The sequence below is a fragment of the Haemaphysalis longicornis genome, unplaced genomic scaffold (genome assembly GCF_048455015.1).
Source record: "Haemaphysalis longicornis isolate Haplotype H1 unplaced genomic scaffold, Haemaphysalis longicornis Haplotype H1 scaffold_6, whole genome shotgun sequence".
Classification (NCBI taxonomy): domain Eukaryota; kingdom Metazoa; phylum Arthropoda; class Arachnida; order Ixodida; family Ixodidae; genus Haemaphysalis; species Haemaphysalis longicornis.
The window spans coordinates 150,678,444-150,822,622 of NW_027526407.1; the positions used below are offsets into that span (position 1 = coordinate 150,678,444).

Consider the following 144,179-nt stretch of genomic DNA (forward strand, 5'->3'; position numbering starts at 1 on the left):
CTCCCGGGAGGCGCACTGTAGAGCCGTACACCATTTCCGCTGCGCTGAAGCCGAGGTCTTCCTTCACCGTTGAGCGTAGGCCAAGAAGAACGAGCGGAAGCTTTTCCACTCAGCGCTGGAGATCGAGGTTCGCTGCAAGTGCAGTTTCGATAGTTGCCTGTGGAAGCGCTGCACCATTACGTTGCTGGCGGGGTGGTAGGCTTGTATGGTGCAGCCTCGTACCGAGGAGGGTCGGAAGCGCGGAAAAGAGGTTGTTCTAGAACTGCCATCCCCGGTCAGTTGTGCGGGCGGGGCAGCCGAAGCGGGACACCCATGTCTGAATAAGAGCCTGCGGGACAGTCTCAGCTGATATGTCCACAATTGGGATAGCTTCGGGCCGTCGGCTGTATCTATCGATGCATGTGAGCAGGTATCTGAAACCTTAACAGGCGGTAGCGGTCCCACCAGGTGGAGGTGAAAATGGTCAAACCGCGACTCAGGAGTTCGAAATTCCTGTAGTGCAGCCCGAGTGTGGTGAGTCACGTTCGCTTGCTGACACGTTTCACATGTCGGACCCCAACGTCGCACGTCCCCGTTCACGTCGGGCCAAATGAAGCGTTGTGTTACCAGCCGCTGGGTGGCGCGGACACCTTGGTTTGCGGATGGAGTCGAAAGTGTTGAATACCACTCGGCAAAACTCGGGTTGCCTGGGAGGTATCGAAGGTTATCGTGCCCCGGACGTAGGGAAGTGCAACATCCGAAAGCACGAGTGAAGATCCCCCACCTTTCAGTCTCGTCAATTCAGTGTCCTCCCGCTCAGCCATGGCCGTCACCTCGAACTCCAGGACTTCTGTGCCGAAAGCGTTGATGCGAGACGAGGCGTCCGCTGCTTCGTTTTCGACCCGGGAACGAGGCGGATGTCAGTAGAAAACTCAGAGATGAATGAGAGCTGACGAACTTCCCGTTCTGAGTAGGAGGAACTGTTGTTGTTGAATACGTAGGTGAGGGGCTTGTGGTCTGTCAAGATGTAGAACTCACGACCTTCGAGGAAGTAGAGGAAATGCTTAATGGAACAATAGATTGCGAGCATCTCCCTTCCAGAAGTGCTGTACCCTACTTCTGCAGGCTTCAGGCGTTCGAAATGAAGCCCAGTGGCTTCCACTGTGTACCCTGCTGTTTCTGCAGCGCTGCTCCGACCGATGTAGAGGATGCGTCCACCACGAGGCGTGTAGAAGCGCCAGGCCGTGGATGGATGAGAACGGTAGCCGTGGCCAGTTAGTCGTTAGCTTTCTGAAAAGCGTTCTAGTGTTCATCGGACTAGCAAAATTTTGGTGCCTTTTGGTCGTCTCGGCGCAGCAGGTCGGTCAACGGCTGCAGTACTTGAGCACAAAACGGAATGAACCGCCGGTGGAAGTTTAAGAGCCCGAGGAACTTTCTCGTCTTGCGGAAAGATGTTGGAGCAGAAAACTTTTTGACGGATTTCACCATCGATTCCAATGGCATACTGCCTTCAGCAGTCATAGGGTAACCAAGGAAGTCTAGAGCCACAACACCAAACACGCACTTTTTAGGTTTCAACAACAGGCCATGCTCATCCAGACGCTGAAAGAGCTGGCGGATGTGTTGTTCGGGCTCGCTACGAGTTCTGCTGGCCATCAAAATGTCATCCAGGTAGACAAAGACGAAAGGAAGACCCCGGGTGACTTCATCCATGAACCTTTGAAAGGTCTGTGCTGCATTTTTCAAGCCTTATGGCATACGGACAAACTCAAACAGTCCGAATGGAGTTGTTATGGGTGTTTTTGATATGTCCTCCGGTTCGACAGACATTTGGTGGTATGCCGCTACGAGGTCGATCTTGCTGTAAATTTTTGTACCGGCCAGCTGCGCACTAAAATCGTAAATGTGTGGCAGAGGATACTTGTTCGGTGTTGTTGACACGTTCAAGGCTCTGTAGTCACCGTATGGGCTCCAGTCGTCCCCATCATCTTTAGGCCCCATGTGCAGCGGCCATGAATGGTTGCTAGACGAAGGGCGAATAATTCCCAGCTGTACCATATGCTTGAACTCACTGCGTGCAGCTTGAAGACTATTGCTGGACCACCGTCGTGGCCGGGCGGTGACTGGCGGCCTGGTGGTGGCGATGTACTGAGTCACGTTATGTTTCACCGGCTGTTCCGTATTGCGGGGCTTGGTGAGAGAAGGGAATTCGGCCAGGACGTGGTGGTACGCAGATACTGGCTGGAAGACGCAGATACAAGATGAGCAGAACTTTGACTCCAGACCACGTACTTTGAGGGATGTGTTGTTATCCTTGAGGCAACGGTCATGTACGCTCACATCCAGGTTAAAGTGGCTGAGAAAGTCTGCTCCGAGAATACCGTGTAGCGGGCGACGCAGAGAGAGAGGACCACGTTATTGTGCCAGCGGCAAGAATCGACCGAAAAAGCCTAGTGATGATGGCACGCGCCACCTCATTCTCCACATACCCTCAGTTCTGAGCACATGCCAGGTTCGTCCTCCTCTTCTTGTCCCAGTGGCTTTAAATACGTTACAGGCTCCGGGCCGGCCATATATGAAGCAGCAGGTTGCAGCTGGGTGATGGATCTTCAAATTAGGCCTAGAAGTCTTCAGTCTTGAAAGTGAATTAGAGAAATGCACTCCCACAGAAAGCACCCAGTGTGCCACTAGTGGATTGGCCAGTGGACACCTGCTGGTCATGCAATGTGTCAAACACACTGCTGTGTCGTGGGCGACGGCGAGCGGCCTCGGCGGCGACGGGAGCGTAGGCGCACCGCGCCGCCCCACGCACAAGCCCACAAGAAAGAGTCCGACCTCGCTGTTACAACCCCAGACAAAGAATGAGTTATTTCACATCACAACGGCACCACCGGACACGCATACGCACGTGATTGGATCAATAGCATCACGTGCGTCCCACCGCAACGACATCTGTGCGCGGGCGCTCCACAGAGGGTGCAACTACACCACACACACGCACTGCTCAGCAGCGCGAGAAGACGAGCTTCGCGGTGTCCCAGCAGGAGTCCAAATTCCGGAGGGGAAAAGCAAGGGAAGGCTGTGGCAAATTCGAAGAAGGGTACGATGTAAACGAACCACTCCGGTGGCGGGCCTAGGGCGACCATTCCCTTCAGAAGGCTCCCCGCTAGGCCAGTCGGTGGCCTCATCCAGGGTTCACGCGGGGCCACAGGGCGCTCTGAAAACTAAAACGTTCGGGCAAGATGTCTGAGCGGGGTTCCTCCCCGGGCACCTGCAGGTTGTGCATCACGTACTGGAACAATTTCCGGATGCCCGAGGACCTTCCGAGGGAAACATGACAACGAAGTGAATGATGATGAGAGGGGCGAAGCTGAAATGCTTATCGGTAAAACTGTGAAACATTCATCCACACATCATAGAAATACTCGACATGTCAAGCTTTCCACCGCTCCGTTGACAAGCTCGTCGGCGACGTCGATGTTTGTGGTGATTATGTAGGGCTTGTTTGGGACGATGACAATCTCAATGGGTAAGTTGAATAATTCGGTGGGTGACATTTTAGCCTATTTGGTCGTTGCCTCCTGCAGAGCGTCTTGTGTCGCGTACCCCCGGTACGTGTCTTCAGCTCGCAGGCGACGAACGACAACCCCTTCTTCTTCCTCCCCTCCTTGTTGGGTAGCAACGAACGCGTTGAACGCTTTGACCTCTTCGGCCAATCTTTGGTTGGCCAATCCCTAGGGGGATCCTGCCACGATCATCATCATTCCGCCGTGTATGGCAGCAACGAGGGACGGGACAAGGGCCCGAGCAAGAGTCTTGAGCTCGCAGGTGACGAACGACAACCTCTTATTCTTCCTCTCCTCCTTGTTGGGTAGCAACGAACGCGTTGAACGTTATGACCTCTTTGGCCAATCTTTGCTGGGCCAATCCCTAGGGGGGTCCTGCAGCAATCATCAATTTTCCGAGTACAATGTGCCGTGTACGGCCGGGACAGGGCCCGAGCAAGAGGAACTTCGTCCATGAAAAACTTCTCCTCAGGCTCCTGGTTGATGGGTCCCTGGACGGGCAGGTCTTCGTCCTTCACTGGCGTCGGAGGTTTGGCCGGCCTGGTTAGGGCAATGTTGCCTCATAAGCCCACTTTGGTCTGCACAGGGGAGGCTATTCGAGATAACTAACGCGAGCCTTGAGCTCGTTCCTCTTGAAGAGGATGTGCTTCAACTCGTCCAGCGTAAAGCTCGGCCGGTTGGGGTCGTCCAGATCGATCACCAACTTCACCTTCACCTCCGCACAGGAGGCGCTCTGAGCGTGCAGCAGCAGGTCGCTGTGGTTCCGGACGGTTGTGCCCAGCCGCAACTGAAGTGCCTGTAGCTGAGCCTGCTGGTCCTGCAGGAGAGCCTGCAGGTCTCCCCGCTCGTCGCACAGCTGCCGCATCTGCTGCTGCAGCCGCCAGTTCCGCCGGCCCTGCTCCTGGCTTGCCTTCTGGCTCGCTTCCAGCTGCTGCTGCAGCGACTCAATTTCAGCAGCCCTGGTGGCCATCTCCATCTCGCACTGGCTCAGTTGGGCAGACTGCTTGTCAAAGGCATCCCGCAGTCACTCAAACACAACGATATCATAGTCCAGCATCACGCTGTGTTGTTGGCCATGCTGGGAACGGTGGCTCTCTTTCTCCTTGAGCGAGCTGCTCAGCTTGGAGTTTTCCTCCTGCAGTCGAGCGACAACGCTGCCCATGTCCTTCATCTCCTGCCGCCAGACGTCCTCGTACTGCTCCATCTCGTTTTCAAGCCTGCTCCTCGACTCGAGCTTCTTGAAGGCGTCGTGTTCTTCGTCTGTAAATTATGGCCCATATTTATATCAGAGGTGTTAAATTTTCCAAAATGTCTGAAGCTGATGTAAGATTTCTTTAGTAGACACGTGGCAGGTATTAACCTCTTGCACTTTGACGCTGTTGTTAACGCTCGCGCTGTTCCCGTGTAAAGTCCAACCGACAGCAGTGTTTACAGCAGTCAGCGATTCGTTCAGACGCTTGATATCTCTAGTTACCAACGTCGAGTGAAAATTTGCGCCAATAAGTATGTTAATGCCTGGGTCAGGCTGGATGTCGAAGACGGCAACGTCAGCAAAGGAAAGTTGATCCTCTTTCATGTGTTGGAAAGCATGCTGCTCCGTTAGAGGGGACAGGTCGTTACGTATTTCTGGTACTTCCAGTGCCTCGATCTCCAATGGTCGATTGCCGTACTGGCTGTACAGTGTGACTCTCACCTTTCGATATTGTTTTCTTTGAAACGAAGAATTTCCGAACTACGAAATGGTCAACAGTTCGTGTCCGATCGATTCAGCCTGCAGACTTCGTACTAGAGATTGTGTAATAAAGCTGCGCTGGCTGCCTCGATCAGAAAGGATTCTTACAAAAACGTTTAGTTCTTGTGCCCTTGGCCCAAACAAGGGCTGTGTGCAGAATAACTGTACCTTATGTCAGGTCAGTCGCCGAGCTGGAAACGATGGGTACCTTATGTGGTAGTACACATTTCCAGTTTGGGTTGCACATCGATGATATGTGGCGTACCCCGCAGTTTACACACTGCAATTTTCGCGCCCCCCTGCTGTTTTTAGCGCGACGAAAGGGTTTCGCGCAGCGGAAGCAGCAACCCAGTTTTTTTAATTTGGCACTTTTCTCACCAATCATCATACGAGCGGTGCAGGCCTCCGTCGCCTGATCTTGGGTGTCGCAAAGAAGGCAGGTACCAGCATTCTGATGGACCACCAGCATAGACGCCAAACCTTGAAAGGTGTCGCTGTTTGGTCTTCGCTGTGTTGACTTATACGGAGGGCGCTTGTCACTTGAAGTAAACATCTCTGCAGATTCACGGCTTCGTACTTCGATATTCAAGATATTGAGAAGCGAAGACAAATAATCTTGCCGGTCTCCTTGTACTTGTGTGGATGCTTCCTTGAGCAAGTTCTGGTTGTACTTTAAAACAAGCTGTTTTGGCAGGGCGTGGAGTAATGGTGACTTCAGTAGGACACCGTGGACATCAATGTCAATTATGAGGTTCTTTAAAGAGCGCGAATCAGCTTGCAAATCCTGATTCAATCTTTGGAAGCCTTCTAAATCATCGCAGGAATAAACTTTTTTATATATAGGAGCTTGCTCATGCGGTCGTTTATAATTAGCGCCGTCTGGCCTAAATGTTGCTTTAAGAGGTCAACTGCGGTTCCGTAGCTTTCGATTGTAGTTGGTAATCCGTTGATGACATTTTCGGCTTTTCCTTGAAGGTAGCGGCGCAGGTACTTCAATTTATCTACGTCTGCAAGCAAATCGTTGTCGTGAATGGTAGACTCAAATAGGTCCCAAAAGGCAGGCCACTCCGCAATGTCTCCTTGAAATTTGGTTAGCTCTAGTTTGGGAAGTCTGACTTAAGTTCTTCCGTGTGCCATCGCACCAATCGCGTGAGAAGCACTTGACGGTTGCGCTTGCGCTGCTTGTGCTGTGGACGTATGTTGCGTTGTGGACGAAAAAAGGTGTTCAGCGCGAAGGTTGGTGAGGGAAATATACTCTTGATAGTGGGTTACATAGGCCAACTCTTCTTCTAAATCGCCATCCTCAAGAAGCCGTTCAATTTCGTCATCTAACGCGGCGAGTGGCCCTTCTTTATACTTTAAAAGTCCATGTTTATCCTTCAGCTCACCGGCCGAGATGGATGTCGCGTCCATCAAGCTGTTTAGTTCGTTGATCACCCGCGTTGTGGCTGCTGGAAGATGCGCCCGTTTCTGTTTAAGCCGATCCATGGCGTTGCTGTGAACGGGTTCGCTGTCTTGATCTTGAAATTACCGTCCGCCACCACAAAGACCCAACGAAACAGGCTCCTGAGTCCGACGTCTATTGTCAGCGAGCGGAAGCCGTACGTAGCGATGGCAGTGTACCTGCAGCAACGATATGTTCTTGCTACGTCGGCGATCTTCGGTGGTTGCCGGGACAGGAGAGATTTCGGCTCCTGTGTCGACTAGCAGGCGCAAGTTGCTTACGCGGTCGACTACGAAGAACAGGCTGCTGGGTGGAGGGCCGATGTCGTAAGCCGCCGTTAACGACTGGCGGGAGCGCTTCCCAGAAACGAGCAAGGTTGAGTGCAGCGACTAGCAGCCATGCCGAAACGACGGTGGCACCAGCAAACTCCGTTCTGTCTATCTCGTGACTGGCTTCTCTGGGAAGAGCTTGGCTGTCTTGAAAAGGATCGGTTGCGCCGTTGCTCGTCCTGGTGGGGAGCGCCCGACAGCAAAAGTTGCTGCATGATCTCGGTAAGTTGTTGAACTTTCTCTTCAAGGCGCGACAGTCGATCTGGATGTTCGTGTGTTCTTGCAGCAGCTATGGGCGCGAAGGTTGGAGTAGAGTATTCCGTTATGCGATCGCAAGTTGCGCCAGTCGATCAACGAACGTCGCATCTAAACCCGCGAGAACCACGTGCACCGACTGGGGCAGCCGTTGCAGAAAAAGTTCACGAGGTGGGCGCTGTCCGTCCTGACGCGAGTGCACACCTAATAGTTGCCGCATCTGGTGCAGCAGTTGGGAAGGTCGTTCGTCGCCCAGCTCTTCCCGATATAATAGCTGCGGAAGTCTGTTTTCTTCAGGCGCTCGAGGCGGTCCAGCACCGTCTTTTTGAGGGCGTCGTATTCCCCTTCTGTGGAGGGTGAAACCAAAATGCCGTCGAGAGCGTCGGTGATTTCTGAGGGCAGGGCTGTGCCGACGTGAAGGTAGTTCGTCGACTGCGGGGTGATGTGCCGGAGCTCAAGACGGGCCTCCACTTGGCTGAACCAAACTCTTGGATCTTTAGGCCAAACATTTGGTAGCTTCAGTTCTGTGGCGAAGACTGCAGGCGTGGAGGCAGCAGTGTTGTCTTCGGAGCTCATCGCTGCGTGTTCGTTAGAGCGTTGTTCGGGTCACCAATTTTGTCGCAGCCCAGGAATGTCGGCTGCTGAAGGAGGAAAGAAAGCAGACGTAGAGCTGGTTTGGAGTTTAAAGACAAGACTGTTTATTTTCAAAAGATGCGTGCGCCGAGAGCTTTCCCCGACGAGGAAAAGAAGGGGAACCACCACGTCCTTCAAAAGAGAGAGGAAAAAGGCCCCCCGAGCGAGCAGACGACAACGGCGCCAGGACTAATGCCAGGAGTCGGCAGGACAACAAGTGAAGTGCTCCCCCCGAAAGGCGACTTTGAACAGCGCCGGAGAATGACCCTAAGCCGGCGGTGGCGTCGCCAATACGCGACTGCCACAAAGGTGCACTGTCGTCAAGCCGGTGGCAGACCGGAGAGAAAGGAATGCACGCGGGTTCCGAGCGGCTACCACTACAACGTATTTTGAGCACTCGGAGAACGCCATAACCGGGATTGATACAAAATCTTTTGAGCAATGTTCGAACTTATCAGATCGTCATAGAGCGGGCACTTTTTGAGCTCCTATTTTAAGCACTGGTTGTGTTTGTTGACTGTATACGTTCCGAAACAGTAAAAAAGTTAGAAATGTTTAAGCGAGTGTTTCAGGGTCCACTAAGACGACACTTACATTTCATAAATAGGCACCCGGTATCAAAACCGGACTTGGTGAAACGTTTTAAACCTTGTATTTTCTTTGCGAAATCGGTTGCTGATGTAGGCAGATATGTAGGGCCTGACAGACGAACTGAGAACGGCCCAGCACACGCGGAGGGAGCAGACGTAGAGCATAGCCGATAGCAGTGGCATTGCTTCGAAAAGCCGCTCGCCTCTTGCTGACCAAGAACAGCGCTTCTTGCCTCCTACGGTCTACGACGTGCCCTTCAGGCCCAGTTCTAGCATAGACGGTAACGAGACGGTAACGAGAAGGTAACGTGATTTCCCTTCACGAAATCCCGATACTCGGGAAACGCGACAGGAGTGACAGACAGGCCATTCCGCTGCTTAACCGAGGAAACATGTCCTTCAGGCGGGTAGAACGCAAAGCATGGTTGTCATGGTATGCGAGATACGTGAGAAAAAACTTCAGGCATGCATCTACACGGCTCAAAGCCCTGGTCTCCCACTGCCAAAATGGCGCTTCCTTCCCGGAACAAAGGAATGCCGTCCCAAACCGCAGTGGGCCCCTTCCCGGCAGCCGCAGAGAGCAAATGTCCACGGGTGGGCTTGACATCAGCCCCACGTTCGGGCGCCAGATGTGGGCCTGCTCTCTACGGCATGCCAAGGAATGAGGCACACTGCGGTTGCGTGAAAGAACTCTTTACTTACATCCTCGTCTGGGCATACACACGCACACACTAAAAACTGTACATTTATTTACAGCCCGGCGGGCGACTAAAATTATTCCTGCGTGGCGTGCGAACTAAACTTTTAAAGAAGGGCGATGACCCCGCGCCGGCGCCGGTGCCCGCGGAGGCCGCAGACGCGGTCGCGGAGACGCCAGCGCCATCTCTCGCCCCCGTCGCGGATCCTCCCGCGGCGAATTGCGAGGAGGTGGCGCCGCTCGTCGGCACCCCAGCAAAGAAAGAACTGAAACTAAAGCGTGGCAAACTGTTCGTATGGCGACGCAGTCAAACATCCCCCTCGCGAGCGGCACGATCAAATGCAGAGCATTTCCGGGGGCGCACGACTTTAAGTAGTTTGCGTTACGTCAATGTTGTTACACTTGTGGCAACTGCTGACGAGAGAGCGCTCGTCAGCAGTAATTTGAATGAGTCAACGATATAAGGCGCGTTCGTAGCGTCCCATTTTGTGTCGGGTTTGTGGCGCAGTGGGTAGAGCACCATGTACGTTGCGTTCCGCCCGCAGGGTCGAGGGATCGGAACCAGGCGCCGGATAGTATTTTCTTTTATATAGTGTAGGGGGAGGGGTGCGGACAACGACGGTGCGGACTACGACGGGACAACGCGGGTGACATCGTGAGTTACTGAAATGCTCTGCATTTAAAACTCCGTGTGGCGGACCCCTAAAGCTAGAGCCAGACTTATTTATCGAACCCGTCCTCATGTTCGTGAAGGAGAGGTCACGTATTCCGAAAGATCCACCAATAAATAATCCATTCTTTTTATGTTCCGGGCTTTTACCCATGGATCACAATCATCTTCTGTGCCTTAATCCACAGTCCGGAATCTTGCTTTGCCAACTCGTCCAAAATGTCATGGGGAAATCACCGATGCTCTTGGTTTTCGTCCCTGTGAAAAGGAAGAACCTGGCTTACACTGGTGTACAAATCTGCACAAAGGGTAAGTAGACTAATAAATACGGTGCATCTGTATAGATTTTTATAATTTTGCCACATTTTGAAATAAAAGTGTGCGAGTAATTAAGATTGCATCATTGTTCCAGTTTGCAGCATTCTTCGCTATTCCGGAACAAAAGTGTACTCGAGAGACTCACCCCGTACGTTAGAAACTAAGTTCTTGCCTCGATGTTAGACAACCATGGATGGTTTTGCATAAATATTAGTTTTCCTGCACAACCAGCAGTTCTTATTGGTGTTATTTGTTCCTGGTTCTTTTTTTTATGTGAGATTATCTGCATTGCGGCCTTTGACACCCAGGGACGAGTTTACTGGGGCCATAACATCCTTAACCCCGTGATATAGGCACATCCTTAACGTGCCTAACAAGAAGTAAAGGACTACGACAGGCTGTCGAATTTGTTTCAAGCCTGCCGGGATTTTACTAGTGTGAAAGTTCTTGGCGAAAATAAAACAGATCAAAAAACTGTTCAACGTGATATTGCTTCTGACCGGTGAATATCCTTCCAGTTTACAACAAGCCTTTTCCAGCGCCTTCGACTACTGGCAGAAAAGAGAATCCCGGAAAATATTATTTCCATGTTCGATGTTTACGATTTCGTGGCTCATACTAGACCACCTGGGACTGGGACTTCGCGCGAAAATGGGACAAACTTACGTAAATACATCCCCCTCCCCTCACCGGCAATGGAAACACGCCTGCGGGCACTAACACGAGATACGCCACGCCTGGTTTTTAATGGTTTAGATTTAATGGAGTAGGCGGTGCAAATAGCGGAAACATCCACCCTCTTGCACGAAACCTAGCTATTTCCAAAGGTATGGCCAGGGGAGAACTCAAACATAACATATTCCACTTCTTCGAAACATGGAAGGCAGATTAGACCGGCTTCTTACCTCATTAAAAAACAAAATAAAGAGGGGCCATTATGCCACCTTAAAAGGAAACAGGCACCCCCAAGCAGGCACCCACAAACACAAAAGAAAAGACAGGCACCCCCACCCCCTTTGAAAAGAAATTACTGCACGCCATGATGCGACATGGCACTGACCCTGCGACCCCAAATAAAACCTCTCCTCCACCGAATATATGGATCTAATCCTATGCAAAAATGGCGATAAGGCAGCATCAAGTTCATCCGGGGAAAGTTCGAATATCATGAGACCACAGAATACACCGATGGCGGGATGTACGAAAGCACAAGGCATCAATTGTCGCAGTTGACTACTCTGGCAATCTTTGTTACTGCATGACCCTCCAACATACAGGAATACAGAAATGGAAGTTGGAGTCATCCTCTTCACATTCCGAATAGCTGAAGTATCAAATAGAAGCGTAACATTATTGGACCCAAATGACAGTTATTTGGAGGCAGAATACCCAATCACTTCGGTAATACATTCCAATCCATAATGCAGAAAGCTAACAACGTCACGTGGACACCCGGATCCAATGGTGTGGAAGAGACCGGCGCACTATAAACGAGGCACATGAACTCACATACCGTGCTCTTTGTGAGTACGACTACCCAACTGCCCTCCTCGAAAAACGACATGAACGAATCCTCATCCTATACCTAAGAACAAAATCTTTCCCCTTGCTACAACGAGGTCTCAACGCTAAAGAATCACCACCAATGTGGACAAAAAACCAACAGAAGTAGCTTTGTGCGTTAAGGTGTTCGGTGGGAACATGAAAATAGGAGAGCAGGCGGTGGGAATAGGGGAAACCTCCAGCATCTTGCACGAAACCTACCCATATCCAAAGGTATGGCCAGGGGAGAACTCAAACATACCATATCCCACTTCGAAGCATGGAAGGCAGATTAGACCCGCTCCTTACCTCAATATTAGCCGAGCGTACTGAGAGGGAAAGGGAAGAAGCTGCTGGATATGGTGCCGTAGACTGAACAAACGTCTTCTCTCTCTCTCTCCCTCTCTCTCGCTTAGAAAAAGCAAAATTGTTAAGCTCGGCTTAGACATAACAGAACAAAAATTGATACCCTGACGCTGACTCCCCCTCGCTTAAACTGACCAGCACTACGCACCCGCAACCTTACACGCTCACATCTTAAGCCCTAGAAGCGCAAAGAACATTTGTCCCTCCTGGGACACGGCGATTAAAACTCCCGTACTTAGTCTTTCACTTTTCGATGACCTTTACTTCTCGGGAAGCATAGAAAGAAAAGACCGCAACTCCACACGAACGAGATGTGCGTGAGTCGAAGTATCGCTATCCCGCGTTACATCGTAGGATACAAACGTACATGTCCCTGCAACATCTTTTTTTGTTGTACGTTTGATGAGGGCATAAAAGGCAACTATTCTGCGGAAGGAAATTGCATGGCTCTAGAATTACATGCGCAGATAAATTGTAAATGTGCTCAATACACTGCCTTCAGCAGGACATTTGCGCGCTTTTGTTTATCAACTTCGTCGCCATCAAGCTAACGGTAGTGCTCCAGGGAGAATGCTGGACGGTCAGCTGTGGTTTCAACCGGGCGCGTGGGCGGTATGTACTCGTCTGCCAAAGTTTGAGGCACGGATGCAAATTCATGTGGCAAGCTGTGGCTAGGATAGTCAACTGTTATCAAAAGCATGACGGATATCTTCGTGATCTTCGGTTGTACCGCAGATTCTGTTGGCTCCATCCATAACAGTGGGTACGTTAAGTGTGTAAGGATAAGTAACGACTTGATCCACGTGCAGCGATACGGTTATGCAAATGTTTTTGTAGCTCATGGAGAGTTAACAAGGTTCACTCCGCATTTACTCCTGTAGTACTGTATTGAGCTAGGGCGCTTTAAAATCTGCAGTTCGGAAGAGGGTATACAGGCAAAAAATTTCACCTTTTATCTACCCTTGAAGATGGGCGAGACCCCGTATTGGTTAATATTTTTAATTAAAGATAGATGGGGGACTATGCAGTTAACGAGCTCTTTTTTAAGATCCAGAGTTGAGACTCCGCTGAGGAGATGCTAATTTATGCTCACTGAATTATTTATTTTCCATGGTTTCACGGCTTTCTTTCCGAACTCCCATTATATCTCCTGAGGCGTCTTGTATGCGACGTACAATACATAGTTTGTACAACGTATTCTGGGGCTGCTATAAAAAGAGACGCCCCGATATCAGGAATTAATCATCATCAGCCTGCTCCGTTCCGCGGCAGGAGGAAGGCCTCTCCCGCTGACCTTTATCCGCTCCTGTCCTACGCTGGTCCCTCGACCCAACTGAATCAAAATACAGGGAAAACCCATTCCACAAGGCATGGGAAATGGGGCTACACTAAAAAAACTCGGGCCAGCAACTGAACAAGTCCTCTGGATGATCAGAAGAATTTGGAATAAACGCCACGGACTTGGTGAACGGGAGGCTACGCGCTAGTACAAGCTTTTATTGTATCGCGTATGATCTACGAGACGGCGTACCTCCGACTCACCAAGAGGGAGGTAGAAAAACTAAACCTTCAAATTAGAAAAGCATACAAGACAGCCCTGGGGATTCCACACTCGACATCTACCATCAGACGTCTAGAGCGCGGGGTTCATAACACAGTGGAGGAACTGGTGGAAGCTCAGAAGATAGCCCAAAATACGCGGCTAAGCCAAACATCCAATTTAAAGTGGGTATTGGAGTAGCTAAGGATCACCATGCCCGTCGGGCAGCCAGGACCGCTAGAACAACTTCCTCTAGACACGAGAGCAAAAATTACCATCAGTCGCAAAGCTAGGAATACGCATCCTATACATGACGCCGAGAGAAGGAGAGCCAGGGCCGAGTTCTTGGGGCGATTGTGGGACAGCAACCGGAACACCCTATATGTGGACGCTGCCCGACCTTAAGAGGGGCTTGTGGCAGCGGCAGTTACGACACCGGATGGAAGACTTGTAAATTCGGCTACCCTAGAGACAAAAATCGCCACCCAGGGGGAAGAAGCAGCCATCGCCCTAGCTATCGCTTACAACCCCAGGGCGATAATTTTAACTGATTCGCAAGAGACCTGCGAAACTTTATACAGGGCAACGTATTCAAAATCACTCACCGAATTCTTCGTAAACGCCCACCGGAAATCATGCTCTGCATATGCACGCCAGGGCACAAGGGTCACAAGGGGAATGAGGCCGCCGATGCCATAGCCCGAGATCTTCTAATCCCGGCCCCCTTGTACCAATCGCCGTCCTTGGACATGGTGAGCGTAACCTTCACCGAATATTTACGCATATTGAGACTCAACAGAAGAACTATTCCACCACCGGACAAGAGCCTCACACTAAAGAAGGAGAGCTCATTCTCAGGAGATTCTAGACAGACACATTAGCCACCCTGGCTAGACTACACTGCTGGTACCCCACGTTATATTAGCCTTTTTGCCCACACTGCAGGGAGAGGGCAGACGCGAGCCATACAGTGTCGGAATGCCAGTACATTCCAACAGTACACCCGCTCACAAACACGTCAAGGGAGCAGTGGGAAGTCACCCTGCACAGCGATGACCTTGCCTGCCAGCTATGGCTGGTAGAGAGAGTCATAGCGGCGGTGGAGGCCAGTGGAATCCCGGAATTGGGATAGCCACCTTCTTTCCTCCCTGTTATTTCTCTTCTTATGAATAAAGAAATTTTCAAAATTCATGTTTCATCCCTCCATCATGTTATTGGCCGTCCCTTTTTTATACACCCATCTCTTGGTATCCATTTTATTAGGGTGGTTGCCCACCGGTTGTCGGTTCATCTCCTTACATGGCCAGCCCCTGTCAATTTTGTTCCTAATTTGGACTATGATGTCGTCTACTCTAGTTTTTTCGCTGATCCAGGCAGTTCGTTTCTTGTCCGTGAGTGTTACTCCGAACATTATTCGTTCTATGGCCCGTTGGGCCGACCTAACTTTGTTTAATAGATGTTTAGTGGGACGCCAAGTTCCAGCTCCATATGTCAACACCGGCAGTAAGCACTGGTTGTAGAAGTTTCTTCTGACTGACAGACGTAGCTTACTTTTCATTCTTTGGGAGCCTCTTGCCAAATGCTCCCCAACCCATACCTATTCTGCGCTGGATTTCTCTCTCGTGGCCGAAGTCAGCACTAATCATCTGCCCGAGGTAATTATAGTCTTGAACTTCTTCTAGCGTTTAGTATCTGGGCTTAATACGAAGGTCTTTAGCACTTATTCCTTGTTACTTTAAAATTATACATTTTTATTTTTAGCTCCACGGCCGTGCGCTCTGATTGCATTGCCTCAAGCATTGTTTGCATGTCTTCTTCACTATTACTCAAGAATATGTTATCCGCAAACCTCAAATGGCTCAAGTATTCCCCGTTTATCATTATTCTTATGTTTTTCCACTCAAGAATTTTATATACCCCCTCCAGAAATTTTGTGCATAGTTTCGGAGAGATCGTATCGCCCTGTATTACTCCTCTACGGACCGCCATTTTATCGCTTTGTTTGTGGAGGGTTATCCTGCCTGTTCATCCGTTATATATGGCTTTTAGAAGTGTTATGTAGGTTTCCTCTATCCCCTGGTCGTGGTGATTATGGAATAAAACGCGTTCTGGTAATCCATAAAAGCCATGTAGAGGGTTTAGTGGACTCTGCGGATTTTTCTATCACTTGGTTGACCACATGGATGTTATGCATGGCTGAGTACCCTTTCCTAAGCCCAGACTGCTTTCTTGGTTGAGGAGTATCAATGTCGTCACCTATGCGGCTAACTTTAATTTTGCTAAACAACTTGTGAACAACTGAGAGTAGGCTGATGGGTCTGTAATTCTTGAGGTTCTTCAGATCTCGCTTTTTATAAATCAAAATAATATTTGCATTTTTCCACTCTATGGACACTTTTGGAGCCTTCAAACAATCAAAGATAGTACAGCAAGCTCCTCCAGCACAAGCTTTTCCAGCACAATAACAGTATCAAATTGTTGGATACATTTTGTGGGGTACTGCAGGCGTCAGTACAGGGCCCTCTATTGTTTTTGCTCTATAATAATGATGTCGCTACAGTTGTCCAGCCACCAGTAGGGTTGAAAGTATTTGCAGATGACTGTTTATTTTATTCCCCAGTTACCGGTGAAAATGCCAAATCAAGATTAACAAGCGTGTCGAGGGTTTTTATGCATGGTGTCAAAAATGGGACATGGAAATTATTTATGCCAAAACCACATTTGCGCACATTACCCGACGGAAAAGTGTTTTTTTTCTTCCTGTATCACATTGGAAATGTTGTTTTAAAAAAGTGTCTAGTTTCAGATATCTCGGTGTCGTGATTGCTGATGACCTCGACTGGTGCAACCACATTAAAAATGTGTGCTCGGCATTGTACAAAAAACCGTGTTTCCTTCAAGTTAAGCTAGGAAACGCAAAAAAAGACGTCAAGCTAACGGCATACAAAACATTTATTCGCCCTGCACTGGAATACTGTAGTTTGGAGGTCTAAACGCATCAGGAAGGTCTAAACGCTGAAGTTGAGAGAATTCAAAGACTCGCCAGCTGATGCTTATGTTCAAAATACAAAAAAAAACTGACTCGCTTACCGACATGCTCAACTCATGCAATCTGGAATTGTTAGCAACTAGGCGGCAAAAGAACAGGATAAAATTATCATTTCAGGTTGGGCAAAAACTTGTGCATACGAGCACCTGGCCGACATAGCAAGAGGTTAAAACATAATGCAGCAATCCCACCTTATGCCGCCCGCACGAACGTCTATCGTTATTCGTTTTTTCCCGATGGCATAGAAAACTGGAATAGCCTGCCTGCACAAATTGCTGCATGTGCCGATGTTAAAGCATTCAAAACGTTTCTTGACACTTGTGTTCCTTGAAGTCACATCTCTTGAAACTCATTCGATGCTCTAGGTTCCTTGGCAGCGATTGCATGCTCTTCTTATTAGATAAAATCGGTAGTGTTCGATAATATCTGTGTGCTTTTGATTTTGTTCCTTTTCGTGACTTGAAAGCGAATTGATGTAAGTCTTATGTGTTATGTATTCCCTCCCTGTAATGACCCTCAAATAAGGGTTGAAAGTATGTTTACATAAATAAAACAAAATAAATAAACTCCTCCCTCTTTCAAAAGACCACGATTCTGCCATCGTTATCTGCAGCTTTTCCTCTTTTTACACCTTTGTGAGCCTATCGAACTTTCTCTTTAGACACTAGTGGGACATCGGAAGTTGTGCTTGCAGTCTCAGTAGTTTTCTCTGGTATAGAAGAGCCAGGTATAGAAAAGTTCTGTTACCTTAACTATCTCAACCAAGTTGTGCGTAATGTTTCCCTTCTCATCTCTGAGTGTATACATCCTGTGTTTGCCGATGGCTAGCCTTCCCTTTGTTGCTTTCGAGCGGTTGTACAACACCTGGACAAATTGAAAGAACTAAAAGGTCCATTCAATTCAATTTCACCGTATTTACTGCTCGTGACACACCATCTGCTTATATTTCCGTTACTGCCACCACGAAATTCGCGCTCGGGTACGAGCTGTTTTTGTGTTTTTCCATTTCAATATAATTTTCCACGCATATCTTTTCATTTGCTACTGCAAAACACCACGCGCACAACTATTTTCATTTAAAACACTATTGCCAGCTGTGCATTGATATTTTGAATAAATATTTGTGTTTCCTTTGGGGTCGACCTGTTCGCAAGTATAACAAGAGGGCGTGGATTTAGGGGTTTCAAAACGTTTTCCCTATATGTATGTCTTGCTCGCCAATTCGGCAATCGTTTGGCAGCATGGCTGGATCAAGGACCAGACCAAGAAAGGACCCGTAATTTCTATTTTTATGTAGCACAAGAAAAGCTGTCGTCTTTATTAAAACGAATAAAACACACCAACCATAGAAATATAGATATGACGCGTACTTCCAAAAATAAAGTGTTTAGATTGATAGCGTCATTCGGGTAATGTTTCTTTTTTTCTTTACATCGCCCATCTTGTTATCGCCAAGCTAGCGCCTAAGAATGCTGTTTTGAAAAACAGTTCCTTGCGTGCCCTCCTTTTATTCTTTCTCCTCTTATACCCTTCAATTTTTCTGGCCTTCAATAACTAGCATTACTTTTTTCCTATGTGTAACGTTTTAGTGCATTATGCATCTCACTGTGGGTAATACCCCGATTGGTGTAATCATTTTTGTTGAAGGGCTTGTTTCTGTTGTGTTGTATGCAGTAGCTCATATGTATACTTTTTATTATCGCTTTTTGAACCGTTGCGTCTTTGTAAACTGACATTATTTTTATTTTGTGTTTCGGTATATGCCTCGTCGTTTGTTTGTCTTTTTTTCCTCAGCAAAACCATAATTTTCATGTAGCGTTCTCACGTTTTTCGAATGCAATATCGTTTTTTTTGTTTAGTTTGTAGCGCACATATATGTTTTGCCTTTGCATATTTTTGTTATCGCAGTGGAATTGCGATACTTTGGTGTATTTTGTGTTGATTACTGTAGAAGCTGTACAGCATGCATATTTCCGTCTGCTCCTTGACGTTTGAATTGGGCTGACAGGCTTGTAAAGCTGCTTCTATGCAGCTTTATCGTCAGCCTTGCGGTTTACTAACGATAAAATGAAATAAAAGATACCTCACCTCAAATTCTGTGCAACTTGTGGAATGGCCCAACTGGGGTAACCGATGTGGTCTCCTTGTCAACGGAGCAACAGCGTTCGCTTCGACGCCATGAATTCGGTGGAGCCTGTACGGTTGACCGTTTAATGTGTAAAAAGGTAGAGAAAACGAAAGGTTAGGACCAACTGTCAGTGCCGGGTTGGGCACAGTTACAGTTCTAGGTCATAAGATCTGCGGGAAAAAGGTTGCTTATAAGTGCACCGACGGTCCCGACATTCTGCGATTTTTTGCTCAAACCTAGGGATGGGTCTGCCGAGTTCCCGAACATCCAGAGCGCCCTTCCCGTGCGTACTCATTCGCTTCAACTAAGGGTGCCTGTGCATAATATTAGTCCCACTCGAAGATAGCGGGTACGTGACATGATACAGCCTCATTTAAGCACGCGTTTCAAGCAACGACTTGAGGCGAATATCTTGTCGGGATCCAGTACACATAATTGGACTTGTGTTAGCAGCCCGCGCAGCGTTCTGAAAGTTTTTTTCTAAAGCGCAGGCTCCAAATACACGCTATATTTAAAAGGATATTATATATATCTTTCAACGTATTACAGAGTATTACCTCATTCCCCCATGTCATTGTACTCTGGCCTAAATGCGATCCCAACTAAGAAGTCACATTTGGAACCACTACTTGAGGCTGTTAACCAAGGAGCTCCTGTACACGACATTCCGCGTTATTAAAAGCTATTAAGTCGTCAGTGTGATGAAGTCGACTGAATTCTTTGGAGTCTCAGACCACATTCCGCTTCTACAGTTGCTACAGTATGGATATGCATTACTGTTCTTATTCCAGAGGGAGAAAACGTTGTTATTTCTTTATGCGCAAGGGTGATATGCCATCCGATATAACCTGCAGGTAGTTTTTTTTAAATTTATTAGCATCATAACTGCTAAAATTGGAAGCGTTTTCAAAGTTCGTTTCATCTTGTCTTTCTATGTATTTTTATTTTTAATGTTTGGAAGCCTACATTTAAGCCAGTCCTCCCGGCTTTTGTTTAAGGCGAGAAGTATCTCTCAATGCCAAAGCCGATTTCGCCAGAGACGCAGCGATTCCTCCTGGTTTATGTCTTTCAAGGTCATGTACCTAATGCTGGTCAAGCTGTCGGCCTACAATGCCATGTTTGTCCCTCCCTTGAAAAGGGCTGGGCAAAACTCCGTGTTGAAGCAGTAGTGTTGCACTCCACCCTAACGTTTGGTACATCTTTCAGTGCTGTTCTTGCTGCTTCAGTGAGGTTTTTATGTGTCATTTCTTATAGGGAGTCCCCCTACAACATTGTGATAGGGTCTGTATATTTAGTTTGCTGAAATATGTTGTGGGCAAAAATAAGCCTTTTCTTCCTTTTTGCAGTAACCACGCTGAAAATGTACATGTGTGATACATGACGCGTACTCGGCTTGCTGTGTGCTGCGAACAACCCATTAAGGGCAACAGAGTCACATGCTCCAGTACTGGAGTAGGGGAGGGACTTCCGCCTTTATTTGACGTCACCCACCCCTTCCCCAGACGCTATCCGGACTAGTGCGTCCACAGTTGGCGGGGACTACGTGCGTATATATAACAGTGCTGTTATTCCGTGTCTTCATCACGCAGCAAGAGGCGACGTTGGGAATTTCAAAACATTTTACCTGCAGCATAACACCCTGAGGTGCCCAAGGTGATAACGTGGTGTTCCCAGCGGGAAGCTCGAAAAAATTGTAGCTGGACGCCAAAAGTCAGAGCAAGTGAGTATAAGGAAAGCGTTGTATATTTTTTCAGCTGCGATACGCGCGTGGGGCAATATGCAATTAGAAAATCATGGTGAGAAAAGAATACGCGAAGAACTACCTGTTGCTTCAGATCAGTGGCGTTGTGTGGTTGAGGAAACATGTCATGGCGTTAATGTGGCATGTCTCCTAAGGCGCTGTGAATGTCAGAGGGCCCTTTTACTTACCTTGAAGCTGTTATTATTAGGCCTACTCTAGGGCGATAGTTTAAAAGAGACCCGCGTTCGTCCATCAGACGTCCGTAACTAAACGATGTGCAGTCTGCAGGTTCGTTTACCTTGTGCAAAAACGTGTATTTTTTTCAGGCTATGGCGGTACATCCCATTCGGCTCAGCAGGTGGCACAGGCAGTATCCGTGTACGCAACAAGAAACGCTGTACTAAGGATATCCTCGACGCTTTCACGTAGCGGACAGGGCCGGGAAACGCTTGGCTGGCGAACACCCAACATAAAATGTCTAGTATTAAAAGTAAATGTTAAGAGATAAAAAAACTATTTCCCTTCCTGTACCCTTCAGAGGTTATAACAGAGAGCAAATTGTAGAACCCACATTCCGGCACCTCACTAAAACCTCCAAATAGCGCCCCATTTATTAAAGTATGTTTCTATGTTGTTTTAACCAGTTATTTCCTGAATATTTTCGTGTTCCCTCTCGGTAGCACGTTCCTGCCCGAACTGGAAGGAATGACGAGCCCAAGCACGATGAATAATCCCAGATTCGAGTCGCCCCTCTACGCTAAAAGCAACAGCTGGCAGCGAAGACTGAACCTGAAAGTCCTGGATCTTCTACAAATGGCTTTCAGGCCCAGGGATACAAGCCGGCTGCAGTTTTTAGACTTGGGTTGCGGCACCTGCGATTTCACGCAGGATTGTCTCCTGCCACGTTGCCCCCCTTGTCGAAGAATAGTCGCCGTTGACGCCTCTGAGGACATGTTGCGCTATGCACGGCAGAACTGCGTAAGTGCTGAAATTGAGATCGACTTTCTCAACATCAGCGAAGACGTTGGTAATTTTGTCGAAAAGTACGGAAAGTTCGATCGTGTATATTCGTTCTTCTGTCTCAACTGGGTCAAAGACCAAAGACAGGCGATGAAGAACGTGTCCAGGCTGCTTGCTCATTCAGGGGAGTGTCTTCTAGTTTTCCCAGCATGGTCTCCCGTGAAGATGCTTTGGAGAAAGATGGCGCAGCTGGACCGCTGGAAGGCCTTCAGCACTGTAAGTATTTTCAGCCAGTATAAAAACGTACAAAGTGTTGCATGAGCCATGGCTTTAACTAGTTAGACATCAGGGAATACTTTAGAAGGATGAGGAAAATCCTGACGGGAAAGGCGAGTGTTGAAGCTTCAATTTACATTCACTGAATGGAAGTGTTGTACACGTTCTTCTAAAATAGGAACGAAAGCTCGTTCCTCGTTCCTTCCCAATTTTGAAACGAGTTCTCGTTACAAGTTCCTTTATTGCGAAAGGAACGCGTTCCCTTTACACTTCGAACATTAGAACGTGTCGTTACATTAACGTTACAATTAAGTTTTCAAATTAAAATATAGTGTCGGATAATCCTGGGGCAAAATTAAGTCAGAAATTTAAAACTCACATAGAACTACGTATATTATACGAATATTAGCACCGCCGGCAGCAGATTATCTGGAGATAAAAATATTCAAGCACCGTACAAAATCCAGACGGCTGTACAACATTTCGGTGCAAGATGTTTCGGTGCGGAAATTTCGGTGTACGGACATATCGGTGTACTGGCGTTTGGGTGCATCGACAGTTCGGTGTACGGACATTTCGGTGCGCAAACTTTTCCGCGACCAAATTATCCGGTGCTTGCCTGTTTGTGACAGCCGTTATATTTTCATTTCCGCTTAACCTGGTTATGGACAACAATCTGGAGCAGTGAACTTATTTTTTGATTTTTTTAGAAATTCTACATTTATATATTTTTGTTTAATACCTATTCCTGGGGGCACCTGTTATGCAGCCGATTGAAATCTTTAGCACACGTTTTTTTTTCATTTACGACAGGTTGTTCTCTCTTTTTAGCTAAGACAATGAACCGGTGTTTACGATGGTCTGACACCTTTTTTGTTTTGTTTTTTTAATTACACAACCTCAAATTACATAAATTACATGCACAGCCTCAATATCCAAAACGCAACAAACATTAGCTAACCCCCAGAATGCAGAAAACCTTATGAAGGGTATTACGTAGGCTGGGCTGCCTTGGTAAAATGAGTTTGCGAAACTGGTCTAGGATATTGTGGTGGAGGAAGAACGGGCCTTTTTAAAACAGCCGCAGCTTCTAATGTCCTAAATGTTGATTAAGCGCGTACGTCTTGTGCATACAAATTGCACCCATCCTGTTCGGGAAAACCAACCTTTGTTTTATGTTTACATGCCTACATTTACAACATTTTAATACTTCGTCCTAGTGCCCCCCTCCCTTCCGCCCCCCCCTCTCCCCGCCTGCACGCTCGAATCTCGACCAGATTTCTTTTTCAGTCATATTATTTTCGTTTTCCCCTGAAAATCCTACAGGCGTGGCGGAGTTCACGGTCTCCGAAGCCTTACCGCAGTGATACAGGAAAAAGCTTTACATTCACCATGAGCTCACGAAAGCTCTATAGTGCAACAAAAAGCCGCTGAAAACACAATGGCCACTATCGTTTGTTGGCTACGCCCTTCCGCGCGTCGCGGTCATACCGATGGCACCCACACTCCAGGAATCGCTCCTTATTCGCCTTCAGTCTCCCCATTGGGAATTAACTCTTCAAGTCGCGCATATAATGGACACCCCAGGCATACATTGCTTTCTCCCATTATAAGGAGCAAAAAATTGAATAGTCTAGTGTGACGAGAGCGGCAACAGTCGTCTTCAAGTTTTTGAAGTCGAGTTCACGCAATGGTGAACCACAAGTGACACCCCTCTCTTTCTACCAAGAGGGTTGGTAGCCGGCGGGGCTCAGCCTTCCCCTCCCCTAAGTAACGCCACTGTAAGAGCGATCATTGGTTGGTTAGTTTTAAGTAAAACCGACATCGAATGCAACAAATACGAGACTGATTGAGAAAATATTTAAAACGGAATGCACACGTGCTTAACCTACCTCGTTTTAAGTGCGAATGCACTTCTTAAGCGAGCCTGAATCGTCCGCCGCCGTCGTCCGCATAGCAACAGCTGCGGGTGCGCGCGCTCCTCGTCTTCCTCCTCGTCTTCCCTAGCAACGGGGGGAGATGGGCGCGTGCTACTCTCCTCCTCCTCTCTCCGCTCAGTGACTGCGGGTGTTGGGCGCCTCCTCTCCACTTCGGGCGGGAGAGCTCTCGCTCGCGTAGCGGGCGCTCCGCATTCCGACGCGTGAGGGTGCTCGTGTAGCCCTCGCCGTAACGGCGGGCGCTACTCTCCTCCTCCTCTCTCCGCTCAGTGACTGCGGGTGTTGGGCGCCTCCTCTCCACTCTAAGATCACGATATCCACCGTAATGGCGCAATCAACAACCGTGCATTCGCACTTACACACTCACCCCCTCGGGGAAGTGCGAGGGAATTTTTTTCTGTTTTTTTTGTCCACAGATGTTTCGCTAGGGGTAGGGTCGAAGGAGGATGGACTAAAAGCAGCAGCGTCTTGCACCATTGGGTGAAGTGAAAGCAAAGCGCTTTGGTAACAGTTAGTGTAGTAGGGTTGTTCACATGAATGTTAAAATAACAAGAAGCTTGAACGGATGCAAATTAACAACGTTAATTTTTACCGTCTACTACAGAAATTGGGTTTTACGTGGCAATGATCCTCCAGCGTTTAGCGTTCGTTTCCACACATGGCGGCGCAAGCACAAGTCTCGAACATAAAATCATATCAAGTCACGAAATTACAATCATCATCATCATCATCATCACCAGCCTATCTACGCCCACTGCAGGGCAAAGGCCTCTCCCATTATTCTCCAATTACCTCGGTCCTGTGCCAACTGTGACTAATTTATTCCCGCAAACTTCTTGATCTTATATGCCCATCTAACTTTCTGCCGCCCCCTGCAACGCTTGCCTTCTCTATGGATCCACTGTGTTACCCTTAATGACCAGCGGTTATCTTGCCTTCGCATTACATGCCCTGCCCACGTCCATTTCTTCTTCTTAATCTCTACTAATATGTCCTTAACACGTGTTTGTTCCCTGGCCCACTCCGCTCTCTTCTTGTCCCTTGATGTTACACCTATCTTTTGCCGCTCCATTGCCCGCTGAGTCGTTCTCAATTTAAGTTGAACCCTCGTAGTGAGCCTCCAAGTTTCTGCACCGTAGGTGAGTACGGTAAGATGCAGCTGTCCTACACTTTCTTCTTCAGCGACAATGGTAGTCTGCTATTCATTATCTGAGTATGTCTGCCATATGCACCCCACCCCATTCTGATCCTTCTAATTATCTCTGCCTCATGGTTGGGATCTGGGGTCACAACTTGGCCTAAGTAGATATATTCGCTTACCACTTCCACTGCCTCGCCACCTATCTCAAACCGCTGTACTGTCCCGAGGTTATTGATCATTACTTTAGTTTTCTGCATATTAATTTTCAGGCCCACGGTTCTACTCTGTTCGCCCAGTGCGGAAAGCATGCTTTGCAATTCGTCCCCCGAGTTGCTTAGCAAGGCAACGTCATCAGCAAATCTGAGGTTACTGAGGTATTCTCCATTAACCCTTACTCCAACCTGTTCCCAATCCAATGTTCTGAATACTTCTTCTAAACATGCTGTGAATGACATTGGAGAGATTGTGTCTCCTTGTCTGACATCCTTCCTTATAGGTATTTTACTGCTCTCCCTATGGAGGATGATGGTAGCTGTAGACCCATTGTAGATATGTTCTAGTATTCTTACATAATGCTCATCTACCCCCTGGTTCCGTAATGCCTGAATGACTGCTAGGGTTTCGACCGAGTCAAATGCTTTCTCATAATGTATGAAGGCTATATATAGGGGTTCAGTATACTCAGCGCACTTCTCTATCACCTGATTGATCGTGTGAATTACAATATTAAAGCTAAAACGTTCAAAGAATGCCTGGGACATTCCGTGACTCAAAATGTCTGGGCCAAGACGTTGTGCACCAAAATGTCCGTGGACAGAAATGTCCGCACCGAAACGTCCTGCACCTAAATGTCTTACACCGTAATCTCCGGATCCCGTATTAGACAATCTTTTTTCCCCCACAGACCAATTCTATCGGCCAGACGCGCATCCTGGCCTCCCCAGGCAAACGATGAAATGTGAAAAGCATTCTGGCGGCTACGCTATTCACCCGTCGAACGCAGCGTAAGTTCAACCAGCATGAAAGCAAGCACAAGCTGCGGCCTGCTGCGTGCTTATTCTTCTGCCTTTGACCTTCGAGGAAGCACTTACGGCTGAAGGACGGGGAAATTGACCAGCTTATAGGAAGAGAAATGCAGTAGCGACTCGTGGATTTTTGTACTCGAGCCTTGGAATCAAAAACAGCCAAATCCTAGCGATGTAAAGGCAGGAACGCCGTTCCTGCCGTTCCTTCAAAAACGTAACTAGTTACCGTTACAGTTCCACCGACCCGTAATGGAACGGTGGCGTTCCTCCGTTGCTCCGAAAAGAAACTAGTTCCAGGAACGCCGTTCCATACAACACTGCTGAATGGTTATGTTACTTTATCAGCAAAAGACCTGCTTTACTATTCGACACAGAAATAGGAGGTCACAAGGCGGAAATAATGCACCAAATTACTAAACTTTTTAAGCCATAACGTATTGTACACCCCTTAGGGATTTTATGCCACTAGAACGGCAGTAGCTGGTTTCTGCAAAGGTTACCCTACACTCTGTTTCCAACAGACTTAATATAGCTATATATTAAAATATAAGAACTGGAAACATAAAACATCACACAGAGCGCGAGAAAAATAAGGTACGTAGAGACAGAGACACATGAAAAAAACATCAGAAAAGAAAAAAAATCGCGCCAATCCACCCCGTGAATGTGGTTGGAAAGCAAAGCTGTAAACGGCACCCATAACGATTACTCATGCGACGTCACTTAAAATCACTCACATCGCTCTACAAATAGTAAAACCAGAGAGAAGTGAAATGCACTTAACTACACCATTTATTACTTCAAAGAGATATTCTTGGTAAGGTTAAATCAATGCATGATGCATGAACGGTGTTTGGTTGAGTTGTATTGGTGTAGCACAAGAGTGGAAACTTTTTTTTTATAAAATCAAAGTAAGCTCCAACCCGGTGTTAGACGATCTGACTTCTCCGTCTCTGCGCCGCGGACGGAGGCGACGAGACTTGCGGCTGAGAAGGAGGAGGAAGAAATACTTCTGTTCAGATTTCTGAACGGCCCAGAGTGCAGCACTGGGGAGTGATTCCTTCTTCTGTGGGGCCCATATGCAGTCCGCGCGGCCTGTGTACTGTCCACCCGCTGAAGCTGGGTAGGTAGAGAGGGCCTGGACAGCAGCATCTCCCATTGCTCTTGTTGGGTAGTTGACGGAAAGAGAGGAGGGTGCTGAGGGCTAAAGTCGCACACCCCGATTACTGGGCGGAGTATTCCTACTTCTGAGAAAAATTTACATTCAGCGTCGTAGCGATTCGGATGCATTACGTGAAGACGCGTAGGTTCTGGAGCCGCAGGGTAGTTTGTTGTTCTCTGGAAAGGTCAGGGTAAGGCGAAGGTGCGGTCTGTCTGAGAAGGCGATAATGCTGGGTTATTTCCCTGGACGTGACAAGCGGGTGACTGTCCTCGTGCAGCTGCATAGCACGGGAGGTAAAAGCGCAGGCTTGTTGGGTGGGCGTATTTGTTGCCCTCCATTAAAGCGTGAGGCGGTGTCCAGATGAGCTGAATGGAACCGTTTGGGGAGTGTTTTTTTAGTACGCACAGTGCAGGTCAGGACACCCAACCCGACTGGTAATTCCAGTAGGCTTGCTGGGAATCGGTGACTACCCTCCGAACCCCTGGTTGAGCGAGAGCCAAGGTGATGGCTGCCTCTTCTGCTGCCGTCATTTGTTGGGTCCTAAGCAAGGTACACGCAAGGAGGTTGGTTCTGAAGGTAGCCACGATGATAGCGTGTTGCTGCCCTCGATGTTTGGAGAAGTCTGTGTAGATAACTGCATGAGCCCCACTGAGGGTGGTGTTTAGCGCTTGAGCCCGTGCTTTTCGTTGACCCTCGTCATGTGAGGGGTTCATATTTCTAAGCAAAGGGAGCATCTTTAGTTTTAGTCGCCAAGAGTCTGGGAGTACGTCAAGCGGAGTGACATTCTGGGCTGCCCAGCCAATCTGGTGAAGCATGCGGTTACCCACCGCAGTTCTGAGTCGGACCTTCTGGTTAGAAAGATGGCCTTCTATCAGCTCTTCCACCGTGTTGTGGAGCCCGTGCTAAGCAGCCTCAGTGTGGACACACTCATGAGAAGACCAATGGCCTGCTCAACCGCCTTTCTAATCATTATATAAAGCATCTCTATGTCTTCCTCGTCGAGAAGAAGATAGGGGTTTGTCGTAAGTAACTCTCGAGAGGACAAAAGCTTCAATTAATCGAAAGGTACCGGATTCTTTTAGGCCTCGCTTCTTGGTGGCAACTCGCCTGATCATGTGTATGATTAGATTAATGCTGTTTTTGAGGCGCTGCAAGGAGACGTCACTCTTGGTGTTGGCCTGGAAATGTAGGCCCAGGATCTTGATGCTGGGGTTTGGAGTGATGGCCTGGTCATCAAGGAGTATTTGAATGTATTCCTTGATTTGGCGTGAGGGTGGACGACAAGGAGCTGTGATTTTTTACGTGAACACTGGAGGCCACAGGCTTTAGCACATTGGCGTACTAAAAGTGAGATTCCATGGATTGGTGTGAGATTCCTTTAATTTTTGTAACTCTTAGCCCATGAGCAAGGTGCGCACAGGGCCGCTAGACGGGCGTGAGTGGTCGTGTGACGCTTTCACGTGGCATTCAGCGAGAAGGCAGGGGGTAAACCCGTAGATGTGCTTGGCCAGTACACCATTTGTCTTACCGTGTTCGCGTGGGCTTGTAGCTAAATCGGTAAGACAACGGGCTCTCGCTTTGTTAGTCCATCAGTTCCTGGTTCGATTCCCGGTAGTGCCAGTGAATTCTTTTATTTGTTCGCTGGAGTTTTCTGGTGACACCAACGGTCGCGAAAGAACCCTTGGGGGGTAGAGGTAGAAAGCTTTGCTTTAAAATAAAAGTTTACTGACGTTTTAGGAAGAGGACTTCCCTTCTTCCTTTTGGTGGGAAGAAAGGAAGTCCTCTTCCTAAAACGTCAGAAAACTTTTAATTTTATTTTTAATGTTTTTCTAGTGTGTCTCTGTCGCTAATTACGTTATATATTCATATATATATATATAAATATATATTGTCACGGAAAGACGAAGAGAGCTATCGGTCTAATCTCCAGAGAAGAAGACCCACCTGTGCGAGCGCCCTCATGGCCGCAATCATGTACATAATGTAAATACATCATTTGCGTCTTGCATGGTTGATTTCCTGCGTCCTCCCGTCACGTAACATGTTTTGGTGGAGGTTGCGGAGTTGATCCTCATCTTAGCCCCAGCTTCGTTTCTTCTCCACTACTTGAACATCGCTGAAACGCTCTTGGATTGCGTCGGCCCGCCCCACCCCTGTGAGCCATAGACGAAGCATTCCGCAACCCCGTGTCCCCAGCCTATGACCTGCAGAGATCAACCGACGTGACCAGCTGCGAGCTACACAGAAGATGACGCCTTTCGCCTGCCCAACACTGCGGCGCATCTCCGAGGTCTTTGGACGTTGTTTCACAGTGTCGGCGGCCAATGATGCACCGGGGGTAAGTTCGCACCACAGCCATGATCCTCATCCATGGCGGAGAGGACTTTTCCACTTTTCCTCTCATCGTGAATTGTCCGACAGCCTCGTACAATTCCGACAGCCTCGACTGGGTGGGACGGTCGCTTTCGACGAGGGGGATGTGTCTCAGAAAGAAGAAAGCTATCGGTCCAATCTCCAGAGAAGACAAAGACTCAGCTGTGTTGGCTCCCTCATGCCTACAATATGTACATGAAGTAAATACATCCTTCTCATCTTCCATGGTTTATTTAATGAGTCCTTCCTTCACGTAAAACTATATATATATATATATATATATATATATATATATATATATTGCCGCGAACCATGCATTGGGTTTGTTTATTTGTGTTTTGCTTTTACCGCCCGGCTGCGCCGGTCTGTGTTATCTCCGTGCCAAGGGAAGCGCGTGTTCCATTCTTTCTTTCTGTGCCGCATGTGTTATCTGTTCAGATAGGGAGAGCATTCCGATCTAACGTGAACATCCCGGAATAATCTTCTTGCATCTACAATGTTCTCGATGCGAATCGACGGTTCCAGAACCACGCGCGCCGAAAGATAAAAAGCCTGCAGAGCAGACGCCGGGGCATTCGATTCTGCGACGCTCGCCGACGCACGTACGTCACTTTGTTGACCACTGCTTCGCCGCCTCTGTATTCTTTTCAGTTGTTAGGGGAGCACAAGTTCGCTCCAATAAACTTGTTTCTTTTCCAAACAACTGCTTCGTCCTTGGCTACGTGACATCTCGTGGAGGTGCTGGGTACGCACCCTTCATGCCCACTACAACCTCTGGAAGCCGCCAAGCCAGTCCGACAAGAGCCAGCCTCCGCGTGCAAGATTTACCACCCGAGTTCGGTCTACTACCGGAGAAGACGAAGAAGAAAAACGTCGCAACCAGCACCATGCTCAACCAAGCCAATCCTCCTGTCGTTCTGCAGCAGCCACGGGAACCGCCATCATTCCGAGGAGCCCCCGCAGAAGACCCAGAAGAATGGTTGGAGAAACTGGAGCGCGTCCGGAAATTCAACAGGTGGGACGACGCAGAAACGTTCCGGCACGTTTTCTTTTACTTGGAAGATTCGGCTCGCACTTGGTTCGAGAACCACGAGAGCTCCTTGACAAACTGGGCTCAGTTCAAAAGCGAGTTCACTAAGACCTTCACTACCGTCGTGCGGAAAGAAAGAGCCGCCCTTTTGTTGGAAACACGCACGCAACACCCCAACGAAGGTGTCGTGATCTTTGTTGAGGAGATGAAGCAGCTATTTCGCCGCGCGGACCCCGAAATGACGGAAGAAAAGAAGTTGCGCTTCTTAATGCGCGGAGTGAAGGAGGAACTGTTTGCTGGACTTGTCCGAAATCCGCCCAAAACCGTCGCCGAATTCGTGACCGAAGCCAGCACCATTGAAAAAGCCCTCGAAATGCGTGCTAAGCAGTATGACCGCAACTTTGTTGGCGCGGCCAATGAGAACGACTTTGGCAGCACGCGGATCCCGGCCGACAGCCTACGCGAGACTATCCGCGCAATAGTGAGAGAGGAGCTGCGGAAACTTCTCCCAACGCCGCCGCAGCCCCAAGTCGCTTCCCTCACCGACGTGATTAGAGAAGAAGTGCAACAAGCGTTGGGAACTTCTACGCCATCCGAGGTACCCCGAGAGCCACAAGCTATGACATACTCCGCGGCTGTTCGTCGACCCCGCCCTGCTCCAACACGCCGTCAAGAGGCCCCGCCGTACCGCCGCCCACTGTCACCCGCCCGACCCCCGGTAGCCCGAAACCAGACGCCGAGGAAGACGGACGTATGGCGAACTCCCGATAACCGTCCTCTGTGCTACCACTGCGGAGAGGCCGACCACATTTACCGTCGCTGCCCATACAAGAGACTCGGACTGCGTGGTTTCTCCGTCGACGCACCTCGCCCTCTCCCTGGCCAACGACCACGTGAGATCGACGAGTATCTATCTGAAACCAGCCGTGGCCCAGCGCATTTCAACCGTTCGCCGTCGCCCTACCCATACCAATCGCCGAACCGCCGTAGCAACGCTAACTTCGCCCGTGGAAGGTCCCCCAGCCCACGCGGGGGAAACTAAAAGCAGCAACTTCTGGAGGTGAAGTTGCTCTACGGCGAAAAACTGGAAACCCTCCAACGACGCAAGGACGCGATGAAGACAGTGATTCACGACATGCCCTCATCCCGACGACCCGACCTAACCCTGACGAGACTCCCGAACACGACGACAGCTACACGGCACGACGCGTACCCGACCTGACCGAGACGTCCGTTGAGAAGACGACGACAACGACGATGCACAGTGCCCGACCATCAACACGTAGAAGCAGAGATACGACGCCCCGACGAACCCGGAACTCGAGGAAGACTGCATCTGACGTCAAGGTGTCCATCGACGGCTTTGACGTAGTCGCCCTCGTAGACACGGGAGCTGACTATTCGGTAATGAGCGGACCATTTGCGTCTAAACTGAAGAAAGTTATGACCAGATGGGACGGTCCGCACATACGTACAGCAGGAGGCCACCTCGTGACGCCAAGTGGAACGTGCACATCGCGCGTCACCATAGACGGCACAACGTACCCTGCGGCGTTCGTCGTTCTGCCTAACTGCTCCCGCGACGTGATTCTCGGAATGGACTTTTTGACGGACAACGGCGCAATAATTGATCTGCAGACCAAGTCGATAACATTTTCCTCCGATCACTCCACGACGCCGCAGCCGAACCTCGATCACCGTGCTGCTATCAGGATCGCCGACGATCACATCACCCTGCCACCCCGCGCAAGCTTGATGATCGCCGTCTACTGTGAGCATGCTGCTTCTGACATCGACGCTATCGTAGAGAGTGATCGAAGGTTGCTTCTCGACCGTGGTGTCTCCGTCGCAAGAGGCATTGCGCACTTTAAGCAACGCCAATCTCACGTTTTGGTCACTAATTTCACCGAAGAGTACCAGCATTTAAACAAGGGAGCTGCAATTGCGTTCCTCGAAGAAACGCAAGAAGCAAGTGATGTGATCGCAGTCGCCGACTTTGAACGCACACCCGTAGAAACATTCAAGCTCCCGCAGCCATTCGACGTGAATCCGGCGCTACCGCAAGAACAACGGAAAAAATTATTGGCTTTGCTGCGTCGCTATAGCGAATGTTTTTCGTCGAGCGCAAAACTACGTCAGACCCCTCTAGCGAAGCACCGAATAATAACCGAAGATGGAGCCCGACCTACCCGACAGCCACCGTACCGCGTCTCTTCACACGAACGCGAAGCCATCCGGACTCAAGTCGACGACATGCTGAGCGATGACATTATACAGCCATCGAAAAGCCCCTGGGCTGCGCCCGTCGTACTCGTAAAGAAAAAAGACGGCACATTAAGGTTTTGCGTTGACTACCGGCGACTGAACAAAATCACGAAAAAGGACGTGTACCCCCTCCCCCGAATCGACGACGCCCTCGACCACCTCTGCCACGCGAAGTACTTCTCATCGATGGACCTGAAGACCGGCTACTGGCAAATTGAAGTGGACGAGAGAGACCGAGAGAAGACTGCATTTATAACCCCAGACGGCCTATACGAGTTCAAGGTGATGCCGTTTGGGCTGTGCACAGCACCAGCGACGTTTCAAAGAGTCATGGACACTGTGCTAGCTGGCCTTAAGTGGCACACCTGCCTCGTATACCTCGACGACGTAGTGGTATTCGCCCGTACTTTCGACGAACACCTTGCAAGGTTGGAGTCTGTACTCGAGGCCATTCGTACGTCGGGGTTGACGCTGAAGCCTGAAAAGTGCCGTTTCGCATACGGGGAACTCAAGTTCTTGGGCCACGTCGTCAACGCCGCGGGAGTCCTACCTGACCCGGCAAAAACTTCAGCCATTGCGAACTTCCCAAGGCCGAAAGACAAGAAGGGCGTGCGAAGATTTCTCGGGCTGTGCGCATACTACCGGCGCTTCGTCGCAAACTTCGCACGCATTGCAGAGCCACTCACGCGCTTGACGAAAGATAGCACCCCTTTCAGCTGGGAAAACGACCAAGAAAAAGCATTCGGCGAGCTGCAAAAACGCCTGCAAAGCCCACCCGTGCTCGCTCATTTCGACGAAAATGCCGAAACGGAAATGCACACGGACGCCAGTGATATAGGCTTGGGTGCCGTCCTTGTCCAAAAGCAAAGCGGCTGCGAAAGGGTAATCGCCTATGCCAGCCGTGGTCTGTCGAAGGAAGAGAAAAACTATTCTGCCTCTGAGAAAGAGTGCCTGGCTATTATATGGGCGATTTCAAAATTTCGCCCATACGTGTATGGAAGGCTATTCAAGGTTGTAACAGACCACCATGCACTGTGTTGGCTCGCCAATTTGAAGGACCCCTCTGGCCGTCTTGGGCGGTGGAGCTTGCGCCTGCAGGAGTTCGACGTTACAGTCGTTTATAAATCCGGCAGGAAACACTCCGACGCCGACTGCCTGTCCCGCGCCCCCGTCGACCCACCACCACAAGACTCTGATGAAGACAGCGCGTTCTTCGGGATCGTGACGGAGAGCGACCTAGCCGCCCAGCAGCGTGCCGACCCCGACATACGCGTCATAATCGAGTACCTCGAGGGATGCAACGTTGCCGCTCCTAGGACCTTCAAACGCAGCTTACCAGCATTCAGCCTGAGAAACTCCGTCCTTGTGAAGAAGAATTTCAGCTCCGGAACAAGAGCGAATTACCTTCTCGTCATCCCCGCGGACCTTCGTGACGAAATTTTGGAAGCTTGCCACGACGACCCGTCTTCCGGACATCTGGGCACAGCCCGCACTATTGGAAAAATCAAGGCGAGATACTACTGGCCCGGCCTTACCTCTGACGTCACCCACTACGTCCGGAGCTGCCGTGACTGCCAGCGACGAAAAATGCCGCCGACAAGACCCGCCGGACTTCTGCAACCGATCGCCGTCCCATCGAGACCATTTCAACAGATTGGAATGGACCTTTTATGCCCGTTCCCTACGTCACGATCACAGAACAAGTGGATTGTCGTAGCGACAGACTACATGACGCGCTACGCAGAGACCGCCGCTCTTCCGAGGGGGACTGCACAAGAAGTGGCGAAGTTCTTTATAAGCCAAGTTGTGCTGCGACATGGAGCCCCGGAAGTCCTAATCACAGACCGCGGAACGGCATTTACTGCGGAGCTGATGCAAGGAGTATTACGCTACAGCAACACGGATCACCGAAGAACGACGGCGTACCACCCCCAAACGAACGGACTAACAGAACGTCTGAACAAGACAATCGCAGATATGCTGTCAATGTACGTTGACGTTGAACATAAGACTTGGGACGAAGTGCTCCCGTATGTCACGTTTGCGTACAACACGGCTATCCAGGAGACGACACAGCTGACGCCGTTCGAGCTTGTCTACGGTAGAAGGCCGACTACGATGCTCGACGCCATGCTTCCGCACGTAGAAGACGACGACCTCAACGCCGACGTCCACGGATATCTTCAACGTGCGGAGGAGGCCCGCCAGCTCGCTCGAGTTCGTATAACGGACCAGCAGCTGGTGGATGCGGGCCGCTACAACCTCCGACGCCGAGACGCCGAGTACCAACCAGGGGATCGTGTGTGGGTTTGGACTCCCATCCGACGACGCGGACTGAGCGAGAAACTTCTGCGACGGTATTTCGGACCCTACCAGATTCTGCGACGTGTTGGCCAACTTACCTACGAAGTGATCCCCGATGGTGACTCCGGCACATCACGACGACGTACGCGGCCCGAAGTCGTCCACGTGGTTCGCTTAAAACCTTTCTACGAACGATGACGAACTTTTATTTTCATTTTCGGACTGTCGCTTATGTTAGCATCGGGTCGATGCACTCTTAGAGGGGGGGTAATGCCGCGAACCATGCATTGGGTTTGTTTATTTGTGTTTTGCTTTTACCGCCCGGCTGCGCCGGTCTGTGTTATCTCCGTGCCAAGGGAAGCGCGTGTTCCATTCTTTCTTTCTGTGCCGCATGTGTTATCTGTTCAGATAGGGAGAGCATTCCGATCTAACGTGAACATCCCGGAATAATCTTCTTGCATCTACAATGTTCTCGATGCGAATCGACGGTTCCAGAACCACGCGCGCCGAAAGATAAAAAGCCTGCAGAGCAGACGCCGGGGCATTCGATTCTGCGACGCTCGCCGACGCACGTACGTCACTTTGTTGACCACTGCTTCGCCGCCTCTGTATTCTTTTCAGTTGTTAGGGGAGCACAAGTTCGCTCCAATAAACTTGTTTCTTTTCCAAACAACTGCTTCGTCCTTGGCTACGTGACAATATATATATATACATATATATATTATAAGGAATACAGGGGCTCGTTGAGGAAATACACAAAGATAGGTTGGGAGTCTACAACGCCAAAGGAGGCATAGGGGTTTGGTTAGGCTGTTTTTTTACTACGGTTAATGAAGTTAACATTTTTTTATTAAATATATGGAAGAAAGAAAGAAAGAAAAACACGCGCCCAGAGTGGGGAAGAAAAACAGGCGCCCCACTCTGGGCGCGTGTTTTTCTTTCTTCCTTTCTTCCGTATATATAAAAAAATCTTAACTTCCTTAACCGTAGTAAAAAAAAAAAGAGCCTATCCAAATCCCTATGCCTCCTTTGGCGTTGTAGACTGCCAACCTATCTTTGTGTATATATATATATATATATATATATATATATATATATATATATATAACTGGCATGCTGGGGATGGCGCCCAAGGCGTGGTGAACACAAAGTAAGAAACCTCGGTAACAGCAACAGCGGAGGGTTTATTTCGACGTTTCGACTTCGAGACAAGTCTTCTACGGGAATGATGGCTGCGGTCGCTTCGGAAGAGGGCATATCTTCCGAAGCGACCGAAGCCATCATTCCCGTAGAAGACTTGTCTGGAAGTCGAAACGTTGAAATAAACCCTCCGCTGTTGCTGTTACCGAGGTTTCTTACTTTGTATATATATATATATATATATATATATATAGCCAGGAACCTTTTCTCTTAACTATATATATATATATATATATATATATATATATAGCAGATTAGGAAATGAGGGGCTCGATGAATTAAGACAGAAATAAGGGTTGGCAGTCAAGAAAACCTCGGAAAGCAAATGGGAGACTGCGGCAGGTCATAGACACAGGGGACTAATTTTATCATGGAAACAAGTGAAGAAGAAACAGGTGAAGAATGCCCGCCGGGTGGGATCCGAACCCACGACCTCCTGAATACCGGTCTGGTGCGATGACCACTATACTTCCGGCGGGGCTGTTTCCCCACCCCTTTCTCGTGTATTTATGTGAAGGTATTTTTCGTTTCCTGCACTTGAAGTGGTAGCCAGCGCCACTCGGACTACTCGGGTGAAGGGGACCTTCTTTTTACACCCGTGCCGGGACTCGAATGCCTACGACATGTCGAGAGGGGTCGACCAGCGTTGAGCCCTCTTTAGCTCCCTATGGCACCAAGACTGCCAGAACAGAGCCCCTCACTATGCATGTAGCGAATCAGAATAAGAAATGAGGAGCTCGTTGAATTAAGACAGAAATAAGGGTTGGCAGTAAAGAAAACGTCAGATAGCAGAGGGGAGAATTTGGTAGGTCATTTGAAGAGATGAAGGACTTGGAAACGCTCAGTGGCTAAGGCGTTGCGCTGCTGAGCACGAGGTCGCGGGTTCCATTCCCGGCTGCGGCGGCCGCTTTTCTGATGGAGGCGAAAAGCAAAAACGCCCGTGTGTTCGAGATTTCGGCGCACGTAAAGATCCCCAGGTGGTCAAAATTAATCCGGAGCCCTCCACTACGGCGCGCCTCATCGCCTGCGTTGCGTCGGCGCGTTAAACCCCACAATCAATCAATCAGGACTTGGAAACAAAGAAAGTGGGGGAAAAAATGCCCGCCGGGTGGGACCCGAACCCACGACCTCCAGAATACCGCTCTTGTGCGATGACCACTACGCTACCGGCGAGGCTATTTTCCCCTCCACCCTCTGGGGTATGTGTGTGAAGGTATCTTTGTTTCCTGCGCTTGGGGGTGGTAGCCAGCAGCACTTGGAATATATATGTATGTATATATATATATATACATATATATATATATATATATATCAGTCTTGTTGCCAAAGGGAGCTTAAGAGGGTTCAAAGCTGGTCGACCACTCTGGACATGTCGTAGACACTCGAGTCACGACCCGGGGGTTAAAAAGAAGGTCCCCTTCACCCCGATTAGTCCGAATGGCGCTGGCTACCACCCCCAAGCACAGGAAACAAACATACCTAACATAAATACCCCAGAAAGTGAATGGGAAAATCACCCCGCCGGTAGCGTAGTGGTTATCGCACCAGACCGGTATTCTGGAGGTCGTGGGTTCGGATCCCACCTGGCGGGCATTTTTTCTTCACTTTCTTTCTTTCTTTCCAAATTCTTAATCTGTTTCAATGATCTACCACATCCTCCCCTTTGCTTTCCGAGGTTTTCTCGACTGCCAACCCTTATTTCTGTGTTATTTTCAACGAGCCCCTCATTTCCTATTCTGATTCGCTACATGCATAGCGAGGGCCTCTGTTCTGGCAGTCTTGTTGCCAAAGGGAGCTTAAGAGGGTTCAAAGCTGGTCGACCACTCTGGACATGTCGTAGACACTCTAGTCACGACCCGGGGGTTAAAAAGAAGGTCCCCTTCACCCCGATTAGTCCGAATGGCGCTGGCTACCACCCCCAAGCACAGGAAACAAACATACCTAACATAAATACCCCAGAAAGTGAATGGGAAAATCGCCCCGCCGGTAGCGTAGTGGTTATCGCACCAGACCGGTATTCTGGAGGTCGTGGGTTCGGATCCCACCTGGCGGGCATTTTTTCTTCACTTTCTTTCTTTCTTTCCAAATTCTTAATCTGTTTCAATGATCTACCACATCCTCCCCTTTGCTTTCCGAGGTTTTCTCGACTGCCAACCCTTATTTCTGTGTTATATATATATATATATATATATATATATATATATATATATATATATATATATATACATTTTTTCTTCGCATTTTTTCTTCTCTTTCTTTCTTTCTTTCCAAATTCTTAATCTGTTTCAATGATCTACCACATCCTCCCCTTTGCTTTCCGAGGTCTTCTCGACTGCCAACCCTTATTTCTGTGTTATTTTCAACGAGCCCCTCATTTCCTATATATATATATATATATATATATGAATTCAGCCATGGCACAAAGCTTGTCCGGATCAGGAAGAACGCCATCTCTGGAAACGACGTGGCCAAGGATCGTCAGCTGGCGAAATCGGCACTTCTTTAGGTTTAGTTGAAGGCCTGCGTCCTTCATACAAGCTAAAACTTGCTCGAGCCGCCGTAGATGCGTGGAAAAGTCGGGTGAGAACACTACGACATCATCCAGGTAACACAGGCATATTATCCATTTGAGGCCGCGAAGAATATTGTCCATCATCCGTTCGAATGTGGCTGGCGTGTTCCACAGGCCGAACGGCATGACGTTAAATTCGTATAAACCATCTCGAGTAACAAAGGCTGTTTTCGGACGATCCGCATCTGCCATCGGGACTTGCCAGTATCCGGAGCGTAGGTCAAGGGACGAGAAATATTCTGCTCCTTGAAGGCAATCTAGGGCGTCGTCGATGCGTGGTAGCGGATAAACATCCTTGCGAGTTATTTTGTTGAGGCGACGGTAGTCGACACAAAAACGGATGGAGCCGTCCTTTTTCCGTACGAATACTACCGGCGACGCCCAGGGGCTGTTCGATTGTCGAATGATACCGCGCTGGAGCATGTCACCCACTTGTTCGTCAATTATGCTCCTTTCGGAAGGGGCAACGCGGTAAGGTCGCTGGCGTAAAGGCGCGTGGGAGCCGGTGTCGATAGGGTGGCTGACCGTCGTGGTGCGACCAAGCGACGTCTGCGCACAGTCAAAGGACGAATGAAATTGACACAGTAGTTTCATCAGTTGGTCTCATTGGGGCGGCGTAAGGTCGGCGTCGATGGCACGATCAAAAACCTCCGGGGATACCCGAGATGCAGTGGCAGGAGGTGGACAGAGTCCGGTCACCTCAACGTGCGGCAGGTCGTCTAAAGCGGCGATGAAAACGGCGGACTCCACTGACTCGGCGCGTCCAAGGCACTCGCCGCGGAGCAAAGAGCGAGGACTAGCTCCAGGATTAGAAACGAACAGGGTGGTTTGGCCATCGCGAATACTGAGCAAGGCGAAAGGAAGCAAAGACATCGGCGTTGGTAGAACAATTGCGACGGCATGAAAATTGCATTGACGTCGGAAGGAAGATTGCAGATCAAGGGCACAGGGACGGTGGAGCATGAAGGGATAGTAGTGTCGTCGGCGACAGAAACTTTCACGGAAAGTAGTGTTGGAGAAATTTCTAATGGTATATCAAGGGGCGAAAACAACTCAACTTCGGCTCGGGCGCAGTCAATGATAGCGTTGTGCCGGGAGAACAAATCCCATCCCAGGATGACGTCATGTGAGCATGAAGAGAGGGCTATGAACTGAACAATGTACAGAACGTCCTGGATGAACACCCGGGCAGTACACGTACCGACTGGTTCGACCGAACGTGCTGAAGCAGTACGTAAGGGTGGTCCAAAATGCGGCGTCATAACCTTTTTCAGGCGGCGGCAAAGCTCTAGGCGGATAACTGGAACGGCGGCTCCAGTGTCGACAAGCGCATGAGTTGCGACTCCGTCTATTATAATGTCGACAAAGTTATTGGGTAAGAAGGTAGGTCTTGAACAGTTCGACGATGACGCAGCTCTTGCCTCCGGATCTGCGGCGCCTAGTTTTCCGCTTCAGGAGGCAAGGAGCGCCGACGCATCGGCGAAAGTGAACGGCGTCGTGGGGATGGGTGACGGTTGGTGGTGTCACGCGAGTTGGCGGGCGGAGACGTCTCGGCAAAAGTGTTTGGAGCACGAGGCATCGACTGCGGCGAGACATACGACACGTTCCAGGAAGGCTGCCGTGCAGGCATTCCCCCGCGGCGGCAGTAACGCACCACGTGTCCGGGAGTTAAGCAAACAAAGCAGATTGGGCGACTGTCCGCTGTGCGCCAAGCGGTGGTCGAAGATGACGGGTCAAGCCGTACGCTTGGCGGCCTCTGTAACCCAGGCGGCATCGGCAGGTAGCTGGGATACGTTGGTCTTCCTGTGAGCTCAGTGGGCTGTTGCGGCATGACCGGGAATATTGGCTGACTTGTGACGGTTTCGGCAAATGGCCTGGAGATGGCGTCGGGGTAGGTTAGAGGTCCGGCAACAGGTAGTGTTTGCACCGGGGTCACGTACGTGGGCGTAACAGCAGGTGGTGTGGGTTGCGCGATGCCGGCACCGATCAGCGAAGCGGTCACAGGTGCGTGTTGGCGGGAGCATGGAATGCTATCGGCCACCTGCTGCTGGATAGCACTTCTAAACGAAGTGGCAAGGGTGGCGTCAGACGTCGGTGTGAAGGGAACTAGGGAAAGCTGACGGGCAACTTCTTCCCGGATGAACTGCTGAATGCGCGGAGACAGAGTGTTGTCGCTACCAGCAGTTAAACTCGACACATCCGGGCCAACAGATCGCCGTGTAAGAGCTCGCTGTCTCCTGAGCTCGTCATAGCTCTGGCACAGGTTGATGACATCGGTGACCGTTTGGGGATTCTGCGCCAGCAGCATTTGAAAGGCGTCATCTGAAATGCCTTTGAGGATGTGCTTAATTGTGTCCTCGTCGCTCATCGTGGCGCTCACCCTCCTGCACAAATCCACAACTTCCTCGATGTAACTGAGGAAGCTCTCACCGGGCTGCTGCGCTCGTTCTCGCAAGCGCTGCTCTGCATGAAGCTTCCGCATTGAAGGGCGACCGAAGTGTTCCGAAAACCTCGATTTGAATTCCGACCACGTGGGGTATTGCTTTCCGTGGTTGCCATACCAAAGCTCGGCCGTACCGGTGAGGTAAAATTCCACGTTGTTCCGCTTCACGTTGTCACCCCAGTTATTGTGGGCGCTTACTCTGTCGTACGTGGCGAGCCAGTCTTCCACATCCTGCTCGTCTTGGCCATTGAAGAATGGGGGATCCCGCTGACGAATGGAACCGGAACAGATGATGGTCGTCGAAGGAAGTGCAGCCAGGGGCTCAGTCTCGCGGGGAGGAGCCATGGCGCTGGGGAGCGTCCGGGAGCGGAGTTCCAGTGTAGAGGGAGGTCAGGACCACAGCAACCTCCACCAATTCTAAGGGGATGTATTGCTCAACGCAAGGTAGCTGACGAAAGGCCTTTAATGACCGTTTTCCAAGATGGAGCGGGTTCACAGACGCGCGCCTGTCGTCTTCGTCGTCGGTGGTTTTTGTTTAGTTGTCACTGTCGATGCTGCTTTCGCGGCTGCGGAGTCTGGCGCACTATCGCGTTTCGTTCACTAGCGCCTGTACCATTCTTCTCCTTTACAATATATATATATATATATATATATATATATATATATATATATATATATATATATATATATATATAGTCAGAAAAAATAAAAACTCACACAGAGCGCGAAAAAATAAGGTTAGTAGAGACAGAGACAAACGAGACAGACGTGGAAAATAGAAATAAGTTTACTGACGTTTCAAGGAGAGGACACCCTTTCTTCGGAGTACAAAGGGGAGGGCAAGGTAAGAGGAGGGAGAGTTTGTACAAATGGATCATGGTTGGTGGGTAGCAAAAGAATGAAGAGAGAGCGGGAAAATAAATGATAAAAAGGATAATAAGAACACACAGTCACGCGGTACGAACTTGGAAAAAAAAGAGAGAGAAGAACCAAACACAGAGAAAAAAATAAATAATTAAAAATAAAAAAATAATAAATAACAAGGTAATTTTCCTCCCCCATGGCAACGGGGGTGAAGGAGGGGTCAAAACAAGATATGCCCATGCCCCTGTTTGACATAGGCAAAAAGATTAGTCACGCGGAATGAAGACGTTCCAGAGAAGATATGCACACAAAGGGCGAACATCTGCCCATTCACACCCGTTCTAGGAATCCAAGTAAGGTCATTGAAACAAGAGACACGTGGCTTCTGTTGGTGGGAGGCAGGGGTCGCGCCCAATAGCAGTAGGACAGGCAGTTTCGACAGGAAAGAGTGTACATTGGTATACAAAGACCGAAAAAAATAAAATAAAAAATAACCAGGTAATTTTTCCCACCCTTGTGGCAACGGGGGTGAAAGAGGGGTCAAAACAACATTTGCCCATGTCAAACACGTGCATGGGCATATCTTGTTTTGACCCCTCTTTCACCCCCGTTTGACCCCTCTTTCACCCCCTTTGGCGTTGTTGACGTCCTTTAATTGTCTCAGCTCCGGGAACGGGCCCATAAACGGGTTGTAAAATGCCTTGTTCGCGCTTTCCGAACATATGGCGGGACACTCGCTTTCAATCAACGGAAACGCGATCCCTCGGAGCGTCTGAGCGTTAGCATAGTGACGGCTAGCGGCGGAAGATATATTGCCTTCTCTCCTTTGTTCTACAACCCCACTTTCGGACGCTGTTGAGCTTTTTGCGTTTCCGCCACCACTCGAATTCCTGTTCAGTGCTCTTTCATCTCCCTTTCTTCCTTTTTTTTTCCAACTATCTTGACGTCTCTCTCTTCGTTGTTCATTTTTTGTTCATTCTTCCAATAAGGAAGATTCCCGCTTCGTGTTTGTGTTTTTCACGTATGTTTGTGTGTGGTATCGTTGGCCATTCGTAAACCCGCTTTACACTTTCGACATATATGCTCTCTTCCGAAACGACCGAAGCCATCATCCCTGTAGAAGACTTGTCTCGAAGTCGAAACGTCGAAATAAACCCTCCGCTGTTGCTGTTACCGAGGTTTCTTACTTTGTGTTCACCACGCCTTCGGCCCCATCGCCAGCATGCCAGTTGTTTCAAGACCGGCCCCCGGCGCACCCTCGGAGCAGCAACTCACGCGGAGGTTCCCCAAACATCCGCCTACCCCTGCAGTGATCGGAAATTCACAGACTCGTTACCTTCACCAGCACTTCAATCCGTATGATACAGCGGCCCCTGCCTTCATCACCATCCGAGGAGCGACCACGTTCGAGATAGAAAGTGAGCTTCCAAGTATTCCAAGAACTGTGAGAACACTGGTGTTCCACGTCGGTACAAGCGAGCTGGAGCATTACGGTTGGGATGAGACCCTTCGCCGTCTTCGCCGACTGGTAAAGAACACCCTTCGAACCAGACCGGAGCTCCAGAAGTTGGTCGTGTCATGTGTGTTGCCACGTCACACCAACCGCTGGCTTGACCGACCAAACGACCACTTCGTGAAGTGGTTTAATTGGGAAGCCCGCAAATTCAACGAAACAATCCGGAGCTACTGTCGTCGCCCAACCAAAGTGACGTACGTGGACTATCAGTTTGACTTACTCCCGCCCCGTCGTTTCCTGGCTGCGGACGGGCTTCACCCCAGCTTCCTAGGAGTCGCTGTGATGGCGCAAACTTTGAGGGGTCTTCTGATACGGGATGCAACAACGACGGCACCCGGGTGGTCATCAAAAGCGGCCACTGCCAGCAGTCCCTCGCATTACCAACCGGCAACCCAGACCAACAGAGTTCCGGTTCGCGACGCCGCGTCAAGTGAGCCACGCATCACCGATCATCATGCCAACCAGGAGAACATCAATGTAGCAAGCCCGGCCGCCACAGCGGAGAACCCCGAAGACCGCCGCCACCCCCCCATTGTGAACACGGTTCAAGTGCCCTTTCCCGGAGTTGTGGCTGAAAACATCGACGGGGAGTTTCCAACAATCGCCCAGAGCATGACGCCCGGAACACCTGTGCGACAACGCCGCTCCATATTGACGACCGATAACCTACGCCAGCCGCCCACACCTGCTCCCCGCATTAGGACCGACTGATATGTAAATGGTGAGTCCGGTTCTGTGCCTACATTCCACAGCGCCACATTCCTAAAAATAATAAAACTTTCTGACGAACGAACTAGACATGATCTTCATAAATCAACACTTCAAGTGTACCTAAAAGCTGCAGTAACCCTTAAAGGTATCACGCTCTCTCACGCGCCTTCCATAACGAACCTTGATCATCACGACCGACTAGCATGGCAGAACGTTCTCTCAAGTGCTTCTCTCGAACTTGTAAAAATTGCCATCAATCATAGCGAAAAACAGGTGAAACAGCTAACTGCCCAAACCATAGCTCTTATCCGCTCCAACGGGCCCCCGTCACCAGACGAAATAAACTCCTTAGCGGAGTTTGAAAAAGCTAAACACCGTGACCTCATAGACACAAAAATTCGCAAACTAAGACGAGATAGAGTTCCCAACCCTACTTTGCCTGAAATTTCGCCTTTCAACTATAGCCCTGACCCTCAACCACTTTCTTGCATAGTGAATAACCAACCTACTACAGAACCACGCGGCACCGCTATCGTAAACTTATCTAGTACTGCCCTGTCACCTGATGAAACAAAACTACTCTCGAAGGGGCTGAACTTCTGCCCCACAACCGGCTGCTTTAATGAATTCCAGTTACTTCAAGACCTAGATAACTTTGCAAGAAATTTAAGACTAAGAGAATACTTTTTAGATAAGCTTTCTAACGTTCAAGATGCGCAGACACGCCCAAACAGGGATTGGACGCCAAGCACTCAACGTGACGAGTGCCTGAATCTGTACATCGCCGCTGTGCAAAAAGTTGTCATGCGGGAATATGAAATTCACAAAGGTAAACGTCAAAATTTAACAAAGTCTGAAAAAGCGTGCTTGAAGGGTTTGGAAAATAGAACTGACATAACAATTAAGCCTGCCGATAAAGGAGGAGCGATTGTAATCATGAATACTGTGGATTACATTCGAGAAGGGCACCGGCAACTTGATGATTCAAACTTTTATGAGCGCCTTGCGAGGACCCCACGATTGAGCACACCAAAATCGTAACTTCGGTATTAAAAGATCTCTTGGACGGGGGAAAAATAACCTCCAGTGAGCACAGTTGAATGCGACCAGTGCAACCCCGGACTCTCGAAATCACATGCACGTGAGCGTTTGTTCAGTGGATTTTTCCCACATTGCTGATGTCTTTCCGTTTTTGTTTTCATTTTTATTCCTTCTCTCCTTTTGCGCTCTTCGTGTTCACTCCTATCCTTTTTTTTTCTTAATTCTCTCTTTTATAATCTTGTGTTGTAACTTTGGAAACCTTTTCTAAATCTCCATCACAATCTTACAATTAAGTAATGTTGCTTAGTGTCGGTGCTGTTTCAGCAATAACTTCTGTTTACCTTCTCCCCAGAACACGTGCTCAAAAATTGGTTGGGGGATTTAAACGTTTGGATATGGCGCATAACCCGGAAGACAAGCAATACAATTCTGGGGTCTGCGTTATTACTCGAGCGCACATATCTTTGCCGCTGTTATCACTATTCGCCCCCGCGGACTGGTTACATTTTTGACTGCTTGCAAATCTAACGTCTCTTCGATTTGTCCTGCACTTTCTGCATGAGTTCAGAATGAGTTCAGCCAGTTCAGCGCAGGCGCCGCCACTGCAGAACCGGTCCTGCACTTTTGTCGTCTGCTTCCCTGCACCTCCTCCCTGGGAGGTGCAGGGAAAGCCGTGAACTCATCCTGCACTTTCTGCACCGTCGGTAAATCGAACAGAAAAGTGCAGGCGTCGCGCACTGCACTCTAAAATCGAAGAGGTGAGTGCTGCACTACCTGAGTGAGTGCAGCGAGTGCAGCAAAATCGAAGACACCTCTATTTTTCTCTCCCTTGCACCTACAGTCGTCTTCTACGCCCGGCTACCGAACCATCGGGGTTTATTTTCTCCGTTCCCCCCCCCCCATCCCGTTGAGCAGCTTGCGTTCTGGTTTGGCTGTTTTCCCCCCATCCCCCATTCAGCGGAGGGGAGACACCGACGACGCACGGGTTGTCGCTGAACTGCAAAGTGGCAGCTCTTAACAAAGACCTGAAAACTCGGCCTAGCGCCCCGTTCTCGGAAGGCGTCCGTCCGGCGTGGGAACGGTGGAATGGTGGCGGACCGTTTCCTTCTGCACGACCACAAAACGTCCTTTAATTGTCTCAGCTCCGGGAACTGGCCCATAAACGGGCTGTAAAATGCCTTGATCGCACTTTCCGAACACATGGCGGGACACTCGCTTTCAATCAACGGAAACGCGATCCCTCGGAGCGTCTGGGAGTGACGGCTAGCGGCGGAAGATATATTGCCTTCTCTCCTTTGTTCTACAACCCCACTTTCGGACGCTGTTGAGCTTTTCGCGTTTCCGCCACCACTCGAATTCCTGTTCAGTGATCTTTCATCTCCCTTTCTTCCTTTTTTTTCCAACTATCTTGGCGTCTCTCTCTTCGTTGTTCATTTTTTGTTCATTCTTCCAATAAGGAAGATTCCCGCTTCGTGTTTGTGTTGTTCACGTATGTTTGTGTGTGGTATCGTTGGCCATTCGTAAACCCGCTTTCCACTTTCGACATATATGCTCTCTTCCAAAACGACCGCAGCCATCATTCCTGTAGAAGACTTGTCTCGAAGTCGAAACGTCGCAATAAACCCTCCGCTATTGCTGTTACCGAGGTTTCTTACTTTTATATATATATATATATATATATATATATATATATATATATATATATATATATATATATATATATATATATATATATGAGTTAAGGCATTCGAGATCTAATCGAAAGGCGTGGGTTCGGTCCCCACTCTGGGCGCGTGTTTTTCTTTCTTTCTTTCTCACGTAAATAAAAAAAATAATAATAATGAACGTCACTAACGGTAAAAAAATAGTCTAACCATTCCCCTATGCCTTCTTTGGCGTTGTAGACTGCCGGCATTTCTTTCTGTATTTCCTAACGAGCCCCTAATTTCCAAACCCTATTATCGTGCGAAAGCTTAGCGAGGGCCTCGGTTCTGGCAGCCTTGATGCAAGGTAGCATAAGAGGGTTTCCCGCCAGTTACCCACTTATGACAGGCTGTAGACGTTCGCGTCACGCCCCCGGGGGTTGAAAAGAAGGTCCCCTTCTCCCCGTGTAGTCTGAGTGGCGCTTGGCTACCACCCTCAAGCGTCAGATACAGTTGTAGTAAATATAAATAGCCCAGAAAGTGAAGGAGGACACAGTCGCTCAGATAGCCGAATTGGTAAGGCATTCGAGATCTAATCGAAAGGCGTGGGTTCGGTCCCCACTCTGGGCGCGTGTTTTTCTTTCTTTATAACGTAATTAATAATATTAATAAAAAAATGTAACGTCACTAACGGTAAAAAAAATATTCTAACCATCCCCTTATGCCTTCTTTGGCGTTGTTGACTGCCGGCATTTCTTTCTGTATTTCCTAACGAGCCCCTCATTTCCAAACCCAATATATATCTATATATATATATGTGAATACGCAATGAACTTCCCATGAATACGCCAGTTAACCCTCGGCCCTCAGTCCCAAGCGGCTGCGAAACAACAGACGACGGCGGCGGTCAGACCTGTGACGCAGCAGAGCGTGCTAAGAATCCCTGCATCCGGACAGGCCGCCAATGAAATCTGAACCTGGCAAAGTTTAACGCGCGAACCTTATCTGGCGAAGCCAGTCTAGAGGTGTTGTTCGAGGAATTAGAGGGCATTAAATCGGATGTAATAGGGCTTGGCGAGGTTAGGAGGGCAGGCGAAGCATTTACGGTGCTGAAAAATGCACACGTCCTATGTTACCGGGGTCTAGAGGACAGAAGAGAACTGGGAGTGGGATTTCTAGTCAATAAAAGCATAGCTGGCAACATAGAAGAATACTATAGCATTAACGAAAGGGCAGCAGGTCTTGTAATTAGGCTCAATAAGAGGTACAAGCTCAAGGTGGTGCAGGGCTACCCGCTCACATCCAGCCACGACGACCAAGTAGCGGAACGCTTCTATGAAGATGTGGAATCGGCAATGTCTAAAGTAAAAACACAGTATACCGTAGTTATGGGGGAGTTCAATGCTAAAGTAGGCAAGAATCAGGCTGGAGACAAGACAGTTGGGAACTGTGGTCTGGGCTGTAGAAATAGCAGGGGGGACCTACTAGTTGAGTTTGCAGAACGGAATAACCTACGCATAATGAATACTTTCTTCTGTAAACGGGAGAGTCGGAAGTGGACCTGGAACAGCCCGAATGGGGAGCATAAAAATGAAATAGACTTCTTATTATGCGATAACCCTGGCGTCGTGCAGGATGTGGAAGTGCTCGGAAGGGTAAGGTTTAGTGACCGCCGTATGGTAAGATCTCGAATTAGGCTAGATTTGAGGAGGGACCGCAACAAGCTAGTACGAAACAAGCCGATAAAGGAGATAACAGTACAACGTAAAGTAGAAGAATTCAGGATCGTGCTGCAGAACCGATATTCAGCTCTTAACGATGAAGCCGAGCTTACGACAACGGAAGCCAGCGACAACCTTACACACATTATCACGGAGTGTGCCCTAGAAGTGGGGGGCACTATGGCCAGACAGGATACTGGTAAACTTTCACCGGAGACGAAAGATCTGATTAGGAAACGGCAAACCATGACAATCTCTACCGCAGCTGACAGAATAGAACTAGCGGATCTTTCGAAGTTAATCAATAAGCGTAAGACAGCTAACATACCTAAGTATAATATGGAGAGGATCGAAAACGCTGTAAAGAACGGAGGTAGCCTGAAAGCAGTGAAGAGGCGTTTTGGCGCGGGGAAAAATCAGATGTATGCACCTAAAGATAAGCAAGGCAATGTCATCACAATTAAGGATAAAATAGTCACAGTGGCCGAGGATTTCTAAAAGGACCTGTACAATAGCCGGGACATCCAGGATAATGCCGAACGAGGCAGTAGTTCAGAGGAGATAGACATCCCACCAGTAACGACCGAAGAAGTAAGAAAGGCTTTGAAAGAAATGAAAGGGGGCAAAACACCTGGTGAGGATCAGATAACAGCAGACCTCTTGAATGATGGCGGAGAAATTGTACTTGAAAAACTGGCAGACCGGTGTACGCAATGCCTAATGACCGCAATTGTACCGGAATCTTAGAAGAACGCGAACATCATCCTAATCCATAAGAAAGGTGACATGAAGCACTTGAAAAATTACAGGCCGATCAGCTTACTGTCAGTCGTCTACAAGGTAATCGCTAACAGAATTTCTGCAACCTTAGATTTCAGTCAACCTAAAGAACAAGCAGGGTTCCGTAAAGGTTATTCAACAATGAACCATATTTACACGATCAATCAGGTGATAGAGAAGTGCGCTGAGTATACTGAACCCCTATATATAGCCTTCATAGATTATGAGAAAGCATTTGACTCGGTCGAAACCCTAGCAGTCATTCAGGCATTACGGAACCAGGCGGCAGATGATCATTATGTAAGAATGCTAGAGGATATCTACAATGGTTCCAAAGCTACCATAATCCTCCATAAGGAGAGCAGTAAAATACCTGTAAGGAAGGGTGTCAGACAAGGAGACACAATCTCTCCAATGCTATTCACAGCATGTTTACAAGAAGTATTCAGAACGTTGGATTGGGAACAGGTGGGAGTAAGAATTAATGGAGAATACCTCAGTAACCTCAGATTTGCTGATGACGTTGCCTTGCTAAGTAACTCTGTGGACGAATTGCAGAGCATGCTTTCCGCACTGGACGAACAGAGTAGAACCGTGGGCCTGAAAATTAATATGCAGAAAACTAAAGTAATGATCAATAACCTCGAGACAGCACAGCGGTTAGAGATAGGTGGCGAGGCAGCGGAAGTGGTAAGTGATTATATCTACTTAGGCCAAGTTGTGACCCCAGATCCCAACCATGAAGCAAAGATAATTAGAAGGATAGGAATGGGGTGAGATGCATATGGCAGACATTCTCAGATAATGAATAGCAGCCTACCATTGTCGCTGAAGAAGAAAGTGTATGACAGCTGCATCTTACCGGTACTCACATACGGGGCAGAAACTTGGAGGCTCACGAAGAGGGTTAAACTTAAATTGAGAACGACTCAGCGGGCAATGGAGCGGCAAATGATAGGTGTAACATTAAGGGACAAGAAGAGAGCGGAGTGGGTCAGGGAACAAACACGTGTTAAGGACATTAGTAAAGATTAAGAAAAAGAAATTGACGTGGGCAGGGCATGTAATGCGAAGGCAAGATAACCGCTGGTCATTAAGGGTAACAGAGTGGATCCCTATAGAATGCAAGTGTTGCAGGGGGTGGCAGAAAGTTAGATGGGCACATGAGATCAAGAAATTAACGTTAACACGGCATCTGTTGGGGCTAGTTGCTTATGCATAGCTTGAATGTAAAGCGCTTAAACTTTGGCTAGTAAACAAGGACGAGAAAAACTACAACACAGGACGAAGCGCAAACTAACAACTGATTTATTTACGTGGATGAACATACATATACACGCGTGCTTGTGTGGAAAGGAGATACAAAAAAAACAAAAAGATACAAAAAGAAACAAAAAGTTTGAACGTATGTGATTACAACTGCACATTGTGTTACAAGGAGCGCGTGCTCAGTTCTTAGCGCGACAAGAAGTCTATTTCTCTTTTTGATAATGTGATAGATGGTGCGCTGACGTATTCCCCTTCTTTACCAGACACCATGCTGTATGTTTCCCATATCTCGCGCTGCATCTTGTTTCGGGACCTCAGGAGCACTGACGTTTTATCGTACTCAAGATGCAGCGCGAGATATGAGAAACATACAGCATGGTGTCTGGCAAAGAAGGAGAATACGTCAGCGCACCATCTATTACATAACAAAAAGAGAAATAGAAATAGAAACTGAGCACGCGCTCCTTGTAACACAGTGTGCAGTTGTAGTCACATACGTTCGAACTTTTTGTATCTTTTTGTTTTTTTTTGTATCTCCTTTCCACACAAGCACGTGTGTATATATATGTTCATCCACGTAAATAAATCAGTTGTTAGTTTGCGCTTCGTCCTGTGTTGTAGTTTTTCTCGTCCTTGTTTACTAGTCAAAGTTTAAGCGCTTTCCATTCAAGAGATCAAGAAGTTTGCGGGGATAAATTGGTCACAGCTGGCACAGGATCGAGGTAATTGTAGAAGAATGAGAGAGGCCTTTGCCCTACAGTGGGCGTAGATAGGCTGATGATATATATATATATATATATATATATATATATATATATATATATATATATATATATAGTAACGTGGCGGTAGCACAGATGACAGGAACCATGATGAAGGATGATTAACGATCTATTTACAGCTTATTTATATGGTGGCCAAGCGACAGCCCAAGCAGGCAGCCCGCACCCACAGATCTTCTTCGTTGTCGTACGCTGGAGTGACAGAGCCACGCTGAGCTGCCCTCTTCATCGTCTTCTCGTGACATGGCCCCCCGGTTGAAAGCGACCGTCTCGACGCCGCGGTGGTAGAAAATTTGGTGAGGAAGAAAGATGAGGTGACAATGTACAATGAAGTCCTCGCCGCCACATAGGGTGATGATGGTGTGGGCGATGCCCGGTCCCGCGACACGACCTCGTCAAGGCACCGACGAAACGTCGATGGTATGCGGAACCACGTCGGTCTACTGGGCTGGGGACACGTCGTCGTCGTCTGGTCACGTCATCGGGTAATGGCGCTTCTGAATCGGCTCGTCACGGGCGGGGGATACGGGGTGGGGGAACGTTGTCGAGTACTGGTAGCGGCAGGGCTGGGGCTGCTGACGCGGGTCACGCCCTCTCGGCGATTGCGCCGAGGCTGATGAGGTGCGAAGCAGGGGCGGGACAGAGAGGGACCCGCATACTCCACCAAAATGTAACGTGGCGGCAGCACAGATGACAGGAACCATGGTGAGGAATGATGAACGATCTATTTACAGCGTATTTACATGGCGGCCAAGCCAGAGCCCACGCAGGCAGCGAGCACCCACAGATCTTCGTCTTCGTAGGCTGGGATGACAGAGCCACGCTGAGCTGCCCTCTTCAACGTCCTCTCGTTACAATATGTATATATATATATATATATATATATATATATATATATATATATATATATATACAGAAAGAAATGCCGGCAGTCTACAACGCCAAAGAAGGCATAGGGGAGTGGTTAGATTTTTTTCACCGTTATTGACGTTACAACGTTTTTTTATTAATTACGTAAGAAAGAAAGAAAGAAAAACACGCGCCCAGAGTGGGGACCGAACCCACGCCTTTCGATTAGATCTCGAATGCCTTACCAATTCGGCTATCTGGGCGACTGTGTTCTGCTTCACTTTCTGGGGTATTTATATTTACTACAACTGTATCTAACGCTTGAGGGTGGTAGCCAGCGCCACTCAGATTACACGGGGAGAAGGGGACCTTCTTTTTCAACCCCCGGGGCGTGACGCGAACGTCTACAGCCTGTCATGAGCGGTTAACTGGCGGGAAACCCTCTTATGCTACCTTGGCATCAAGGCTGCCAGAACCGAGGCCCTCGCTAAGCTTTCGCACGATAATAGGGTTTGGAAATGAGGGGCTCGTTAGGAAATACAGAAAGAAATGCCGGCAGTCTACAACGCCAAAGAAGGCATAGGGGAGTGGTTAGATTTTTTTTACCGTTATTGACGTTACAACGTTTTTTTATTAATTACGTAAGAAAGAAAGAAAGAAAAACACCCGCCCAGAGTGGGGACCGAACCCACGCCTTTCGATTAGATCTCGAATGCCTTACCAATTCGGCTATCTGGGCGACTGTGTTCTGCTTCACTTTCTGGGGTATTCATATATACTACAACTGTATCCGACGCTTGATGGTGGTAGCCAGCGCCACTCAGATTACACGGGGAGAAGGGGACCTTCTTTTTCAACCCCCGGGGCGTGACGCGAACGTCTACAGCCTGTCATGAGCGGTTAACTGGCGGGAAACCCTCTTATGCTACCTTGGCATCAAGGCTGCCAGAACCGAGGCCCTCGCTAAGCTTTCGCACGATAATAGGGTTTGGAAATGAGGGGCTCGTTAGGAAATAAAGAAAGAAATGCCGGCAGTCTACAACGCCAAAGAAGGCATAGGGGAGTGGTTAGATTTTTTTTACCGTTATTGACGTTACAACGTTTTTTTATTAATTACGTAAGAAAGAAAGAAAGAAAAACACGCGCCCAGAGTGGGGACCGAACCCACGCCTTTCGATTAGATCTCGAATGCCTTACCAATTCGGCTATCTGGGCGACTGTGTTCTGCTTCACTTTCTGGGGTATTTATATTTACTACCACTGTATCTGACGCTTGAGGGTGGTAGCCAGCACCACTCAGATTACACGGGGAGAAGGGGACCTTCTTTTTCAACCCCCGGGGCGTGACGTGAACGTCTACAGCCTGTCATGAGCGGTTAACTGGCGGGAAACCCTCTTATGCTACCTTGGCATCAAGGCTGCCAGAACCGAGGCCCTCGCTAAGCTTTCGCACGATAATAGGGTTTGGAAATGAGGGGCTCGTTAGGAAATACAGAAAGAAATGCCGGCAGTCTACAACGCCAAAGAAGGCATAGGGGAGTGGTTAGATTTTTTTTACCGTTATTGACGTTACAACGTTTTTTTATTAATTACGTAAGAAAGAAAAACACGCGCCCAGAGTGGGGACCGAACCCACGCCTTTCGATTAGATCTCGAATGCCTTACCAATTCGGCTATCTGGGCGACTGTGTTCTGCTTCACTTTCTGGGGTGTTTATATTTACTACAACTGTATCTGACGCTTGAGGGTGGTAGCCAGCGCCACTCAGATTACACGGGGAGAAGGGGACCTTCTTTTTCAACCCCCGGGGCGTGACGCGAACGTCTACAGCCTGTCATGAGCGGTTAACTGGCGGGAAACCCTCTTATGCTACCTTGGCATCAAGGCTGCCAGAACCGAGGCCCTCGCTAAGCTTTCGCACGATAATAGGGTTTGGAAATGAGGGGCTCGTTAGGAAATACAGAAAGAAATGCCGGCAGTCTACAACGCCAAAGAAGGCATAGGGGAGTGGTTAGATTTTTTTTACCGTTATTGACGTTACAACGTTTTTTTATTAATTACGTAAGAAAGAAAGAAAGAAAAACACGCGCCCAGAGTGGGGACCGAACCCACGCCTTTCGATTAGATCTCGAATGCCTTACCAATTCGGCTATCTGGGCGACTGTGTTCTGCTTCAGTTTCTGGGGTATTTATATTTACTACAACTGTATCTGACGCTTGAGGGTGGTAGCCAGCGCCACTCAGATTACACGGGGAGAAGGGGACCTTCTTTTTCAACCCCCGGGGCGTGACGCGAACGTCTACAGCCTGTCATGAGCGGTTAACTGGCGGGAAACCCTCTTATGCTACCTTGGCATCAAGGCTGCCAGAACCGAGGCCCTCGCTAAGCTTTCGCACGATAATAGGGTTTGGAAATGAGGGGCTCGTTAGGAAATACAGAAAGAAATGCCGGCAGTCTACAACGCCAAAGAAGGCATAGGGGAGTGGTTAGATTTTTTTTACCGTTATTGACGTTACAACGTTTTTTTATTAATTACGTAAGAAAGAAAGAAAGAAAAACACCCGCCCAGAGTGGGGACCGAACCCACGCCTTTCGATTAGATCTCGAATGCCTTACCAATTCGGCTATCTGGGCGACTGTGTTCTGCTTCACTTTCTGGGGTGTTTATATTTACTACAACTGTATCTGACGCTTGAGGGTGGTAGCCAGCGCCACTCAGATTACACGGGGAGAAGGGAACCTTCTTTTTCAACCCCCGGGGCGTGACGCGAACGTCTACAGCCTGTCATGAGCGGTTAACTGGCGGGAAACCCTCTTATGCTACCTTGGCATCAAGGCTGCCAGAACCGAGGCCCTCGCTAAGCTTTCGCACGATAATAGGGTTTGGAAATGAGGGGCTCGTTAGGAAATACAGAAAGAAATGCCGGCAGTCTACAACGCCAAAGAAGGCATAGGGGAGTGGTTAGATTTTTTTTACCGTTATTGACGTTACAACGTTTTTTTATTAATTACGTAAGAAAGAAAGAAAGAAAAACACCCGCCCAGAGTGGGGACCGAACCCACGCCTTTCGATTAGATCTCGAATGCCTTACCAATTCGGCTATCTGGGCGACTGTGTTCTGCTTCACTTTCTGGGGTATTCATATATACTACAACTGTATCCGACGCTTGATGGTGGTAGCCAGCGCCACTCAGATTACACGGGGAGAAGGGGACCTTCTTTTTCAACCCCCGGGGCGTGACGCGAACGTCTACAGCCTGTCATGAGCGGTTAACTGGCGGGAAACCCTCTTATGCTACCTTGGCATCAAGGCTGCCAGAACCGAGGCCCTCACTAAGCTTTCGCACGATAATAGGGTTTGGAAATGAGGGGCTCGTTAGGAAATACAGAAAGAAATGCCGGCAGTCTACAACGCCAAAGAAGGCATAGGGGAGTGGTTAGATTTTTTTACCGTTATTGACGTTACAACGTTTTTTTATTAATTACGTAAGAAACAAAGAAAGAAAAACACGCGCCCAGAGTGGGGACCGAACCCACGGCTTTCGATTAGATCTCGAATGCCTTACCAATTCGGCTATCTGGGCGACTGTGTTCTGCTTCACTTTCTGGGGTGTTTATATTTACTACAACTGTATCTGACGCTTGAGGGTGGTAGCCAGCGCCACTCAGATTACACGGGGAGAAGGGGACCTTCTTTTTCAACCCCCGGGGCGTGACGCGAACGTCTACAGCCTGTCATGAGCGGTTAACTGGCGGGAAACCCTCTTATGCTACCTTGGCATCAAGGCTGCCAGAACCGAGGCCCTCGCTAAGCTTTCGCACGATAATAGGGTTTGGAAATGAGGGGCTCGTTAGGAAATACAGAAAGAAATGCCGGCAGTCTACAACGCCAAAGAAGGCATAGGGGAGTGGTTAGATTTTTTTTACCGTTATTGACGTTACAACGTTTTTTTATTAATTACGTAAGAAAGAAAGAAAGAAAAACACGCGCCCAGAGTGGGGACCGAACCCACGCCTTTCGATTAGATCTCGAATGCCTTACCAATTCGGCTATCTGGGCGACTGTGTTCTGCTTCACTTTCTGGGGTATTTATATTTACTACAACTGTATCTGACGCTTGAGGGTGGTAGCCAGCGCCACTCAGATTACACGGGGAGAAGGGGACCTTCTTTTTCAACCCCCGGGGCGTGACGCGAACGTCTACAGCCTGTCATGAGCGGTTAACTGGCGGGAAACCCTCTTATGCTACCTTGGCATCAAGGCTGCCAGAACCGAGGCCCTCGCTAAGCTTTCGCACGATAATAGGGTTTGGAAATGAGGGGCTCGTTAGGAAATACAGAAAGAAATGCCGGCAGTCTACAACGCCAAAGAAGGCATAGGGGAGTGGTTAGATTTTTTTTACCGTTATTGACGTTACAACGTTTTTTTATTAATTACGTAAGAAAGAAAGAAAGAAAAACACCCGCCCAGAGTGGGGACCGAACCCACGCCTTTCGATTAGATCTCGAATGCCTTACCAATTCGGCTATCTGGGCGACTGTGTTCTGCTTCACTTTCTGGGGTATTTATATTTACTACAAATGTATCTGACGCTTGAGGGTGGTAGCCAGCTCCATTCAGATTACACGGGGAGAAGGGGACCTTCTTTTTCAACCCCCGGGGCGTGACGCGAACGTCTACAGCCTGTCATGAGCGGTTAACTGGCGGGAAACCCTCTTATGCTACCTTGGCATCAAGGCTGCCAGAACCGAGGCCCTCGCTAAGCTTTCGCACGATAATAGGGTTTGGAAATGAGGGGCTCGTTAGGAAATACAGAAAGAAATGCCGGCAGTCTACAACGCCAAAGAAGGCATAGGGGAGTGGTTAGATTTTTTTTACCGTTATTGACGTTACAACATTTTTTTATTAATTACGTAAGAAAGAAAGAAAGAAAAACACGCGCCCAGAGTGGGGACCGAACCCACGCCTTTCGATTAGATCTCGAATGCCTTACCAATTCGGCTATCTGGGCGACTGTGTTCTGCTTCACTTTCTGGGCTATTTATATTTACCACAACTGTATCTGACGCTTGAGGGTGGTAGCCAGCGCCACTCAGATTACACGGGGAGAAGGGGACGTTCTTTTTCAACCCCCGGGGCGTGACGCGAACGTCTACAGCCTGTCATGAGCGGTTAACTGGCGGCAAACCCTCTTATGCTACCTTGGCATCAAGGCTGCCAGAACCGAGGCCCTCGCTAAGCTTTCGCACGATAATAGGGTTTGGAAATGAGGGGCTCGTTAGGAAATACAGAAAGAAATGCCGGCAGTCTACAACGCCAAAGAAGGCATAGGGGAGTGGTTAAATTTTTTTTACCGTTATTGACGTTACAACGTTTTTTTATTAATTACGTAAGAAAGAAAGAAAGAAAAACGCGCCCAGAGTGGGGACCGAACCCACGCCTTTCGATTAGATCTCGAATGCCTTGCCAATTCGGCTATCTGGGCGACTGTGTTCTGCTTCACTTTCTGGGGTATTTATATTTACTACAACTGTATCTGACGCTTGAGGGTGGTAGCCAGCGCCATTCAGATTACACGGGGAGAAGGGGACCTTCTTTTTCAACCCCCGGGGCGTGACGCGAACGTCTACAGCCTGTCATGAGCGGTTAACTGGCGGGAAACCCTCTTATGCTACCTTGGCATCAAGGCTGCCAGAACCGAGGCCCTCGCTAAGCTTTCGCACGATAATAGGGTTTGGAAATGAGGGGCTCGTTAGGAAATACAGAAAGAAATGCCGGCAGTCTACAACGCCAAAGAAGGCATAAGGGAGTGGTTAGATTTTTTTTACCGTTATTGACGTTACAACATTTTTTTAATAATTACGTAAGAAAGAAAGAAAGAAAAACACGCGCCCAGAGTGGGGACCGAACCCACGCCTTTCGATTAGATCTCGAATGCCTTACCAATTCGGCTATCTGGGCGACTGTGTTCTGCTTCACTTTCTGGGGTATTTATATTTACTACAACTGTATCTGACGCTTGAGGGTGGTAGCCAGCGCCACTCAGATTACACGGGGAGAAGGGGACCTTCGTTTTCAACCCCCGGGGCGTGACGCGAACGTCTACAGCCTGTCATGAGCGGTTAACTGGCGGGAAACCCTCTTATGCTACCTTGGCATCAAGCCTGCCAGAACCTAGGCCCTCGCTAAGCTTTCGCACAATAATAGGGTTTGGAAATGAGGGGCTCGTTAGGAAATACAGAAAGAAATGCCAGCAGTCTACAACGCCAAAGAAGGCATAGGGGAGTGGTTAGATTTTTTTACCGTTATTGACGTTACAACGTTTTTTTATTAATTACGTAAGAAAGGAAGAAAGAAAAACACGCGCCCAGAGTGGGGACCGAACCCACGCCTTTCGATTAGATCTCGAATGCCTTACCAATTCGGCTATCTGGGCGACTGTGTTCTGCTTCACTTTCTGGGGTATTTATATTTACTACAACTGTATCTGACACTTGAGGGTGGTAGCCAGCGCCACTCAGATTACACAGGGAGAAGGGGACCTTCTTTTTCAACCCCCGGGGCGTGACGCGAACGTCTACAGCCTGTCATGAGCGGTTAACTGGCGGGAAACCCTCTTATGCTACCTTGGCATCAAGGCTGCCAGAACCGAGGCCCTCGCTAAGCTTTCGCACGATAATAGGGTTTGGAAATGAGGGGCTCGTTAGGAAATACAGAAAGAAATGCCGGCAGTCTACAATGCCAAAGAAGGCATAGGGGAGTGGTTAGATTTTTTTTACCGTTATTGACGTTACAACGTTTTTTTATTAATTACGTAAGAAAGAAAGAGAGAAAAAGACGCGCCCAGAGTGGGGACCGAACCCACGCCTTTCGATTGATCTCGAATGCCTTACCAATTCGGCTATCTGGGCGACTGTGTTCTGCTTCACTTTCTGGGGTATTTATATTTACTACAACTGTATCTGACACTTGAGGGTGGTAGCCAGCGCCACTCAGATTACACAGGGAGAAGGGGACCTTCTTTTTCAACCCCCGGGGCGTGACACGAACGTCTACAGCCTGTCATGAGCGGTTAACTGGCGGGAAACCCTCTTATGCTACCTTGGCATCAAGGCTGCCAGAACCGAGGCCCTCGCTAAGCTTTCGCACGATAATAGGGTTTGGAAATGAGGGGCTCGTTAGGAAATACAGAAAGAAATGCCAGCAGTCTACAATGCCAAAGAAGGCATAGGGGAGTGGTTAGATTTTTTTTACCGTTATTGACGTTACAACGTTTTTTTATTAATTACGTAAGAAAGAAAGAGAGAAAAAGACGCGCCCAGAGTGGGGACCGAACCCACGCCTTTCGATTGATCTCGAATGCCTTACCAATTCGGCTATCTGGGCGACTGTGTTCTGCTTCACTTTCTGGGGTATTTATATTTACTACAACTGTATCTGACGCTTGAGGGTGGTAGCCAGCGCCACTCAGATTACACGGGGAGAAGGGGACCTTCTTTTTCAACCCCCGGGGCGTGACGCGAACGTCTACAGCCTGTCATGAGCGGTTAACTGGCGGGAAACCCTCTTATGCTACCTTGGCATCAAGGCTGCCAGAACCGAGGCCTTCGCTAAGCTTTCGCACGATAATAGGGTTTGGAAATGAGGGGCTCGTTAGGAAATACAGAAAGAAATGCCGGCAGTCTACAACGCCAAAGAAGGCATAGGGGAGTGGTTAGATTTTTTTTACCATTATTGACGTTACAACGTTTTTTTATTAATTACGTAATGAAGAAAGAAAGAAAAACACGCGCCCAGAGTGGGGACCGAACCCACGCCTTTCGATTAGATCTCGAATGCCTTACCAATTCGGCTATCTGGGCGACTGTGTTCTGCTTCACTTTCTGGGGTGTTTATATTTACTACAACTGTATCTGACGCTTGAGGGTGGTAGCCAGCGCCACTCAGATTACACGGGGAGAAGGGAACCTTCTTTTTCAACCCCCGGGGCGTGACGCGAACGTCTACAGCCTGTCATGAGCGGTTAACTGGCGGGAAACCCTCTTATGCTACCTTGGCATCAAGGCTGCCAGAACCGAGGCCCTGGCTAAGCTTTCGCACAATAAGTGGGTTTGGAAATGAGGGGCTCGTTAGGAAATACAGAAAGAAATTCCGGCAGTCTACAACGCCAAAGAAGGCATAGGGGAATGGTTAGATTTTTTTTACCGTTATTGACGTTACAACGTTTTTTTATTAATTACGTAAGAAAGAAAGAAAGAAAAACACGCGCCCAGAGTGGGGACCGAACCCACGCCTTTCGATTAGATCTCGAATGCCTTACCAATTCGGCTATCTGGGCGACTGTGTTCTGCTTCACTTTCTGGGGTATTTATATTTACTACAACTGTATCTGACGCTTGAGGGTGGTAGCCAGCGCCACTCAGATTACACGGGGAGAAGGGGACGTTCTTTTTCAACCCCCGGGGCGTGACGCGAACGTCTACAGCCTGTCATGAGCGGTTAACTGGCGGCAAACCCTCTTATGCTACCTTGGCATCAAGGCTGCCAGAACCGAGGCCCTCGCTAAACTTTCGCACGATAATAGGGTTTGGAAATGAGGGGCTCGTTAGGAAATACAGAAAGAAATGCCGGCAGTCTACAACGCCAAAGAAGGCATAGGGGAGTGGTTAGATTTTTTTACCGTTATTGACGTTACAACGTTTTTTTATTAATTACGTAAGAAAGAAAGAAAGAAAAACACGCGCCCAGAGTGGGGACCGAACCCACGCCTTTCGATTAGATCTCGAATGCTTTGCCAATTCGGCTATCTGGGCGACTGTGTTCTGCTTCACTTTCTGGGGTATTTATATTTACTACAAATGTATCTGACGCTTGAGGGTGGTAGCCAGCTCCATTCAGATTACACGGGGAGAAGGGGACCTTCTTTTTCAACCCCCGGGGCGTGACGCGAACGTCTACAGCCTGTCATGAGCGGTTAACTGGCGGGAAACCCTCTTATGCTACCTTGGCATCAAGGCTGCCAGAACCGAGGCCCTCGCTAAGCTTTCGCACGATAATAGGGTTTGGAAATGAGGGGCTCGTTAGGAAATACAGAAAGAAATGCCGGCAGTCTACAACGCCAAAGAAGGCATAGGGGAGTGGTAAGATTTTTTTTACCGTTATTGACGTTACAACATTTTTTTATTAATTACGTAAGAAAGAAAGAAAGAAAAACACGCGCCCAGAGTGGGGACCGAACCCACGCCTTTCGATTAGATCTCGAATGCCTTACCAATTCGGCTATCTGGGCGACTGTGTTCTGCTTCACTTTCTGGGCTATTTATATTTACCACAACTGTATCTGACGCTTGAGGGTGGTAGCCAGCGCCACTCAGATTACACGGGGAGAAGGGGACGTTCTTTTTCAACCCCCGGGGCGTGACGCGAACGTCTACAGCCTGTCATGAGCGGTTAACTGGCGGCAAACCCTCTTATGCTACCTTGGCATCAAGGCTGCCAGAACCGAGGCCCTCGCTAAGCTTTCGCACGATAATAGGGTTTGGAAATGAGGGGCTCGTTAGGAAATACAGAAAGAAATGCCGGCAGTCTACAACGCCAAAGAAGGCATAGGGGAGTGGTTAAATTTTTTTTACCGTTATTGACGTTACAACGTTTTTTTATTAATTACGTAAGAAAGAAAGAAAGAAAAACGCGCCCAGAGTGGGGACCGAACCCACGCCTTTCGATTAGATCTCGAATGCCATGCCAATTCGGCTATCTGGGCGACTGTGTTCTGCTTCACTTTCTGGGGTATTTATATTTACTACAACTGTATCTGACGCTTGAGGGTGGTAGCCAGCGCCATTCAGATTACACGGGGAGAAGGGGACCTTCTTTTTCAACCCCCGGGGCGTGACGCGAACGTCTACAGCCTGTCATGAGCGGTTAACTGGCGGGAAAACCTCTTATGCTACCTTGGCATCAAGGCTGCCAGAACCGAGGCCCTCGCTAAGCTTTCGCACGATAATAGGGTTTGGAAATGAGGGGCTCGTTAGGAAATACAGAAAGAAATGCCGGCAGTCTACAACGCCAAAGAAGGCATAAGGGAGTGGTTAGATTTTTTTTACCGTTATTGACGTTACAACATTTTTTTAATAATTACGTAAGAAAGAAAGAAAGAAAAACACGCGCCCAGAGTGGGGACCGAACCCACGCCTTTCGATTAGATCTCGAATGCCTTACCAATTCGGCTATCTGGGCGACTGTGTTCTGCTTCACTTTCTGGGGTATTTATATTTACTACAACTGTATCTGACGCTTGAGGGTGATAGCCAGCGCCACTCAGATTACACGGGGAGAAGGGGACCTTCGTTTTCAACCCCCGGGGCGTGACGCGAACGTCTACAGCCTGTCATGAGCGGTTAACTGGCGGGAAACCCTCTTATGCTACCTTGGCATCAAGCCTGCCAGAACCTAGGCCCTCGCTAAGCTTTCGCACAATAATAGGGTTTGGAAATGAGGGGCTCGTTAGGAAATACAGAAAGAAATGCCAGCAGTCTACAACGCCAAAGAAGGCATAGGGGAGTGGTTAGATTTTTTTACCGTTATTGACGTTACAACGTTTTTTTATTAATTACGTAAGAAAGGAAGAAAGAAAAACACGCGCCCAGAGTGGGGACCGAACCCACGCCTTTCGATTAGATCTCGAATGCCTTACCAATTCGGCTATCTGGGCGACTGTGTTCTGCTTCACTTTCTGGGGTATTTATATTTACTACAACTGTATCTGACACTTGAGGGTGGTAGCCAGCGCCACTCAGATTACACAGGGAGAAGGGGACCTTCTTTTTCAACCCCCGGGGCGTGACGCGAACGTCTACAGCCTGTCATGAGCGGTTAACTGGCGGGAAACCCTCTTATGCTACCTTGGCATCAAGGCTGCCAGAACCGAGGCCCTCGCTAAGCTTTCGCACGATAATAGGGTTTGGAAATGAGGGGCTCGTTAGGAAATACAGAAAGAAATGCCGGCAGTCTACAATGCCAAAGAAGGCATAGGGGAGTGGTTAGATTTTTTTTACCGTTATTGACGTTACAACGTTTTTTTATTAATTACGTAAGAAAGAAAGAGAGAAAAAGACGCGCCCAGAGTGGGGACCGAACCCACGCCTTTCGATTGATCTCGAATGCCTTACCAATTCGGCTATCTGGGCGACTGTGTTCTGCTTCACTTTCTGGGGTATTTATATTTACTACAACTGTATCTGACGCTTGAGGGTGGTAGCCAGCGCCACTCAGATTACACGGGGAGAAGGGGACCTTCTTTTTCAACCCCCGGGGCGTGACGCGAACGTCTACAGCCTGTCATGAGCGGTTAACTGGCGGCAAACCCTCTTATGCTACCTTGGCATCAAGGCTGCCAGAACCGAGGCCCTCGCTAAGCTTTCGCACGATAATAGGGTTTGGAAATAAGGGGCTCGTTAGGAAATACAGAAAGAAATTCCGGCAGTCTACAACGCCAAAGAAGGCATAGGGGAGTGGTTAGATTTTTTTTACCGTTATTGACGTTACAACGTTTTTTTAATAATTACGTAAGAAAGGAAGAAAGAAAAACACGCGCCCAGAGTGGGGACCGAACCCACGCCTTTCGATTAGATCTCGAATGCCTTACCAATTCGGCTATCTGGGCGACTGTGTTCTGCTTCACTTTCTGGGGTATTTATATATACTACAACTGTATCTGACGCTTGAGGGTGGTAGCCAGCGCCACTCAGATTACACGGGGAGAAGGGGACCTTCTTTTTCAACCCCCGGGGCGTGACGCGAACGTCTACAGCCTGTCATGAGCGGTTAACTGGCGGGAAACCCTCTTATGCTACCTTGGCATCAAGGCTGCCAGAACCGAGGCCCTCGCTAAGCTTTCGCACGATAATAGGGTTTGGAAATGAGGGGCTCGTTAGGAAATACAGAAAGAAATGCTGGCAGTCTACAACGCCAAAGAAGGCATAGGGGAGTGGTTAGATTTTCTTTACCGTTATTGACGTTACAACGTTTTTTTAGTAATTACGTAAGAAAGAAAGAAAGAAAAACACGCGCCCAGAGTGGGGACCGAACCCACGCCTTTCGATTAGATCTCGAATGCCTTACCAATTCGGCTATCTGGGCGACTGTGTTCTGCTTCACTTTCTGGGGTATTTATATTTACTACAACTGTATCTGACGCTTGAGGGTGGTAGCCAGCGCCACTCAGATTACACGGGGAGAAGGGGACCTTCTTTTTCAACCCCCGGGGCGTGACGCGAACGTCTACAGCCTGTCATGAGCGGTTAACTGGCGGAAACCCTCTTATGCTACCTTGGCATCAAGGCTGCCAGAACCGAGGCCCTCGCTAAGCTTTCGCACAATAATAGGGTTTGGAAATGAGGGGCTCGTTAGGAAATACAGAAAGAAATGCCGGCAGTCTACAACGCCAAAGAAGGCATAGGGGAGTGGTTAGATTTTTTTTACCGTTATTGACGTTACAACGTTTTTTAATTAATTACGTAAGAAAGGAAAAAAGAAAAACACGCGCCCAGAGTGGGGACCGAACCCACGCCTTTCAATTAGATCTCGAATGCCTTACCAATTCGGCTATCTGGGCGACTGTGTTCTGCTTCACTTTCTGGGGTGTTTATATTTACTACAACTGTATCTGACGCTTGAGGGTGGTAGCCAGCTCCACTCAGATTACACGGGGAGAAGGGGACCTTCTTTTTCAACCCCCGGGGCGTGACGCGAACGTCTACAGCCTGTCATGAGCGGTTAACTGGCGGGAAACCCTCTTATGCTACCTTGGCATCAAGGCTGCCAGAACCGAGGCCCTCGCTAAGCTTTCGCACGATAATAGGGTTTGGAAATGAGGGGCTCGTTAGGAAATACAGAAAGAAATGCCGGCAGTCTACAACGCGAAAGAAGGCATAGGGGAGTGGTTAGATTTTTTTTACCATTATTGACGTTACAACGCTTTTTTATTAATTACGTAAGAAAGAAAGAAAGAAAAACACGCGCCCAGAGTGGGGACCGAACCCACGCCTTTCGATTAGATCTCGAATGCCTTACCAATTCGGCTCTCTGGGCGACTGTGTTCTGCTTCACTTTCTGGGGTATTTATATTTACTACAACTGTATCTGACGCTTGAGGGTGGTAGCCAGCGCCACTCAGATTACACGGGGAGAAGGGGACCTTCTTTTTCAACCCCCGGGGCGTGACGCGAACGTCTACAGCCTGTCATGAGCGGTTAACTGGCGGGAAACCCTCTTATGCTACCTTGGCATCAAGGCTGCCAGAACCGAGGCCCTCGCTAAGCTTTCGCACGATAATAGGGTTTGGAAATGAGGGGCTCGTTAGGAAATACAGAAAGAAATGCCGGCAGTCTACAACGCGAAAGAAGGCATAGGGGAGTGGTTAGATTTTTTTTACCATTATTGACGTTACAACGCTTTTTTATTAATTACGTAAGAAAGAAAGAAAGAAAAACACGCGCCCAGAGTGGGGACCGAACCCACGCCTTTCGATTAGATCTCGAATGCCTTACCAATTCGGCTCTTTGGGCGACTGTGTTCTGCTTCACTTTCTGGGGTATTTATATTTACTACAACTGTATCTGACGCTTGAGGGTGGTAGCCAGCGCCACTCAGATTACACGGGGAGAAGGGGACGTTCTTTTTCAACCCCCGGGGCGTGACGCGAACGTCTACAGCCTGTCATGAGCGGTTAACTGGTGGCAAACCCTCTTATGCTACCTTGGCATCAAGGCTGCCAGAACCGAGGCCCTCGCTAAGCTTTCGCACGATAATAGGGTTTGGAAATGAGGGGCTCGTTAGGAAATACAGAAAGAAATGCCGGCAGTCTACAACGCCAAAGAAGGCATAGGGGAGTGGTTAAATTTTTTTTACCGTTATTGACGTTACAACGTTTTTTTATTAATTACGTAAGAAAGAAAGAAAGAAAAACGCGCCCAGAGTGGGGACCGAACCCACGCCTTTCGATTAGATCTCGAATGCCTTGCCAATTCGGCTATCTGGGCGACTGTGTTCTGCTTCACTTTCTGGGGTATTTATATTTACTACAACTGTATCTGACGCTTGAGGGTGGTAGCCAGCGCCATTCAGATTACACGGGGAGAAGGGGACCTTCTTTTTCAACCCCCGGGGCGTGACGCGAACGTCTACAGCCTGTCATGAGCGGTTAACTGGCGGGAAACCCTCTTATGCTACCTTGGCATCAAGGCTGCCAGAACCGAGGCCCTCGCTAAGCTTTCGCACGATAATAGGGTTTGGAAATGAGGGGCTCGTTAGGAAATACAGAAAGAAATGCCGGCAGTCTACAACGCCAAAGAAGGCATAAGGGAGTGGTTAGATTTTTTTTACCGTTATTGACGTTACAACATTTTTTTAATAATTACGTAAGAAAGAAAGAAAGAAAAACACGCGCCCAGAGTGGGGACCGAACCCACGCCTTTCGATTAGATCTCGAATGCCTTACCAATTCGGCTATCTGGGCGACTGTGTTCTGCTTCACTTTCTGGGGTATTTATATTTACTACAACTGTATCTGACGCTTGAGGGTGGTAGCCAGCGCCACTCAGATTACACGGGGAGAAGGGGACCTTCGTTTTCAACCCCCGGGGCGTGACGCGAACGTCTACAGCCTGTCATGAGCGGTTAACTGGCGGGAAACCCTCTTATGCTACCTTGGCATCAAGCCTGCCAGAACCTAGGCCCTCGCTAAGCTTTCGCACAATAATAGGGTTTGGAAATGAGGGGCTCGTTAGGAAATACAGAAAGAAATGCCAGCAGTCTACAACGCCAAAGAAGGCATAGGGGAGTGGTTAGATTTTTTTACCGTTATTGACGTTACAACGTTTTTATATTAATTACGTAAGAAAGGAAGAAAGAAAAACACGCGCCCAGAGTGGGGACCGAACCCACGCCTTTCGATTAGATCTCGAATGCCTTACCAATTCGGCTATCTGGGCGACTGTGTTCTGCTTCACTTTCTGGGGTATTTATATTTACTACAACTGTATCTGACACTTGAGGGTGGTAGCCAGCGCCACTCAGATTACACAGGGAGAAGGGGACCTTCTTTTTCAACCCCCGGGGCGTGACGCGAACGTCTACAGCCTGTCATGAGCGGTTAACTGGCGGGAAACCCTCTTATGCTACCTTGGCATCAAGGCTGCCAGAACCGAGGCCCTCGCTAAGCTTTCGCACGATAATAGGGTTTGGAAATGAGGGGCTCGTTAGGAAATACAGAAAGAAATGCCGGCAGTCTACAATGCCAAAGAAGGCATAGGGGAGTGGTTAGATTTTTTTTACCGTTATTGACGTTACAACGTTTTTTTATTAATTACGTAAGAAAGAAAGAGAGAAAAAGACGCGCCCAGAGTGGGGACCGAACCCACGCCTTTCGATTGATCTCGAATGCCTTACCAATTCGGCTATCTGGGCGACTGTGTTCTGCTTCACTTTCTGGGGTATTTATATTTACTACAACTGTATCTGACGCTTGAGGGTGGTAGCCAGCGCCACTCAGATTACACGGGGAGAAGGGGACCTTCTTTTTCAACCCCCGGGGCGTGACGCGAACGTCTACAGCCTGTCATGAGCGGTTAACTGGCGGCAAACCCTCTTATGCTACCTTGGCATCAAGGCTGCCAGAACCGAGGCCCTCGCTAAGCTTTCGCACGATAATAGGGTTTGGAAATAAGGGGCTCGTTAGGAAATACAGAAAGAAATTCCGGCAGTCTACAACGCCAAAGAAGGCATAGGGGAGTGGTTAGATTTTTTTTACCGTTATTGACGTTACAACGTTTTTTTAATAATTACGTAAGAAAGGAAGAAAGAAAAACACGCGCCCAGAGTGGGGACCGAACCCACGCCTTTCGATTAGATCTCGAATGCCTTACCAATTCGGCTATCTGGGCGACTGTGTTCTGCTTCACTTTCTGGGGTATTTATATAACTACAACTGTATCTGACGCTTGAGGGTGGTAGCCAGCGCCACTCAGATTACACGGGGAGAAGGGGACCTTCTTTTTCAACCCCCGGGGCGTGACGCGAACGTCTACAGCCTGTCATGAGCGGTTAACTGGCGGGAAACCCTCTTATGCTACCTCGGCATCAAGGCTGCCAGAACCGAGGCCCTCGCTAAGCTTTCGCACGATAATAGGGTTTGGAAATGAGGGGCTCGTTAGGAAATACAGAAAGAAATGCTGGCAGTCTACAACGCCAAAGAAGGCATAGGGGAGTGGTTAGATTTTCTTTACCGTTATTGACGTTACAACGTTTTTTTAGTAATTACGTAAGAAAGAAAGAAAGAAAAACACGCGCCCAGAGTGGGGACCGAACCCACGCCTTTCGATTAGATCTCGAATGCCTTACCAATTCGGCTATCTGGGCGACTGTGTTCTGCTTCACTTTCTGGGGTATTTATATTTACTACAACTGTATCTGACGCTTGAGGGTGGTAGCCAGCGCCACTCAGATTACACGGGGAGAAGGGGACCTTCTTTTTCAACCCCCGGGGCGTGACGCGAACGTCTACAGCCTGTCATGAGCGGTTAACTGGCGGGAAACCCTCTTATGCTACCTTGGCATCAAGGCTGCCAGAACCGAGGCCCTCGCTAAGCTTTCGCCCAATAATAGGGTTTGGAAATGAGGGGCTCGTTAGGAAATACAGAAAGAAATGCCGGCAGTCTACAACGCCAAAGAAGGCATAGGGGAGTGGTTAGATTTTTTTTACCGTTATTGACGTTACAACGTTTTTTAATTAATTACGTAAGAAAGGAAAAAAGAAAAACACGCGCCCAGAGTGGGGACCGAACCCACGCCTTTCGATTAGATCTCGTATGCCTTACCAATTCGGCTATCTGGGCGACTGTGTTCTGCTTCACTTTCTGGGGTGTTTATCTTTACTACAACTGTATCTGACGCTTGAGGGTGGTAGCCAGCGCCACTCAGATTACACGGGGAGAAGGGGACCTTCTTTTTCAACCCCCGGGGCGTGACGCGAACGTCTACAGCCTGTCATGAGCGGTTAACTGGCGGGAAACCCTCTTATGCTACCTTGGCATCAAGGCTGCCAGAACCGAGGCCCTCGCTAAGCTTTCGCACGATAATAGGGTTTGGAAATGAGGGGCTCGTTAGGAAATACAGAAAGAAATGCCGGCAGTCTACAACGCGAAAGAAGGCATAGGGGAGTGGTTAGATTTTTTTTACCATTATTGACGTTACAACGCTTTTTTATTAATTACGTAAGAAAGAAAGAAAGAAAAACACGCGCCCAGAGTGGGGACCGAACCCACGCCTTTCGATTAGATCTCGAATGCCTTACCAATTCGGCTCTCTGGGCGACTGTGTTCTGCTTCACTTTCTGGGGTATTTATATTTACTACAACTGTATCTGACGCTTGAGGGTGGTAGCCAGCGCCACTCAGATTACACGGGGAGAAGGGGACCTTCTTTTTCAACCCCCGGGGCGTGACGCGAACGTCTACAGCCTGTCATGAGCGGTTAACTGGCGGGAAACCCTCTTATGCTACCTTGGCATCAAGGCTGCCAGAACCGAGGCCCTCGCTAAGCTTTCGCACGATAATAGGGTTTGGAAATGAGGGGCTCGTTAGGAAATACAGAAAGAAATGCCGGCAGTCTACAACGCCAAAGAAGGCATAGGGGAGTGGTTAGATTTTTTTTACCATTATTGACGTTACAACGCTTTTTTATTAATTACGTAAGAAAGAAAGAAAAACACGCGCCCAGAGTGGGGACCGAACCCACGCCTTTCGATTAGATCTCGAATGCCTTACCAATTCGGCTCTCTGGGCGACTGTGTTCTGCTTCACTTTCTGGGGTATTTATATTTACTACAACTGTATCTGACGCTTGAGGGTGGTAGCCAGCGCCACTCAGATTACACGGGGAGAAGGGGACCTTCTTTTTCAACCCCCGGGGCGTGACGCGAACGTCTACAGCCTGTCATGAGCGGTTAACTGGCGGGAAACCCTCTTATGCTACCTTGGCATCAAGGCTGCCAGAACCGAGGCCCTCGCTAAGCTTTCGCACGATAATAGGGTTTGGAAATGAGGGGCTCGTTAGGAAATACAGAAAGAAATGCTGGCAGTCTACAACGCCAAAGAAGGCATAGGGGAGTGGTTAGATTTTCTTTACCGTTATTGACGTTACAACGTTTTTTTATTAATTACGTAAGAAAGAAAGAAAGAAAAACACGCGCCCAGAGTGGGGACCGAACCCACGCCTTTCGATTAGATCTCGAATGCCTTACCAATTCGGCTATCTGGGCGACTGTGTTCTGCTTCACTTTCTGGGGTATTTATATTTACTACAACTGTATCTGACGCTTGAGGGTGGTAGCCAGCGCCACTTAGATTACACGGGGAGAAGGGGACCTTCTTTTTCAACCCCCGGGGCGTGACGCGAACGTCTACAGCCTGTCATGAGCGGTTAACTGGCGAGAAACCCTCTTATGCTACCTTGGCATCAACGCTGCCAGAACCGAGGCCCTCGCTAGACTTTCGCACAATAATAGGGTTTGGAAATGAGGGGCTCGTTAGGAAATACAGAAAGAAATGCCGGCAGTCTACAACGCCAAAGAAGGCACAGGGGAGTGGTTAGATTTTTTTTACCGTTACTGACGTTACAACGTTTTTTTATTAATTACGTAAGAAAGGAAGAAAGAAAAACACGCGCCCAGAGTGGGGACCGAACCCACGCCTTTCGATTAGATCTCGAATGCCTTACCAATTCGGCTATCTGGGCGACTGTGTTCTGCTTCACTTTCTGGGGTGTTTATATTTACTACAACTGTATCTGACGCTTGAGGGTGGTAGCCAGCGCCACTCAGATTACACGGGGAGAAGGGGACCTTCTTTTTCAACCCCCGGGGCGTGACGCGAACGTCTACAGCCTGTCATGAGCGGTTAACTGGCGGGAAACCCTCTTATGCTACCTTGCCATCAAGGCTGCCAGAACCGAGGCCCTCGCTAAGCTTTCGCACGATAATGGGGTTTGGAAATGAGGGGCTCGTTAGGAAATACAGAAAGAAATGCCGGCAGTCTACAACGCCAAAGAAGGCATAGGGGAGTGGTTAGATTTTTTTTACCGTTATTGACGTTACAACGTTTTTTAATTAATTACGTAAGAAAGGAAAAAAGAAAAACACGCGCCCAGAGTGGGGACCGAACCCACGCCTTTCGATTAGATCTCGTATGCCTTACCAATTCGGCTATCTGGGCGACTGTGTTCTGCTTCACTTTCTGGGGTGTTTATATTTACTACAACTGTATCTGACGCTTGAGGGTGGTAGCCAGCGCCACTCAGATTACACGGGGAGAAGGGGACCTTCTTTTTCAACCCCCGGGGCGTGACGCGAACGTCTACAGCCTGTCATGAGCGGTTAACTGGCGGGAAACCCTCTTATGCTACCTTGGCATCAAGGCTGCCAGAACCGAGGCCCTCGCTAAGCTTTCGCACGATAATAGGGTTTGGAAATGAGGGGCTCGTTAGGAAATACAGAAAGAAATGCCGGCAGTCTACAACGCGAAAGAAGGCATAGGGGAGTGGTTAGATTTTTTTTACCATTATTGACGTTACAACGCTTTTTTATTAATTACGTAAGAAAGAAAGAAAGAAAAACACGCGCCCAGAGTGGGGACCGAACCCACGCCTTTCGATTAGATCTCGAATGCCTTACCAATTCGGCTCTCTGGGCGACTGTGTTCTGCTTCACTTTCTGGGGTATTTATATTTACTACAACTGTATCTGACGCTTGAGGGTGGTAGCCAGCGCCACTCAGATTACACGGGGAGAAGGGGACCTTCTTTTTCAACCCCCGGGGCGTGACGCGAACGTCTACAGCCTGTCATGAGCGGTTAACTGGCGGGAAACCCTCTTATGCTACCTTGGCATCAAGGCTGCCAGAACCGAGGCCCTCGCTAAGCTTTCGCACGATAATAGGGTTTGGAAATGAGGGGCTCGTTAGGAAATACAGAAAGAAATGCCGGCAGTCTACAACGCGAAAGAAGGCATAGGGGAGTGGTTAGATTTTTTTTACCATTATTGACGTTACAACGCTTTTTTATTAATTACGTAAGAAAGAAAGAAAAACACGCGCCCAGAGTGGGGACCGAACCCACGCCTTTCGATTAGATCTCGAATGCCTTACCAATTCGGCTCTCTGGGCGACTGTGTTCTGCTTCACTTTCTGGGGTATTTATATTTACTACAACTGTATCTGACGCTTGAGGGTGGTAGCCAGCGCCACTCAGATTACACGGGGAGAAGGGGACCTTCTTTTTCAACCCCCGGGGCGTGACGCGAACGTCTACAGCCTGTCATGAGCGGTTAACTGGCGGGAAACCCTCTTATGCTACCTTGGCATCAAGGCTGCCAGAACCGAGGCCCTCGCTAAGCTTTCGCACGATAATAGGGTTTGGAAATGAGGGGCTCGTTAGGAAATACAGAAAGAAATGCTGGCAGTCTACAATGCCAAAGAAGGCATAGGGGAGTGGTTAGATTTTCTTTACCGTTATTGACGTTACAACGTTTTTTTATTAATTACGTAAGAAAGAAAGAAAGAAAAACACGCGCCCAGAGTGGGGACCGAACCCACGCCTTTCGATTAGATCTCGAATGCCTTACCAATTCGGCTATCTGGGCGACTGTGTTCTGCTTCACTTTCTGGGGTATTTATATTTACTACAACTGTATCTGACGCTTGAGGGTGGTAGCCAGCGCCACTTAGATTACACGGGGAGAAGGGGACCTTCTTTTTCAACCCCCGGGGCGTGACGCGAACGTCTACAGCCTGTCATGAGCGGTTAACTGGCGAGAAACCCTCTTATGCTACCTTGGCATCAACGCTGCCAGAACCGAGGCCCTCGCTAGACTTTCGCACAATAATAGGGTTTGGAAATGAGGGGCTCGTTAGGAAATACAGAAAGAAATGCCGGCAGTCTACAACGCCAAAGAAGGCACAGGGGAGTGGTTAGATTTTTTTTACCGTTACTGACGTTACAACGTTTTTTTATTAATTACGTAAGAAAGGAAGAAAGAAAAACACGCGCCCAGAGTGGGGACCGAACCCACGCCTTTCGATTAGATCTCGAATGCCTTACCAATTCGGCTATCTGGGCGACTGTGTTCTGCTTCACTTTCTGGGGTGTTTATATTTACTACAACTGTATCTGACGCTTGAGGGTGGTAGCCAGCGCCACTCAGATTACACGGGGAGAAGGGGACCTTCTTTTTCAACCCCCGGGGCGTGACGCGAACGTCTACAGCCTGTCATGAGCGGTTAACTGGCGGGAAACCCTCTTATGCTACCTTGCCATCAAGGCTGCCAGAACCGAGGCCCTCGCTAAGCTTTCGCACGATAATGGGGTTTGGAAATGAGGGGCTCGTTAGGAAATACAGAAAGAAATGCCGGCAGTCTACAACGCCAAAGAAGGCATAGGGGAGTGGTTAGATTTTTTTTACCGTTATTGACGTTACAACGCTTTTTTATTAATTACGTAAGAAAGAAAGAAAGAAAAACACGCGCCCAGAGTGGGGACCGAACCCACGCCTTTCGATTAGATCTCGAATGCCTTACCAATTCGGCTATCTGGGCGACTGTGTTCTGCTTCACTTTCTGGGGTATTTATATTTACTACAACTGTATCTGACGCTTGAGGGTGGTAGCCAGCGGCACTCAGATTACACGGGGAGAAGGGGACCTTCTTTTTCAACCCCCGGGGCGTGACGCGAACGTCTACAGCCTGTCATGAGCGGTTAACTGGCGGGAAACCCTCTTATGCTACCTTGGCATCAAGGCTGCCAGAACCGAGGCCCTCGCTAAGCTTTCGCACGACAATAGGGTTTGGAAATGAGGGGCTCGTTAGGAAATACAGAAAGAAATGCCGGCAGTCTACAACGCCAAAGAAGGCATAGGGGAGTGGTTAGATTTTTTTTACCGTTATTGACGTTACAACGTTTTTTTATTAATTACGTAAGAAAGGAAGAAAGAAAAACACGCGCCCAGAGTGGGGACCGAACCCACGCCTTTCGATTAGATCTCGAATGCCTTACCAATTCGGCTATCTGGGCGACTGTGTTCTGCTTCACTTTCTGGGGTATTTATATTTACTACAACTGTATCTGACGCTTGAGGGTGGTAGCCAGCGCCACTCAGATTACACGGGCAGAAGGGGACCTTCTTTTTCAACCCCCGGGGCGTGACGCGAACGTCTACAGCCTGTCATGAGCGGTTAACTGGCGGGAAACCCTCTTATGCTACCTTGGCATCAAGTCTGCCAGAACCGAGGCCCTCGCTAATCTTTCGCACGATAATAGGGTTTGGAAATGAGGGGCTGGTTAGGAAATACAGAAAGAAATGCCGGCAGCCTACAACGCCAAAGAAGGCATAGGGGAGTGGTTAGATTTTTTTTACCGTTATTGACGTTACAACGTTTTTTTATTAATTACGTAAGAAAGAAAGAAAGAAAAACACGCGCCCAGAGTGGGGACCGAACCCACGCCTTTCGATTAGATCTCGAATGCCTTACCAATTCGGCTATCTGGGCGACTGTGTTCTGCTTCACTTTCTGGGGTATTTATATTTACTACAACTGTATCTGACGCTTGAGGGTGGTAGCCAGCGCCACTCAGATTACACGGGGAGAAGGGGACCTTCTTTTTCAACCCCCGGGGCGTGACGCGAACGTCTACAGCCTGTCATGAGCGGTTAACTGGCGGGAAACCCTCTTATGCTACCTTGGCATCAAGGCTGCCAGAACCGAGGCCCTCGCTAAGCTTTCGCACGATAATAGGGTTTGGAAATGAGGGGCTCGTTAGGAAATACAGAAAGAAACGCCGGCAGTCTACAACGCCAAAGAAGGCATAGGGGAGTGGTTAGATTTTTTTTACCATTACTGACGTTACAACGTTTTTTTATTAACTACGTAAGAAAGAAAGAAAGAAAAACACGCGCCCAGAGTGGGGACCGAACCCACGCCTTTCGATTAGATCTCGAATGCCTTACCAATTCGGCTATCTCGGCGACTGTGTTCTGCTTCACTTTCTGGGGTATTTATAGTTACTACAACTGTATCTGACGCTTGAGGGTGGTAGCCAGCGCCACTCAGATTACACGGGGAGAAGGGGACCTTCTTTTTCAACCCCCGGGGCGTGACGCGAACGTCTACAGCCTGTCATGAGCGGTTAACTGGCGGGAAACCCTCTTATGCTACCTTGGCATCAAGGCTGCCAGAACCGAGGCCCTCGCTAAGCTTTCGCACGATAATAGGGTTTGGAAATGAGGGGTCGTTAGGAAATACAGAAAGAAACGCCGGCAGTCTACAACGCCAAAGAAGGCATAGGGGAGTGGTTAGATTTTTTTTACCATTATTGACGTTACAACGTTTTTTTATTAACTACGTAAGAAAGAAAGAAAGAAAAACACGCGCCCAGAGTGGGGACCGAACCCACGCCTTTCGATTAGATCTCGAATGCCTTACCAATTCGGCTATCTGGGCGACTGTGTTCTGCTTCACTTTCTGGGGTATTTATAGTTACTACAACTGTATCTGACGCTTGAGGGTGGTAGCCAGCGCCACTCAGATTACACGGGGAGAAGGGGACCTTCTTTTTCAACCCCCGGGGCGTGACGCGAACGTCTACAGCCTGTCATGAGCGGTTAACTGGCGGGAAACCCTCTTATTCTACCTTGGCATCACGGCTGCCAGAACCGAGGCCCTCGCTAAGCTTTCGCACAATAATAGGGTTTGGAAATGAGGGGCTCGTTAGGAAATACAGAAAGAAATGCCGGCAGTCTACAACGCCAAAGAAGGCATAGGGGAGTGGTTAGATTTTTTTTACCGTTATTGACGTTACAACGTTTTTTTAATAATTACGTAAGAAAGAAAGAAAGAAAAACACGCGCCCAGAGTGGGGACCGAACCCACGCCTTTCGATTAGATCTCGAATGCCTTACCAATTCGGCTATCTGGGCGACTGTGTTCTGCTTCACTTTCTGGGGTATTTATATTTACTACCACTGTATCTGACGCTTGAGGGTGGTAGCCAGCGCCATTCAGATTACACGGGGAGAAGGGGACCTTCTTTTTCAACCCCCGGGGCGTGACGCGCACGTCTAAAGCCTGTCATGAGCGGTTAACTGGCGGGAAACCCTCTCATGCTACCTTGGCATCAAGGCTGCCAGAACCGAGGCCCTCGCTAAGCTTTCGCACGATAATAGGGTTTGGAAATGAGGGGCTCGTTAGGAAATACAGAAAGAAATGCCGGCAGTCTACAACGCCAAAGAAGGCATAAGGGAGTGGTTAGATTTTTTTTACCGTTATTGACGTTACAACATTTTTTTATTAATTACGCAAGAAAGAAAGAAAGAAAAACACGCGCCCAGAGTGGGGACCGAACCCACGCCTTTCGATTAGATCTCGAATGCCTTACCAATTCGGCTATCTGGGCGACTGTGTTTTGCTTCACTTTCTGGGGTATTTATATTTACTACAACTGTATCTGACGCTTGAGGGTGGTAGCCAGCGCCACTCAGATTACACGGGGAGAAGGGGACGTTCTTTTTCAACCCCCGGGGCGTGACGCGAACGTCTACAGCCTGTCATGAGCGGTTAACTGGCGGCAAACCCTCTTATGCTACCTTGGCATCAAGGCTGCCAGAACCGAGGCCCTCGCTAAGCTTAAGCACGATAATAGGGTTTGGAAATGAGGGGCTCGTTAGGAAATACAGAAAGAAATGCCGGCAGTCTACAACACCAAAGAAGGCATAGGGGAGTGGTTAGATTTTTTTTACCGTTATTGACGTTACAACGTTTTTTTATTAATTACGTAAGAAAGAGAGAAAGAAAAACACGCGCCCAGAGTGGGGACCGAACCCACGCCTTTCGATTAGATCTCGAATGCCTTGCCAATTTGGGCGACTGTGTTCTGCTTCACTTTCTGGGGTATTTATATTTACTACAACTGTATCTGACGCTTGAGGGTGGTAGCCGGCGCCATTCAGATTACACGGGGAGAAGGGGACCTTCTTTTTCAACCCCCGGGGCGTGACGCGAACGTCTACAGCCTGTCATGAGCGGTTAACTGGCGGGAAACCCTCTTATGCTACCTTGGCATCAAGGCTGCCAGAACCGAGGCCCTCGCTAAGCTTTCGCACGATAATAGGGTTTGGAAATGAGGGGCTCGTTAGGAAATACAGAAAGAAATGCCGGCAGTCTACAACACCAAAGAAGGCATAGGGGAGTGGTTAGATTTTTTTTACCGTTATTGACGTTACAACGTTTTTTTATTAATTACGTAAGAAAGAAAGAAAGAAAAACACGCGCCCAGAGTGGGGACCGAACCCACGCCTTTCGATTAGATCTCGAATGCCTTGCCAATTCGGCTATCTGGGCGACTGTGTTCTGCTTCACTTTCTGGGGTATTTATATTTACTACAACTGTATCTGACGCTTGAGGGTGGTAGCCGGCGCCATTCAGATTACACGGGGAGAAGGGGACCTTCTTTTTCAACCCCCGGGGCGTGACGCGAACGTCTACAGCCTGTCATGAGCGGTTAACTGGCGGGAAACCCTCTTATGCTACCTTGGCATCAAGGCTGCCAGAACCGAGGCCCTCGCTAAGCTTTCGCACGATAATAGGGTTTGGAAATGAGGGGCTCGTTAGGAAATACAGAAAGAAATGCCGGCAGTCTACAACGCCAAAGAAGGCATAGGGAAGTGGTTAAATTTTTTTTACCGTTATTGACGTTACAACATTTTTTTATTAATTACGTAAGAAAGAAAGAAAGAAAAACACGCGCCCAGAGTGGGGACCGAACCCACGCCTTTCGATTAGATCTCGAATGCCTTACCAATTCGGCTATCTGGGCGACTGTGTTCTGCTTCACTTTCTGGGGTATTGATATTTACTACAACTGTATCTGACGCTTGAGGGTGGTAGCCAGCGCCACTCAGATTACACGGGGAGAAGGGGACCTTTGTTTTCAACCCCCGGGGCGTGACGCGAACGTCTACAGCCTGTCATGAGCGGTTAACTGGCGGGAAACCCTCTTATGCTACCTTGAAATCAAGGCTGCCAGAACCGAGGCCCTCGCTAAGCTTTCGCACAATAATAGGGTTTGGAAATGAGGGGCTCGTTAGGAAATACAGAAAGAAATGCCGGCAGTCTACAACGCCAAAGAAGGCATAGGGGAGTGGTTAGATTTTTTTCACCGTTATTGACGTTACAACGTTTTTTTATTAATTACGTAAGAAAGGAAGAAAGAAAACCACGCGCCCAGAGTGGGGACCGAACCCACGCCTTTCGATTAGATCTCGAATGCCTTACCAATTCGGCTATCTGGGCGACTGTGTTCTGCTTCACTTTCTGGGGTATTTATATTTACTACAACTGTATCTGACACTTGAGGGTGGTAGCCAGCGCCACTCAGATTACCCAGGGAGAAGAGGACCTTCTTTTTCAACCCCCGGGGCGTGACGCGAACGTCTACAGCCTGTCATGAGCGGTTAACTGGCGGGAAACCCTCTTATGCTACCTTGGCATCAAGGCTGCCAGAACCGAGGCCCTCGCTAAGCTTTCGCACGATAATAGGGTTTGGAAATGAGGGGCTCGTTAGGAAATACAGAAAGAAATGCTGGCAGTCTACAACGCCAAAGAAGGCATAGGGGAGTGGTTAGATTTTCTTTACCGTTATTGACGTTACAACGTTTTTTTATTAATTACGTAAGAAAGAAAGAAAGAAAAACACGTGCCCAGAGTGGGGACCGAACCCACGCCTTTCGATTAGATCTCGAATGCCTTACCAATTCGGCTATCTGGGCGACTGTGTTCTGCTTCACTTTCTGGGGTATTTATATTTACTACAACTGTATCTGACGCTTGAGGGTGGTAGCCAGCGCCACTCAGATTACACGGGGAGAAGGGGACCTTCTTTTTCAACCCCCGGGGCGTGACGCGAACGTCTACAGCCTGTCATGAGCGGTTAACTGGCGGGAAACCCTCTTATGCTACCTTGGCATCAAGGCTGCCAGAACCGAGGCCCTCGCTAAGCTTTCGCACGATAATAGGGTTTGGAAATGAGGGGCTTGTTAGGAAATACAGAAAGAAATGCCGGCAGCCTACAACGCCAAAGAAGGCATAGGGGAGTGGTTAGATTTTTTTTACCGTTATTGACGTTACAACGTTTTTTTATTAATTACGTAAGAAAGAAAGAAAGAAAAACACGCGCTAAGAGTGGGGACCGAACCCACGCCTTTCGATTAGATCTCGAATGACTTACCAATTCGGCTATCTGGGCGACTGTGTTCTGCTTCACTTTCTGGGGTATTTATATTTACTACAACTGTATCTGACGCTTGAGGGTGGTAGCCAGCGCCACTCAGATTACACGGGGAGAAGGGGACCTTCTTTTTCAACCCCCGGGGCGTGACGCGAAAGTCTACAGCCTGTCATGAGCGGTTAACTGGCGGGAAACCCTCTTATGCTACCTTGGCATCAAGGCTGCCAGAACCGAGGCCCTCGCTAAGCTTTCGCACGATAATAACGTTTGGAAATGAGGGGCTCGTTAGGAAATACAGAAAGAAACGCCGGTAGTCTACAACGCCAAAGCAGGCATAGGGGAGTGGTTAGATTTTTTTTACCATTATTGACGTTACAACGTTTTTTTATTAATTACGTAAGAAAGAAAGAAAGAAAAACACGCGCCCAGAGTGGGGACCGAACCCACGCCTTTCGATTAGATCTCGAATGCCTTACCAATTCGGCTATCTGGGCGACTGTGTTCTGCTTCACTTTCTGGGGTATTTATATTTACTACAACTGTATCTGACGCTTGAGGGTGGTAGCCAGCGCCACTCAGATTACACGGGGAGAAGGGGACCTTCTTTTTCAACCCCCGGGGCGTGACGCGAACGTCTACAGCCTGTCATGAGCGGTTAACTGGCGGGAAACCCTCTTATGCTACCTTGGCATCAAGGCTGCCAGAACCGAGGCCCTCGCTAAGCTTTCGCACAATAATAGGGTTTGGAAATGAGGGGCTCGTTAGGAAATACAGAAAGAAATGCCGGCAGTCTACAACGCCAAAGAAGGCATAGAAGAGTGGTTAGATTTTTTTTACCGTTATTGACGTTACAACCTTTTTTTATTAATTACGTAAGAAAGGAAGAAAGAAAAACACGCGCCCAGAGTGGGGACCGAACCCACGCCTTTCGATTAGATCTCGAATGCCTTACCAATTCGGCTATCTGGGCGACTGTGTTCTGCTTCACTTTCTGGGGTATTTATATTTACTACAACTGTATCTGACGCTTGAGGGTGGTAGCCAGCGCCACTCAGATTACACGGGGAGAAGGGGACCTTCTTTTTCAACCCCCGGGGCGTGACGCGAACGTCTACAGCCTGTCATGAGCGGTTAACTGGCGGGAAACCCTCTTATGCTACCTTGGCATCAAGGCTGCCAGAACCGAGGCCCTCGCTAAGCTTTCGCACGATAATAGGGTTTGGAAATGAGGGGCTCGTTAGGAAATACAGAAAGAAATGCCGGCAGTCTACAACGCCAAAGAAGGCATAGGGGAGTGGTTAGATTTTTTTTACCGTTATTGACGTTACAACGTTTTTTTATTAATTACGTAAGAAAGGAAGAAAGAAAAACACGCGCCCAGAGTGGGGACCGAACCCACGCCTTTCGATTAGATCTCGAATGCCTTACCAATTCGCCTATCTGGGCGACTGTGTTCTGCTTCACTTTCTGGGGTATTTATATTTACTACAACTGTATCTGACGCTTGAGGGTGGTAGCCAGCGCCACTCAGATTACACGGGGAGAAGGGGACCTTCTTTTTCAACCCCCGGGGCGTGACGCGAACGTCTACAGCCTGTCATGAGCGGTTAACTGGCGGGAAACCCTCTTATGCTACCTTGGCATCAAGGCTGCCAGAACCGAGGCCCTCGCTAAGCTTTCGCACGATAATAGGGTTTGGAAATGAGGGGCTGGTTAGGAAATACAGAAAGAAATGCCGGCAGCCTACAACGCCAAAGAAGGCATAGGGGAGTGGTTAGATTTTTTTTACCGTTATTGACGTTACAACGTTTTTTTATTAATTACGTAAGAAAGAAAGAAAGAAAACACGCGCCCAGAGTGGGGACCGAACCTACGCCTTTCGATTAGATCTCGAATGCCTTACCAATAAGGCTATCTGGGCGACTGTGTTCTGCTTCACTTTCTGGGGTATTTATATTTACTACAACTGTATCTGACGCTTGAGGGTGGTAGCCAGCGCCACTCAGATTACACGGGGAGAAGGGGACCTTCTTTTTCAACCCCCGGGGCGTGACGCGAACGTCTACAGCCTGTCATGAGCGGTTAACTGGCGGGAAACCCTCTTATGCTACCTTGGCATCAAGGCTGCCAGAACCGAGGCCCTCGCTAAGCTTTCGCACGATAATAGGGTTTGGAAATAAGGGGCTCGTTAGGAAATACAGAAAGAAATGCCGGCAGTCTACAACGCCAAAGAAGGCATAGGGGAGTGGTTAGATTTTTTTTACCGTTATTGACGTTACAATGTTTTTTTATTAATTACGTAAGAAAGAACGAAAGAAAAACACGCGCCCAGAGTGGGGACCGAACCCACGCCTTTCGATTAGATCTCGAATGCCTTACCAATTCGGCTATCTGAGCGACTGTGTTCTGCTTCACTTTATGGGGTATTTATATTTACTACAACTGTATCTGACGCTTGAGGGTGGTAGCCAGCGCCACTCAGATTACACGGGGAGAAGGGGACCTTCTTATTCAACCCCCGGGGCGTGACGCGAACGTCTACAGCCTGTCATGAGCGGTTAACTGGCGGGAAACCCTCTTATGCTACCTTGGCATCAAGGCTGCCAGAACCGAGGCCCTCGCTAAGCTTTCGCACGATAATAGGGTTTGGAAATGAGGGGCTCGTTAGGAAATACAGAAAGAAATGCCGGCAGTCTACAACGCCAAAGAAGGCATAGGGGAGTGGTTAGATTTTTTTTACCGTTATTGACGTTACAACGTTTTTTTATTAATTACGTAAGAAAGAAAGAAAGAAAAACACGCGCCCAGAGTGGGGACCGAACCCACGCCTTTCGATTAGATCTCGAATGCCTTACCAATTCGGCTATCTGGGCGAATGTGTTCTGCTTCACTTTCTGGGGTATTTATGTTTACTACAACTGTATCTGACGCTTGAGGGTGGTAGCCAGCGCCACTCAGATTACACGGGGAGAAGGGGACCTTCTTTTTCAACCGCCGGGGCGTGACGCGAAAGTCTACAGCTTGTCATGAGCGGTTAACTGGCGGGAAACCCTCTTATGCTACCTTGGCATCAAGGCTGCCAGAACCGAGGCCCTCGCTAAGCTTTCGCACGATAATAGGTTTGGAAATGAGGGGCTCGTTAGGAAATACAGAAAGAAATGCCGGCAGTCTACAACGCCAAAGAAGGCATAGGGGAGTGGTTAGATTTTTTTTACCGTTATTGACGTTACAACGTTTTTTTATTAATTACGTAAGAAAGAAAGAAAGAAAAACACGCGCCCAGAGTGGGGACCGAACTCACGCCTTTCGTTAGATCTCGAATGCCTTACCAATTCGGCTATCTGGGCGACTGTGTTCTGCTTCACTTTCTGGGGTATTTATATTTACTACAATTGTATCTGACGCTTGAGGGTGGTAGCCAGCGGCACTCAGATTACACGGGGAGAAGGGGACCTTCTTTTTCAACCCCCCGGGCGTGACGCGAACGTCTACAGCCTGTCATGAGCGGTTAACTGGCGGGAAACCCTCTTATGCTACCTTGGCATCAAGGCTGCCAGAACCGAGGCCCTCGCTAAGCTTTCGCACGATAATAGGGTTTGGAAATGCGGGGCTCGTTAGGAAATACAGAAAGAAATGCCGGCAGTCTACAACGCCAAAGAAAACATAGGGGAATGGTTAGACTATTTTTTTACCGCTAGTGAGGTTACATTATTATTATTATTTTTATTAAATACGTGAGAAAGAAAGAAAGAAAAACACGCGCCCAGAGTGGGGGCCGAACCCACGCCTTTCGATTAGATCTTGAATGCTTACGAATTCGGCTATCTTACGAAACCCCTCCTGTACAAAAGGTACATTGACGATATCTTTTTTATTTGGACCTACAACGAGGATGAGCTCCTCCACTTCATCGACTGTTACAATTCTGCACACCCGAACATCAATTTTACTCACACCTACTCTCAAGAGAGCATAAACTTCCTGGATGTGACCGTGACAATTGAAGACGGTGAACTCACGACAAAGCTGTACCGGAAGCCAACAGATCGCCAGCAATATCTACATTACCAAAGCGATCACCCACGTCACTGTAAGAATAGCATTCCTTATAGCCAGGCCCACCGTTTCAAACGAATCTGCTCAAAATCGGAAGATTTCACTACCAACGCCAAAAATTTAAAAACCATGCTGGAGGGGCAGGGGTACCCAACGCGTGTAACTGATGACGCCATAAAAAAGGCCGAAGCACTCAACCGCGTGGACCTAATTGCGAACCGTCCCCCACAACGCGACTTACAACGAACAGACCTATGCTTAACGTACAGCACCAACTTTCCTAACGTAAAAAACATCTTGAAGCGGCACTACAACATTCTCGGACAAAGTGAACGCCTCAAACGGGCGTTTCCGTCCGTTCCAGGCGTCGTCTACCGACGATCCCGGAACCTCAAAGACACACTCGTGAACGCAAGGACAAATTCATTGTCCGCGCGTAATGAATGCCGGCCATGCCTGAAACCGCGGTGCCTTGTCTGCAAGGCAATGCAACAGACAAGCATTGCTCAAAGCTCCAACTCAGAGTACTCTTTAAAAATTCGCGGGAACATGACGTGCGACACTTCCAATGTGCTTTATTTGATTGAATGCAATGTGTGTCGAATGCAATATATAGGGCAGACAGGGACCTCTTTCAGGCTCCGGTTCAATAATCACAAAGCGAACGCCAAAACGCGCCCGACCCTGCCCCTCTCCAGACACCTCAGCCTTCCAGATCATTCTTTCGATAAACTAAGCGTCACGCTCTTAGAGACGGGGTTCAGGTCAAACCGGGAACGAGAACAACGAGAATCATACCTCATATACCGATTCAATACAATCAAAAAAGGTATAAATGAGGACCCAGGCACACTTGCAGCGATTAAAACATTGTCATCTACCTAACCGTATCAGTGGCGCTGTGGGTGTAGCCGGAACCGGACTCTCGAAATCGCATGCACGTGAGCGTTGGTTCAGTGGATTTTTCCCACATTGCTGATGTCTTTCCGTTTTTGTTTTCATTTTAATTCCTTCTCTCCTTTTCCGCTCTTCGTGTTCACTCCTATCCTTTTTTTTTCTTAATTCTCTCTTTTATAATCGTGTGTTCTAACTTTGGAAACCTTTTCTAAATCGCCGTCACAATCTTACAATTAAGTAATGTTGCCTAGTGTCGGTGCTGTTTCAGCAATAACTTCTGTTTACCTTCTCCCCAAAACACGTGTTCGAAAATTGGTTGGGGGATTTAAACGTTTGGATATGGCGCATAACCCGGAAGATAAGCAATACAATTCTGGGGTCTGCGTTATTACTCGAGCGCACATATCTTTGCCGCTGTTATCACTATTCGCCCCCGCGGACTGGTTACATTTTTGACTGCTTGCAAATCTATTTTTCCCTCCCTTGCACCTACAGTCGTCTTCTAAGCCCGGCTACCGAACCATCGGGGTTTATTTTCTCCGTTCCCCCCCCCCCCCATCCCGTTGAGCAGCTTGCGTTCTGGTTTGGCTGTTTTCCCCCCCATCCCCCACTCCGCGGAGGGGAGACACCGACGACGCACGGGTTGTCGCTGAACTGCAAAGTGGCAGCTCTTAACAAAGACCTGAAAACTCGGCCTAGCGCCCCGTTCTCGGAAGGCGTCCGTCCCGCGAGGGAACGGTGGAATGGTGGCGGACCGTTTCCTTCTTCCCGAACACAAAACGTCCTGTAATTGTCTCAGCTCCGGGAACAGGCCCATAAACGGGCTGTAAAATGCCTTGTTTGCACTTTCCGAACATATGGCGGGACACTCGCTTTCAATCAACGGAAACGCGATCCCTCGGAGCGTCTGGGCGTTAGCATAGTGACGGCTAGCGGCGGAAGATATATTGCCTTCTCTCCTTTGTTCTACAACCCCACTTTCGGACGCTGTTGAGTTTTTCGCGTTTCCGCCACCACTCGAATTCCTGTTCAGTGCTCTTTCATCTCTCTTTCTTCCTTTTTTTTTTCTTTTTTTCTCTCCAACTATCTTGGCGTCTCTCTCTTCGTTGTTCATTTTTTGTTCATTCTTCCAATAAGGAAGATTCCCGCTTCGTGTTTGTGTTGTTCACGTATGTTTGTGTGTGGTATCGTTGGCCATTCGTAAACCCGCTTTCCACTTTCGACATATATGCTCTCTTCCGAAACGACCGAAGCCATCATTCCTGTAGAAGACTTGTCTCGAAGTCGAAACGTCGAAATAAACCCTCCGCTGTTGCTGTTACCGAGGTTTCTTACTTTGTATATATATATATATATATATATATATATAGTGTAACGAGAAGACGAGGAAGTGGACTGTGAAGCCTAGTGTGATGGGCATCTTACACCGACGAAGACGAAGACGGTTGGCGTGGGGTTATCGCTCGTGCTGTGATGGCCGAATTGTAAATAGCCTGCATCTCTTTCTGTAAATAGATCGCTTCAGCATCGACCATGGTTCATGTCATCCGTCCTACCGCCACGTAACATGTTTTGGTGGAGGTTGCGGTTCTGATCCCCTTCGTAGACCTCCAGCTACGCCCGTCTCGGTTTCTGAAGCGACCACCTCAAGGATCAAGGATCGCGTCGGTCCGCCCCAGCCCCGGTGAGCCATTAGCCTGCGCATTCCCCAGCCCGGTGTCCCCTGCCCGTGATCCGACGAGACCAGCCGACTTGACTAGCCGCGACCAGACCAGAAGCCGACGACATTCCCCTGCCCAGTTCTCCGGCGCGATTCCAAGAGCTTGAGGTTCCTTCGTGGCGTCGGCGGCATCGCTGTTCTGGGGCCCATCTTCATGGACCGATCAGCCTGTGCAGTGGCGGCAAGGACTTCACAGTTAATATTCATTTCATCTTCACCGCACGGGTTCATTGACTGTGACCTCGACCGGGACGGTAGTTTTGGATGGCGGGGGGATATGTAACGAGAAGACGAGGAAGTGGACTGTGCAGCCTAGTGTGATGGGCATCTTACACCGACGAAGACGAAGACGGTTGGCGTAGGGTATCGCTCGTGCTGTGATGGCCGAATTGTAAATAGCCTGCATCTCTTTTTACAGAAGAGAAGACGATGAAGAGGGCAGCTCAGCGTGGCTCTGTCATCCCAGCCTACGACGACGAAGATCTGTGGGTGCTCGCTGCCTGCGTGGGCTCTGGCTTGGCCGCCATGTAAATAAGCCGTATATAGACCGCTCATCATTCTTCACCATGATTCCTCTCATCTCTGCTGCCACCACGTTACATTTTGGTGGAGTGTGCGGGTCCCTCGCCGTCCCGCCCCAGCTTCGCACCTCATCAGCCTCGGCGCAATCGTCGAGAGGGCGTGACCCGCGTCGGCAGCCCCAGCCCTGCCGCTACCAGTACTCGACGACGTCGCCCCGCCCCGTATCCCCAGCCCGTGACGAGCCGAATCAGAACAGCCATGACCCGATGACGTGACCAGATGACGACGACGTGTCCCCAGCCCAGTAGACCGACGTGGTTACGCATACCTTCGATGTTTCGTCGGTGCCTTGACGAGGTCGTGTCGCGGGACCAGGCATCGCCCACACCATCATCACCCCATGTGGCGGCGAGGACTTCATTGTACATTGTCAGCTCATCTTTCTTCCTCACCACTTTTTTTACCATTGCGGCGTCGACCGGGACGGTCGCTTTCAACCGGGGGGCCATGTCACGAGAAGACGATGAAGAGGGCAGCTCAGCGTGGCTCTGTCATCCCAGCCTACGACGACGAACATCTGTTGGTGCTCGCTGCCTGCGTGGGCTCTGGCTTGGCCGCCATGTAAATAAGCCGTAAATAGACCGCTCATCATTCTTCACCATGGTTCCTGTCATCTGTGCTGCCACCACGTTACAATATATATATATATATATACATAGCAAATCAGAATATGAAATGAGGGGCTCGTAGAAATGACACAGAAATAAGGGTTGGCAGTCAAGAAAACTTCGGAAAGCAAAGGGGAGGTTGTGGTAGGTCATTGAAACAGATAAAGAATTTGGAAAGACAGAAAGAAAGCGGCGAAAAAATGCCCGCCAGGTGGGATCCGCACCCACGACCTCCAGAATACCGGTCTGGTGCGATAAGAACTACGCTACCGGCGGGGCGATCCCCCCCCGCCTCCCCGTTTTCTGGGTTATTTAGGTCAGTGTAATTTTTTCCTGTGCTTGGGGCTGGTAGCCAGCGAGACTCTGACTTCTCGAGGTGAAGGGTACCTTCTTTTTAACATGTCGAGAGTGGTCAACCAGCGTTGAATCCTCTTAAGCTCCCTATGGCAGCAAGACTGCCAGAACAGAGGCCCTCGCTATGCATGCAGCGTATCTGAATAGGAAATGAGGGGCTCTTAGAAATAACACAAAAATAAGGGTTGGCAGTCAAGAAAACCTCGGAAAGCAAAGGGGAGGTTGTGGTAGGTCATTGAAACAGATAAAGAATTTGGAAAGAATGAAAGAAAGCGGAGAAAAAATGCCCGCCAGGTGGGATCCGATCCCACGACCTCCAGAATACCGGTCTGGTGCGATAACTACTACGCTACCGGCGGGGCGATTCCCCCCCCCCCCCGCTTTCTGGGGTATTTATGTCAATGTAATTTTTCCTGTGCTTGGTATTCTGGAGGTCGTGGGTTCGAATCCCACCTGGCGGGCATTTTTTCTGCGCCTTCTTTCTTTCTTTCCAAATTCTTTATCTGTTTCAATGAAGTACCACAACCTCCCCTTAGCTTTCCGAGGTTTTCTTGACTGCCAACCCTTATTTGTGTGTCCTAAATGTGTGCATATATATATATATATATCTTGAGAGGACAAGGTTCACCGGAGAGGCCGATGTTCGGGGCGACCGTTTATTCGGAGGCTGGAGCAGGGAATGCCCGATTACACACATCATGATGATGAGTATTCACAGAGATGAGGACGAAGTGCTAGAGTACGTTCGCTAATGATGATGATAATGTACAGATGAAGAGGAAGCACCGATGGCAGTCCGATGATCCCCTACCAAGACCGACTGTGCCAACCGGTGTCGGTAGATTGCCCAAGGATGGTCACACTTCCCCCCCCCCCTTGCGGAGTCGGCCGCCTGGCCGCGAGTCATTCTGGAGCCCGGCGTCTGAAGGGCTTGAGGCGAGATACATGGACTATTTCGACGCCACGGCGACGACGGTCTGTTACGGGGCCTATCGGTGCTATCCGGTAATTAACTGGAGAAGTCTCTTCGAGGACGACGTAAGGGCCGAGATAACGCTGAAGGAACTTCTCACAAAGACCTGGCTTCCGTTCGGGGGTCCATAGGAGCACTTCATCACCAGGGTGAAAACGAACGGAGTAATGTGTCGAGTCGTATCTTGTCTTCCTGACTTGCTGATGAGCTTCAGTGTGCAAGCGTGCTTGTTCTCGGCAATATGCGAGCCGTGAAATGTACTGCCATTGGTTGGTGCGTCAGAGGAAACAGGGGCGGAGAAGAAAGTTGACTGGAAGGTATAGGAAGGTGAGCGGCCGAAGACGAGAAAGAACGGAGAGTAGCAAGTAGTACGCTGACGTGTAGTGTTATAAGCAAAGGTGACGAAGGGGAGGATAATGTCCCAGTTTCGATGGTCGGGGCTTATATACATAGAGATCATGTCAGAAAGAGTTCGGTGGAAACGTTCGGTTAAGCCGTTTGTCTGGGGATGGTAGCCGGAAGTAGTCTTGTGCACGATGTTGGAGGCACGCAGGAGGTCCTCAACAATGGTCGCCAGGAAGGTGCGCCCGCGGTCGCTAAGAAGTATGCCTGGTGCACCATGGCGCAAAATGATGTGACGTAGAATGAATTCGGCGACTTCTGCGGCTGTCCCGGAAAGTACAGGTGCAGTTTCAGCGTATCTTGTCAAGTGATCGACCGCCGTCACTATCCACCGGTGACCGGAAGCAATGGCCGCAAAGTTACGCACAGAGCGACGGAAGTAACAAGCCAAGCCGAGGAAGCTCCGTAGAGCTTTTAAGTGAAGCGGACGAGGGAAATCGACTACAGCCGCGATCTTGCCAGGACCAGGTTCTATGCCCTCTTTGCTGACCACGTGGCCCAATACCCAAATAGTCTTACTCGCAAAGCAGCATTTCTTTGCATTAAGCTGGAGCCCAGCGCCGGCAAGGCACGCTAATACTTCTTCCAGACGCTTGAGGTGCTCGGAGAACGTGGACGAGAAGATGACAATATCGTCAAGGTAGCAGAAGCACGTTTTCAATTTTAGGCCACGGAGAACTGTATCCATCATCCGTTCAAACGTGGCCGGAGCATTGCACAGCCCGAACGGCATCACGTTGAACTCGTAGAGGCCGTCAGGCGTAGCGAATGCCGTCTTCTCTTTATCCGACTCACGCAGCAGAATTTGCCAGTAACCGGACCGTAGGTCCAGACTGGAAAAATACTCAGCGCCTTGAAGGCAGTCCAGAGCATCGTCAATGCGAGGCATCGGGTACACATCCTTCTGCGTGATCTTATTTAGCGCCCTGTAATCAACGCAGAAGCGCACTGAGCCATCCTTCTCCACCAAGACGACAGGTGAAGACCACGGGCTTGCCGAGGGGCGTATGATTTTGCGCTTGAGCATGTCGGCCACATTGTCGTCAATTATTTTTCTTTCTGATGGTGAGACACGGTATGGACGACGGCGAACTATGTCGGAGCCATCAGTTTCGATGCAGTGTTCTGTGGTAGAAGTCTGCGAAAGAGAGGGGGAGCACGAGTCGAAGGAAGCTTGGTATTTAGAGAGCACGTCTAGAAGAGACTTTTTTTGGGATGGAGTGAGATCGGGGCTGATGACGGCACCAAGAAGAGGTGTGGGGGAGGCAGAAACCGAATTGGGTGGACACTGTGGAGTTACGGCAGGTGGGAGAACGGCGGCAATTTGGTCATTAACTGATCCAATCGTGCAACCCTTAAACAGCAGAATTGGTTCTGGTGTCGTATTCTGAACAGTAATGAGTGCAGTACCTTGCGTAAATCGGACAAGAACCGCAGCGACTGTAATACCGCGCGATAGCAAACGAGCAGAGGGCACCATAAGGACATCTCCCCCAGTAATGGCTCCAGCGGAAATCGGCAAGATGTGCTCGCAGCTAGCAGGTATAACACAATCTGCTGTCAAAGTCACTGACTCCGTTGAAGCGGAAACAATGAAGTTTTCTGTATCCGAGATGTCGATGGCGGGTTGACGACATGAAATGATAGCAGACTTCGAAGAGAGAAAGTCCCAGCCCAATATCAGCTTGTGGGAACAAGGAGAGAGCACAGCACACAAGATGTGGTAAGTAACTCCGGCGATCGTAACCCTAACTGTACAGTATCCCGAAGGTGTAAGTGCAGTCTCATTAGCACCGCGCAAAGATGGCCCTACGTATGGAGTCCTCACTTTTCGTAAACGTGTACACAAATCGGCATGGATAATCGAAATGCTTGCTCCCGTATCAATCAAAGCTTGTACACGAATCCACTCAACCGATACCGATAACATATTAGCTGGATGACCTGGGGGAATTTCAATTTTTGAAACTGGTGCAGTTTTCCCCCAAAAAACTTCAGGGCCTAGTTTCCCGCCAATTGGTTAATCTCATGAGAGATAGGGCGAATAGGAGACGACGTGCGGCGATACGGTGATAGAGATCGGCGGCGCACCTCTCGGGAATCGTGATGAAAGGCTGGTTGGCCAGGTGGAGACGACGAGCGTCGCATAGGAGGCGTATAGGACCGTGGACGGTAACCGGAACCAAAACGGAAGTCATCCCGTTCGTTGACAGCGTAGCCGCGTCTTTCGTCTTGCTGGCGTCGCCTGCAGAAACGATAGATGTGACCAGGGATTCCACAATAGTAGCATGTTCGCCGGCGAGTGCGGAGGTCCTGGCGGGGGTGTCGCCACGTCGGCTGGAAGGTCTGCGGGCGGGAGACCGCAGGAACAGCTGCCACAAACCCAGGGTGAGGCTGAGCAGCGACAGGCGCCAACGGCAAGGGCGTTCGGCTTACGACTTCGCAATACGACGGGTTGGCTGCCGCTGTCGGTAGAGGGGACGCCGAAAGGCAGGACATAGACGCCAGCTCCTCTTGAACTATTTCACGAAGCCCAGGTGCAGGAGCGCTGCGACGAACGCTGGCACTGCATAGTGACGGTTGGTTGCCGAGCTCTTCACAAATTATGGCACGAATCATCGTACGTACCTCATCATTGGCGAGATAGGCAGGTGCCAGCGAGTCATTGTGTAGGCGGATGGTTGTTAAAGCTCGTCCAATCGTTGACACGTCGCGACCACATCGGCTACCGTCGCTGGGTTCTGCACAGCAAGGGCTGAAAATGCAAACTGGCCGATCCCCTTCATAATGTGACGCACCCGATCTGCCTCTGGCATATCCCCGTTGAACCGACGGCACAGCGCAAGAACGTCCTCTATATACGACGTGTACATCTCTTGGGCATGTTGCACGCGATCGTCCAGCTGTTTCTTCGCGGCGTCAGAACGAGCAGCGGATGAGCCAAATTTCTGGCGTATCTGCCCGGTGAAATCGGGCCAGTCAGCGATTCGGTACTCGTTGTTGAAGAACCACGTCTTGGCTGCTTTGTCGAGGGACCACGAGACGTTCTGCAGCTTAGAGCGGTCGTCCCACCTGTTAAAGGCGCTGACTCGTTCGTAGCTATCGAGCCACTCCTGAATATCTTCGCCACGAAGGCCAGCGAACGATGGCGGGTCGTAATGATACACTGCGGCGGTGCCGGGTTGGCGGCAGTGTTGGCCGATTCTCGCTGGGCCAGGCAACCGGCGACAGGAACGCAGCTCCAGGAGTGGGACCGAAGAGCTACGAAGCGGGACCGAAACGCACCCTCCACCACTTGAGAGGACAAGGTTCACTGGAGAGGCCGATGTTCGGGGCGACCGTTTATTCGGAGGCTCGAGCAGGGAACGCCCGATTACACACACCATGATGATGAGTATTCACAGAGATGAGGACGAAGTGCTAAAGCACGTTCGCTAATGATGATGATAATGTACAGATGAAGAGGAAGCACCGATGGCAGTCCGATGATCCCCCACCAAGACCGACTGTGCCAACCGTTGCCGGTAGATTGCCCAAGGATGCTCACACTTCCCCCCCCCCCCCTTGCGGAGTCGGCCGCCTGGCCGCGAGTCATTCTGGAGTCCGGCGTCTGAAGGGCTTGAGGCGAGATACATCGACTATTTCGACGCCACGGCGACGACGGTGTGTTACGGGGCCTATCGGTGCTATCCGGTAATTAACTGGAGAAGTCTCTTCGAGGACGACGTAAGGGCCGAGGAAACGCTGAAGGAACTTCTCACAAAGACCTGGCTTCCGTTCGGTGGTCCATAGGAGCATTTCATCACCAGGGTGAAAACGAACGGAGGAATGTGTCGAGTCGTAACTTGTCTTCCTGACTTGCTGATGAGCTTCAGTGTGCAAGCGTGCTTGTTCTCGGCAATATGCGAGCCGTGAAATGTACTGCTCATGGGTTGGTGCGTCAGAGGAAACAGGGGCGGAGAAGAAAGTTGACTCGAAGGTATAGGAAGGTGAGCGGCCGAAGACGAGAAAGAGCGGAGAGTAGCCAGTAGTACGCTGACGTGCAGTGTTATAAGCAAATGTCACGAAGGGGAGGATAATGTCCCAGTTGCGATGGTCGGGGCTTATATACATAGAGATCATGTCAGAAAGAGTTCGGTGGAAACGTTCGGTTAAGCCGTTTGTGTGGGGATGGTAGCCGGAAGTAGTTTTGTGCACGATGTTGGAGGCACGCAGGAGCTCCTCAACAATGGTCGCCAGGAAGGTGCGCCCGCGGTCGCTAAGAAGTATGCCTGGTGCACCATGGCGCAAAATGATGTGATGTAGAATGAATTTGGCGACTTCTGCGGCTGTCCCGGAAAGTACAGGTGCAGTTTCAGCGTATCTTGTCAAGTGATCGACCGCCGTCACTATCCACCGGTGACCGGAAGCAATGGCCGCAAAGTTACGCTCAAAGCGACGGAAGTAACAAGCCAAGCCGAGGAAGCTCTGTAGATCTTTTAAGTGAAGCGGACGAGGGAAATCGACTACAGCCGCGATCTTGCCAGGACCAGGTTCTATGCCCTCTTTGCTGACCACGTGGCCCAATAGCCTAATAGTCTTACTCGCAAAGCAGCATTTCTTTGCATTAAGCTGGAGCCCAGCGCGGGCAAGGCACGCTAATACTTCTTCCAGAGGCTTGAGGTGCTCGGAGAACGTGGACGAGAAGATGACAATATCGTCAAGGTAGCAGAAGCACGTTTTCCATTTTAGGCCACGGAGAACTGTATCCATCATCCGTTCAAACGTGGCCGGAGCATTGCACAGCCCGAACGGCAGCACGTTGAACTCGTAGAGGCCGTCAGGCGTAGCGAATGCCGCCTTCTCTTTGTCCGACTCACGCAGCGGAGTTTGCCAGTAACCGGACCGTAGGTCCAGACTGGAAAAATACTCAGCGCCTTGAAGGCAGTCCAGAGCATCGTCAATGCGAGGCATCGGGTACACATCCTTCCGCGTGATCTTATTTAGCGCCCTGTAATCAACGCAGAAGCGCACTGAGCCATCCTTCTTCTCCACCAAGACGACAGGTGAAGACCACGGGCTTGCCGAGGGGCGTATGATTTTGCGCTTGAGCATGTCGGCCACATTGTCGTCAATTATTTTTCTTTCTGATCGTGAGACACGGTATGGACGACGGCGAACTATGTCGGAGCCATCAGTTTCGATGCAGTGCTCTGTGGTAGAAGTCTGCGAAAGAGAGGGGAGCATGAGTCGAAGGAAGCTTGGTATTTAGAGAGCACGTCTAGAAGAGACTTTTTTTGGGATGGAGTGAGATCGGGGCTGATGACGGCACCAAGAAGAGGTGTGGGGGACGCAGAAACCGAATTGGGTGGACACTGTGGAGTTACGGCAGGTGGGAGAACGGCGGCAATTTGGTCATTAACTGATCCAATCGTGCAACCCTTAAACAGCAGAATTGGTTCTGGTGTCGTATTCTGAACAGTAATGAGTGCAGTACCTTGCGTAAATCGGACAAGACCCGCAGCGACTGTAATACCGCGCGATAGCAAACGAGCAGAGGGCACCACAAGGACATCTCCCCCAGTAATGGCTCCAGCGGAAATCGGCAAGATGTGCTCGCAGCTAGCACGTATAACACAATCTGCTGTCAAAGTCACTGACTCCGTTGAAGCGGAAACAATGAAGTCTTCTGTATCGGAGATGTCGATGGCGGGTTGACGACATGAAATGATAGCAGACGTCGAAGAGAGAAAGTCCCAGCCCAATATCAGCTTGTGGGAACAAGGAGAGAGCACAGCACACAAGATGTGGTAAGTAACTCCGGCGATCATAACCTAACTGTACAGTATCCCGAAGGTGTAAGTGCAGTCTCATTAGCCACGCGCAAAGATGGCCCTACGTAGGGAGTCCTCACTTTTCGTAAACGTGTACACAAATCGGCATGGATAATCGAAATGCTTGCTCCCGTATCAATCAAAGCTAGTACACGAATCCCCTCAACCGATACCGATAACATATTAGCTGGATGACCTGGGGGAATTTCAATTTTTGAAACTGGTGCAGTTTTCCCCCCAAAAAACTGCAGGGCCTAGTTTCCCGCCAATTGGTTAGTCTCATGAGAGACAGGGCGAAGAGGAGACGATGTGCGGCGATACGGTGACGGAGATCGGCGGCGCACCTCTCGGGAATCCTGATGAAAGGCTGGTTGGCCAGGTGGAGACGACGAGCGTCGCATAGGAGGCGTATAGGACCGTGGACGGTAACCGGAACCAAAACGGAAGTCATCCCGTTCGTTGACAGCGTAGCCGCGTCTTTCGTCTTGCTGGCGTCGCCTGCAGAAACGATAGATGTGACCAGGGATTCCACAATAGTAGCATGTTGGCCGGCGAGTGCGGAGGTCCTGGCGGGGGTGTCGCCACTTCGGCTGGAAGGTCTGCGGGCGGGAGACCGCAGGAACAGCTGCCACAAACCCAGGGTGAGGCTGAGCAGCGACAGGCGCCAACGGCAAGGGCGTTCGGCTTACGACTTCGCAATACGACGGGTTGGCTGCCGCTGTCGGTAGAGGGGACGCCGAAAAGCAGGACATAGACGCCAGCTCCTCTTGAACTATTTCACGAAGCCCAGGTGCAGGAGCGCTGCGACGAACGCTGGCACTGCATAGTGACGGTTGGTTGCCGAGCTCTTCACGAATTATGGCACGAATCATCGTACGTACCTCATCATTGGCGAGATAGGCAGGTGCCAGCGAGTCATTGTGTAGGCGGATGGTTGTTGGAGCTCGTCCAATTGTTGACACGTCGCGACCACATCGGCTACCGTCGCTGGGTTCTGCACAGCAAGGGCTGAAAATGCAAACTGGTCGATCCCCTTCATAATGTGACGCACCCGATCTGCCTCTGGCATATCCCCGTTGAACCGACGGCACAGCGCAAGAACGTCCTCTATATACGACGTATATACCTCTTGGGCATGTTGCACGCGATCGTCCAGCTGTTTCTTCGCGGCGTCAGAACGAGCAGCGGATGAGCCAAATTTCTCGCGTATCTGCCCGGTGAAATCGGGCCAGTCAGCGATTCGGTACTCGTTGTTGAAGAACCACGTCTTGGCTGCTTTTTCGAGGGACCACGAGACGTTCTGCAGCTTAGAGCGGTCGTCCCACCTGTTAAAGGCGCTGACTCATTCGTAGCTATCGAGCCACTCCTCAATATCTTCGCCACGAAGGCCAGCGAACGATGGCGGGTCGCGCTGGCGGGTCGTAATGATACACTGCGGCGGCGCCGGGTTGGCGGAAGTGTTGGCCGATTCTCGCGTCATGGGCATGGCTGGGCCAGGCAACCGGTGACCGGAACGCAGCTCCAGGAGTGGGACCGAGGAGCTACGAAGCGGGACCGAAACGCACCCTCCACCACTTGAGAGGACAAGGTTCACCGGAGAGGCCGATGTTCGGGGCGACCGTTTATTCGGAGGCTCGAGCAGGGAACGCCCGATTACACACACCATGATGATGAGTATTCACAGAGATGAGGACGAAGTGCTAGAGCACGTTCGCTAATGATGATGATAATGTACAGATGAAGAGGAAGCACCGATGGCAGTCCGATGATCCCCCACCAAGACCGGCTGTGCCAACCGGTGCCGGTAGATTGCCCAAGGGTGCTCACAATATATATATATATATATATATATATATATATATATATATATATATATATATATATATATATATATATATATATATATATATATATATATATATATAGGCAAGGCATCTGCACACTTCTTAGCATGAAGTGGTCGCGATAACTAATAGAAGCCTTCCTGGCCTTCCTGACACATTTCGCGTTACTGAAAGCATTCTTTGGTTGTTTTTGAAGCTTTAAGTAATTTCCTATAGATGTGCCACCTTACGATCATATAGGAGGCAATTTCATGGCCACGGTGCCTGAATTTTCCACGTGGGGGGGTAACCAATGCTTCTTGATAACAAATATTACCGTTGGTTGATACGGTTGCGTAGCAAGGGAGGAGGTAAAAAAAAGTCATGCCACATGGGTTATAATAAGAAACGCGAGCTCCGCAAAAGACACGAGAAAAACACAAACGTCCAAGACATGCAGAGTCGAGCGTCGGCACATCAGAAGCAGCGGCGTTTGCTCTTTACCCATCTATGTCACAAAGCTTTCCATTCCAAAATTTCTCTGATTGAGATTTGTTGATCAAGCTAGAAGTGTCAAGTTAGTGGTGACAAAGCCTCACACGTTTCCTGTCAATTAGTATTTTCTCGTGTGGCAGAGGAAAGTAAGAGCAAATGAGCGTTTTTCGCTGGTAATGTTGGATAAGATGACCCAGCCTGGACCTGTGCCGTTAAGAAAGCACTAACAAAACTAGTACAAAGGCATATTCATGGTGATACCACTTGCATACTATTTTTCGCAGCGCTAATAATGCAAAAAAAATCTGCGTAATATTAGGCACTCAAAGTAAACGTTGGTAAATAACGCGTTTGGTCGAAAAATGAACACTACCACCCGCGCCAAAGTAAGCTGTTGAAAGCGTCGTGGTGAAGTGGTTGAATTATTTCATACAATACGCGGTTCCTAAAATTGAATCAAAATCGCATGTGCGATGCCCGGCCACTAAGAAAGAGGGAGCATGTATGACCTAGAATCGATAGCAGCGGAAGTTTTTCCTGCCGAAAGACGTGCTTGCCAGGACAGCCCGATGGCGCGTCTACCTCATTGTAGGCCAGCAGCTTTTTCAGCGTGCTGCCTATTTCATAATCATCTCGCCTCTGGGGGCGAGTGGTTACTTTTTTCAAAGAAAGTATCTTGTAGTTTATAAGCCGGGCATATTTGTCGCGCTTTTGAAGTAGTAGTTATTATTGCTTGCTGGATGAATATTAGGCTTCCGTTGAGCAAGTAGCGGTAGGGTTCATAAGGTAACGAATAGGAGACACGGTACAAAAGCCAGCAATTTTTGCTTGAGTAGCAATCATGAAAGCCCATAGGCTTTCATGATTGGGCCCACACGAAGCCCATTCGCGCAAATTACAAAGTCGAATCAAGTTGGAGAGCCTACCCTACAGGCCCACTCGGCAGTGCTCCGTTCGACACAGTGACGTTCACACGGACGTCACGTGCCGTGCCTGTGCATAATTTTCCGCTCCGCCTCCTGCTTTGGAACTTCCGTTCGGAAGTACACATACTTTTCAGTGTTTTTTTCTTGTCAGCGCTTCCGGACGGCCGAAGACTCGGTGGTGGATCGTCTGTTTATTCAAAGGAAACCTCAGATGCGGGCACAGTCTGAATCGAACTGTGGCTAATCGTTGTGGAGCCATTGTATCAGTGTTGCTGCCCAGCTTATAATTTATTAAAGTGAAGCTTAGCATCTCACTGATGATGTCCGCACTCGCAAACTCATTGCAGAAAAGACGAATTTCTCTGACGATGATGGTTAGGGTGAGAAAAGTGGAGAAAAATTAAAACGCTTCTTAGCGAAGCTTGGCGACAGCTCCGTTATTCCCCCCCGGCAAAAGGTTGATGTGCAGGACAGGGGCGAAGTGCAACAGGCGTGCGATGGCCCGAACGTCGACAGAAGTTCGGCCTGTTCTCCCGTTTTAAGTGATGATTTGTTTCTTGCCTGCAATAACAGGAATTTTAGCACGCACTTGCAAGGAACTAGCATTGTAAAATATTAGGTAGGTTGATGATTACCTGGGCGATTTATATTGTGCCGGTGTAGAGTTTCTCTCCCATGCTACACATGTTCGTAATGTTTTTCGCGAATGCTTTGCACCTCTTGAAGTGACCTTCGAGATGCAAGAGTGTGATTTGATAAGGTTTCATAACCTGAAGATTTATTTTTCTGATTCTCATAGTTGCTTTTGTTATGAGCCACGGAATTAAAACCCCTACTTTCCTTGTCGTCTGTGCAATAAAAGCTTGTAAAGAGAGGATTAATTAAGTCATCATTCAGTAGTGCCTTGCTAAAGTCCTGTGCACATCGCTCTGAAGAGGCGTTCCGACAACCGTGCACCCACCTTCTAACAACGGGTTACCCCTTGCATCTTACGACTTCAGTCGCAAGAGCTATGCTCAAAGCAGTACGCAATAAACATTCAAAAGGCAAACTGGTGGACACACAAGAAAAATGATTTAAAAAGTGTGGCTTTGGTGCCGTATGTTCACGCGATTGCGCACAACCTAAAGAAGGCGGGGAAGCGCGCAGGCGTGAATGTTGTTTTCTCGGCACCGGAGAAACTTATTCGCTTGTGTTCAAAAGTTAGCCCCAAGGATAAGAAACGAAGAGATTGCGGCGCCAAACACCAAAATCAGTTTTTATGCGTGCAGGGAGGAAATGGCATATTCATTGCCTTTGAATTTTAGAAGAAAATACGGCTTATAGAACATCACAATGCTCGTGGTGACCGGACATCTTGCATTTCGCTGCAAGCAGTATGGGAGCGAATCGCGGTACGACAATTGCAGTGTGATAGGCAATGGTCGTCACAGGCTCGCCCGAAAAATCTCTGAGGCCTTCGAAACCCACCGGCTGAGCGACAACTGTATTAGCACTCCTTCCTTAATCTTATACCAAAAACTAAAATTTCTGGCAAACCGTCAGAGACGAGAATACATCCTTCCACTGCACGTGTTTTGTTTAAGATTATTTGTTTGTATTTTGTACATATGTTCACCATTTAAACATTCCCCTTCAGTTGTTAGTCAGCGTTGTCTCCGCGTCCCTGCGTCTGTCCTGTTATAATGCGCTGTGCTTCCAGAATGCCAAAGTACCTACTAGCCCATCAATTCATACTCGTCCATTCCAAAACTAGCTGTGTTTTACGTGGCATTTGTCGGTTATTTTCAGATTTTCGAAGGATACATTCCCGAAAGCCAAGACTTTGACAGTGAGCAAGAGAGATTGACTTACCTAGAAGACATCGTGAAGGGGGCTGGCTTGATTGCCAACACTTGCCAGTTGCTCTACACGCCGCTAACGTACGAAAATTGGGAAGAATGCATCGGTAAGTTCTTTCCGTCTTCAATTCTATTGAAGACGGAAGATTGAAGGCGCAGACAACTGAAACGAGCTGTTATTTTCAGAAATTTGCTAGCTTTATATTCCCTTTCAAAATGTTTGATTCAATTTACACATCTGGTTAGCTAGGGTATAAAATGTTTGGTTTAGATATGCTTGTGCAAGACGTCTTGCTGCACGCATCCACTAAAAGAAATATTTCAGGTTTGAAGAACGTCGCAATGGGGCCTATAAATTCCTATTGTGCTTAGAATATGTATATTTTTTCTTCAAATAGAGGCTTTGTGGGAGTTAACAGTGGGCGTTGAAAGGATAATTGGGTTACAGTGGGGCGATACTAAGGGGCAAATTGAATTGAATTGAATTGAATGGCTTATTTCGGCAATAAAAAGAGGTTGCCCTGGGTATATGGCAAAAAGCGACATTTAAAGTCGCCTGACCAGGCCCCTAGCCCCAGGCAGCAGAAACACACAAACAGCAGTTTGTTACAAAAACACAGTCAGCTTACAAATTGTGATTCAAGCCTCATACAATTTTATATACAACTATGGAAAAACATCAGGCAAACCCCGCACAGTTTCTATCCATTTCTGCGGTTTGCACAGTGTTCACAATCCAAATTTGTAAGCATAAATGTGCGTAATAAAATAACTCTTGTTACATACCGCGAAATACTGTTTTTTACAGTGATTACAGCACAAAAACACTCTTACGCAAAACGCACGCAGACAATAACAGGAAAAAAAAAACAACAAAAGAGGAGACGGAAGAGCATGACGTAACTGCTCGAGTAGAAGGCGCTTCACTTTCTTTAGGAAGGCTAGCAGAGAAGAGCAGCTTTGCACCACACCAAGTAAAGAAGGATACATATTTAAACGATTTGGTATGCGTCAATGAAGCAAAACAAAGTGTACTATTGGGCGAAGCAGTTGCACGCCGTAGCCTGCCCTAGACCAAATTTTTTAAAAATACAGTGGGCCTGACACTCTAATGCGGATCAGAATTAGTACATAATAATGGAATATTTCTGGGTTTGATTTCAAGTTCAGAAGGACTATTTTGGCTGGGCGTTGATTATACATGTCCTGATTATCCAATATGTAGCTACATTTAAAATAGGAAGAGGCACGTTGTAGACGTGATAAGTTGTGAATGAATTGTAAACCACGTTTGTGCATTAAATAGAGAACATGAATGTTTGATTTTGATGTAAACAATATTGTAGCCTTGAGTGAACAGCGCAGTGGTGAATATGGCGTTTTATGTTCTCAGGCAACAGCATACGAAGCTTGTTAAGGGTGCCAATTATTTGGGCTACACTGAGGTTTACATAATTTACATGATAGGTCTAACGAAGAGCTTTGTGGAAATACACGCCAAGGGACCTACATTGCGAAACTTGTTGTAACACTTCTGTTTCGAACGATATGGCATTAAGACGTTGGACCAGTATATTTATAGCAGAAAAGATACTATACTTAGTTTTTTCTGTATTTAAAAGCAGCTGATTAGCACTTAACCACTGTGATAAATTTTCGAGGTAGGTTTATCATCGCGTACGAGGACTGTTAAATCATTTAAGGAGAAAAAGACATTTGTGTCGTCAGCGTATAACACTATTTCAGGGGTCTCAAGAATGGTAACAATAGCAGTAATATAAAGAAGAAATATTACCAGTCCTAATATAGACCCTTGTGGGACACCAAAAGCGAGTTGCCCAGCAGCTGATAATACGTTATTATATACAGCAAACTGTACTCTATTTGAGAGATGACTCTGGAATAGCCTATACGCCGTGCCCCGCATTCCGTAATATGGGAGCGTTCTAAAAGAATATGACGCTTGATTGAATCAAAAGGTTTTTTTAAAATCAACAAAAATACAACTTGTGCAGAGGCGGTTTTCTTAGTTAGAAACAATTATCTCCTTAATGTAGAGCAAAGCTGATTTCGTTGATTTCCTCTTTTGAAAACCATATTGTTTTGAAGATAACAGTTGATATTTTGAAGGTGAATTCCTATTAGTTAAAAGCCAATAGCTAAAAAAAAGAAAAATTAAAAAATATTGAACACCTTGGTGCGCACACGATGTCGAGGGTGGTCGTTTTGTTGAGAGTTCATCTCTTGCGGGGAGGCTGTTTACTAGTTTGCGTCCCGGAAAAATGGAAAGATCATTTGTGGAACTTGTTGCAACTTGCTCATTTGGGACACAGGTCACGGGAAACTATTCATTCATTCATTCATTCATTCATTCATTCATTCATTCATTCATTCATTATTCGTTCGTTTCATCGTTCGTTGGTTCATTCATTCATTTATTCATTCATTCGTTCATTCATTCACTCATTCATTCATTCGTTCATTTCTTCATTCATTCATTCATTCATTCATTCATTCATTCATTATTCGTTCGTTTCATCGTTCGTTGGTTCATTCATTCATTTATTCATTCATTCGTTCATTCGTTCATTCATTCACTCATTCATTCATTCGTTCATTTCTTCATTCATTCATTCATTCATTCATTCATTGATTCATTCATTCGTTAATTCGTCCACTCGTTTCTTCGTTCGTTGGTTCATTCATTCATTCATGTCCTCGCTAGTTCGTTCCTTCATACTGTCAGCTCTGTTTGTGCTTTTACCGGAACCTAAACAAAAACAATAATAAACAATGAATACAACCGAGTTACAAGACTTGAATCCCAATGCTATATAACAGTAATTGCAACCAATAATTACCTACCAAAATTGCAGTACTTGCCGTCGAGGTTACGTGGTAGACAGGCAAAACATTCCATTTAGTTATCGCCGAAGGGATGATACTCAAGTTGAGTCAATTATGAGGGGGAAGTGGAGAGGAGCCTTTTTTGGGTCATTCATTGGAAACTCAAAGTTATCACTTGTGTTATATAATCCGTTGTAGTAACTTTAAACCGAAATTATCATCATTCGTATTCAATGTAAGATCAAGTGTCGGAAGATCAGTTAATTGGCATAACTGCATTGAGTATTGCATGCGACGATTTTTATGAAATATAAACCTGCCAGAAAGCCTGTGTATTGGTTCAAGTTTAGAGCAGCTAGTTGTGTGTGTGGATTCTGAACTATATTGACATGTTCAATAATTTCTCTCGCCAAAGTTCTATAGAAAATGCATTTTATTTTGGAGTTGCCTGGTTTCTTTTCATAATCAAATACCACACCGCTTCAAGCGATTGAGTGCACACTTTCTCTGAGTGGGTATTGCAGCGTAAGTCTGACGTAAATGTCAAACGAAGGTATTTGTGCGTTTGAACGTTTTCAAAACGTTCGCCAATAATGTACTAGGAGTAACTAAGGGTATGGTATTGCGTGGGATAGACATCCAGATTTTTTAGGGCTGATGGCCATTGTTTAACCGTTGCACAAAATTTCAATTATTTATTGATCCGAGATAAGTTCCGCTTGTTTTCTCGCCGCTTGAATGTTATTGTAAATGGCGCGTTGGCAAATACGCGTAATGGTATGGCGATGTTGGTAGGCAAAACACTCATAAAAATAGTACCATAACATGAGGTCTAGTATAGTACCATAACATGAGGTATTTAAGACACTACAAGTGAGCGCGCTGAGGAACAGCTTCCGATAAAGACGCACTAATCTTTGTAGTGGAAATAAGGCGTAAACCGTTTGAAACTTGTCGGGTTTTTAAAAGTGACTTATATTTTATGTAATAACTTCCGACGAAAAACTTTGTCAAGCGCCTTCGCAACATCTAGATACACCAAGTCAGTTTGGCGACTTGAATTTATGGTTTGAGAGAGGTGGTAAACTTTAGATAACTTCAGTACTCTAAGAAAGTTTCTTTGTGAAACCCTGCTAATGGTGGTATAACATCTTATGGGGATCTAGATATATAAATAAATGTTTTCCTAGTGTATGCCGCTTAGCGTAGCAAAGCGTAGCAGAAGCTAGCGAAACTAAGCAAAACCGGATAAAGCTGGGTCGATTCCCCGCTCCGCTGTTTCTCCAGCCTGCCACAATTTAACACAACACAACAGCTGCACGCCTCTTGAGCACCGCTATATCACTTCTTGAGCCAGTCGACCTCCTTTTATGCCGCGCTTCGAGGCTAGCTCTCGACGCTGCTGCAAGCTGGGCCCGCCTAAAGTTGAGCCCTGCTGGGAGGCTAGGCCGGGAGGCTAGGGCGTGCGCGCCGCTCGTTAATCACGCGCGCTGCTCTCGCCCTCTCCCACTTCGCCAGGAGACACCGCTTGTGTCTCTTTGCTTCAAATTTTAGATGCGACTGCATCTCATTCACTCGCTTTGTCCCTCCGTACGGCGTTGTTGTTGTCCGTCCACATCACTCCCCCATTCTCCTCGCCGCGCGAGCTGCGCTCTCCGCCGCTCACCCCCTCTCCTCTCCGATAGCGAACACTCTCTCACGAGAGGCATTGGATTGGATTCGATCGGCTTGGCTTGGCTTGTATTTGGATTGGATTGGATTAAAGTGGATTGTGTTGGATTGTGTTCCGTCATAGCCGCGCCACGTTGCGTCATAGCGGCGGTCGTTCCAGCACCGGCGTTCCGATTTCGGGCACGTGCATAGACTTGATCTTCGCTGCAAATTGCACGGTGGTCCCGTTAATTCACCATCCACTACCCGTACACTTCAGCGACCACAAGGCCGTCATCGTTATCGTTACGCCGCGTGTTAAATAAGGAATACATCGTACGCGTTCCTCACGTTTCACGCAATTAGAGAATCAACCCAACGGAAACACCAAGTGAACCCCCAAGATGCGTCGCATCTCCACAGGGTTCCCCTCGTGGGAAGGTGGGGTAATTTTTTTTTCTCGCCCTACTGGACCAACAATGGACAAAAAAAGTTGTTGAAGCTGTAAAACTGCTTATTAATATTCCAGCTGTCCGGCAGATGCTTTCGGTTTCATTGATAAAATTGTAGCGCCAAAATTTTTCAGGGTCATCCGTGAGGAATTTGTTACGCGTAGTAATATAAGATCTGCCGTTGAGATTCCTAACCAGTTGTATTACTTGTTTATTTAGGTGTTTGAATCCATTCCTTACATCGTGAGGTGGGGTTTTCGGAACCAAATTTTCGTTGCCTTTTCAGTTTCCATTCGTAATGTATAATTTGCCTTGTAATACAAGGAGTTTTTTGCGGATAATGTTGCGGCGTTTGGGCAAGAAATATTTAATGCATTGTTGAACCACGTCAAAAAACTGTTCCGCAATAGGTGTTTACTAGGTTCAGCTTGGTCAAGTAGTCCGGACTCGGGATTACTTACAATTCGAAGGAAGCTGAGTTGTTTTATACAAGACTTCCTATACGCAAACGATTTGTTGCGTTTAGGTTTTACATTGAGATTCCATTATGAGACAAATACACTTTGTTTTTTTGTAGCGTCACGTGGGGCGTTTGTAGTATTACGAACGGCTTTTGTATTTACGGATCTACGTTTATGAACCTGTTATTCATATGAGGTTGCAATACTTTAAGGTAAAAAAGGTCGTTGGACCACTGCTACAACTACCGGCAGAAACTCTGCCTTAATATTCATTGTATGCCACAAGTCTCTGCCAAAGGCATTGAAACTCGGGCGACGTGGTTGTTTCAGATTATATGTTCTCTATACCCACTACTCCATACCGACTACCTTTCTGCTTCTAGAAATTCTGTCGGCTCTCAAGCCGCTTTATGATTATTTTGGTATCACTATTTTCTGTCCCTAAGGAAACGAAATAGGTTTTGTTTTCGTGGTACATAAATTCTAGACGTTAATTTTGGTCTAAGTGAACAACGCAGACTGTTATTTGCTAAATGTTAAAGTGAGTCTTCTTTAGGTTACCTAAAAAACTGGTGTCCTCGATGCAAATCTGAAAGCATGTTCAAAACTGATATGAATTAGCTATCGATATTGGTCTTTAATAATATTGTTCCAAGATAACTGCCTTGTAGAACGGCTGGTAACGCCTTATGATGAGTTGGGGAGATTCAACCGGGACAGTTTTGGTACTCCTGATTATTTATGATAAATTGTACCTCGAAGTTTATCCTAGCTTTTGAGACGGAAGACTGCAAAAACCGCAGTGCCGTAATCATTGAAGTAATAGTAGAATTCTAATTCCGGTTCATCGCTCCCAGTTGAAGATTTAAAGTTTCCTTTAATATTTTAGCTCAAGGAAATTGAAAATTATGTATTTTTACCTTCAAAGCCGTTTACGCGAGTGCTAATCTAAAAAAATCATGTTTTTTTTCAGACCTGCAGGTTTCAATGAACCCTGCAGCCTCTTTTATAGGGCCGGTGGATCGGGATATCCTGCGAAATGACGTGGCCAAAGAAGTGGCGTCGTGGATAAGCGGAAAAAACCCTCCACCACTGCGGTTAGTTTATCTTGTACACGCAAGAAAAGATGAGGAATAAAAACGGCCTTTCGTTCGAATTGGCAAAGTTGTTTTTGATGCAATCCAATCGTTTGCAAGATGGGTGATCACAATTTTTTCAGGGACTAAACGGAGAGCATTCGGAACACAAGAAATTCGACAGACCTGTGGAGTGTTTGTGTGATAAGTGAAATGTACGTTTTCTTAGTGTTCAAGCGTTTGGCTTCCGTCTGCCATTATTGTAGTTCCGCAACTAATTCCCGCTTGAAACGTTCAGCTTTAGCATCGCATTTATAACTTTTTGTCCGTGTGCTATTTCGGGAGTTGTAAAAATGCAAGGCTTTTCTTCATCGTCTCGGTATCGGTAGTTGTTGCGATTTTGCGTGCGGCGAGGGCCTAGTTGTTTGTTATGGTGTTGTATTGCGTTGCTTCACTTGGAAATGATATTCCGAGGATGATCGCGCTGCGACTTGCCGTTGTCACACGCAAATCCAAAGTGAGGTGCAGGGGAACATGCGCTGATTTCAACGTGACGGGTTCCTTCAGGCCTTAGTCAAATGTACATCGGTGAATTGACCGTGATCGTCTCACGACGACTGCGTGGCTTTCCTATTCTTTTTGTCTGATGTGCAAAAACAGTGAGCGGGTTTGCCGACGCGTAAGCCCACCAAGTTTTCCAAAGCGATGGGTACAGGCCGCCTGATTACAGCAGGCCATGTAACGCCGAGGTAGGCTTCGCTCATAAAAATGTTTTACCCTGTAATAACAGAAAAGGTGTCAATTTAATGTGATTAAGGCGTGTGAAGGTTTTGCAAACATCGTGTCCCAAAGCCGGTACTTGTTCTTCTGGTTTTACACACTATTGTGAGTGGCAACATGGGTGGCAATAGGTGGAACACCTTGCGTTTTGGATTTTGGAGGTCGATATATGAAGGCCATGGCGTGTCAATCGATACTGACTATGCTATTACAACTTTCTGCAATACCGAAGATACCGTGCGTAGGCGGATATTCGTAAAATTTGTGCCAAAATTAGTGCAGAAAAGTTGGAGCTTGGCAAATATCCCACCAACCATCTAAAAATATTTACCTTTTTATAAAAAGCTTAAGCATACCGCCTCTAAGGTAACGAAAGTATGTACATTTTTCTCTAATCTGTTCTTGATGTTTTTGCTTATGTGACAGTTGAGATGCTCTGAAAGCGTTGAGTCTATGCAGCCGTGCACCAATCTTTAGAGGCTTATATCGGACACCTTAAAACTTCGTCGTCGCAGCCAGACACCCTCGTTTCCAAAAGCACAATTTTGAATTTTCAATTTTTTCTGATTTTTTGCCATCAAAAGCAGTCACATTAACGACAATAGTGGGAAAACGAAAAAATAGGCGAACACAAGGCACCCCACCTAAACATTGAATCAATTGGGTTACAGTTTGGCGAGAGGTTTGTGAAGAAAAACTACATATTATCTACAAGACAATGTATCCGTGGAATAGGCAAAAAGAAAAAAAAATTGTGAGCCATTGCAGTGTCTAAATGTTGAGGACCATAAAAGCTGAATTTGTTCGCAATATTTAACAAAGGTATGACCTCGGGGAGGCGATATATTTTCCTTTGCTAAAGGAGTTGAGGTCGTTCAACGTTCATCGCTGTAACTACGTACGCGGGCCATACTGCTGTGAATACTTGCAGCGACGACAGTGCCAACGATGCGGAGCCTTTGCGTGTGCCCGGGTGGGAGAGGTAAAGGGGTTAACCCTGCCGACGCTCAATCTGCAGGAGCCGCCTGAAGCAATTAGGAACGGAAACATAAACAACAAAGCAACCAATAAACAAGCAAGCAAGCTAGCGAACAAACGCTCCAAACACATGCACGCATCGCGCTAAGGAACGCCTTCCGGCTCAACGACGTGGCCTCGGGATTTCACGTGCTCCAGCAGGGCCAGCGCAGCCACCTCGGACGATCCGAAGAAAACTAGTCGCGCACTGATTTGAGCGCGGACAAGCAGAATGCAGTGTTTTAGAGCACAAGCTCCTAAGCGCCCGCTCGTGGGCTTGGCGCCACCATCTTTCACTCTATCTCACACAGTTTTCATCTCAAAGGCTGAGCAGGCCATTAAACTTTGGAATGTAACAGAATACCGTCCAATCAGTGTCTCAAATGTCGACAATAAGATATTAAGGAAGGTCTTAGCGGCTCGGCTGCAGATGGTAGTGAAAGAAATAGTCGGGCCACACCAAACATGTGGTCTTAAGGGTCGTTCTATTACGACCAACACCCACGTAGCCTGCAGCATCCTAGAATGCTTTGACAGCCTTGAACAAGAAGTAATAATGGTACAAATAGACTTAGAAAAAGCGTTTGACCAGCTCTCCCGTTAACTGCTATTGATGATTCTTGAGCACACAAACGTAGGAAAAATGATTACGGATGATGTACGCGTGGCCTACAGAGACTGTAGTACAAGTTTGGCGATCAATAGGTTGGTAGGCGCTCCAGTTCAGGTCAGTTGTTCTGTACGCCAGGGGTGCCCGTGGTCTTTGCTGCTGATCTGTATGTTTATTGAACCATTTTGTGCAAACATCTTTAAAAATAGGAAAATCAGCGGGTTTTTATTACAATCCTGTGAAGTTTGTGTGATCGCATATGGAGACGACATTGCTTTCTTTTTCCAAGACATGAGTACCATCAAAGAATGTATAAGCTTCTGCCTGTACACTAGTAGTTGCGTCAATTGGAATAAGTGTGTTGGTTTCTGGCACGGCAGCTTGTTATTGAAGCCGCGTAAATTAGAAGGTATCAGGTATTCAGCAGGTATCAGCTGGGTAGATACGCGCCAGTGAAGTAGTTAGGCGCACCCCCTCGAAAACTATCGTGACAGTGACCCATTGTGGCGCAGGAAAGCCACCGAAATCCGTGATAAAGCGGATAAGTGGGGAAGTAAGGAGTTGTCCGTGTTTGCGCGGGCGACTGTTTGTAATCTGTTTTTATGTAAAACATGTAGTACGTGATCCAGGTTTGGCATTGTTTGCGTGCCAATGTGCAAAGATTGCACAGGGTGTTTGATGTTTTACAGCAAAGCTTTTTACCTCTACCCCGCAAGGGTTCTTTCGCAACCGTTGGTGTCAACATAAAACTCCCGGCAACAAATAAAAGAATTTACTGCCACCGGCAGGAATCGAACCTGGAACTAATAGAGTAACGAAGCCAGAGCCCGTTGTCTTACCGATTTAGCTGCGAGCCCACGCGAACACGGGGAAGGAAGGTGGTGCACTTACAAAGCACATCTACGGGTTTACTCCCTGAATTCTCGCTGAGTGCCATTTTATTGCGTCACGCGACCTCTCGCGCCGCTCTGCGCTCCGCCCACGGCACGTCTAGCGGCCCTGTGCGCACCTTGCGGCTCTGCTAGAAGTTTCAACAACTAAAGGAAGCTCGCACCAACGCATGGCATCTCACTTCTAGTACGCCAATGTGCCAAAGACTGTGGCCTCAAGAAGTTCACGTAAAAAATCACAGCTCCTTGTCGCCCGCCCTCCCGCCAAACGACACATCAAGCAATACATTCAAATACTCCTTGACGGTCAGGCTATCAGTCCTAGCCCCAGCATCAACATCCTGGGCCTCTAGGCCAATGCCAAGACAGACGTATCCTTGCAGCGCATCGAACACAGCATCGATAACATAATACACATGATCAGGCGGGTTGCCACCAAGAAGCGAGGCTTCAAGGAATCCGTTATGTCGTCCGATAAGGACGACATAACGATGCTTTATATATAGGGTTATAAAGGCGGTTGAGCAGGCCATTGGTCTTCCGCTGAGTTCGTCCACAGAGCGGCTGCTTAGCGCGTGGTTCCAGAAAACTGTGGAAGAGTGGATACAGGGCCATCTTTCTAACCAGGAGCTCCTAATAAGCTGAACTAAGGTTGGTCGCCGCTTTGTTCACCAGATTGGCTGGGCAGCACATAATGTCTCTCCGCTTGATGTACCCCCGGACTCTTGTCGACAAGAACTAAATATACTCCCTTTGCTTAGAAATATGAACGCCTTCCACGACGAGGGTCGGCAACAAGGACGGGCTCAAGCGCTCAACACCACCCTCAGTGGGGATCATGCAGTTATCTACACAGACGCCTCCCAACATCGAGGGCCACAGTACGCCATCATCGTGGCTACCTCCAGAACCAACAACCTTGCGTGCGCCTCACTCAAGACCGAAGTTATGAATGCAACAGAAGAGGCAGCCTTCTCCTGGGCTTCCACTCAACCAGGGGTTCGGAAAGGTAGCCACCCATTCTCAATAAACCTACCGGAACCAGCAGTCGGGTTGGGTGTCCCGACGTGCCCTACGTGTGCTAAAAACCCACTCCCCAAACGGTTCGATTCAGCTCATCTGGACACCCGCTCACGCTTCAGTGGAGGGTAACTAATACGCCCACCAACAAGCCTGCGCTTTTACCCCCCGACTATGGAGCTGCACGATGACAGTCATCCGCTTGTCTCGTTCAGGAACATAACCCAGCATTATCGCCTTCACAAACAGACCATACTTTCGCCTTACCCTGACCTTTCCATAAAACAACAAACTACCCAACGGCTATTACAATCCGGGTCCTTCTAACACCCGACGCGTCTTCACTTAATGCACCCGAATCACTACGACGCTGAATGTAAATTTTGTTCAGAAGTAGGAACACTCCGCCACATAATCGGGGTGTGCGCCTTTAGTCCTGAGCACCCTCCTCTCTTTCCTTCGACTACGCGACAAGAGCAATGGGAGATGCTGCTGTGCAGCACCTCTCTGTCTGCCCAGCTTCAGCTGGTGGAGAGACCACAGGTGGCGCGGACTGCATATGGGCTCCAGTGAAGAAGGAACCAGACCGCTGGGCAGCACTTTGGGCTGTTCAGAAATCTGAATGAAAGTATTCCCTCATCGTCCTCCTTCTCCTTTGTCTCTGCCGCCGATCTCGTCACCTCCGCCCGCGTAGAAAGAATTGTTGAAGTGAGATCGTCTAACACGGGGTTTGACTTTCCTTATTTTATAAAAAAAAGAGTTTCCTTTCGTGTGCTACACCACTACAACTCAACCAACCACCGTTCTTGTATCATGCATTGATTTAACCTTACCAAGATTTTCTCTTTGAAGTAATAAACGGTGTGGTTAAGCGTATTTTACTTCTATCTGGTTCACTATTTGTAAAGTGATGTGAGTGAATTAATGTGACCTCGCACAGATAATCGTTTTCGGTGCCGTTTACAGCTTTGCTTTCCAACCGCATTACCAGGGTGGCTTGGCGCAATTTTTATTTGGTGTTCCGCTTAGGAGCGCACAATAAGAAGCAACCTATTTAGACGAGTGCGCTGTGGGGACCTTTCTGTTGCGCATCTTTTTCTACGCCCGGTAGTTACGTCTTTCTTTTTTTTGCGTGATGTGCAGTACCCTCTTTTACGCACTGTGCGTCAAGTGCGCCTGGGTAGAGTTTTTCCCGAATTGGTTTTTACTTCTTGTGTTTGTGGCAGTGGCATTCATGGCTATCTACGTGAGGTTTTACTTGGGGCAGGATTTTTATTTTCATGGTGTTCTATCGAGTATCCGGCCAGCGTGCAAAGAAAACAAGCTGTATAGAGACCTTCTTGACACGACTTTGTTGATTCCTTTGTACAGATCCCTATACCATGCAGGGCAGGACAAGATGTATGTCAGCGTGTGAGAAAAATGACCATCCCGCGTTATGGAAAGTCGTTCTTCTTTAAATTACACGCGGGAGTACTACCTGTTAAAATTTGGATGAGTCAGAAAGGTTTGTTAGTTCCCTGACTGCTTGGTTTGTCAAAAGACAGAAACAGTAGAGCACGCATTCATACAGTGTTGGGACGGGGTGTTCCTGTGGGACGTTTTGCAGAGAACACTAAAAATGAATTTCACGTTGGATAGCCATGGAATCAGGTCCTTGGCCGTTGAAAACTGCGGCGGTGTCCCGAATGATCTCTTGATGTTGCTGGCCCTGCATAGTGTATGGAAATCTCGATTGGCAGTCCGCCATAATGGTGTAGATGTGAGACCGAGCAGAGTTGTTCTGCAAGAGTGTACGGGACATCTTAGACGCGTATAAAACCCAACCTTCTCAACCTTACATGCCAAATGTGTTGGAAAGCATGACATGGCTTCGGCCCTTTTACCAATCGCACGCTAGCAAGCGACGTGCTGGTGATTTTCACACTTTGTAATCGTTCTTTTATTCGTAATGTGTACACCAAAAACAGGCAATAAATAAAAGTCGTCAGCGGGCTTGTAGTACCCAAGCGAACCAAAAGCACATCGAAGACGGATGAGATAGAGCAAAGAAATAACCAAAAGATGAAAGTATGGTGAAAGGGTCAACGGGAGAGTGGCATGGCGGGGCGATACGAAACGTTCTCGGCAGTGGCAACGCGTTACGAGATATAACCAGAGTAGCGCGTACCGCCGTGCGTTCGACTGTGACTAGATCGCTTCCTGAGATGAAGGAAATGCTGCTGCTGGTGCTGCTCTAACACAATTAAAAGTTGGGCGAGTTGGTGATACATCTCGGGAAAAAGCGCGAAAAACCACTACACGTAGAAAAGAACACAGGACGGCGCGCCGTCCTGGTTCTTTTAAATGCAGAGCATTTTAGTAACTCACGATGTCACCCGCGTTGGCGTCCGTAGTCCGCATCACTACGTAGTCCGCACCCTACATTATATAAAGAAATAATACCTTCCGGCGCCAGGTTTCGATCCCACGACTCTGCGGGCGGAACGCAAGGTACACGGCACTTTACCGACTGCTCCACGGAGCCGACACAGAATGGAAGGTTACGCACGCGCCTGATATCCTTGACTCATTCAACCGTCGGCCACAGGTGCGCCCTCTCCCCCGCGTCCTCCTCGCCTTCTCTCCGCTCGCAACACCCTCTCTCGCCGCGTTCGGTTCGCGTTCATGTGGTGGCGCGATTTCGGCGCTATAACACTCTCTCGCGATTCGCGAAGGGCATTGGATTAGATTGGCTTGGATTGGATTTGGATTGGGTTGGATTAAAGTGGATTGTGTTGAATTGTGTTGCGTCATAGCCGCGCCACGTTGCGTCGTAGCCTCTCCACGTTGCGTAATAGCCGCGGCAGGGGGTTCACGGCACGTTTCACGTTTCACCATCGACTTCATCGACAATGTCTACGCTGGAAGACAACAATTACAACAACAACAACCAATACGTAATCCATAAGACTTGCAGGGACGCCCCCCGCGGAAATGCTCTGCATTTGATCGTGCCCCTCGCGAGGGGGATGTTTTGATTTTTTACGTGTAGTCGTTTTTCGCACTTTTTCCCAAGGCTGCTGCTCTAATCGAGCCACCCTAGTAGAGATTCAGCGCCGCTGACACCCGAATCAGTGCACAGCTGAAACAGCAGTTCTTCGCCTTGTAGATATTGCAACGCAGACATGGGAGCGGCTATTTAACTTGCGTATGGGTCTGCCAGTCATGCCCATAAAATCCTTGGTACGTCTGATGAAGTTACCGAGCTGTATTCCGCACAGTTGGGCAACAGCTTGCTAGTAGTGGTGGTGCCCTCCTCGCCTACTGTGCACACCGACGACGTAGTGCACTTCCTGCGCCTCGCACTTACCGCTGTAGGGGGATACATTCGGCTACAGTCATTGTCAAAATTTTCTGGGCCAAGCCCAAAAGGCGAGATCGCCAAAAATTCAATGTACAAGCTTACGTCACGAGCGAGGCTGCAACGTTTTATGCCCGAAACTAAAGAAAACATGATTTTTTTCTGTTATAAAATATTTTTTGGCAGATTTAAAGTTAAAGATTATTCTTTAATTTTTTGTTGTCGAGAAGGCCTATGATTTGCCTAAAAGTTTGACAAAGGCTGTACGCATTACATGAACAGGAACTTTCTAACACTTGTGTTGGAGAACATCCCGTTATTCTCTGTCGTAACACCTCCCACGACTCTCTCCGACTCAAAAATAATTGGAGAGACCTAATATTCTAGAAACTGGCATTAGGTGCAGCAAGTGGAACATTTACTGGTCCATTTCTCGGACCACAACCCCTCCTTATTGATGATAAACATCTGGGAAAGGAGTGTTTCTTAAAAAAAGAGTAATATCTGCATGATAAAAGGCCTTGGTGACCATACATCAGTGTCTGTTTGAAATTCTTCCCCCGTACATATTTTTCGCAGTCAAAGCAGCTTAACAGCGGCGATCAACTGCGGCTTTCGGGAATATCGTAATTGTCTCCAATTTTTGTTCAGACAAAGCAAAAGAGCAAGTAACGTGGCCGCAACAGCTTCAGTGCGATAGGAGAAAACGGGAAACTGAAAGTATGTTAGTGCAGCCCAGGAATCGTGGTGCAAGATAACACCCTGCACTGCCGTGTAAAATATTCCTTTATCAGAAACTCAAACTGCATCTCACAAAGTTTTGTTGTGTACAAATGGCGGTTGCGGCTAACTTTCTTTGATATGATGATGCGAAGTCTCGCGAAAGTGGGGCTTTTCTGGTGAAACTTTTGCCGCAGTTGCAGTGTAGTGTAGTCTCAGTTGAGTGTGGTTGCAGTGTAGAGCGGTCGTTATTCGCCGTTCACAAGCCACGGAATGTGACAAATTAGCTTTGCAAACAAGCGCTAAACCACAAAAAACAACCGATTGTCTCTAGTTTTTCTTTTTACAAGTTTGGCACTGACTTCCGTCAGCTCTTATTTTGGCAATCAACAACCTGCATTTGACGCCAGAATTGAAAAAATAATGTTTGTCAACTAGTTCAAGAGGGCACTCCTTAAAGGTTTCATGTAGCCTGCACTCCGCAGAAAGTAATTTCGGCCGCTGGTACAAAGATTTGTGTCGGAAAAGCGTGAAGTAACCCAGCTGGACACAAGGAAGAGGTAACAATTCAAAGCACCGAAATGTGCTGAACACACAAGTACGACAAACAAAATGTCGACAATTACAAACATTGGCCCTACTTTTTGCGTAGCAAGATTTCACAAAAATATTTTCATGTCATCAAACCTGGTCAACTCCATTAATTACTCTGTTTTAGCACCTCTAGCTACGCTTTTGAAAACAGCCTCGCAAAAATTTCTCATGAAGTGACTTAACAATAGGCGAAACTTTTGCCGCAGGTTGTGCATTCAATTCAACCAAAACAAGCGCAGGGCTTCTCGCGGGTATTGCCTATTAATTTCCTGCGTTTTTTCTCCCCACTGCTTAGTTTTTTATCTCCCCTGTTTACCGCTCTAGACCTGCGGTAAACACATGCATGGGAGTGCAGTCCCGCATTCTGGCCATGACGTTACTACGGTGCTATTACGGACGACGCCTGTTTTGAGAACATCTAAGAAATGCCTACGGCTTAGCTCATCTAACTCTGGATATGCAAAGAGAAAGCGTGCTTTGGCCTGGTGAAAGATTGGTTTGTTAAGATGGGTGTGACGGCTGTGTCTAGGTCGGTGGATAGACAGACTCTGATTAAGCTTGGGCAGACACGCTCAAGTGAAGCCTCTCCCCGGGAGATCTCTGCGAAGTGGTCATACGCCGCTTGCCGACGACGCCTCAAAGAGCCCTACTCTCGTGGAACGCCCAGAGAAGACGGCCCGGCATCGCTCTCGTCCATGACCATCCTCGCACTGACTAAGTGAGCGTGGCGGTCCACTTAGCCAGTCGCGCGGTCAGTCACGTGGTCAGGCAGCTACCCAGCCGCGGAGATCTCGTTCGCCCATCTGGAGGCGGCAGCAAGCACATGCACCGCCAGAGGTGCCCTCCACGGGGAGTCACGTGACGCGTAGCTAAGGCGGCAACAGCGGCACTGCGGTTCACTAAAGGGGAAATGTTTGGCGACGGCGAGACTACGCTCGACTGCGTGGTAATGCTTTGCTTTAAAAAAAATCATAGCTACAGTCTTCAGTTTTCGGGAAAACGCTGCGATTCCGCTAGCTCGTAGGGCGTCCCGTCACTCGCAGCCAGAGTGCATTTTAATGCTTCCATCGTTCATTCTCAGCCTCCGTTCAATTTGGCTTTATATCCTCAACCCATGCAGGTATTGAGTGCTGCTTGCTCCGGAAGTAACTGTCATCCCGGATACTTACGGGGCTACACTAGAAAGGTTCGAACGTGCTAGAAAGGCTCCTAGGGACATGAACAGCACTCGCTTACCGGAGAAGGGTCTGGCCATCCTGGTGTAGTAGTTGGCAGCCACCTCTTATGACTAACAAACTCAGCTCTCGGCCCTCATTCCCCAGAAGCTGTAGATCAGCTGTCCACGGCGGGGGTCAGAACAGCAATACAGCAGAGGGTGCTGTGAATGTCTGCGTCCGGACAGGCCGCCATTGGATGTTGACCCTGGGAACCTTCAACGTACGGAGTCTGTCTAGCGGAGAAAGCTTAACAGTACTACCAGAGGAGCTATGTGACAATTAATGAAACATAGGGCTACAACCAAAGTTAGGACAGCAGAAGGCTTTAGGAGCTCGATAGCGGGCATATTCGATGCTACAGTGGATCCAAAGAGAAGAAATAACACGGGGTGGGATTCGTTATCCACAGAGAAGTAGCACGAAACGCGGAGGAGTTTTTCAGCATTGGTTAGAGAGTGCAGGCTGTTGGGAGCAAGCTAAACAAGCACTACGGGTTAAGAAGAGCACGGGCCTATGCGCCAACAACGCGCTTTTATGGTGAAGGTGCACATAACTTCTACGAGAATGTCGACTCAGAAATAAAGAGGGCACAGACACAGTTCCCGATTGTGATGGGAGACTTTTAAGCAAGGTCGTTGAGAAGCAAATTGGAGAAAGGTCAGTGGGGAGCTCCGGCATAGACAATCGCAACAGTCGAGGAGCTGCACTGGTTTCCTCGATCAACATGGCATTGATCGAGGAAACGCTGCAAATCGTGGGGAGCTGTTGGGAGGGGAAAAAGAGAAAAAACTGCTCCAAGGCAGCCTGACACAGCCCCCCCTCCAATAACAATTCCAAAAAATAACAACCTAACCACAATACAAAGGCAGTAGACGACACTTACATATAGTTAACACATTTTGCTGCACGTATCAACACAAAATGAATGCCTTAAAGGAGCACTGACACCAATTTTCGGCGTTAATATTATTGCACAGTTCGCTTCCTTCACTCAACAGAATACCCTGCGTGAAATATGAGCGGCCTGCGGCGCGAAGAACATAGTTCAATTGGATCGCATTTATCGCGCCGACGGAGCAGCGCGCGGAGCGGCACTCAGCAAATGGACATCAGCGTGACATCACTCCAGGAGAGGAAAAAGAAGTGACGCGACAGCGCTCGTCAAAAACTCATGACGTCACTTCACGCGCGCGGCCCCACGAGCGGCGAGCGGGCGCAACACCCTCTCAAGCGGGCGCCGGTGACGTCCGCACAAAGCGGTGAGGTCAAACCGGAAAGCTGTCATATGCGCCGTTCGGGATAAAAGCGCGGGAATTTGAAACAAACGATTTTCAGGCCGTTCAATGTAATTAACTATCGCGTACTGAAGTACTTGAAGTGCTGTTTCAGGTTCGCCAGACCATTAAGCATCGATAAAAGCAATAAAAGTGTAACATAAATTTTCGTGTCAGTGCTCCTTTAATTTCACAAGACACCAATGCAAATAATGAACACAGTAAATATCAATGCAAAAGGTATGAATTGAACCATAGCAGCGTTAAACACAGGTAATTATGTAGGAAAACACAGACCCAAGAAACACAACACATGTCAATTAGTTAGGCATACTTTTCAAGCAACTTCCTTCTATAGAGACGTGTTATGCTGTCTTCTGTTATGTTAAAAGTGTTAAGCGTGTTGGGAAGATTGCCCTGAAGCATTTTTCCGCCATAATTTGTACGCGGGGTTGGGGCACACCAAACATAATTAGACCTATTATTTTTTGTGCTGCCTTTTTATTTACTTTGATATTAATTTTACATATGTCCTACGGTTTTTAATTTCTCATTTATAGAACACCAACGGCTGATATTCGTATAGGAGATTGATCCGTACAATGTTATCTTTTTTGAACAATTCAGACGTGTGGGTGTTGTAGCACTGACTTCTAACTCTCGCAAAGCCTGTTTGTGGTGCGTTACTAAGCTCTGTAAGACGTTTTTGGAGCAATTACCGCGTGCCAAGTGACAGTAAACCAAATGCGATATAAAGAGAGCGCTGTAGTCAAGTAAGTTTTGCTTTGTTGGTATCAGCGTCTGGAATCTTTATGCACTCAACTTTGTTTTTATGCTGTCGGAGTGGGAGTCTCTTTGCATGTGCTAATGAAAATGAATATCAAGTGTTCTAGCGGATGGTAAAATTTCGATCTCATGTTTATTTAGTGCAAGTCTTCATTACAACTGGCCCATCGTACCCTTCGAGAAAAATAAAACAGCCCCTCGTTTTTCAACAGTTTATAATAGAAAAATTCTGCGCGACCACATAAAAAGTTCAGGTATTTAATTGTTTGGTTGTTTACAAGATGGTTCGCAATTTTTTCGTACAATAAGTAGACTTGTAGCAGCTGCATATATAATACAGTTTGCCTAATCTATTTTGATCAAGTCCTATGTTGTAAATAATAGGGGACCGAATGTACTCCCTTAAGGTACACCTTGAGTTACATGTAGGAAAGAAGATATTTCCGGGCCAACAAATACGCACTGCTTTCTGTCGTCAAGCTGTTTTTATTTAAATCCAATTCAGCACTTCGAATACAATAAAGCGATAATTTTTCCAGCAAAGTGAAATGATTGATACTATGGAAGACTTTGAAAAAGTGCACGAAAACCCCATGTGCTGAGTTTTTAGTTTCGATGTTGCCCAATGTAAATTCTTTGTTATTCAGCACTGCCGTCTGCGTTGACATGCCTGACCTGAAGCCATACTGGGAATCGGTTATTTCCGACTGGCACTTAAAAACTGGGATAACCGATTAAACAAATGTTTTTTCCATAACCTTAAAAATATTGGCAACATGGGAAATAGACCTATAGTCAGCGAAATAGCTTTTGTTTCCATTGTTAAAATCGCATTCACCTTGGCTTTTTTCTTACGAGGAACGTACCAGTAATTAGGACAAGGTTAAAAATATGTGTCAATAAGTTACCTATGAGATCGACAACAAATTTAACAGGCTCAATTTTACACCCATCTATATCTTCACATTTGACACTATCTCAGAGTCGTAAGCAGGATTTAGGAACACTGAGTTAGCAACAGGCGAATCTAGATTATCTAAGGCAGTGGGATCTCGACTACTACCTATTAGAGCCGTAAAGTGTTCGTTAAACGTTTTTGCTAGCTTTTGTCCTCCGTAATTTCGGTTGCCAGTCTTTATATCTTTTTAAGTGAGAACCTCTAGCTTTCTTACCAGGAAAGAGTACCAGATTTATACTTTACAGAATCCAGTAAGCAGATAGGCAGCCAATTTGTTAGCTTGCCTTTTTGGGAGCTGATAGTGCAGCCTAACTATATATATTTCTTTACACTTTGCAAGAAGGTGTGTCACCACTTTTTCAAAGCAAGTTTATATTCCGGCGGGTAAATTTTTATTTTAGATGAACCTTATACGCCACCGTCTTTTCTATTATTCAAAAGCTAAAAATAGTTATCTAATACTTTTGATGCTCGTAATCGACAAAAGATACCCCACACATGGATGTTACAGGAACATTCTTTAGTATTGAAGGGATTGCATTAATTGCAAGTGTTTTGGCACGGAGGTAGCCAAGTAACCGTACTGTGAAAGTAACTAGGATCTCGGCCATCTGTTTGGGAATCAAGTTGTAGTGAAAATACTAGAGAAAGCATAAATATTAGATGCGACCGCATCTCATTCACTCGCCTTGTCCCTCCATACGGCGTTGTTGTTGTCCGTCCACACCCCTCCCCCATTCTCCCCGCCGCGCGAGCTGCGCTCTCCGCTGCAACCCCCTCTCCTCTCCGATAGCGAACACTCTCTCGCGAGGGGCATTGGATTGGATTCGATTGGGTTGGCTTGGCTTGGCTTGGATTGGATTGGATTTGGATGGATTTGATTAAAGTGAATTGTGTTGGATTGTGTAGCGTCATAGCCGCGCCACGGCACCGGCGTTCCAGCACCGGCGTTCCGATTTCCATCGATGCGTTGAATGGAGCCTAACAATTCTGCTATCGCCCGTGCAACCGTAACAAGCACCGATCACTGTGATAACAGGAATGCTAGCACCAGTGAAGGCAAGGCTGCGAAGCGGCGTGAACGTGTGCTGAACGCAAACGATTGAAGCGAGCAGCCGATTCCGAACTTCGTAAACGTGATACCGAACGCAAACGGTTGAAGCGAGCAAGATGCGTCGCATCTCCACAGGGTTCCCCTCGCGGGAAGGTGGGGTAATTTTTTTGTCCTTTTTTTCTGCATTTCTTCAAATAAACCATTGTATCAAAACTTACAGTCCGTTTTTAAAAATCCAAGTTGATTGTGCAGTTTGAAGAAAGCAATGAGCTTCTGAAGTTTTAAAGAAAAGTAAATGTTGTTACGCGCCAAACTCTGGGACGACAGCATTATGTAGGACGGACATGCTAATCCCCCGCCTGGGTACGTTCCGTGTGATGCGGCACCGCAGAGGACGACGAAGGAGCGCGTTATCTAGCGGCTTGTGTTCTCTGTTCTTGGTCGCCATATTGCTAGCCACCAACCTGTGCTCTCTGTGTGTTTCCTCTGGCAAGTAAAGCACCTCACCTAATAAATACTTTGCCCCTGCGTCTTCGCCAAGACAACTTCTCTGCGCCCCTGTTTGACAGGACGCAACACTGTTGGAGGTGCGGGGTATCGATCCCCGTACCTCTCGCACCCAGATTTCAAAGTTATAACTGTTCCCGCTAGGAGAAAGTGCAAAAAAACCGTTTTAAATGCAGAGTATTTCAGTAACTCACGATGTCACCCGCGTTGGCGTCCGTAGTCCGCACCGTCGTTGTCCCTACTATATAAAAAAAATTACAATCTGTCGCCAGGTTTCGATCCCTCGACCCTGCGGGCGGGACGCAATGTACGCAACACTCTACCCACTGCGCCTCAAAGACATTTTTTTTCTTTACTGCATGGAAAACTGCCCTTAATACAGCCTACAAAAGTTAGGAGTCATCCAAGAAGATGCACATCACTGCAGCTAAAATAAGCTGTCCGTTAAAACTCTGGCAAGCAGACGCACGCGTCCAACAGATGCAGCCATTCTGGTGGGTCACTTTGCGCCGCATAAATGCTCCGCACCAACGCAGTTTGCTCCCGAAAAATGGACTTCGTTAGGCGAGGGGGTTCCGCGTGCCTGTCCGTCATGCGGCACTTCCACAAGCTATACAATCCGATCACAACAAACATATCATAGGGCACTCCAGTAACATCTCTAAAAGGCAAGAACCGAATTGTATAAGGGGTAAGGTCCATGTCCTTTTTAAGAGTTCGTTGCAACACATCCCAGAAAAACACCGCATCCCGGCACAAAACAAAACAATGATCAATGGTTTCAGGTTGATTGCATAAACGGCAATTGTCAGACCAAGGAATAGACATTCCTTTCTCGCGCAACCATGTTTTCACTGGGAGTGTTTATGTATGCAGCTTAAAGAAAAACGTTTTTGCATTTGGAGGAAGACACATACGTGTGACCCACTTCAAAACACTGTCCTTATGGTGGCCAATGTGAGGCTGGCGATAAACCGGCACTGGGAACAGACTATCTAATAAAGTGTTCGTCAAAGTCTTCCTGGAAAGGGTAAACAGATATTGCAGGGAAAACCTCGCAGTAAGGAAATTGAAGGTGTCAACCACCTCCTTTAAAAACCCCCATGGCGGCTTCGTACTGACTTAACCAGTGGAGACAAGCAATAACGGTAAATGAAAAATTATGCGCTGTTGAATAACGTTGAGCAGAAGTGGATGATGCGTCACCTTATAGAAGAAAAACCGAGATACAAGCTGGTGTACAAACAAATGTATCAGCCCAGCACCCCCAGACACTAATGGAAGAAACAAATTGTCCCTACGCATAGGTTCCCATTGGGACCCCCACACAAATGTAGCAAAAACTCTATGTAGAGCTTGTACTTTAGAACGCGCACAGTGGAGTACTTGCAGCACATAAACAAGCTTTGCGACAAGGAAGACATTACAAACGTGCGCACGTGCAAACACAGAAAGCTCTCGCCCCATCCATGCCTGAGAGGCTCGCTTGACTTTTTGGAGTGCCAATGACCAATGAGGCCCGGTGTTTCGTATTTGGTGCAAAGGTACACCTAGGTATTGAAGTGCGTCCTTATCCCAAGTAATGCCACCAAATAAGGACGGTTTCGCACCCCATTCACCAAACCAAAATCCCTTTGTTTTTTCCATATTCACAGCTGCTCCAGACGCGCCACAAAACTGCCTGGTGAGATTAAGGGCTTCTTGAACGCTTTTTTTATCAGCACAAAAATAGGCAATGTCATCCGCGTAAGCAAGGACCTTAACCTCACAGGATAGCGATGAAAAGCCCCGTACTCTTTCACTCTGCTGAATACTAAGGCACAGAGGTTCGAGGTATAAGGCAAACAACAAGGGTGAAAGGGGGCAGCCCTGTCTAACAGACGACTTAATCGAAACTGGCTTTGACAGAACGCGGTTGACGAACAGTTGTGTGGTGCACTGTTTGTAACAAAGCTGAATGCCTTTTAACAACGCATCCCCTAAATTTACCGCTGCCAATAGTGCGAATAGAAAATCATGAGAAACGCGATCAAATGCCTTTGAAAGGTCAATTTGGATAAGGGCCACCTGCTCTGCCGAATCAGACACCCACTCCAATATTGAACGGGCAACATGTATGTTTGTTTGAATGCTCCTACCTCTAATACCGCAAGTTTGATGAGGTCCTACTAAACTAGTGATGACAAGTTGAAGGCGCCTAGATAAAATTTTTGCGAAAATTTTATAATCTACATTGCAGAGAGATATTGGCCGATAGCCGTCAACCGATTTCAGCTGTTGTTCATCTTGCGTTTTCGGAATTAAAACTGTGTGTCAGAAATAAAAGGTTGGCGGCAAAACATCATGGTCGTATGCTGCTGTGAATATGTCTAACAAAACGGGAGCAAGGATATCAGATAACTTTTGATAAAACTCTCCGCTCAAACCATCGGGCCCCGGGGTCTTGTTTGTCTTGAGGTCAGAGATGGCAGCCTTAACTTCTTCGAGTGTAATAGGCCCAGAAACCAGAGCGCACTCATCGTCTGTCAGCTTTGGGAGTAAATCAATGAGGGAACTAAATTCTTGCCCCCGAGCTAATACACTTGACCCCGCAAATAGCGTGCTGTAGTGGTCATGGAAAGCACTAGCAATTTCAGCTGATTCAGTGTACTTAAAACCGTTATGTTGAATTTCGATTACCTCCTTTGCAAGTGCTGACTCCCGCTCATCATTTAGTGAACGACGAGTGGGGTAACTATCAAAGAATTTTTCAGTTCTCGACCGAATTAGAGCGCCATGGTATTTTTCGGTAACATATTGCTGAAGGTGTGCCTTAACAATGCCAATTTCCTCTACACCCGATCCCGGACTGACCGCTCCGAGTTCATGAAGCCCTACCAATGTACGAGTTAGTTCCCGTACATAAAAACGTTTTAAAAACGAAAGGCGTGCGGACTCTTCTATTGCGCAATCCCTTACCTCCTGTTTGAATAAATCCCATTTCTGATATAAAGAAACACTGTGTGTTTCAAGAATACTAGTCAAGCAATCGGATATACGTTTACAAAATATTTCATCGGCCAATAAAGAGGTATTAAGCTTCCACAGATCCCATTGAGGCAGCACGCTACGCGGTCTTGATCGTCCTAAGCAAACAGATACCATGCAGTGGTCTGTGAAGAAGATCGGGCGTACAATATAGTCAGAAATGCTAGGCATCTCTTCTGCTGAAATGTATATGCGGTCAAGACGGGCATTCGAATTGCTCTGAAAGTGAGTAAAGTGCATGGTACTCACACAGAATGGGAGGCTACGGACACGCCTTATATCCTTGACTCATTCAAATTACTGCTGACGAGCGCTCTCTCGTCAGCAGCTGCCACAAGTGCAACAACATTAACGTAACGCAAACTACTTAACGTCGTGCGCCCCCGGAAATGCTCTGCATTTGATCGTGCCCCTCGCGAGGGGGATGCTGACGCGACCTCTTGCAAAGACCGAGTACGACCGCCGAGAACAAGGTCCCACAAGCGGCGCGCGCGCCATGGACTGGTGGCGCCATCTGTCAGATGCGACGCGAACTACTATCAAGGCAGTGCGAAAAACGAACGCGCGAAATACAAACTTTGATGCTACGCGATAAAAGTAAAAACAACAAAAAAGCCCATGGCTCAGGAAGTGACGAAAATGTCTTTATCACGTGACTTTTCATCTGCTCGGTGTTTATGCGTTTTAAATGAACGAACTACGTTTGTCAAACAGTAATGAGTGTTCTAGGTGAACGGGCAAGGTGCAGGGACTCACTGGACATTACCAGGGAAACGTTTAGGCCATCGAAATGTCATTTATTGCCACAAGAAGACCGCCACACCGACGGGTGAGCTAAGCCTCGCCAGTCATCTGCTCGAGGTTATTCGCCCCCTCAAGAAATGGAGACCATTGGAGACATTGACCCTGCCGCGATGTCCGACCCGAGATGGCGGTGGTTCACCGAAATGAGTGGCCTTTAAGGGTGTCGAGCAAGCGGCCACCACGCAGGAGCTCAACCGGCGCCATGTCAAGGACTCCCCACCAAAGAAAGGCAAGGGCGCCAAAAGCGCAAATTTCCGGCTATCGAGAAAAACAAGAGCAAATTTTCTCGAGCCGTATACAGACCAGATAATATTGCCCCGGAAAGTTACTATTGACAAGTTTTATTGTAGGGCCCTCCTTACCTGCCACGATCTGTTTTTAGGGTTTTCTTGCTGCCCGGTTTTTCTTTTCTAGCGATGATGTCTTGTCTCATCCCTTCATTAGCGCTTATCCTTCTTCATCGGGTACTGGTCACAGGTACAATATGCTATGGGAATGTGATGGCCAGATTTCATAAATGCCTGATTCGAAATATTCGCTGTGCTTCTGTTGCCACCTTAGAAGCGTTACACGGCATAATAAATACCAAAAAAGAGGACGGGCAGGGTCATGTGGACGTCTTGCCCAATCCGGTTGTGCGAAAAGAGATGATAGGGTCCGCATACCTATAATCCTATTCCTTTACAGTAAAGGTTGTGGCAGCGGCACTTCATAATTCTTCTCCACCTTCACAAGCTCTGCAGCACTCGTAAATACCTTCCCGTCCAGGTGTTCGGTTAGAGCAATCACTGCGTCTAGACTGTCACTAAACTTTCGCTACTGTCTCCGTTTTAACCTGGACTGCACTTCGCCTTTTTCTTAAAACATCCAACCTATGTTATTTGTATTGGGAATAATATTAATCCCTACAAAAAGCACTACAAAAAGCCCAAGCCCGGAAGGAATTTTAGCGGTAGCATAAAGCGCGCAAAGTAAACAACAAAAACGGTGGTGGGAGCAATCATCCCCCATGTCGAGGAAAGCGACAGATGAAAGAGCCAAGCAGCCGATCACCCGATTCCTGGGGCAGAACACGAGCCACTGCAACGAGCTCGAGGAGCGAGCTAGGCCCGTGCCCCCATGTCCGTGCGAGTCGCCTCTTTAATATTGTTGGACCTCTGGGTCCTCCAGCGGCGGCGCGATGCTCAGAAAGCGGAGCGACACGTCGTGATACGATGAGGCTTTAATGGAATCAGAAGAAGAAGCGGGCGCGAGCCGGCGCAGCCACAAGAGCATGCGGCAGCTCGTGAAGCGTAATGAAATTATGATGGTTAGCGTCATCTGCTGCAAGGGGTGACGAAGAGGAAGTCACAACAGTCTCCCCCGCCGACAGATGGCGCTAAGGGGCTTCCAAAGGGTTAAGTAGGAGTACGGGACGCTTGGCTGTAGTGCCCCAGGAAAAACGTATACTGCTGGGCCCGACGATGCCATCATGTCCACCAATGAGATTTGTCCCAAACTACAGAGCTGTATTGGACGTTGCCTTTCACAGTGTAGCCCAAGTTTTTCTTCAAGGGCGTCTCTTTTGCTTGGTTGGGCGTGATATCCTTGGTATCATCACTCCTCTGATGCCGACATCGTTTTCGCCGCCACCGGTGCTTATACCATCGGGCGTGTTGCTGCGCCTTCAAGTCACGCCATGGTTTGTTTGCAAGCCAGGTTCCGGTTGTGAGGGTTTGAACGACCCAGGGTTTTGTGATCCTTGTCCGGACCTTGTAAACTTTCACTTGAAGCCTCCCTCTGTGGTCAGCATGACGTCTTCTGACTCGTTATTTCTTTTTGCATTTGCGTCTCTTGGACTCGGTTCGTAATTCCGACGTTCGCTCGCGAAGATTTTCTGCTGGCTGCGGCGCCAACTCGCTGGAGTGCAGGTTTATCTTGGACTTGAGCGAAAAGGTGTCCGATTGCTTGTTTCTGTGAAATCGTAGAACTTTTGAGGTTCCAGAAAGCAAGGAAAAAGACTTTTCCGGTGAAGGCGTTCCTTGTTCCGAAACGGAAGATACTACAGGGTCGTTGCTTGCCAATTTTCTCGTGTTCGTTGACGCTTCTCGGAAGATCTTATTCTGGTGCATCAATTATTCAGTAGGGACCTCTGCTTCAATGAAGGGACCGTCTAGGGAGCCTTTCGGCAGTCGGGCTCTCAGTGAGTAGCTGTTTTCCGCTGATTTAAAGTGGTGCTTCAACGCAGCCGTTGGGAGTAAAGTACTCGAATTTGTTCTAAAGGGCACCTTCGTGATTTTCCACGCGTCTAAGTCGGGTAGTGGATGGTCTGGTTGTGGGGATGTCCACTTGTCTCTCTCCGTGGTGTTTTGCTCGGAATTCGGCAGCAGCACGGAATCGCTGCTCGTCACTCATATTTCTTGGGTCTTGACTCCGACACTTTTCAGGTCGCAGAAATGACGAAAAAGTTTAGAGACCACTTCACCTTCAACGGACGATCGAAGGAGAACAGCACTGGCACACTGAATGATGTCGGCTGCAGCACACGTTGGGCCTTGCACAGTCCATCCTAATTTGGTCTCTACAGCCTCCAGCTTTTCATGCACAGGTTTTACGGTACCCGTTAACAGCTCCCAGTAATAGTCCGAGCCAACGAGGACCGCAGTCTGCTTGTCATTCACTCCTTGTGCAGAGAGAGGCTGCGTATCCAGGTGCATCTCATTCATAGCCGTTAAAACTCTCTCTCCTGGTAGGGCAATATTTTCGCTGCATATCGTCTCCACTTCCAGCGCTTCGATACTAATCGGGCGTATGTTGTCTGCAGCGAAAAGGATGACTCACACCTTCTTCATCGTTTTCCGCGTATTTTGACGTCCGAACACGTCTACGGTTAACGTTTCCTCGCCCAGCGGTTTGCAACCGAGTTTTTCAGAAGCACTGGCAGTAATGGAGCTCCGCTGGCTTCCCCCATACAACAGAACTCGGTAGCGCCCTGACGTTTTCATGCCTCCTATTTCGGCTGTGAGAGTCTGCAGCAGCACGACTGAGCCAGCTTGTTTGGAGACCAAGTTGACAGGGGTCGAGGTAACGTTGCTGTCGTCGTTCTTAGTACTGTCTGAGGCGCACACGGATGTTGCATGCCTCCTCAAACACTTGCCACATTTTGGCTGGCGTCTGCACTGTTTAGCCATGTGGCCCTTCTTGAGGCAACGGAAGCATCGTTCTGTTTTGGCGAGAATCTCCTTTTTGGACGAAAGGCTCAGTTGTTCGGCATTACAGTCTTCGGCCGAGTGCGTTCCAGAGTGGCAAAACAAACACTGCTGTAGCCTGCTCGCTGTGCCTTGCAAAGCTGAGATCGTTGCAAGGTCATGCAGAAAGCTGCGTTTTCGTCCATCTTCTGAGGTTCGATGAATTTTCTGTGTGGCGTGTTCAAGAGCCTCCCGACACGTGAGCTGATGGTCAAAGAAATCCAAGAGCAGTTGAAGCTCCTTGTCCGGAGAGGTCATTCGACCGGAGTCGCCGTGCGGGTTTAATGAAGCGCCATCTGGGGAAAATGACGTCTTTCGCCCCTCATAGAACCGCAGGACCATGTCTGTCGGCAGCACCCTTAAGGATTTTACGCAGCATGGTGCAGTAGGTCGTAAAGCTCGTGCCTAGCGCCTTGAGGCTTCGGATATGAACCTGTACCCGATCGTAAAGGTGGCTCAGTTGTCGGACGTCGGATGACGACGACACTGGCTTCAGGTCCAGGAGGCCTCGCAAATGATCTTGCACAATGATGCGGTCATCTCCAAAGCGCTTCTTCAATATCTCGATGGCGTCCTTGCAGCACTCTTCCGTCGCTTGCAGTCCAGATATGGCCCATGCAGCTGCTCCAGTCACGAGGCTGCTCAAGTAGTTGAACTTGTCAGCCGTGCTGAGCTCGTCGTTGCTGTGGACGGCCGCCGAAAACTGCGTCCAGAATCGTTGCCACGATCTGCGGTTCCCGTCACATTTGAGGAGCTCTAGCTGCGGAAGCTTGCATTTGCCACTGGGTGATGGGTGGACGGTCGTCGGGCGTGGCGTTGAGGACCGGCATTCTGGCAGCTTGAGACGAAGATTCGCGGTCGTGCTGACAACCTTGTCGCGGAATTGTCCATCATCTAACGTCGCGCTGTCCACTAGATCATCTGCCGTCTCATCAAAGATCGCCTCGTCCAACTTCTCTATCTGGCCATAAAATGCGCCGATTCACTCGAGCAGCACACTCACCGCTCCTGCCGTCGCCTCTCTATTTCCCCTTAGGCGGTCTTCCGCTTCCGCTAGAAGGCCATAGAGTTGCGCCCGTAGGCTGCGTCGTCGTCGAAGCTGTCGTTCCATTCGGTCGCACGCCGCTGGGAACTCGCCAAGATCGCAGGCGCCGCGTCTTTTTCTGGGCTTTCGCGGCTCCGTGCGTCGATGGGCTTGGCGTCGTCTAGAAGTCCCGGGTTTTCGGCACCATGTGTTGGACCTCTGGGTCCTCCAGCGGCGGCGCGATGCTCCGAAAGCGGAGCGACACGTCGTGATGCGATGAGGCTTTAATGGAAACTAGAAGAAGAAGCAGGCGCGAGCCTGCGCAGCCACATGAGCATGCGGCAGCTCGTGAAGCGTAATGAAATGATGATGGTTGACGAAGAGGAAGTCACAACAATTATCAACACACTCTACCCGCCGCCAAAATGCAAAGGTCCAGCAGGAGGAAGCAACTAGTAGGCGGTAGGCAAAACGTCGTATAGACAAAATGGGTGGTGGAGGGCAGCAGTTCAAAATTCGGGGGTAGCACGGCGACGGAAATGCAGGAACCGAAGGGAAGAAAAGTATTCGTAAAGCTGATACTAGTGTGAACATCTAGACCCGCACCTTGAGTTCGCCCACACAGTCGAGGATGTTCAAGTACACGAATCAGGACACAACCTTATGCAGAATGCAGGCTATCTCCAGTTACCACACGTGTACAATCTTTAAAATGATGGCATTCGCGCGTGCGACTACAACATCACGTTGTTGAAATCCGAGGTAGAAGGCATCAACAGCATCAACCTCATAGCGTAAATATACGTTCGCTGGAACACGTTTCAACCGACATAGTAGAGCTCCGGTTGTCGCTGTTTTAGTGTGATCACCTCAGAAAGGCTCAAATAATGAAATACCTCCACCGAGACTAACAACGGGTAGTTGCATCGAACAGTTCCGGGGTTCTTGAAAGCTCCGCAGTTCCAGAGTGCGTACAGTATGTCGATGTTACCAGGCCAGGCGTGAAGATCACTTCCCCAGGGCACCTTGGGGCAGACTTCACCCCACTGGAAGACGCAGTTCTTGAGCTCCAAATTGTGGAAGCCCAAGGCAGCAGAAACGTCAGGATAACCACGAAGTAGTCGACCATGCACTCGCTGATCTGTCATAGGCAGATTTATTCTAGTCAGCCGAGGATGATGTGCTGCTGCATAGCCAACCAGAGCACGAGACACCGCAGGAGCAGGCCACTCACCGTAATCTTGTGCAACTTGCTTCGCCAAGCTTCCTTTACGGTAGCGTATTCCACTTTTCCGTCCTCATTTAGCATGTTGGTGTGGGTGATGAGGTGGTGGCGCTGGTCGGTAAGCACTGCATCCTGGTCCAAGCCAGCGTGAGGGTTATGCCCGGTGCCTCGATCGCCGCCCTGGTAGCCTCCCTGGTAACCGCCGGGGTCATAGGGGAATTTGGCCTGCTCGGGATGTCGCCTCAGATTGACGAGTGCAGTTTTCATCTGCCCTTGCGACGCACGCGTGCAGCCACCGCAGTTTACTATGGCTAGTGGCTGGTCACAGATGACCACTTGTCGTTGCCGGGAGTTGTGCAAACCAGGATGGTGAGCTACGCCACCATGCTCCTGGAACAACGATCGAGGCAGCAGATACAGCAGCTTCCTGGATGTTTTCAGGGGACAACCAGGTGGGGTCATTGAAGCTGACCGGTTGCCGTTCACGATGTTGCCGTATCGAGGCCCACTTGGTGGTTCGCGTGAACCGAATAGAAGCGCCGGTGTGCCAATTAGAGGCGGAGATTCGTGGAATCATAACCGCCAGAAGAGAAGCAAGCGCTGGGAGCTGCTTGGCCTCCATTGTGAAGCAGGGAACGGCGCCCGGTCACGACGCCCAACCAAGTGCTCGCGCAGCAAGGAACACCTACAAGCGACAGTGACGTCCGAACGCAGGAGAACCTCAAGCTGGGCAGGTCTGGGTCGGCGCATTGTTGTACGTCATGGTCACGAGGCCCTTGGGTACGACGCCCTGGCCGGTTGTGAGGACGACGCAGTCTTCGCTGGGCAGGCTGCTAGGTGCACCAAGTTGTCCATCGAGGGAATCTGTCGCGAGCTCACCAGTTTCTCCAGGCGATCAGAACCCTCACAACGAGTGCAGACGTGTAGATCGCTGACGCGCAGCTCACATGCAGCGTGCGCGCTCGCCACATTGTCGGCCTACACGGTCATCTTGCTGTCACCGGGGAGCGGCGCGGTCTTGCCATGCCAGATGACGGCAACATCAGAACTAAGCGCTCCGGTACTCTGAACAGCAACAAGGGAAGGAACCGCGGATGGTCTGGCGAAGGAGACGTGAGAGCGGATCAAGCTGGCCTTTTCATCGTATTCAAAGCTAGTAAAGAAGTCAGGTTCCAACTCGTCTAAATCGATGCTTTCCTGGGCGCACTTGTCAAGGACATTCATTTCCTCGTACTTGGTGTTGACGGCGAGCAGGTGCGAGCGGATCTGCTCGGTCGGTGCGCCAGGATCCTGTACTAGAATTCAATTGGAGCTACGCCCCTTGTGACGGCTTGCCTTACGAAGTCACGGCGGCGTAGCTTCTACATGGCAGATGGCAGCGAAGCCGGGTGACTGGGTGGCTCCGGAATGAGCACGAGCGGCGAGCAGCGTTCGAGGACGAGGCGTTAGAAACCAGCTGGATCCGAAGGAATCCCAAGCCTAGCGTACCTCGGCGTCTGCGCCTCGACAAGTCAAGTCTGCTCGTGATTCGATCTCACAGTTTGACGGCACAAGAGTGTCGCCGAAAGCGACGCAGAAAATAGCCAAGCAGCTGATCTCCCAATTCCTAGTTCAGTACACGAGCCACTGCCACGAGCACGAGGAGCGAGCTAGGACCGTGCCCCCATGCGAATGCGAGCCGCCTATTTATTATCATCAACACTCCATACGGAAATTTAATAGAATGTTTAGAACAAGGAAGCATTACAAATTCTCTTTCAATCATCTCTTATGCGCCAGACTACAAGCTTTTAAAAAGTTTCAATATACCCTGCTAATATTCGGTGGGTTATCAGTTTCTGGTAATAGATTACTAAAGTTTCGGTTTCAGAACCATTCTCCAGGTGTTAATAAATTGGGTATAACTTTTGAACGAACAAAGGTAGAAATATAATTCTTTCTGCACACCATTTTTAATCTTTAAAATGTAAGAAAGCAACCTTCGTATTTTTTCTTTAAAAAGTATTTTTAAAGGCGTGGTGAAGTATCTTGAGAATGCCACTGTAATTTTTGTTTAAAAACGTCTTCCTGCAGTGAGCCCACTGTTTTCTTCACCATAGATAAATGCTGATATTTGTACACAGTCCCAGCAACCTCAGTTTTTGACAACTTGTTTGAGACGCCAGAATGAAGATGTAATTAATCCTCTTTGGGTTCGGAAAGATATGGTTAACCTACAAAAATAAAGTTCTGATCGCACGTTCCAAGAAAATTTCCATAGCATCGGCAGCATCAGAGTTAAATTGTTTTTTAAGACTATTCAGTCTGATGGAGGCGAAAAGCGAAAACGCCCGTGTGTACGAGATTTCGGCGCACGATAAAGATCCCTAGGTGGTCAAAATTAATCCGGAGCCGTCCACTACGGCGCGCCTCATCGCCTGCGTTGCGTCGGCGCGTTAAACCCCATATGCAATCAATCAATCAAAGACTATTTAGTCTGTTCTTTTCTTGTTCTTTAAAGGAATCCAGCCACATTTCAGGCGAAAATATTTACAAGGACACTTCATCTTTTACTCATGGGTAAAATCAGGTAGCATTCCTGGGTCCCTTCACCGACTTGGTTCTGTGAGATATGGCGTCAAATCCATCCACATCCAGACCTCGATCTTACGTTTCTTTTCACTTTTTAGAATTGTAGTGGGCGTGAATTTGATTACCAAGACCTGTTGTACTTTTATTTACTTTACATATTTTTGGTGCTCTACTGTGACAGGAGAAGCCGTGTTTAGTTATGAATGTGCCACCGCAGACACAACTGTACCTAACGTAATAAAACTAACACGTTTTTTCCCGGGTTTTGCATTTCTGCTGGAGGCGAAAAGCAAAAATGCCCGTGTGTACGAGATTTCGGCGCACGATAAAGATCCCCAGGTGGTCAAAATTAATCCAGAGCCCTGCACTACGGCGCGCCTCATCGCCTGCGTTGCGTTCGCGCGTTAAAACCTACAATCAATCAATCAGTTTTTTCCCGGCGTCGCTTCGCGTATTCCATTACTATTTGCAACGCCAAGTTCCACGTCGTAGTATGGCAACATGAGTCAAAACAAAGAAAATGGCCTCGCAAAACAGTTCCGCCTTCGCAGTTTCCCTTGCTGCCGTACTAAGGTTCTTACTGCAGTGTTTATTCGTGTTGTTTTGGTGAGAAAGAACCCATGATTTCAGCCGACGACCTAATCTTGATCGAACCCGGCAAAGATCCGAGCGATGATAACAGCTGATAACGTTGATATGTGCATGCAAACGTCGGGTGTGACCGAGGAATCACATCGCATTTCGCTCAAGATAAGCTGCTTCTTCATTGAACCAAAAATCGTGGAAGGGCAGTGCTCTTGCGCACCAGGGCTGTCAGATAAATGCAAGCACCTTGCTGCGGTTCTTAGCCACTGCGACCGTTAAGTCGTGTAGTTCGGGCTGTGATAGAGCTTCGCCTTAGCCTCATGAGTAATGCTCTGATGTGAGCGCAAAGTGCAGACAAAATATGAGTCGGAAGGAACAGGGCAATAAGAGCTTTTTGGGTGTTTTGTTTGCTGCCTTTACGCTCGCATTGATGGCGCGATATCCGGAGCACTCGCAAACGGGTAGAATCTAGGCGAAAGCGCGGTTGGAAAAATTGCGCGACGCGCCTTTGCTTACACCTCGGCAGATTTTTAGATTGTACCCTGTATTGTGTGCTTTCGAAAAGCGTCAGTTATGTAGTGGGCTCCGTCGCCCTCGCGGAGGCTGTATTTGGGACTGCCGACAAAAAGAAAACGCCATATATTCGAGTTATGGACGTTCAGCTCGCCAATATCTGTAGAATCAACAGGAAGGAGTGTTGGTGCTTCATCACCAGCGGCGAAATAAACGACAATCGGCTTAGAATTTAAACAGTCTTCCATGTCACATTGTAATAGCCATGGCTTCAGTACGTCACTGCGTGTATGTCCGTAATTCCAACCGTTTTTTTGCTCACTGTTATGATACCCGCCTTCGGATTGTTCGAAAGCGCCATTGTAACTTATGTCGCATTATGGTCATTGTGAATGATTTTAAACAAGTATGTTTTCAATTTCACATTGGTGTTACGGTATTATGTAAAAGCAGCCAGTTTTATTCTGGTGTTTTATCTAAGTATAGTTGACCTTTATTACACCTACGTGCTGCATAATTCAGCCACACATAAGGGTTGTGGCTTAACGTTCGTATGTTAAGTTTGTATGCTTAATTTCATGTTATCACTAATATTAGCGCTACCTCGTAAGTAAGCCACAGGTAAGCCACGTTGTACAACCGAGCTAAAAGTAATCATTCTGTGAGACTCAACTGAGCAAGTTGCGAAAACGCCTTCTTTGCGGCGTGGATGACTTCGGGTCACATGCATCGTCGTGATGTGTCGGAATCACAATCAGGGATCGCTTAGTAGGTAAGTTGGAAAACACGTCGTAGAATCTGTTGGGGTCCGAAATACTGTCAGAGAAGCTTCTCACTGAGTCCACGTCGTCGGACGGGAGTCCAAGCTCACACACGATCGCCTGGGTGGTACCCGGCATTTCGGCGTCGGAGATTGTAGCGGCCGGCATCCACCAGCTGCTGGTTCGTTGTACAAACTCTAGCGAGGTGGCGGGCCTCCTCCGCGCGCTGAAGGTATCCTTGAACGTCGACGTTGAGGTCGTTGTCATCTACGTGCGGAAGCATGGCGTCAAGGATCGTAGACAGCCACGTTCCGTAGAACGAACGGTGTCATCTGCGTAGTTCCTTAGATAGCCGTCTTGTACGCAAACGTGACATGTGGAAGCACTTCGTCCCAGGTCTTATGTTCAACATCCACACACATGGACAGCATATTCCCAATCGTCTTGTTCAAACGTTACGTTAGTCCGGTCGTTTGGGGGTCGTAGGCCGTCGTTCTTCGGTGATTTGTGTTGCTGTAGTGTAATATTCCTTGCATCAGCTCCGCAGTAAAGAACGTTCCGCGGTCCTTGATGACGACTTCAGGAGCTCCATGTCGCAGCACAACATGTCTTATGAAAAACTTGGCGACTTCTTGTGCAGTCCCCCTCGGAAAAGCGGCGGTCTCCGCGTAGTGCGTCATGTAGTCTGTTGCTTTGACCATCCACTTGACCATAGCCCATATGATAGCCAGGTACTCTTTCTCGGAGGCAGAGTTGTTTTTCTCGTCCTGCGACAGACCACGGCTGGCATAGACAATTACCCTGTCACGACCGCTTTGCATTTGGACGAGGGCGGCACCCAAACCTATATCGCTGGCGTCCGTGTGCATTTCCGTTTCGGTGTTTCCGTCGGAATGAACGAGCGCGGGCGGGCTTTGCAGGCATTGTTGTAGCTCGCAAAATGCTTCCTCTTGGGCACTTCCTCAGCTGAAAGGGGTGCTATCTTTCGTCAAGCGTTTGAGTGGCTCTGCAATGCATACGAAGTTTGCGGCGAAGCGCCCCTAGTATGCGCACAGGTCGAGAAATCTTCGCGCGCCCTTCTTGTCTTTCTGTATTTGGAAGTTCGCTACGGCTGAAGTCTTCGCCGGGCCAGGCAGGACTCCCGCTGCGTTGATGACGTGGAGCAAAAACTTGAGTTCCTCGTACGCGAAGCGGCACTTCTCAGGCTTCAGCGTCAACCCCGCCGTATGGATGGCGTCGAGTACAGGCTCCTACATCGCAAGGTGTTCGTCGAAAGTCCCGGCGAATACCACAACGTTACAAGGCATGTGTGCCAATTCAGGCCATCTAGCACAGTGTCCATGACTCGTTGAAACGCTGCTGGTGCCTTGCACAGCCCAAACGGCATTACCTTGAACTTGTATAGGCCGTCTGGGGTTGTGGAAGCAGTCTTCTCTCGGTCTCCCTCGTCTACTTGAATTTCACAGTCTTCAAATCCATCGAAGAGAAGTACTTTGTGGGGCAGAGGTGGTTGAGGGCGTCGTCGATTCGTGGCAGCGGGTACACGTACTGTTTTGGTGATCTTGTTCAGTCACTGGTATTCAACCCAGAACCTTAATGAGCATCCTTCTTCTTCACGAGTACGACCGGCGCAGCCCAGGGGCTCTTTAATGGATGTAAAATGTCGTCGCTGTGCATGTCATCGACTTGTGGTCCGGATGGCTTCCCGCTAGTGTGAAGACACTCGGTACGGTGACTGTGGGGCAGGTCGGGCTCCATCTTCGGTTAAAATTCGGTGCTTTGCGAGGGGTGTGTGACGTAATTTTGAGTTTGACGAAAAACATTCTCTGTAGCGGCGCAGAAAATTCAATATATTGTCACAAAGACAAGGACGACGCAGTTGTCTTGATTTAGAAACACGTTTATTGGAGCGAACTTGTGCTCCCCTAACAACTCAACAGAATACAGAGGCGGCGAAGCAGCGTTCAACAAAGTGACTTGCACAGGCGAGTGTCGTCCAATCGAATGCCCCGGCGTCCGCACTGCAGGCTTTTTATCTTTCGGCGCGCGTGGTTCTCGAAACGTCGATTCGCATCGAGCAGATAGTAGATCCAAGAAAATTATTCTGGGCTGTTCACGTTAGATCAGAATGCTCTCCCTATCACAACAGATAACACATGCGGCACAGAAAGAAAGAATGGAACACGCGCTTCCCTTGGCGCAGAGATAACACAGACCGGCGCAGCCGGGCGGTAAAAGCAAAACACAAATAAACAAACCCAATGTATGGTTAGTGGCATTACCCCCCTCTAAGAGTGCATCGACCCGATGCTAACATAAGCGACAGTCTGAACTAATGAAAATAAAAGTTCGTCATCGTCTGTAGAAAGGTTTTAAGCGAACCACGTGGACGACTTCAGGCCACGTGCGTTGTCGTGATGTGGCGGAGTTACCATCGGGGATCACTTCGTAGGTAAGTTGGCCAACACGTCGTAGAATCTGGTAGGGTCCGAAATACCGTCGCAGGAGCTTCTCACTGAGTCCGCGTCGTCGGATAGGAGTCCAAACCCATACACGATCCCCTGGTTGGTACTCGGCGTCTGGGCGTCGGAGGTTGTAGCGGCCTGCATCCACCAGCTGCTGGTCTGTTATACGAACTCGAGCGAGCTGGCGGGCCTCCTCCGCACGTTGAAGATATCCGTGGACGTCGGCGTTGAGGTCGTCGTTTTCTACGTGCGGAAGCATGGCGTCGAGCATCGTAGTCGGCCTTCTACCGTAGACAAGCTCGAACGGCGTCAGCTGCGTCGTCTCCTGGATAGCTGTGTTGTTCGCAAACGTGACATACGGGAGCACTTCGTCCCAAGTCATATGTTCACCGTCAACGTACATTGACAGCATATCTGCGGTTGTCTTGTTCAGACGTTCTGTTTGTCCGTTCGTTTGGGGGTGGTACACCGTCGTTCTTCGGTGATCCGTGTTGCTGTAGCGTAATACTCCTTGCATCAGCTCCGCAGTAAATGCCGTTCCGCGGTTCGTGATTAGGACTTCCGGGGCTCCATGTTGCATCACAACTTGGCTTATAAAGAACTTCGCCACTTCTTGTGCAGTCCCCCTCGGAAGAGCGGCGGTCTCTGTGAAGCGCGTTATGTAGCCTGTCGATACGACAATGCACTTGTTCTGTGATCGTGACGTAGGGAACGGGCCTAAAAGGTTCATTCCAATCTGTTGAAATGGTCTCGATGGAACGGTGATCGGTTGCAGAAGTCCGGCGAGTCTTGTCGGCGGCGTTTTTCATCACTGGCAGTCACGGCAGCTGCGGACGTAGTGGGTGACGTCAGAGGTAAGGCCGGGCCATAGTGCGGACTGTGCCCAGATGTCCGGAAGACGGGTCGTCGTGGCACGCTTCCAAAATTTCTTCACGAAGGTCCGCGGGGATGACGAGAAGGTAATTCGCTCTTGTTCCGGGGCTGAAATTCTTCTTCACGTGGACGGAGTTTCTCAGGCTGAATGCTGGTAAGCTGCGTTTGAAGGTCCTAGGAACGGCAACGTTGCATCCCTCGAGGTACTCGAGTATGACGCGTAAGTCGGGGTCGGCACGCTGCTGGGCGGCTAGGTCGCTCTCCGTCATGATCCCGAAGAAAGCGCTGTCTTCATCAGAGTCTTCTGGTGTTGGGTCCACGGGAGGCGCGGGACAGGCAGTCGGCGTCGGAGTGTTTCCTGCCGGATTTATAAACGACTGTAACGTCGAACTCGTGCAGGCGCAAGCTCCACCGCCCAAGACGGCCAGAGGGGTCCTTCAAATTGGCGAGCCAACAGAGCGCATGGTGGTCTGTTACAACCTTGAATGGCCTTCTATACACGTATCGGCGAAATTTCGAAATCGCCCATATAATAGCCAGGTACTCTTTTTCAGAGGCAGAATAGTTTTTCTCCTCCTTCGACAGACCACGCCTGGCATAGGCGATTTCCCTTTCGCAGCCGCTTTGCTTTTGGACAAGGACGGCACCAAAGCCTATATCCCTGGCGTCCGTGTGCATTTCCGTTTCGGCATTTTCGTCGAAATGAGAGAGCACGGGCGGGCTTTGCAGGCGTTTTTGCAGCTCGCAGAATGCTTTTTCTTGGTCATTTTCCCAGCTGAAAGGGGTGCTATCTTTCGTCAAGCGCGTGAGTGGCTCTGCAATGCGTGCGAAGTTTGCGACGAAGCGCCAGTAGTATGCGCACAGCCCGAGAAATCTTCGCACGCCCTTCTTGTCTTTCGGCCTTGGGAAGTTCGCAATGGCTGAAGTTTTTGCCGGGTCAGGTAGGACTCCCGCGGCGTTGACGACGTGGCCCAAGAACTTGGGTTCCCCGTATGCGAAACGGCACTTTGCAGGCTTCAGCGTCAACCCCGACGTACGAATGGCCTTGAGTACAGACTCCAACCTTGCAAGGTGTTCGTCGAAAGTCCGGGCGAATACCACTACGTCGTCGAGGTATAGGAGGCAGGTGTGCCACTTAAGGCTAGCTAGCACAGTGTCCATGACTCTTTGAAACGTCGCTGGTGCTGTGGACAGCCCAAACGGCATCACCTTGAACTCGTATAGGCCGTCTGGGGTTATAAATGCAGTCTTCTCTCGTCCACTTCAATTTGTCAGTAGCCGCTCTTCAGGTCTATCGATGAGAAGTACTTCGCGTGGCAGAGGTGGTCGAGGGCGTCGTCGATTCGGGGGGGGTACACGTCCTTTTTCGTGATTTTGTTCAGTCGCCGGTAGTCAACGCAAAACCTTAATGTGCCATCTTTTTTCGTTACGAGTACGACGGGCGCAGCCCAGGGGCTTTTCGATGGCTGTATAATGTCGTCGCTGAGCATGTCGTCGACTTGAGTCCGGATGGCTTTCCGTTCGTGTGAAGAGACGCGGTACGGTGACTGTCGGGTAGGTCGGGCTCCATCTTCGGTTATAATTCGGTGCTTCGCTAGAGGGGTCTGACGTAGTTTTGCGCTCGACGAAAAACATTCGCTATAGCGACGCAGCAAAGCCAATAATTTGTTCCGTTGTTTTTGCGGTAGCGCCGGATTCACGTCGAAAGGCTGCGGGAGCTTGAAGGTTTCTACGGGTGTCCGTTCAAAGTCGGCGACCGCGATCACTTCACTTGCTTCTTGCGTTCCTTCGAGGAATGCAATTGCCGCGCCCTTGTTTAAATGCTGGTACTCCTCGGTGAAATTAGTAACCAAAATGTGGGATTGGTGTTCCTTGAAGCGCGCAATGCCTCTTGCGACAGACACACCACGGTCGAGAAGCACCCTTTGATGAGTGTCTACGATAGCGTCGACGTCAGGAGCAGCATCTTCACAGTAGACTGCGACCATCAAGCTTGCGCGGGGTGGCAAGGTGACATGATCATCGGCAATCCTTACAGCAGCACGTCGTTCGGGGTTCGGTTCCGGCGTCATGGAGAGAGAGAGAGAAAATGACCTTTATTAATAAATCCTGCGAGGGGGCGGGATTCACCACGCAGGGCTTCACCGCCCCCGCCTACCCTGGGCCTCAAGGGGTACCCAGGCCTTGGCTTCGGCTACTAGGGAGCGCTCCCCCAGCAGGAGGGTCTCCCGTTCGCTTCTGCCGGCCCAGGGCTTCCTCGAGCCGCTGGATCGCGTATAGTTGGTCGCCCTCATCCGTCGAGCGGATGCACTTCTCGATGTCCGGTGGTAGCGGGCCGGGGCCCCGCACACCCCGCACAGGTTCGTCACAGTTCCAAAGTATGTGGGCCAGGGTGGCCAGTTCCACCCCGCACACACAGCACACACCGTCGCCGGGAATGTCCGAGCACATGTGCCAGGCCAGTGCCGGCGTCAACACTGTCCCGACTTGCAGCTGTCTGAAGAGCACGCCCTCGTGCCTCCCCAGCCCCCGATGAGGGCCGGGAAGCTCGCGGCGTCCCTCCTTGTACCACGCCAGTATCTCACTGTAGCCGGCTAGGGGCTCCATGTTGTCTTCCGTCCGCAGGGCTTGGGCACGGGGGGGCGTCGCGCGGTGCACGATTTCTCGCGCGACGGCGTCCGCGCCCTCGTTGCGGTTGGGCGTGCCGCCGGGGAGGGCTCCGACGTGGGCCGGGAACCACCTCAGCGTTGTTACGGTCCCCTTTCCTCTCGGGAGGATTCTCGCAGCCGGTCTTCCGACGCGACCGCGGCTGTAGCCTGCCACGGCGGCTCGGGAGTCGCTGAGTATTGTAGTCATCTCTGGGCAGTTTCTTAGCGCCAGCGCTATGGCTGCCTCTTCTGCCTGTTCGCTCGTGGCCGCCCGGACGCTGCCGGCTGCCACCATCTCCCCGTCGGACGCCCTGACCGCCACGATTGCGTAGCGTCCCGGCTTACCGCCGTACGCCGCCGCGTCGACGTAGGCCGCCCGCTGGTCTTCCTTGTGCGCCTCCGCCAGGGCTCTCGCCCTCGCGAGTCTTATCTCTTCGTTTCGTTCCGGATGCACGTTCCGCGGGAGCGGCGGCACCCTCAGTGATCTTGCTAGCTCTGCGGGCAGGTCCTCGCGATCTTCCCTGGTCGTCGTTGGACTCGCCCCGACGCTCTGCAGTATCATTCTTCCCGTCGCGGTCGTTCCGAGGCGGGCAATCTGCGCCGCCCGTTGGGCCTCCCCGATTTCCTCCAGGGAGTTATGTATGCCCAACTTTGCCAGGGCCGCGTTACTGGTACATTGCAGCAGTCCCAGCGCCGCCTTGTAGGAGCTCCTGATCGCCGCATTGATCTTGTCTCTTTCGTGTCTCCGCCACGCGTGGAAGGCTCCTACGTACGCGACGTGGCTCAGCACAAACGACTGCAGGAGGCGTAGGAGGTTTGCCTCCCGCATGCCGCTGTGCTTCGTGGATACCTGTTTGACGAGACGGGTGGCCACCCCAATCTTCGTCAGGAGCCGTTCCAGGGCCGTGTGATTGTCGCCCCCAGAGTCTAGGTGCATACCCAAGACTCTGAGGCCCTTAACGTGCGGGACTTCTGTACCGTCTGTTGTTCGAAGCACGATTTTCTCGGCCTCCCCTCCGACGGATTTTCTCCAGTATCCGGTCGGTGGCAGGATCAGGAGCTCGGACTTTTGTGGCGAGCAGCGCAGTCCCGTGCCCCGGAGGCAGTCTTCGACCGTGGCGATTGCCTCTTGTAACGAGTCCTCCATGTGCCCGACGGTTCCCCCCGTCGTCCATATCGTGATGTCGTCCGCATATATCGTGTGACGGATCTGCTGCATTTGCGACAGTCTCTCCGCCACGGGGATCATCACTGCGTTGAACAGGAACGGGGAGATTACCGCTCCTTGCGGGGTTCCGACGCTGCCCAGCTTGCGTTCGTCTAGGGTCAGGTGCCCGATCTGCAGGTTAGCCGTCCGGTCCGACAGAAAGGCTCTGATGTAATCGTACGAGCGCTTTCCCAGCCCGAGTTTCTCGATCTGTTGCAGTATCGCCGAGTGCTTCACATTGTCGAAGGCACTCTTTAGATCCAAGCCCAGGACCGCCCTCGCATCGGTCTTGTGGGGGGTCTCGAGCAGATCGTGTTGGAGGAGCAGCATCGCGTCTTGCGTGCTCAGCCGGGCCCGGAAGCCCAGCATGGACGGTGGGTACGCGCCGCTTCTCTCCATGTGCGGTTGCCATCTGTTGTTCAACACGTGCTCCAGTACTTTCCCCACGCACGACGTTAGGGAGATCGGGCGTAGGTTCTCGAGTCCCGGAGCTTTGTTGGGCTTGGGTATAAGTATCGTTTTGGCGTGCTTCCATTGTTTGGGTAGCTCGCCTCTCCGCCAGCACTCGTTATAGTAGCCGGTCAGGGCCGTGGTGGCTCCGTCACTCAAGTTTCTCAGGGCTTTGTTGCCGATCCCGTCGGGGCCGGCGGCCGACCTGCAGTTCAGCTCCTGTACCGCTCATGGAGTGATGGGGGGAAAATGTTATTGACTTAGTCTGCAGATCGATTATTGCACAGTTGTCCATCAAAAAGTCCATTCCAAGAAATACGTCGCGGGAGCAGTTAGGCAGAACGACGAACGCCGCGGGGTACGTTGTGCCGTCTATGGTTACGCGCGATGTGCACGTTCCACTTGGCGTCACGAGGTGGCCTCCTGCTGTGCGTATGTGCGGACCGTCCCATCTGGTCATAACGTTCTTCAGTTTAGACGCAAATGGTCCGCTCATTACCGAATAGTCAGCTTCCGTGTCTACGAGGGCGACTACGTCAAAGCCGTCGATGGACACCTTGACGTCAGATGCAGACTTCCTCGAGTTCCGGGTTCGTCGGGGCGTCGTATGTCTGCTTGTACGTGTTGATGGTCGGGCACTGTGCATTGTCGTTGTCGTCGTCTTCTCAACGGACGTCTCGGTCAGGTCGGGTACGCGTCCCGCCGTGTAGCTGCCGTCGTGTTAGGGAGTCTCGTCAGGGTTAGGTCGGGTCGTCGGGATGAGGGCATGTCGTGAATCACTGTCTTCAGCGCGTCCTTGCGTCGTTGGAGGGTTTCCAGTTTTTCGCCGTAGAGCAACTTCACCTCCAGAAGTTGCTGCTTTTAGTTTCCCCAGCGTGGGCTGGGGGACCTTCCATGTGCGAAATCACCATTGCTACGGCAGTTAGGCGACTGGTATGGGTAGGGTGATGGCGATCGGTGTGAGCGGGCTGGTCCTCGGTTGGTGTTGGACAAGTATTCGTCGATCTCGGTAGGGCGCTGGCCGGATCGGGGGCGTGGGTCGTCGACGGAGAAACCACGCAGTCCGAGTCTCCTGTACGGGCAGCGACGATAGTTGTGATCGGCCTCTCCGCAATGGTAGCACAGCAAACGTCAGTCGTCCTCGGCGTCTGCGTTTGGGCTGTGTACGGCGGTACGGTCGACGGCGGCGACAGTGGGGACGGCGGCGAAAGTGGACGGCAGTACGGTGGAGCTTCTTGTAGACGGGTTGGAGCAGGGCGGGGTCGACGAACAGCC

General features: G+C 48.9%; 1 protein-coding gene, 1 long non-coding RNA gene, 1 other non-coding gene and 1 pseudogene across 3 annotated transcripts; 1 reads left to right on the top strand and 3 right to left on the bottom strand.

The window, feature by feature from the left end:
* Positions 1-3,163: 3,163 nt before the first annotated feature.
* On the bottom strand, positions 3,164-6,765 carry LOC144143302 (RILP-like protein 1; annotated as a pseudogene).
* A 3,126-nt stretch (positions 6,766-9,891) lies between these two features.
* Positions 9,892-100,345, bottom strand: LOC144141204 (uncharacterized). The gene is made up of 3 exons (XR_013316472.1): positions 100,282-100,345; positions 18,799-18,904; positions 9,892-10,153 (listed from the first exon to the last, which is right to left on the bottom strand). It is a non-coding gene; the product is annotated as an uncharacterized LOC144141204 (long non-coding RNA).
* LOC144141203 (juvenile hormone acid O-methyltransferase-like) lies at positions 20,354-106,848 on the top strand. The gene is made up of 4 exons (XM_077672768.1): positions 20,354-20,558; positions 21,260-21,815; positions 100,219-100,375; positions 106,652-106,848. Exons 2-4 carry the CDS (start codon positions 21,285-21,287, stop codon positions 106,813-106,815), a joined length of 852 nt encoding a protein of 283 aa, XP_077528894.1. The 5' UTR covers positions 20,354-20,558; positions 21,260-21,284; the 3' UTR covers positions 106,816-106,848.
* Positions 79,249-79,320, bottom strand: Trnar-ucu (transfer RNA arginine (anticodon UCU)). Its single transcript has one exon. It is a non-coding gene; the product is annotated as a tRNA-Arg (tRNA).
* Positions 106,849-144,179: the final 37,331 nt, after the last annotated feature.

What these genes read in the sequence shown, in the direction of transcription:
- LOC144141203 (XM_077672768.1), top strand. Translation starts at nt 21,285, where the DNA reads ATGACGAGCCCAAGCACGATGAATAATCCCAGATTCGAGTCGCCCCTC. An exon ending in GCTGGAAGGCCTTCAGCACT is followed by an intron (nt 21,816 to 100,218) that starts GTAAGTATTTTC and finishes GGTTATTTTCAG; the next exon opens with ATTTTCGAAGGATACATTCC. An exon ending in AAATTGGGAAGAATGCATCG is followed by an intron (nt 100,376 to 106,651) that starts GTAAGTTCTTTC and finishes GTTTTTTTTCAG; the next exon opens with ACCTGCAGGTTTCAATGAAC.